We start from the raw sequence: 144179 nt of genomic DNA, 5'->3' as shown, positions 1-144179 counted from the left end.
ACTGTAGTTTGGTTGAACACTCATTACAAACTAAAATTCTATTCTTGCTCTCCGATACTTAAAAACAGCGTTTTTCAGCCGGTGGGCTGAGACTGAGGTGAACGATAAAAGATGACAATAAATCATGAGCAACTAGAATGTGTTGATGATCTACCAACGTGAGGAGATAAGATGGGTTCTGTCGTATTCTTTCTATACACTGTAGATCTATGTTGATGCGCTAATTTATCCTTCAAAGCAGCACTGCCATGGTGCGCAGCACTCCTCTTCCCACACACTCACAGCCAAGAAGCCGGTCAAATGCACAACTTCCAGTTGTTTTTAAGCCAAATGCGCCTCTAACTTGACCACACACCTGCATGACTGAACAATGTAGTGTCGCAGAGCTAACAGAGCTAATGGCTAACACGACATTTCACTTCAAAACTTAATTGAAACTCGTATATTATCAAAGTTTGCTCCGCTGCACAAAAGTTGGTCGAAAATTAAATGCATAACAAAATAAATGAGCTCCAAAATGGGAAGAGCTAAATACTTATTGTTGTTGAGAGGCAAGGTGAGGGAAAGAATAAAAGCATTTGACTAGAAACACTCCAAAATAGAATAAAATCACGCGAAATAGATTGTGTTAAATCGAAACAGCTGTTACGAGGAAATTAAGAGGGATGGGATTTCATTAAAAATATATATATATTTAAACAGAGAAGTTGTGATTAATTAATCTCAATTAATCGCAGTTTAATGGTATGAGAATATTTGCCACATGAAGCCGCATTTTTCAATTTGAATGAATTTGGTATATTACTGAATCAAATGATGATTGCATTGATGATTCATTCTGGATGCCGTTCATGTTCCACCAAGCGCAGAGGTTCACGAGGCTCAGCGTGTGCTCCCGGACCAGGTCCTACATGTGGAGCCAACTTTCTCTGACTCCTCTGCTTGGTGACTTCAACAAAGCCAATCTGAGCGAGGAGCTTCCCAAGCACAGGCAGGTTGTAAAATGCCCCACCAGAGAGCAGAGCGTGTTGGATCACTGCTACACATCGCTGCACAACTGTTATACTGCCCTTCCTCGAGCTGCACTGGGACTCTCTCACCACTTGATGGTTCATCTTGTTCCCACATACAAGCAGAGATTAAAGCTGGCAAAGCCTGTTGTGAGGAGCATGAGGATCTGGACAAGTGAAGCTAGAGAGGAGCTGCAGGCTTGTATGGAGACCACAGACTGGGAGGTGTTCAGGGCTGCCACCAATAATCTGGATGAGTATACAGACACTGTGACTTCATGGATCAGCTACTGTGAAGAGTGCATAGTTCCAACGCGCACCAAGGTGAGTTATGCAAATGACAAACCTTGGTTCACAGCTAAACTCAGCCAGATTAGACGGGAGAAGGAGGCAGCCCCCTCCCCAACCCTGAACAACCCCGCTCTTGCATAGGACTTGAACAACTTTTACTGTCACTTCGAGCAACACCTCTGTGGTCTCTCCACCCCCCTGTCCCACTTTACAGCAAAGGACTATGCTGTCTCTTAGTGACACAACAAAGACGACAACAAAGTCACTGACGCGCCACTCCCCACCCCTCTTTCTCTTGACATCATGGAGCAGGCCGTGCTCATTCAGTTCAGGAAGCTGAATCTTCAGAGTGCTGCATGTCCGGACAGAGTTTCCCCTGCCATCCTGAAGCATAGTGCCACTGAGCTGGCTCCAGTGTTACAGATATGTTCAATGCTTCCTTGGTGTCCTGTCATGTTCCAGCCTGCTTTAAATCCTCCACTATTATTCCTGTTCCAAAGAAACCCAGGATCACAAGACTGACATGACTACAGACCAGTAGCAAGTCCTTTCAGCGCATGGTTCTAAAATCCATCACTACTCCCCTCCTGGACTCAATGCAGTTTGCCTACAGAGCCAACAGATCTGTGGAGCATCTGGACTCCCCAGGAACCTATGCCAGGATCCTGTTTGTGGACTTCAGCTCTGCTTTCAACATGATTCTCCCAGCGCTGCTTGAAGACAAGCTTCACCAGCTCAACGTGCCTGACTCTGCAGATGGATTACAGACTTCCTGATAAGCCGGAGTCAGCGCGTGCGGCTGGGGATGGGGACCCTCCAGTCACCAGTCCGTGAAGCTGATCAAGTTTGCGGATGACGGCACCATCATTGGGCTCATCTCAGATGGAGATGAGTCGGCTTACAGGAGGGAGGTGGAGCCAAAACAACCTGGAGCTGAACACCCAGAAGACAGCGGAGATGATCATGGACTTCAGGAGAATCACAGCTCCACCATCCCCTCTTATGTTGGCTGGTTCGCCCATTCCCATTGCGGACTCCTTCTGCTTCCTGGGAAATACCATCACCAAGGACCTCAAATGGGAGCCGACCATCAGACTCGGTTCAGGTTCCTTTGGTAATGTGCCATGGGATTTTTCTCAATGAACCAACGGCACTGTGGGTTAAAAAATATTGAAAAACAGTGCTTTAAAATAACCGAAAACTTCCAACACTGTATGCAGACTTTGGATCACACTTGACTGCCATACTGCGCTTAATACTTTGACGCCACGGTCAGCAAAGAAATGATCAAATGAACAGGAATCGTGTGAGACATGGGTCGGCAAGTCAAAATCACTTGTGAATCACAGTTTCCACTTGTGTTGAACTGCTCCTATTCGGGTGTCGCCACTGAAAGTGGAGGTTTGTGTCGCCAGATTTTTCTCTGTGCTTCAAGAATGGGGAAGTGGGTTGCCGGAATTTCATCAGTGGTGTCACAGAGTTCTTTTATTTTCTATTTTCACATTCTATTACATACTTGAAAGTGAAAGTCATAGTTTCATGTCATCGGGTCATACGTCAGTCTTCATCAGGGGCACTTCATTGCCTTTTTTCACAATTTGGCAGACTATGTTCGGCCTCTATATATATTAGGGTGCATCCTTAATATATAGATTTGGTCTTACCTTTCCTGAGCTCTACTGCTGTAACTTTTTGAATCCATCAAATTGCATTACACATCACGCAGTAGGTGTCTTACATCTTGGATGATTTGTTTTTCAAATGAATGCAGAATCTAGGACAAATGGACAGGAAGACAGTGGCGCTCCTACAGCGAGGGAACACTTCGTCTTTCACTGCCAAAGCGATGATTAACTAAAGCTTGGATGATTTGTGGAGTTTTTAGCTTGGTACATTGCAGAATCAAGGCAAACATGAATCTCCACTCCGCTGTTACAGAATAGATAAGCACTCTGTCAAGACCTCTGTGATGGTTCTTTGGAAGTGAGTTATGACTGTGGAAAACTCCTCTCCTGCAGGCCAGACTTTACGGGGTCACCAACTGTGCAGTGGATCTACACACATACACACCAGTCTAGCCTGGAGGCCTTCAGAGGTTCACCAGTCGTCCCAACTGGATGATTCATGAGCTAATGATTTGGCCTTCTCTCTCCACAACATACAAGCAGCTCATGCTCTATCACTCTTTCTTTGACCCTCTTCACACTCTTCGTACCTCCCATTCTCTATTTCTTTCCACCCGCAAACACCCACACCTGCTCAGCTCCCTTAATCCTCTTCTTCGTGTTTTCGGGTTTAGAGGCTGCTGCTAATTGTCTCATTTTTAATCGGAGCTAAAGCTGGATTGTTTTTTTATGTATCATAAAATGATCCTTAGATTTATAGGGATAGCCAGAGGAATCCTAGAAAACCACAATGTTCACAGATCCGCGGCAGCGACAACTGGCGTGAGTCGCTGAAGGTAAACATTGCTGACACTGAAAACACCACCTGAGGGTTTAACTTTGGCACAAATGCTGTCAAACAGGCAGAAAGACAAAAGCACGTGGGGGAGGCAGGGGAAGGAAGAATAAGAGTTTGTGAGTAGGTCATCTCTATATACCCTTGTCATAAATCATTAGCGTACTGGTTCCACAGTGTAGCCTTTCGCCCCAAGTTTCACATGTAACAAGGCAATCACATGCACTGTACGCTGAGCTTGTCCAACCTTGTTCGCACATGTCAAACACGAAGATGCTGTGTGTTCAAAAAGTGATTCTCATGTACAACATGAACACATATGGTCGTGTTGTCAGTTGAGTGTATGTAGTGTCTTCATCTAATTCAACCTGAGCAAAAAAAACACTTGACGTGGAAGATACACAAGTCTCAACAAGACATGACAAGCTTCTAAATTGACTTGAGAGTAAATTCTCTATTCTTCTTAGGCATTCAGCAAATTATCAAAATAATATCTTCAATTTCAATTGTCTTTCCTCGTGATGTGGAGTGAATAGGCTGGTTACTCCCTTTTGTTCTGAAACTGGTTGTTTTAGCCTCCAAGCCGAGCATGTGAACAGGATTTTAAATTAACCATCCTTAAGCAGCTCAAGCTAAGACTTGAGCCTCAGCATTTTGGGGGGATAGTGGCATTCATTGTAATGAGGGGTATTTTAGCCAAAATTCCATGATTCTCCGGTGACGTAATGTTAACCGGAATGAAAAGTGAGCTGTGGGCGTGTCTTGGCTGCAAAATAAGTTTATAGTGGAACGGTGGGGAAGTGTCCTTATGCAAGCTAAACACAAAATAAAACAGTGTATTTACAGCAGTATGTGCTACGGTGTCCTTTTGCCTCAAAAATTCCCAAATGTGCATCATTCAAATTTTTGACCAAGTCTGCAGTCTGACTCCACCACTGATCTGAGCTTATACAGCCCCCAGCAGCGCCTCATTCCTTGGAAAAATGCATTAGCATGGGTGTCTACTGAAGAACCTCGTCTCCCATTTTCCTGTCAGCATAATTCAGTATCTGGTTCTTGTCAAATGTGTTTCTCTTTTGGTGTTTATGGAAAAGTATTTTCAAAAAATGAAGGTGAAAATCCCGAAATGTGTGGGATCAGGTGACAGCTAAATCTTCAACTGGAAGCTACAGAGTTGGATTCCAGTGTTCAATGACAAATCTGACTGAAAGTGGCAAGAGAGTGACTTTCCTCTGCTCTTCATGGTCATGGATGGCTGTATTTCCCCGATGAAGTCACGAGTTTCTCCTCTGACTCACGACTCATTTCTGCAGGCTGCGTGTGAACAGAAACACTCCTGACAGTCCCCGACATCCCAACAATGACACTTGTGTCATCTGTCACAGCACCTAGTATTTCCTTTTTGCAGCGTCAAGCTAAAACATACCCACTTGCCATGACTGCTGGTCGTCTGTGACCGTCATTGTGAGTGCCGATACGTGTGCCGATGACCCGTGGGTAGCTTGTTGGTGCTTAGTGGTGATAATTGAATCACATTAATGGGACCCTCAGGCCAAGAGTCTGTCCCTACCATGACATTATACTGTGATGTTGCTCACTTAGTGTCATGAAGTCAGTAAGATATAAATCTGTTTTGGAACATTTCATGAACATCATTGAAGAGTTACTCTAAGTCACTTCACTTTTCCAAACCCAAACTCCAACTAAAGTTACAAAATGATTTTGGACCAATAACATAAGGATTTGGCAGAGCACATGCAAAAACAAGTTGTGATGTGATAGATAGCATGACGCCCTCAGACAGAAACATGCCTCAGCGTAAATTAGAACCTTTTGTGGTTATGTGCTAAAACCCATCTATGAGCGTGTCTATGTGCAGATCACATATCAAAGTGAAAACTTTAATCTTTTTTTTAAGTGCCTCAGAATGACCATTCTATACCATTGTCACTATGTTGTGAAAACGTGTCTGAACCGGTCTTGCATGGACAAAGAGCTGGCATCGCATAGAGGAGTGAGCATGTTGGTACTACACTCACGCCTATGGAAACATGTCAAAAGTCTTTTCAAATGACACTGGACAACATGTAGCAAACAATCTCTGGGCGCATCTTGTGTTTGGGAAGAGAAAAAAACATGTTTTAGTTGACTGAAAGAACCTGGATGTCAGTTGCCCCATATGTGGCTCTCCTCCTAAGTGACAGTGACTGAAACGCACTGTTGTTTGATGGCCATTTGACATTCATTTGATTTGTTTTTAAATGTCTGTATGAATGGAGCCCCATCCCACCGCGTTACCAATGCGTCAACATGCTATGCTTAAGGTTGCCTGTTTCCCCAGTATAGGACGCAAAAGCAACTTTTCCAACGTCAGTATATATGACTCAATGGGAGTGAGGATGTGGTGCAAAAGCAAAAGCCCTTCCTGAATGTATTTGGGAAGTCACTCACTTCCAAACTTTCATTCCTGATTCCAGCGTTGTCCCGACGGACTACAAAAATGGACCAGTTTTGTTGTTGAGCTTGGCTGTACCACTGATCCCCTGCAACTATTTTCGTCCTCTGTGGCCCAAACCCACCATTTCACGACACGTTTGTTCTGCTTCAACGTGGAACATTGTCGTACAGACTCAACAGTATCTGTAAACCCCGTTCCTGACTTTGTCTCCATCCACGTCTTCAAGCTTCACCTTATCTAACATCATCTGTGCGCCATGAAGACATGACATTCACTTGTCCTTTTCTGCCTCTTGGTTTATTGACACTTCCACTGTCTGCTGGACTAATTAATCATCTCAACAAAAACTTTCTAAAACTCTCCGGTCATTGTTTTGCTTCCATTAATAACAATTTGTTAAATGATAAACGGTTGACATGTTCATCTATTACATGTTGGCTTTTACATTATTATTCAACCCTTTAATAATGATGTAGTTTTCCAACTGGGTAATACAGTCAGATGATGAAGAAACCTTCAACATGGTTATTGAGGCAAATGAAAATTCCTTCTGAAGCTGACCAGCAGATTCTAATCCTATTGATATTATTAGTAATATTACTAAAGCGCTAACTGGCTCCTGTTGAACACCACCCACGCTCTTCACTCCACATGATGAGAAATATGAGTACGCGAGAAATGACTTAAACTTTGATGTTAAAACGCACTAACTGCAGGACGTACTGACTGAGATTTACAATAAAATGAAACCTAAAACACGATCAGGTGAGTTTCCTGTGGTTGCCAGCCAGGAGAAAAACTTGGACCGGCCTGCACATGTGTAGAAGTCAGTAAAATGTATTCTGCCATTTAGGGTAAACAGTTGTAAACACTGTATTTGTCTTTACCCGAAAGTCTAAGTGTGTGACTGTACCTGGTTTATCCTTGCTTGTGGGGACCAATTATTGACAAAACACTTTGTGAGGACCTAATTGGCCTTTGTGGAGACCACTTGGCTGGACCCCACAAATCTAAGCCCCAGTTTGAGGATTAAAATTCAAACAACAGGGTCATTATAATTGGGTTTAAGATTGGTTCAGAGTCCTGGTTAAGGTTAGCTCTTTGTTTAGGGTGGTTTGGTTTAGGGTGAGAGGCTGGGGGAAGCATTATGGCAATGAGAGGTCCTTGCAATGTCCAAACAAAGATAGAAATATGAACCGATTGGTGCTACACTTTGTAGGAGAAGACAAAAACTCTGAATGTTCCAAAACAATTGAGTATTTCTTGGGGGCCAGATACATACAGTCCAGCGGCTGCTGTTGCCCCCCGGGCGTAGTGATGTGTGATGGGCGAGTCCCTTTAGTCTGCGGGACCAGAGAAAATGCAACTAACCAAGCAGATTAACATGACAGGGATTCTTAGGAATCCCTGACCTATCAGCACCTCTTGTGTGCTGTTTGACAAAAGCTTACAAACTGCCAAAACCCTGTAAGGTGACGTCGCACTACAGGGATTATTGGGCTTGTCTGATGACGACACACACAATGCAGCACACTGCCAGAATTGTGTGTGTGTGTGTGTTGCTCTGAGGAAATATAAAGAAATGATTGATGAGTAATCCTGTTGTGACTTCATGGCTTGTTTTGGGTGAGTCACCTGCCAGTAATGATGAGGAGAATTATAAAAAAAAAAAACCTCCACAGTCCTTCAACATTTAGCAATAAGGACTCTTAAAAGGCAAATCAAGATGCTTGGTTGCTGGCGGAAATTTTGTTTTTGAGCATGTGTGATTTTACAGCTTCACGTTCAAGCCGCCAACCTTCCACACTCTTCTCAGTGCTGTAAGCCGCTTTGATGTCGCTGACATTTCGACGGGGTGTGGACGGTGTGCAGTGGTGATATAGAGTGCTTGCGGTGGCAGTGCTCAGCTGCAGCTTGTGGCATTATTAACTTGGAGTTTGTTAGCAGTGAGATAGGACACAGACACAGGTTGAGTGGCATGATACAGTACATCAACAATTTTCAAACTGGGGTTTGACCGATATTCTTTTTTAAGGCCGATATTGATATCTGCTGGCTGAAGAACGTTGATGACAAATATTTGGCTGACATTCTGGGCTGATCACATTTGGCTTTGGTGTTAATAAAATTACATTGTGGAGATATGAATTTGTTTGCGAAAATATCAGCTGTGACTGATATGATGGAGGGTGATAGTGAAAAATGGCCCAAAATCGGGCGACATATCGGCCTAACCAATATGTCTGTCAACCTCAAATCGTGACCTATCATAGCTGAATACATACATTTGTCTTTTTTAGACCATACGTATTGTCGTTGGTATCCAGTACACACAAATATCTCATGCATTACCAGAGTTAATCTGTTAGAGAAATACTGACAGTATTCAGCAGCTGGGTGGGTAATATGGACAAAATAAATTTTCTGATGCTAACAATCCTAATAAATACATTTTCTTTCGATTACATGTCTTTGACATGCTACATTGTGTCTTGAAAGCCCAACTGTTTATGTTGAAACTCTCCAGTTACTAACTGGTCAGTTCTGGTCGCTGTCTCCAGTATCAGCAAAGAATGTGTTTATGTTTCAATGTAATTGTTAAATAAGTGTGGAGATGGCAGTTCAATGTTTGTTAAGTTAAACCGTGACTGTGGGAGACAATGAGTGCTCCGAATTGTGTAGCTTTGTGGCAGCTGGAGATGTTTTGTAAATGAATCCATTAAGATCAACATCTGTTTTTGTGACGATTTTTCTTTGGCTGGATGTTGTGGAGACGGGGAGCAACAAGACATGTGCTGATCCCTGATATGCCAACTGCGTCAGACGTCACCATCAGTATCTGCTGATGTTATTACTGAGAGTCCAAACGTGTTTAAAACAACAACAACACATCCTCACTCCCATGGCGTCATATATTGACCCCCATGCAGGTTGATGCGTAGGGATTTCAATACCATCCAAAACATTTTGCTACCTGTGTAGGGGACCTTGTAGAGGGCGTGCGGGGGAGACGTCCAGAAGCTCACGTCACTGACTAGCATTGGACTATTATTTCAACATGTCACCTCACGCATGCAAATTACAGTTAGTCAAACTACTGTTGTTCTCTTCGCCTTTCAAACAAAATGATTGACTATGCCAGGATTGTGTCAGAAAATGATACGTTTATTTATTCCCTGTACACTTTTCATTTTGCTGCTGTTCAAAACAGCACGGTGCACGGAGGCACCAACAGCTATTAGCTGGCTTAATAAGGCTCATTACCAAACTCGGACAGACATCAACAGAGGTGATGCAGAGCAGGAGAGAGTCTCTTAAAGAAATGCAAAAGAACGTTTTGTGTGCTTCTTCAATAAAAGCCAAGGAGAACAATAGTTGACACGTCATCTGTCCCTGTGTTGGATTTATTTGTGCCACATGTGCTCTGGCAGTCTTGTCACCGAGCGTGTGAAGCATCACATCGTGATGACACATCTGTGTGGCAGCTTCCAGCAAAAACACTGCAGCTGGACTTTGACTGTGATAACTAATGACAAGGAGAGGGAGAATGGAAAGGAAGGAAAGGGTCGGGCACTGGTAGATAACTGCCATGAGGCTTGACTTTGTGGCTTCCCAGGGTGCTCAGAGCAAGAGGCGCTGACAATGCAGCCGCACAAAAGAGGGGGGAACTCCAGGAGTCTTAAATCTGTTCTTTACATTGTTAAACTATGGCGTTTAAGCACACTGTGTCCAAATCAAAGGCGGAAAATGTGGTACCATTTAACCTTTGCCAGGGTTTTATGTGTGTGTGCTTGATCTTACACTATGTTTATGTGCGTGTGAGCACCTGCAGCTCTTTCTTAAGATGTAGAAAATATGGCCAACTTCATCTGCTTCACCCATCTGCTGGCTGTCCCAGTAAAACGCCATCCTTTAACCGTCCTCATAAAGAGTGCAGTGTTGTAATCACATCTAAGGGCAACCAGAGATGCAGACACTGGAAAGGGGCTGGATAGTCTCATTGTTCTTCTTTACAGATGTCAGGGTACGGAGAGGCCCGATGTGGACGTCAGCCATTTATTTAATAGGCTTTGCAGTCTCTCTGCATTGCTATCGATTTACAACGACCACCTTTACAATTTCTTCCATCAGGCCATGTTTCATCAGCACATTCTGCCCTTGTTGGTTCACCACCTTAATAAAACACAGCGGAGTATGACAATGAGCAAATAAGTGCACGCAATATGTTCAATATGTTTTACAGGATAAATCACCAGTACCACGTTCCTCAGCAAAAGTCGACCATCTGTATGAATGTGGCTGGTTAAGAATCTCACACTTGAGCGTCCCTCTACCTTAGCTGATCTGATTACATGGTTATTTGTTGCGGCGCCTTAGTGAGTACGGCGGGCCTCATTCAATGAAAGACGTCAGTGAGTCCCACGGTACTTCAAAGAAAACAACGTCAGCAAACGAGTGTTTGCCAGAAAATACTCAAGACTGACATATACTCCACCAGGTTCCTTCTTCTTTCGCTGTCATTTCCGGTTGGGTTGCCGCAGTAAGCCAGCCCCACCTTCAACTTCCCTGTCCACCCTCCCATGTCTCACCTATCATGTGCTCCTTCTTCCTATCCATGAAGCATCATGGTTGGCTTCTTCTTTAGCCCGCAACAATTGCTTGTCTTTACCACCAGTGTGAAATTATGTATTTATTTTCGTCTGTCAGTCAGTCTGTCATCATGATAAATACCATCATGATAAAGGTAAGTACTCTAGGGAGGAAGGGCTCCGAAGTTTTGATATCAGCTCAAAACTTCGGAGCCCTTTGCTGGTTTGCTATAAGGTGTGGAGTAGCTGGATGATGGCAGCTGTGTCGCAATGACCTAGCACTCTCTTGTTTCCCTCTTCTTCGCAAGCACAACTCCACCACAAGTGTCACTTAGCCTCCTCCTCTTGCCTCGTCTCGACGCACATTTTGACCGATCACAAGCAGAAGAAACCAGGTCTGGAACTGGATCCAGCTCCCACCCTTCACATTGAAAATGCCCCTCTGAGAGTCAGTACTTGTTGTACGTACAGTATGTGTGAGCAAGGGAAATACTTAAAATCCACGAGACTTGACGGAGATGGGGAAGACACCGTGTGACCTTTGCTTGTCTGAATGCTTCCATGGATTACTGTGACGGCCAACTTCAAAACTTTTCAACAACCAAATAGGTGGAACCTGTCACTTATAAAGTAAATAGCAAAATACAGTATCGGTGGCTGCTTCATATATTCTATTATTATTAGTCATGTTCTCTAGAATAGATGTAACAGGTGATATTTCTCCCCTGTGTTGCCTCTAAGCTCCTCTGCCGGCCATCTTCCTTGACTTGCATTCAGTATGTGTGTGTACCTGGTTTCTTGTCCTCCAGGGACAAGAGCAGACTGCAGCGGATCATACGTTCTGCTGAGAAAGTGATCGGTTGCAGCCTGCCTCCCTGTGACTTTCACCACCCGCTCCACGTCCCTGACCCCGTGACAGGTTATGAGTCCTAGTTTATTTTAGCCATTTGTTTTGGATTGATGGGTTTAGGCATTATGGCAATGAAATCCCCACAAAGATAGCAGTACAAGTGTGTCGCGCGTGTGTGTGTGTAGATACGTGAGCACTGTCAATGAGAGCCGTTTGATTGGTTTCTGGTGTCTATAATAACCTCCGGTTGTTGAAAAGTAAATGAACTGTCAACTATCATATCAGTTAGTAACAGGACACACATTCACACACGCGCTCCTGTTCTCCATGTCAATGGACAAATGAATATGAATATGAACCAGCAGTGCCCAGACGTGACACCCCGACTAGCAATGACACGTAATTCCAGCACGATGCCGGTCCCCAGATTACAAGATTGATATGTAAATGAACCTCATTCCTGGAGCCTGTCCTCAATGGGCAGGTCAACACCATGCCGTCAGTCAGGCTGAACGAGGATCAGCAGCACAGGAGGCGTAATTTCCCTCTCAGTCTCATGAAAACAGTCCTTTTGGATAACACCTGAAATTTGAAATTGTTCCCTATTGTGCACTGGATTTCTGCATCTTACGTTCTTACTTGTAAGTTTAAATATTGTCAGCCTGAAAGTAACATAACTAGAGCGTTACTTGGTTCACACTACATTCACTCCTACAAAAGCCTATTTTAACTAGTATTTATATTTATTAATTAATTTATTTTTGGACATATAGTTTTGTTTTTGGAAACCGGTGGCCTCAGACCAAAATTTTGTTGCCATAATATAGTGATATGTTTTTGTGCAATGACAATAAAAAAAGTCTAAGTCTAAGTCTAACATGCTTCTCTCCACTGGCAGTGGGCGACCAGCCTGGACTGGCCCCGGTATTATTGTCTTTTGGCAGCCCACTGTGATTTTCATGTGATTCCCACAGCATCACATGCACACGATAACGTTTAAATAAGCCACCATTGCTAAAAGAACTTATCACAGAGAACACGGTGATCATTTAGGGTGAAAGAATGTACCGAAAAAGAGAAGTCAGTTCATCTTTTAATGGTACTTAATTTAGATGACAATACGATCAATCTGAAGTCTGCCCGCAGTATTTACTTTACTGACTCAGTAGAGGTGCAGTGGATTGACCGTCTTCCTAGTCTGTGGTCCTGTACAGCAAAAAATCCTGGCTTTCTTCCGTCCCTGAAAGCTCCACCTTCGAAGTGTCAAGAGTTATCAACAGGATAAGCAAGATGAAACCTCACCTTAAAATCTACTGAAGTATGATAGAACGTCCGAGTTAGAAAAAAAAAACCCAAGTCCATCATCCAATTCACCAGGACAAGGCGCATTCATCGAACCCACAAAGAATTCCCTCCATTTTTGTAGTCATTGTTGATTTTAGCATATGAAGCAGCTTGTTTGGAGTGAGACAGACAGACTAACTCAATATAACTTGTAAATACAATCATTTAAATTTTGATTCCCAGCTACTTTATTTGTATGGGAGATTCAGCTACTGAAGAAAAAAACCATCCCACTTAAGGCATGGCTTGGACCTCTTTGAGTTCTTTTCAATGTGCATCCTCCTTTCAGCAGGACATGCCCACAACACCTCAACAGGGAGGTCGCCACGACACATCCCCAGGGTGGTTTTTCCTTTCAAATATCTTGTCATAACTAGGAAACAGCTTCCTTTAGTTACTTTCATGTCTGAATCTTGTTCTTTTTGGCGCCACTCAAACACTGTGACCAAACACAACTCAGTTAAATGAGAGTTGGCCCTCCAGCTCAGCTCTCTTTTCTGCAAGAGAGATAGATGTAGCGTCCTCGTGTTTGACAGTGGTCATCCATCTGTCAATCTCTGACCACACACTTTTTAGTCTGAGTTGCCATGATCTTAGAACATGCTTGGCTGCTTCGAATTCCAGCGACAGTTGGAGGTCCAGCTTGATGAACTCAACAGTAGCGCAGAGCCAGAGATCTCTTAATCTAAAAATCTCTGTCTAGAACATCTGTCCACGAAGGTGATCCATAGGAGTTAACTCTAGTCGGTCTGATCCTCAGACGTAACAGGATTTTATATAATTCAAAAGTAAAAACTCAAGATACCATTCTGTGGTCAAGCAATTGTGTAACTGCACCTGAACGTATCAAAATACATCATGGGGTTCAGCGCCAAATAATGATCACATGAAATCAATCTATGTGTGTGCAGTGTTTATATATATATATATATATATTTTTTTTTTTTTTTTTATTATTATTTTATTTTTTATCTTTTTTTTTTAGCCTGTAAAAAACAAATCTATCGAGAATTTCAAAGCAGATGCATGCAACCTGCCTCACCCGCCAACTCAGTACAAGGTGTCAATCCGCTTGATTTCCAACCTCGTCAGCTCCTCTGATCCCTGACAACTGACCTGGTCTTCAGTCCGTGGCACTGTGTCTGCTCACACTGGAACATTGGTCTCTGGTATTCCTGGACCCTGACAACATCTCTGACCTTCTGTTACCGTGAAACGATCAAGAGATACGTGGAAGTAAGACGTGTTGGGAGTCAGTCTTTAGAAGCATATGGCTCAGAAGAAGTTCAGCCACAGTGAGCACAAAATGGAATTTTATTATGACCCAGTTTTGCACTGTACTATAGCATAATCATGATGGTGAAGAAATCAAAACCACAAGGCTGTTGCTATCAGCTGGGCCTCAGAATTTCAAATATAAGAGAAGCTGTTTGATCTGGATTAAACCCAAGTGCTAGATTAATGACAGGTGTTTACACAGTGATCCACGTCTGCTTTTTTTTTCCGGGTGTGCAGAGCAGAGTGTTGCAAGATTGTATTTCTGAATGTGAAATCAGATTAAGCTCAAACAGGGAGAGCAGGGGGGAGTGGGAGTGTGTGCTCCGCTACGCTCGCTTTACTCCGTGGTATGTGAAAGGGATTGTGTATGTATGAGTGTATGAATGAGGGCGACTCTGTTGGGGGTGCTGGGGATTGCGGTTCTTGGCTCCTTGGTATGTAGCCTGAAGTTTCACTGCATATATAAGATGCTTGCGTCCACCTGTTGATGGCTATGATAAGAAACCTCTGTGGCTCATGTTACATCCTTAATGTCTTCATAGTGACAGTCATAACAATGTCACAACATGATTGCAAGATGTTGTTACATCTCAATATCAAGTCATTTTACGTTAGCTTCCTCCACTGGTGTTTACAGTCTTCCCTCCAAACTCAAGTCTGGAATTTTTAGAAAAGAATAGAATAGAATAGAATAGCCTTTATTGTCCTTGTACAGTGTACGAGATTTGAGCGCTATTCCCTTGGTGCAAACAAATGTAAAAAGAATATATCAAAACAATCAGCAGAAAACAAACAACAAGTAGGAACTAATAAATAATATATACACAAATAGCAGCAGTAAAAAGAGCATGATTACAGCAAGTGGCACTTATCTGGATGGAAACTTGAATGATTTGTTATTGCACATAGTTATTCTTTATTGCACTGTGATCAATGTGGTCAGTAATAATGAAAGTTGTAGGCTGTTTTATCTGGTTTTGTTGTTTGTGTTCACTACTGAGATAGCTTTCGGGAAGAAGCTTTCTCTGAGTCTATTTGTCCTGGTTTTGTGTGACCTGTACCGTCTGCCTGACGGTAGCAGGTCGAACAGAGAGTTACTGGGGTGGGACGAGTCCTTGATGATGTTGCCTGCTCTGCTGAGTTAGCGAGAGTTGGCCATGTCCTCCAGGCTGGGCAGAGAGCAGCCAGTGATCTTCTGGGCTGTGTTGATGACTCTCTGCAGAGCTTTCCTGTCTGCAGCTGAGCACCCTGCGTACCACGCTGTGATGCAGTACGTTAGGACGGTCTCTATGGCGGCTCTGTAGAAGGTGACCTGCAGCCTCTCCTCCAGGTTGTTTCTCCTGAGCACCCTCAGGAAGTGGAGACGTTGCTGAGCCTTCTTCACCACCGCTGTGGTGTTTGCAGACCAGGAGAGACCATCAGAGACCTGCACGCCCAGGAACCTTATGTAGTGGACCCTCTCCACACAGTCACCCTGGTTGTGGAGAGGGGCCGGGGCCGCTCAGCCCTTTCTGAAGTCCAGGATGAGTTCTTTTGTTTTTGTGGAGTTCAGCTGAAGGTTGTTTACTGAACACCATGTAGTCAGTCAGTTGACCTCATCTTTGTAGTGAGCATCCCCCCCGAGATGAGTCCGACCACGGTGATGTCATCCGCAAACTTAATGATGGTGTTTGAGAGATGGGTCGGGGAGCAGTCCAAGAAGAGCATCCTCACGTAGCTTCCCTGCTGCTCCAGATGACTCAGCGCGGTGTGGAGTGCTATGGTGATGGCGTCCTCAGTGGATCGGTTTGGTCTATAGGCAAACTGGTGGGGGTGCAGATTGGGGGGCAGACAAGTCCTGATGTGCTGACAGACCAGCTTTTTTAGCTCCCATTCGTCTCGGTGGCGTTTCTGGTCCACCAGTTTCTGACAGGACAGGTATGAAGGGTATGATGATACTGATTGTCTTTTGGGAGGGGTGGAGTCATCACACTGCCAGACCCACCCAAGCTAAGACGGTTAGTTTGAAGCTTCAGACCTGAAGCAGGTGATCAAAGAGCAGGGTTGAGCTTTTGTTAGACAAATCAGATTGCAGTGTGACATCTAGTGGTGCTCCCGTAGATAGCAATCGAATTAATGCTACCTTACCTGAGAAAAACTACTGAGATCCTTAAATCCGTGTACTGTGGTGTGAGCGACAAATGAACGCATACTAAACTGTGGCACATATCACCATGACACAGATGAAAACAGAAAATCTATTATCTTTCATCTCTAAGTTGTTTTAAAATAATACTAATATATATACATACTTGATACTAGAAAGGCACTGGGACAGTGCCGACCTTGGGCTCTCATTTCCACCCTCACTGTTATAGCCCGACACATATTTTAATCAATATAATTTGTATCAACAATATTTTGAAATTAACGCAATCTGACAGCAGGTGGCAGCAGTGTTCTGGGGTGCCTATAACATGCATTAGATGTGGAGAAGAGGCCACGCAGCAGGGGTTGAATGAGAAACCCTGTAAAATGTTAAATACAGTAACATGAAAGTACAGTGGAACCTCGGTTCTTGACCGCAATCCGTTCCAGACGGCCGTTCGAGAAGTGATTTGTTCGAAATCTGAATCGATTTTTCCCATTACAATTAATGGAAAAATAAATAATGCGTTCCAAGCCTTAAAATAGGCTTTTGTAGGAGTGAATGTACCCAAGTAAGGCTCTGTCCGAGTCTCGCCACATGCCTCATCTCCAGCCGACAACAGGACATCGAGTGCTCCAGCCTCGGAGGTGTGGAGAGCGAGCAGCTCCCCTGTGACACTCTACCACGGTCCATTGCAGAGACAGGAAAGGTTTTACACCTCAATATGAAGAAAAAACAGTCAGTAAATGTAGCTAACGGGACACGTCTGCATACAGAGGCTGCGTTATACACAATAACAAAGCGCATTGTGGGTCAGCTGATCGGTCCGCGCATGCTATGTTTTTTCCGGCTTTTTTCGGGGGAGTTCTGGATTTTCGTTTGAAATTAGAAGCAAATTTTAGTTTGAACTCTGATTTATTCAAAGTCCGGGACGTTCGATAACCGAGGTACCACTGTACATTTTTTAAGAGAGCAGACTGTTGTGTTTCATAAAGTCAAAATGTCTGGTTTCTGCCCGCTATAATCTGAGCTCACCATGTGTCTAAATGCGGCAGTCGACACACTGAAAAACAATGATGGAATGTTTAGAACGATTGTGAATCTAAAATTAATTCATGTTATTTTAAACTGACCAGGAAGTTGTATTGAAATACGTTCAACTTGTAGTCAATTTGTTTACAAGCCAATGCTTAGTTAAGGCCCTTATACTGATGGCCTGTCGCTCTCATGGGCTGAGGCTAATATAAAGAGCCATTATTGGTTTTATTCTGACCTCGGTGTTCTGCAAGAGAGGGCTTGATTTCGCTTGTGTTTTTCAGGACATGTCAGTCAGTGCAGGGGAAATTAGCTTGTGGAGAATAAATATCAGCTTGTTCTCAAAGGCCGAGCCAGCAGCAGATCACGAACCACGTGGTTCTGTCCTATAGCTATTTTAGCAGTGTCGGAGATCTGGATACTGGGGAAACCATTCTCTGCCTGTAAGTGTTTCAGAATTGTATTTCACTGAAGTTCCCCTTTACCCTTGAAAAATATGGGCAGTTACGACCAGAAAATTTTAAAAATTTCTCGTACCAAGTGATGTCCTATGTATTGAGAGAGGTTTGCCTTGAAATCAACATGGTTGTGTTGACTCAGTAACAGTTTAACAGATAGAAAGTAGATCAACGTAACGTAAAAATGTCAAACACTTTGTGTCCTCCATACAGATGGTTCTCTAGAGGATTCTGCTTCAAAGTGTCTGCAGGACTTAGAGCTAAATGAAAACTGCAAGCATGAAAGAAAAATGTAATCTATTGTAAAACCAACTATTTTCTCACGTTGTTACTCTCATCACCACTTTATCGTATTTGTCAGTGGAAGTAGATTATAATTAGAACCATTGCAGGATGTGTGTTGTTTCGTACAAGACGGTTGTGGATTATTCATTTACTGCTCTTCTACTGTGTCTGTCATCTTAAATCGGCATGTTATTATTGCCATATTATTTCAGTGTGCCTTAGTTTATGTGTTTGTGTGCACACGTTACTCTCATACATAGAAGAACACTCACTTATCCAACCCTGTTTCCCACTGAGCAGGATTTTCCAGGGTTTGTCTTGATCTTGGACACTTTTTGGCCGAAAAGTTGGCTTTTATCAAACAGGCACACCAACACACGCTTCAGATGACGTGACTGAGACTTTCATTATTTTCCTGGGGACTTATCTCTGACCTTAACTGCAGACTGACCCACATTGTTCCACTATTTTTCAGAAGGGAACATGTGTCCTGTCACCAAAGGGGGATTTCTTTTATTAAAATGGTGCCCCCTTCCTCTTAAGAATTACTGTCACCCTCAAACTGCTTCCTATTCCAATAAAGTACAGCCTTAAAATCTCTTTGGAAGAGTGTGTCCTTCGTTTTAAGGTCCTCAAAGTGATCCTCAAAAGACTTGCATATTAGTCTTTATTGTGTCTATAGAGTACGAGGGGTTGTGACACTTATAAACCGTCTGCAGTCCAGGACACTCAGACACTCTTTTACAGCATGTGTGTAATGTGTGAGCTGAAGTGTGTGTCTGTGTCTGTGTTAAAGCATATCTGTCCTAGTGAGGTTCAATTTTGGGGAAAACACCCCAATATATATATATATATAATATCTGAAAGGAGAATCAAGAATGTTTCGAGGTTCACAACAAATCTACAAATAAAAAGACGTTGTGAAAAAAATGTGTTGCTCAGGGTGAAACTACTGACCTCCACTCACATGCCTGTCTGAAGTTTGTGTGCAAGTCAAACTGAAGTATTCAAGAACAAAGGGTGTATAAACTGCAGGAGAAAATCTGCAGGGATCTCTGTCGGCCAAGGCAATGAACATGAGAGAACTCCCACACAGAATTTAAAAAATACTCAATATTGAAAGCCTCACTAGCCTCACTGACGGCCGAAACAAGACTGCAGACAGCTAGTCGACAAGTCAGAGTAAGACAAAACAGTTTGCATTTTTGAGCACATTTGAATCATCCTCCAAAGGATCCATTTCACTCTTGACTGTAGTGCATTCAGTTCATTTACTTCAACATCGATTCTAGCTTCTATTGGCGACTTTTGATTTTCATTTTGAGTTTCAGTTGAAGATGCACTTTCACTGCTCTATCCTGGCCAAGATGACAAGGTGTAAAAAACAAAATCTCGCTTGGATGACAGGTCCACAATCAACTGTATATCACATCAAAAAGAAATACTGAAATCCTGAGTAAACCTGCTTAATATATTCAGTGACATTCAGAGGATGAAGAGCACCTGAACAGAAGACCACACTTCCTTCCTTAAGAGGCAACCCATCATCTGGCCTCACCAATCTGAGACCCTGTCAGCATGTCAGTCCAACTGTCTGTCATCCTGACAGGGCCCAGACTCGCCTGCCGCTCCCTCAATATTGTCTGTCGGCTGCCGTTTTCTGTCTCTGCAGGAGCCATCCAGCGCAGGAGTCACACTTAGCCGTCATTCTGACGAAAAGGTCAGCAAATAATTAAGAGAGCTTGAATCACAGTGTTGAAAAATACCTTTCTCTCCAATATGAACCATAACTTTTGTAGTACAGAAAATGAAATGATCCAGACTCTCAGTTCGAACGGGTTGTGGAAATTTACATTAACGTTTGGCGACTGAATCAGACAATGCTGTCAAGCTGTTTAGCTTTAAAAGAGAGCATCTCCAGGAAAAATAACCATGACACAAGTTTTCTTGATGCCATATACTGTCGTTGCTGGTTGTCAGTACCAATTTCTAGCTGTATACTAAAGTTTTACCACTGTATATTCAACCCATTCTCACTCCAAATAGAAACGATTTTAAAGTAACGTGTACGTCCTATGTTGAGGGGTAGAGGGGTTAGGACACACACAGAGTAGTGACAATCGGGAACTCTCATCACTACTTAGATAGTCACTTGGTATATAGCCCCTGGCTGCTTTTCATTCCTAGCGGCACTTCACAGTATAGAGCGAAAGCAGTGCCATTGCATTACCAACCCCAACTTCCATCTTTGTTGTACGTGCCACTGAGCCCACAGTAACAGGATATGCAGACGAAGGCAGAACATTTGCTTCAACAGAAAACGTAATGTGTCAACATCAGCTAAAGTCACTCGACAAGAGTCACTATTTGACACCTTGCTCTCCATCCATTCACTGATGTCGTACAGTGTGAGTTTGTGATACTTTTACCTTGTGTCAGTGTGAGTTTGTGCAGATGAAATTAGTGATCTTTGGTTGGTAGCCCTCTCACATGGCTAAACAAACAACTGTACTCCGCCATGTGCTTATTGCCAAACTGCCAGTGCAGTCATTCATGGTTCGTCACTGCTGACAACCTTTGATCAGGTCTATAAAGCCCATGGAATATTGTTTGAATTTGTTTAGCAAACACACTAATTATACAGGAAAAAGCAGCAGATACGAATATGAAACCAAGTCTGTGATATATTTTGTGGTTTTACTCCAAAGGAGAAAGAAATCTACTGAACTAAGTCAGGTGTCAGTCAACAAGAGCTCAAAGAGCACTGTTTGTCTTTGGATTGTGTCAACTAAACAGTTTTAAAATAACCAGAGCCAAAACCTGAGTTTAAATATGAAAGAAAGAGGGGGGGAACAAATGAGAGATTTTGAATTGATGATTGAATCACTGAGTGCAAAGTCAGACAGGCATTCTAAAGAATTCTAAACTTCTTAGAAAATAAATCACTGGCGAGGAACTGCCACTCTTTATCCGAAGCCTAATCTGTTAAATGGAAATTCATTATCTACATAATCTGATTTAAGTGTACTGACGTTGACAAAACATCCTGCTAGAAATGGTGAGTTGAATGGAATCATTTGGAACACAGATTTGTTTAAATGACTTTGGTCCTGTCCTTGATGTTTAAGAAAGATGGCTGTCAGAATGCACGAGTCCTCAACATTTTGACATGTTTCATGCATGTATATCTGCTGGTGACTTTTTGGGCTCCAAGGTTTCTTGGAGACTGTCTTATTCAGAGAATCAGTCAGAGTTGAGTGAGTGTTCCCTGGTTAAGAGTGAGTACAGAGAGGCGGGGCAAGACCTGGTCCTATGGAGATGTACAGGACTGATGTGGGATGTTGGATATTATCCCGGGCAGAAACCATTCCAGCCCAAAGAAAGAAAACGAAAACACATCGGCCAGGCTGCTCCCACTCTGGAAAAAAGTCATCTCAAATTTATGAAACAAGGTTGGACAAAGAGAGCCAATAATTGCTGTGGACGGTTCTCTCCTGGTCTTCATTATGTCTGGTCAAACTTGAAGTGGTCGTGAAAGACAGACATTTTCACTTTCTTTCTCCCCCTGCCTGCCACACACCCTCTTATTCCCAAAAACAAAGTGCCAAATTCTTGTCATGTTTTTTCGAACCTCCGCAGCGTGAGCAGGGAGTCGCTCACTCTGGAGATGACATTGAGTTAGTCACTCGCACATGAAACACAAGGGGAGGGTTCCTTTTCTCACAGTCATGCACAGAAGAGCCTGATCAGATAAGCACATTTTTATTTGATTTTATAAAGCGCCGCACCACAGTCACGTTACATTTGATGACTGATTAAATTATGACTAAATGGTGTGGGAGGGGATGTGAGAGCTGTGTGGTCTGACGCTGTCAGCCAGAAACAAACCGCACACTTACAGCCAATCCCAACCAGCCAGCCCCTTCACCACACTCACAATTAACTTAAACATCTGTGTGTGTTGATGAGCTAATGGCTGTGTGTGTGTGCGTGCGCATGAGCAAATTACATCTGTTTCAAGTGAGAAACTATGTTCCTAAGTGTGGCTTCGCCTGAGGTCCTGGGTCTGTTGCCAGGCCAGGCATTCTCACAACACTCACAATGCTGCACATATCTGAACTCAATTCAGCAACGATGTACCTAACGCTAACCACCAGCTGAACGCTTAATCTGGGCCGCTAAATCGAATCCCAGCTCTTAGTGATCCCCGAGACTGCCGCTAAGATCGTCTCTTTCTCTGAAGCCTAAATGCTTCTCACAAGTCCCACACACAAAAAAAAGTACTTTAAGTATGTGGGTATGACTGTCCAAGTCTTGCCAAGACATACTAACCTTTAGACAAAAGTAGGCTTTGCTTTACAAACATATAACAAAGATGTGAGTGATGGGACAAGGAAACAAGAGGCTCACATATTTCATCCTTTCCAGACATGATTGGATGATAGTTAGGTTTTTGACATTTTTTGAGTGAACATAGTGAAAAGGCGAGAAAAGAAAATGCAGTTTTATGCCCTTTACCATTTGTTATTATTTTGCGATTATTGAGAGGAGACTGCGCCATAAGATGACGGCATCAAAGAGCGTCTCTCTGACAGAATTTATTTGGACCACAACGTGTGTGACATGATATCCAGTCCTATCAATATCGTATCCACACCCTCCAAGCAGAGATTTCTAGTGTTTCCATTAATGTTTATTTTGTGATAATTCAAACAAGAATAGGTGGGTTGAAACCCCGTTTGTGTTTGTTTGACCTTGACTTACTGCATGACAGTACACCTATGCACATTTGTATTACATACGTGCATGAAGGTTGCTTTTGCTGATGATGATCTAGGACCTTTGAAGACACACGGAAACAACACTGAATCAACAACGCTCTTTTTTTATCACAAAGATGAAAGACACATAACTATAGTTGAGTTGCATGATTTTTGCAGTCTTTGGAATTTGTACATTTTTAGGGTGTTCAGGAAAGAACTACAAGCTAGCTCAATTTTTTGATTTGAGGAAGGAAGACACTCTCATTTTCGACAATTATGTTTTAGCCAAAAAACTGATGCTCGGGGCATGATAGGCTTTAAACATTTTATACACGCTGATATAAATGTTGTATTTTCATGACTGTGATGTCCAGGAGGCTGCATGTATGTATAGTGTGTCAAGTCACCGTGTGGAAGCAAGTGTGTTTTGGACACTCCAGGAGGAGATGAGTATGAGGCGGTGCCATTTCATAAGCTGTGTCTGTGCTAAAGGCTGTTCAGACCACAGTGACAAATGTTACAGTGAGGACTGTCATGGAGTGGAGGGCGATATGGCAAAAATATCTTATCAGGATTCTTGAGACTAAATTGAAACGAGTTACTGCACTGTGTAACCGAATAAATATGAAATTACTGTCAAAACAGCAAAGATGTGACTGTGCATCATTCAATACAGTCAGTAAAACAAGTGCACCAAAACATTAAATAACTTATTGTAAAGGGTCAAATTAACATGTTAGCCAAAGTAACTGAGGTTAACCTTTCATTGCAACAATTTGGAACAAAAAAGATCAAAGTGCAATGACTTTGGTTTTAAGCCAACTATCAGCTAACTAACAGTGAGGTGAACCTTGATGCTCTATGAGTGTAAATAAAGGTTTGAAGTGAAACTTCACGTTAGCTATTAGCTCTATTAGCTATGCAGCGCAAGAAACTTTGGCATCACAAGTCAGACAAGGAACACTTCATCATTCTGCCGTGAAGGTGTGTGGTCAAGTTAGAGATGCATCTGGTTATAGAACAACTCACAGTAGTGTTTTATTTGCTCTGGCTGGAGTGTGCGTGGGAGGATGATGCGTATGACAAGAGCGCTCTGGGCTGTTTCCTACACCAGCAAGAGTACGTGCATTAGCAGAAATACTGTAACTTATGGAAAGTGGCCTAGACTGTCCATATTAAATCCTAACTTTAGCAGATCATCAACATGTTCTGTATGTTCACAAGCTAATATTGTCACATTGCACACCCCAAATATCATGTGAATACCAGCTGTCACAAAACACTTCTTGTTTTCAAGACCACATTTCTTGATCTTGACCTAGAATCTACTGCTTTGAAACTATGTCTTGTCTATGTCTTTTAAAATTTAAATTAGCTAAATTCTCAACTGAATAAGTTTTAGAAAAACCTTCATTCAAATGCTACCTAGCTTCATGCTCATTGACATTGCCGGAGCCACTACTACCACGACTACCTCCACCAGTCATGGAGGGCATGCATTGGGGTCTCTGGTCTTCCATTTGTAAAAACAAACAAACGACACACTTGCAAAATGTATTTCTAATATAACTTTGAAGGCTAGGTTGGAAATGAGATAACTTAAGGGGGATTTGAGTTTGGTGGCGTTGGTTAGTTTGTATTTACGATGGCAAAAGACTAATGTGTTCTGTATTCACTTGGACTTGGCTCAGTCTTGTCATGCTCAGGTCTGGTTTTGACTCAGCCTCGGGTTAGGTGGTCTCGCCTACAACACTATTTTATAGCGCTTTGAGTGTCTTATTCCTTCAGAGCTGTCAAGCACGAAGCATTCTCAGTAAATTTTGGGTTAGGGTTGGGGTAATATTTTAACCTTTAACCTGCCTTTCAATTTATCTCTATTGACACTTTTCAGAACAGTCCTAAACAGAAAACCCACTTGTAGATCCTAAATAGCATGTAAAAGAGGTCACACATTTTAAAGTCTTCAGTATTTCGAGTACAGCAACTCCAAGCATTGGAAAAAAAAAAAAGAAAAAAAAACATCTGTGTTAAATATTTGCTTCTGTTATTTTTGTAAATTAGCCCAGACAAACTGCTGAAATGTATGGTTTGAATAAACTTTATGATTTGAAAAAAAAGCACTATGACAACTTGACAAATACAAAACAAAGCAAACGAGCGGGTGAAGACAGGCTGACATCTCACAGTACCATGATTTCCTGCTCTGAGTTTGTGTGACATGAGGGAATGCACTTAACCTTGCATATGGTTTTGGTTTGGCTAATTCTGCTCATCCCTTGTTCACCTCCCTCTTGGCCGTTCCCTGAGTGGATTCTGGCCTCTTGCATCTTGAATTAAAATGACAATTCGTCTTCCAGGTCCCTACACTCTTCCTCAATCAAAGCTGTGCATTCCTTGTCGAAGGTTAGCATCCCCGTAAGTGCTTTTTGTTTAAAAGAATAATAATCCCATGTAAACCAACATGCCACATTATCCCTCGGAGCGTTTTTTTTTTTTTTTTTTTTTCACCGAGTCTCTTCTTATCTAACGTCTCTTCCAGACACCCTCAAGACAGGCAGAGAAAGAGAGTGATGGGGTCAGTAAAAACCAGCGTGATGGGGCACTAGTTATGAAAGACGTCTTAAAATCTGAAGCAGCTTGACATCTCTCTGCACAGTGGTACCTCTCCAGGTCAACGCTTGCATGTCACAGCCTCTAGCTTGCCTGATTTCCTGTCTTAGTCAACGTCCTTCAGGAGTGGGGGGGTATTATTCATTATACTTTCTTTAAGTCCCCTTCACATCCCGATTGCTACCCATTAATTCAATGGTCAAACACAACATCGGGATTTTCAGTAAAAAAGATTTGGCACTGATGATCAGGATACGACCAACAAACCATTTTCTAACTTCAAACCATTGCTAACTACAGAGACCAGCATTATTCCTTTAACTGCAGCACTAAAGCGTCTTCTTAGCAAAGAAGTGCCGACGTACCATGAAGTGTAACCAAAGACAAGTACACTCAGAGTCTCAACTTGAACTTTTGAGAGTCGTTGGAATGGTCGCGTTGAGTTGAGATGCATGTATGGGTTTTCCATGAGCTGCTCTCGTGTGTTCTTCTATCACCCAACTTTGGGGTGTCAGGTAAATTGGTGAATTGTTGGTGGCTGTAGCCTAAAAAATAGTGAATAACTGTTTCCATTGACCTAGAATAGAAAGACCTTCTCAGACCCGCGCAACCCAACTTACTCTGACTGAAATCGCTCACTAATCCTTGTGAATGGCAGGTGACATTACCTGTCACTGTCTCTTCCAAATATTGTCACAGGTGGGATTGTCTCGTGAGCCCATTTTAGCTTGAAGGATGTGGGACTGGTGCAGTGAGAGAGGCCCAAGGAGGATGGATTACCGATGTTGCTGCGTTAGTTTAGATTGATGGCTTGCAGTAAATGATGTACACCTTCCTTCTAGCAACTAGTTGGCTTTTTGGTGTCGATGACTTGGTGCAGCGTTTGAACATAAATGAGTTGTGTTGTTTCCATTGTCACTGATAAATGGTTTGAGAAGAGGGACCACAAAGGGCTTTAGAGCGAGGATCTGAGAGTCCAGTGTGTACGAAGGGCATGAGGTAGTCAGAGCAGTAACTGAATTAAATTTGTGCAACTGTACTGTATGTGGGACCTCATAGGGAAATGCGCCCTATCTCCAAGCACTTACGCCAAGTCAGGTTTCTATGGCGGAAGATGTATGCTTTCTCATCTCTTCTTGACTTTCACGTTCCAAAGCTTGGAAATAGACAGTGAATAACTGAACAGCAGTGTTACGTGCATAGGGACCCTTTCTATGACTAGATCTCAAGGAGCTTGTTCTTGTGTTGCCAAGTCCTTTTAAACTCGGGTTCAAGAGGCAGAGCTTCAAACAGAAGTTTGGGGAAATGCTGTATGACACATAAACATAGCCATGTCCCACAGTGACCACCATCTCCCATTTAACACCAGGAATTCTAAACAGATGTAGCATGTAGTTGTGTGCTTTGACATGGGAGGCTGACACGAGGGCTGCGCCAGAATGTGCTGGGATGGGAATACTGCACCTCTGCAATCACAATGGAAATGGTCCAAACACAATATTGATCTCCTGTCTTACACACACATATGCATGCACACTTGTGCATGATATGCATGCACTCTTAATATTCACACACCCTTAAAAACCACACAGGTAATCATTTCCATCTTGGGAATGCCTTTGAGGGTGCCTCCCTTTATGTTAAAAAAAAGTTCCCAAAGAAGGTTGAAAATATTTTTTTCAGTCCCTTTTGAAGGTCCCTGGTTTCAGTTTGGCGGGTGTAACATGTCAGTGATTATACTTGGCAGTTGCCAATAACACATGGGACTCTCCCTTTGTGTAATGATTGTGGTTATTTTTTATTATTTATTGGTGTTACATATAATTTGATACACTGAATCCAGGTTTTATCAGGAAAAGAAAATCGGCTGCTAGAATTTACTGTCTTAAAATATAAGTGGAAAAGACAGACTCCCATTTACAGACAAACACCACTAACTTCTGCGGCAGGAAGAATGTTTTAATGGGCATTTTGAATGAAATTATACCGATGACATCATGGAAAATGCATGCCTCATCAATATTATGGTTTGGTTTGATTCAAAATAAAAAGACAAACGTTTGCTTTGATTCGATCAGTAGAAATACCGTAGTGCATACTGAATCAGTGTGGTTGTTGGAATGAGAAACAGGTCTGTTTGGATCCTATTTGTTCTCCTCTGTCGAAAGCATTTGTAGATCTTATCTTTACAAACACATGGGCTCGTAAGATAAACTTTTAAGATGAGTACTAGTTCCTTTCAGCAGGATGAAAGGATGAGGGACTGGTAACCACTGAATGCTTAGGGCCCCACACATGAAGTTAAAAAAGCCCCACAATAAACTAGTGTTGATAATAGAAGCAAATGTCACTCTAATCTGAGGCCGTCCTTACCCAGTCCATCTCATGCAGCAAACTTCCGCGAGTGCCTGTCATTTATTTACAGTGTTTTATTCTGATTATTCCGTTGGAAAAAAAAAAAAAACCACCACCATCCAACGCACTGGCATTCAGCAATTTGTATTTTCTGCTTATTGTTACAATTGTGAGATTTCGGGTTTAAAGGTCTTCCAATGAAAAAAATGAGCATTTTTATTACTGGCATTTTAATGTCTCTGTGTCGGATTGTTTCTTGATTGGCTTCGATCCACGTCACAATGCTGGTCAAGAGTGATCAGCTCTCCCTACACTCATAAAGATCTTTGGTCAGAAATATTGTTTAATATTCACAATTGTCTGCCCCGACCATTTTTAGAGATGATAATTGAGACAAATTCCCTCTTAACACACCACAGCAACAAGGATTCTCTGATAGGATTCACAATCAGTTTCACATGCTGCAAATGGATTAGACAACAGGAGGAAAATAGAGGCAATTGGCAAGACTCCCCCAATAAAGGAGTGGTTCTGCAGGTGGTGAGCACAGACCACTTCTTAGTTCCTATGCTTCCTGGCCCGACATCCACTGGTGGGGGTTATGGCACTGGCATCCCGTGCCACGGGTGAAAGCAGGTTCACATTGAGGGTAATGTGACTGGGGTGTGTCAACAGTTCCTGCAAGATGGAGGCATTGATGCTATGGACCTGTTTCCCAGAACTGAATCCAATTGAGCTTGTTTGTGTCCACTGCCGTTCACAACCATATGCATGTGTTTTCTTGTCACAATAGCATGAGCAGATTTGAACTGCCATGCTTCATGTGCGTCTCTAAGCATGTTTCACTTTGGCGATAACACACAGAGTTGCTGAGGTATTAAAGGTGAGGAGAACTCTGGCTACTGTGCCCCTGTTTGAACTACATAACAGGTTCCAGGTGCTACGCTCGATCATATTACACACAATGAGTGTCCCCAACTGGAAGCACACAGCCAGGCTTTTGTGGTGTGGTGGTAATGAGTTACGTTGGTGGCTGAGGTTTTATGTGCCTCTGGGAATCTGCAGACACCCCAGAGGGACCACCACCTCGGTGCTAAGCTGTAGCTCGTTTCTAATCACTCACTGCACCAGATGTCACAGAGAGGGAACTGTGGGCAACCATCTCACCACTCGCCTTGTTCTTCTGCTTGTGCACACAACCTGAAACACTTGATTCAAACAAGGCACTACAAGATTACATTTAATGAGAATGAATAATGAAGACTGTTGCACTGAGAGCAAGGTTTTCCATATTCCTTTCTCTGTCTAAAATTAAAACAAATGTCTGATGTTTAAAATCAAATTTTGTTTTGTGCTCCATTCTTCTTCTTCTTCTCTCCAGGACCCCGAGACATGCAGGTGGGATCAGGGCCGACCCTTCTCACCCTGGACATGGACTGTTTGTTCCTCTTCCCTCTGGCAGGAGGCTACGGTCCATCCAGACCAAAACCTCCCGTCACAGGAACAGCTTCTTCCCCACAGCTGTCAGACTGTTGAATTTGTGAACAGCCATTTTATTTTATTATTTTATTATATTTTATATTTTCTGTCATCGCTTTATTCCAAAACACTTTCATAATTGGTGGGATCCCCACTGACCATGGCAATAAATTTGATTCTGATTCTTCTAAAGTCATTATTTAAACAATGAGTTGGGCTCATTTATTTTGTTTGGTCAGGTTTGGTTTGGTTCCCATGACTTAGTGAATTAAGATCTATCAGGGGCATTGATTCTCCATCATGTTTCCACAACTCTGTTACAGGTTTAAATTACAGTCATAGTTCAACTGGGTGACTTTCCAAATGTGCTTTACTGCCATCTGAAGTTAAGAGTCCAATTCTGTTTACGGCATCAATCTATATGCCAAAACCTTAAACCAGAATGCATTATTTCAATAGCATAATAATAATAATATAATTCCTGCGAGAAAACACGGCACTCTCTCCTTCCTCCACTTTAAACAGACTAATGGTTTGTAAATGGTAACATGTTACATTACCCCTTACTGAAAAAAGGGGTTTATAGTTACCAGCATCACTGTATCTAGCAAGCGCAAGAGAAACAACGTGGTGTTATACAGTCAGTAAGCCCACGTCCAGACCTTCACATTGGAGAAACCAAACAACATCTCCATAGATGGTTGGCTCAACCCAGTTTCTGGGAAGACTCAAAATTCAATTTACACCTCAAGGGTGAGCAATACTCTAAAGAAAGCGAGAAAGCGATGCACATATTTTGACAAGACATAAAAGACTTTGTCATGGCGGAAAGTCCCTCTCTTCAACTGGGGACGTGGGTATAGACACTATGCTTCAGCCCCATAGAATACATCGGATATAGAGCTATTGCCTTTGTTTTTTGAGCCCTGGTTAGCACATGTGCAGTATTAACTCATCTCAACACCTCCCCTGTACAGGTCGTCATGTTTGCCCACAAGTACATCCCTCATTGTCACCATGGTCGCACACATGGACAGTACGAATGGTTGGGCCTATTGTTGTGTACCACACCTGAACTGTGTGCCCATTAAATGTGATGTCGACCATTGCCTTCCTTTTCCATTCTGCGCGCGTTATAGAAGCATTAACTCCAAATCCAGTTCACTAGAACTGAAGAATTCTTCTGGATACACGGTGAAGCGTTTGCGTTGGCAAATGTCTGGACATGCGATAAAGCCAGTGGCGTGAAGTAGAAAGTACAACAGCACCGCTCAGAGGAGGGGTGGCAGTACTGCAGCTGTTTTGCTGCCGAGTGGAGAAGGAGGCCGCTTCCTGTAGTCGGGGAGAGAGGGGGAGGACGCAGAATGGCGGCCGTGCAGTGCTCCAGATGCACGGCAGAAAGGAGAGGGTTTCGGCGAGAACTTGACTCGTGGCGATACAAATTGATCCATTGCGTTGGTATGATTGCAATCAAATAATGGGCATTGTTGTTCAAAATTGAGATGACGTGTTTTCCGGAGCACTTTCCGTCATGTTGAGCTACCGTGCTAATATTTACAAGCCGGCTAATCGGCGGAGTTAGCCGCTTGGCTTTCTTTGTCCCATCTAGCTGCCTTTTTGGCCACTCTTATGGGATTTTTCTGTCGTTCGACTGCATGACAACCCATTTTAAGCTGGTTAGACTGTCGTATCACTTGACATTTGCCTTCCAAATTGGAATCTGAGTAGATGTTGCGGGGTTTATTGACTTTTATGTTGGCAATGCTAATGCTACGAACATCGTTCATGTTGGTGTATTTGTAGCAAGGGAGTTTTAGCTACACGTTTATTCCTTTCTTACCTAACACATGCAAATGACAACTTGTGGCAAATGTAGTTCATCCTATAACCAAAATAGGATTTCGACTGCTAGCCAAACACATTGAATGGGCTTGGTTTTTGACAAATCCGTGAGTTTTGTTTTGTTTTGTTATCATAGGTGACGTTTTTATATGTTGTTTTTCAGGGTTTGAAAGTATTCTGGAGGGAATATATGGCTCAATGCTAATGAGAGATCTTAATTTATTCGATGGTAAGTTCAAATTAATAACTTAAATGAAAAAAAAAATATTATAGGTGTTGGGGTTGTGTAAATTGTCAACTTCACTTTTTGTGACGACAGACTGTGAACCTGAAGAACTGGATGATTGGTCCCCAGAGTCGAGTGTCTCTCACTGCACATTCTGCAACCTTCCCATAGACCGAGTAAGTTGAAGAACAAACACGTTTTGATTATGCTGCTCTCGTTGCATATGTCTAAGGTCAGCTGGATGATAAACCTGCAGGTATCCAAATTCACGCTATTTTTATAGGGCTGATCAGTTAGTCGAACTTTCGTTCACAGTTACGATTGATGATGATAGTCATCATTCATTGATTCGCCGAACTTTCATTGTGTCCTGATGCACTGTAAATGACATGCTGGGCCCCACCCTGCAACAATCCCTGCACCTAACAGTTGAGTGAGTGCGTGAAATGGCTATTGCTTAGGGATGCTCCGATCGATCGGTCACGATCATGATCGGCCAGTTTCAGCGTGATCTGTGAATGACGATCACAACTGATCTCATGACAGCCGGCGCTCTGATGAAGTCCTGTGCTTGTGATGTGTCCACACCTCCCTCCCAGCTGCACACTCGGCAGCAGAATGTCTGCTGTGGAGCTTCTTTCAATCTGCATCCTGCTGCACATGCACAGCAAAATGCTGTGCAGGGAAGCGTGTCAAAATGAAATGCGCCATTTAAAGCGCCAGCACTTGACAGTGCACAGAGAGTTTAAGAAGCTTGTGAAAGTGAGACCGCTGGTTCCTCAGCAGCTGGCTGTTAGCACAGCGACCACTTAGCAACCCCCGCCGGTCCAAGCGTGACATTCGGAACGCTAAGCAAATTGACCAAGGAATAATGATTAATTTCATCGATCTCGATGACCAGATCGGTCTGAAACGACCAAATCTGTCGACTTTTGGAGTCTGGTGCAGCGTTCATTGGCCACCTGAATCTGAAATGTTTGACAACGTCCGGAGTGGAGACTTTCATAAATTCACTGTCTCTTGAGACCCGCTACAAGAGGCTAGTATGTAAATATTTCATAAACATAGTAAAGTCTCAAGAGATTCACCAAAGTGTGATGTCTAACATTGAATTAAATGTTTTTCAGTTGTCCTATAATAATAATAATAATAGTTGCTGCATGCTGCAAGGTTTTTCAAGGTTTTGCCTCCTTGAAGAGGTATATCAAAACATGTCTGGTTCTGTGTATGGTTCATTTTTTTTTCACATGTACACAGAAGGTCACGTCATTTTGACAAATTATTTGTCGATCCATGTCATCGGTTTTGGTGAACAGTAGCGGTGATCAACATTCTGGCTGATGGGTATCAGTGAACGGCAGCAAAAATCCTGATCTGGAACATACCTATTATTGCTATGTCCTAATCAAACACCTGGTTTAGATGGTGTCAGTCATCTTGACACCCACTACACAGATTGAGCCTCCCTCCTGTTTAAAAAAAAAAAAAAAAAAAGAGGGAGACGATAGTACTAGCCGCTGTTAAGTGTTGATGCTCCATACCACAGGGATGTGGTTTTCAGCATCAGGGTTATCATTCTTGTCATAACCGTCTAGCTAGCCCTACTATTTAATGGGGAAGTTTCTGTTTTGATATTTGCATGCAACGGCACTTCTAAACTCAAGGCAATTCATTATGTAAGCTATTGTAAGGACAAAATGTTTGAGATTGGAAAGCATTTTCTGCTGTAGAAATAAAAGACTTAACCATTAGTATTGATACAAGCCTATCAAGCAAATATGCCCCAGGTGCGAAGGTGCCTCAGGCAGTGACAACTACTTCACACCAGCAGATGGTGGACACGTGGAAAAAACGTTATAGAAAGGGGAAAACGCTGCTTGAGTCTTGAGGGACAATGAATACGAAGAAGCACCACAATCATCACCTCCACCAAGGAGCTTATGTTTTTGACCACATTGATTTGTCTCTATTCAAAATAATTTGAATACTTAAAGACAGATTTGGATACAATTTTCAGGAACTATGTGAAATGGGACAGGGAATAAATTATTCCTTTTTGGGAGTGATCCAGCGCACCGTCGGCATCCAGGAATGTTCTAACATCGAATGTTTACTCCACTCTTTGCTTTAGTGTAATTCAGGATAGCATTTGTGATAAGGGTGCACTTCCTTGATTTGAATCTGGTCTCCTTAAGACCTGTACATGTGGAGCAGGTTGAGACCAGTGGCAGAAAAAATAATATTGGAATATTTATTTTGTTACTAGTTCTGATTTCACAGTGGTTTGAATGCTGGTACATTTTCGCAAAGGTTCCAACTCTAGTATCACGGTCAGTGTCTCTAAAAGGCTTTAGATAAATTGCTAATGTCTGCATTAAAAGATCTTTTTCTGTAGAGAATAAGTGACCATGACCATGAAAACCTCCCCACATTAAAAACTGATGAATACAACCAGTCCTCTACGGAAATATAAAATAGAAGCTCCCGTTTTCAAAGAGGAATAAAATGTATATGTCTGTCTTGACAGGATCAAGTACCCTCAGCCGTCTCACCCCTCTCATCCCCATCTGATTACTCTCCTTGTCAACCTCCAACAATCTCTGAAAGCAGCCAAAGAGCTCACAGGTTTCTTCAGTCTGTGTTCCACAAAAAAGGTGAGTTAGCAAGAAATTCATTGTACAGCTTTGAAAGATGATTTTTTCAATTTTTAATAGGATCTGTTATTTTTTAGGATTAACACATGCCGATTGAAATGTCTGCTGTTAACTCTTTGGACTTGTGTACTAGTACCATAAATTCCGCACTAAAATCCCCTAATTTTTCCTTGCTGTCTGAACCCTGTGATTTACATGCAGCTAACATGGATTTTTACATGCAGACAACCTTCATGCCACTAAATCAAACCGATGAATATACATGTTTTATTTACCTTAAAGCGTGCGCCAAATATGCCGTGTTCGCCTCTGTGTCTGCAGCACTGATCTCCTTTACTAGTCTTTTGCATATTGTGAAATATGTAAATAGCTCTCTATATTCATAGGCATCTGCCGCTTGTTCAGTCTCTTATGTGCATTAAAACATTGTTTTTGACAGATGTGAACATTGGCGGCGATTCCTCCATTCCACTGATTGCCCAAGAACTCATGAAGAAGATGATACACAAATTTGCTCTGGAATATGCGTCCAAGTGCCTGCTAGACACAAGTGCAAGTGTTGTGACAGCAGGAGAGTCATTGCCTTCACCTGAAACAATTGATGGACCTCTGGATCTCACCGTTAGTCGCGTCCAAGTAGTGAAGGAAAAAGAACCTGAACCAGGTAGAAGATGGCTCTGTGTAATTTAAATTATTTGCAAAAAATGGTATTTCAAAAGTGTTACCTTATTCAATTGACTCTGCATGAATTCAGTTTTGAAACATACAGTTTCAGTTTAAAAATTTGTAATTTACAGGTTTTACTTATGTGACAGATGGTGTACTTGACCTCTCCAAAAGAAATGCAGTCCAGGCAGCAACAGCAGCGTCTAATGATAAAAGCTCAGGGTAAGTATCTATTTTTTGGAACTGCATCTGTGTAAAGCATGATTTGATTTGCATCTCGCAAAATTTAAGGCATATGATATGCTACTGAACGGTGTCTTTGGTGAGGCCTGGGAATGATTTTATTTGGGCTTGTTTTGTTTGTTAAAATTTGTGTACACAAAATCTGTAATGTAAAGAGGAGAAATTTGGACTGATGTGCCTTAAAATGGAGCATAAGTTTGACAAATACTTTACTGACTAGTGCTTGTCAGTTACCATGCTGAACATACACTTTGTATTGTAATAGTTTTGATAGCACATGCCAGCATAGTTTTGTATTTTGTTGGATTTACTGGATTTTGCCGTCAAGCAGACCTAATAGCCTTTTTGCGTTCCACTTTAATCTGCTTCATATTTCCTCACTGGTTTTACCTTAATGTAGTTTTTGTGTAATCCTAAACATTCAGTCCCCTATGTAATCTGCATCTGTAGTACTTTTAGTCCTCTCTGCTCTACTGGGCTTGAACATGAATTACTTTCCTTTCCCTGGTAGACACATCAGTTTATAAATAGTGCTTTATCTTTTCTTGCAGTTTTTTTTAGAAAACTGATAAATATTATGTATGGGCACAGTGTTGCTATAAATGCTAGCACTGAATTGTTGGTTCCCAGGCAATGATGTATTGGGCTCCATTGTTTAAGTCTATCTAGGTATCTGCATCCACTCAGTGTTTTTGATGTGCGGGTACTCATGTGACTCCATAATATAACATCATAACGGATCGTCTCAAGGGTTATCGTGCATGTGCAAAATTACTTGAAGACATGATTTATGCTACCTACAAAGTCCTTGATTTTGCATGTCCTGACATATGAGCCTATGAGGTATAGTATTGATCTGAGGATAATCATTATCTCTATCTTTTCACTGTCTTTTGGGGGTTGACTCTTTTATCTCTTGAACGGTAACGTCACAATTGCGCCCTACGATGACAACTGGACGCCACATATTTAGGATTTGAAACGTTGAGCATTCAATCTAATTCTGATTATTCTGCCACTGAGCATCTGGGATTTTCAGTGAAAAGGATGTCTTGTCGAATTCCCCAAAGTAATTACTGCCTCTTCACGTCTCCCACTGACGTGAATAGGCTTGATTACACCTAGTGCGTGTGAAACACCAGCGTGTAAAGAGCAGTCAAGACATAATGGTCACGGTGATGTTACCAACACAAGGAATAAAGGAGTGGACCCCTCGACTTAACCCCCGTCCCAATGCAAACAAAAAAAAAACAAAACAAAAAAAAACACAAAACCATCCATCTCCATCCTGACCCTGCTGTTTGGTCCTCCCATCCTTAGGAGGCAGTGCAGGCAGAAGGACTACATTGAGAGGAGCTGGGAGCTGTCAGAGAGCCTGCTGTCGAAGGCCTTGAAAGATATTCGTTCAGGGAAGCTTCAGGTGCAGCGTGCATCCTTGCTTTATGGAATACCTCTAGCCACTCTAAAGCAGGGTCTAGACAGCCGACTGGAGCAAAGACCAGGGAATTTACTGAAAGTTGCCCCTGGATATAGGGAGTTCAAGGAAGATTCGCCATCATTTCATGCCATGTCATCGATGCTTGGTGGAGACGCCCGCCTCGTTCTACAGAAAGTGGCTGCATGGGCAGAGCAGGCAGAAATTGGTGGGGATGCAGAGGAGAACAGGGACCTGTTTTTGTCGTCCCCACCTGTGAAATTTTATCAGCCAAGTGGTTTGCAAAAAAACCTGTCTCACACCTTTGCCCAGCTCAGGGATGCACTCCAACTTTCTCCAAGCCCTACAAGCCCTAGTCTGGAGCACCCCACGTCCCTACGTATTCCTCAGGTCCGTTCCGCCTCTGACCACACCAGGTCTTTCCAAGCTGACAGCGACAACAAGGCTGAAAGCCTGCGGTTCCCAACAGTAGACGGCGAGTCCAGTTTTCCTGCCAAATCCTCAGCGCCATTCAAACTCAGACCTCCTTTCCTGACACAAGGATGTACAGGAAGTGCCAACCAGTCACCTCAACGCGTGGGACAGCGCACATTCTCTCTGGATGATTCAGAAGATGGCGCAACCCGCGATAAAGACAAGCAACCGAGAAAAAAGCGGGGAAGATACCGCCAGTATGACCATGAACTGATGGAAGAGGCCATTTCTATGGTGATGGGAGGCCGAATGAGTGTGTCCAAGGCCCAGGGCGTGTATGGAGTGCCCCATAGCACACTGGAATATAAAGTCAAAGAGCGTACTGGGACTCTGAAGAACCCACCCAAAAAGAAATCTGCCAACTTTGCTTTGTCTAACTCCTCTGGTTCTGGTTCAAACACCAGTTCAGCTAACTCAGGGACCTTCTCAGCTGCTGCTGCGAACAGGTTGTAGACCATAAACACCTCCAAAACTCCTCAACACTTGAACTAATGACCTCTTACATAGTACTTATTCATGGACACAACACATGCCTTTAAGATATATGAATATTAATATTCAGGTTTTTTTTAATACTTTCTCTGCTGTTGTGTTTGCCTGACTGGTGCTGGGGTTTTTGTGTCAAATCTTAAGTTTGAAAATGTAATGCTTACGTTGCTTCTCCCTTGTAAGCAAAGCATCCCTTGATGAAATCTGTTCCTCAATACAGAGATTAATTTCTCCATAATAGAGCGCAAATATCCGTAGCATCTGACATTTTCTGGAACTGCGATGAAAAATGAAATGACAAAAAGGCTCCTTAAACTGAATATTTTTGTTTTTGACTGCCCAGCACGTAGTGAGTGAAACACAACCGTAGAACTGTAGTGTGATTTCTGTGTTTGCTTTATCAGGTTATTCAGGTTTGATTCAAGTTCTTAAAGCCCTGTGTAAATGGGCTGTTGATGATTGTCATTTGCAGCTTTCTTTCTCTGGGTGACCTCCTTGAACTACTTAAGTGACTTAGAACCTTTTTAAGATGGATTTAAATCACCTCTACAGATAAACGATTGTATATCCAACTACTGTTTTATAAAAGAGATTAGCTTCTGAAGCCATTTTGTTCACATGATGCACCCTCTCTACTTGTACATGCTAGTCTTTGTATTGAGTGCAGTTGGAATGCCGCATGATTTGTAACGTGCACTGTAAAGCCTGGGTAATGTACACTAATGTTTCGTTTGTGAAAATGTTCTTTAAACAGCCAGTTATTTCTGCCTGTGCTGCCGTAGCTCTGATTTGAACAATTATTTAATGACTGCTGCTTGATATTTATTTTTACTTTCGGAGTTCATTTCAGGCACAGAACCTACTGCAAAGGTCGTAACACTGTTAAGCCATAGCTTTGGAAACTGGTTTATACTTGGTGTGGAGTCTTTTTTTCCTAGTGTAGAAACACTGGCCTGTTGAGGGGGCTGAAGGCCTCTCTGCTGGTGTCGTTGAGATTTGTGAGTCTGTACTCTTGTTTGCCTCTGAGATGTAATCATTTTAAGTGACAGGGCTACTACCAAAGCAGCAGTCCAGGGTCGACCACGCGAAGCTGCTCGACTGGTTTTGCTGCGATGGCGGCTTGTCCATTTCTCTTTATGACCTCGTTACCATATATACCTCTGAACTAAATCTGCCTATCGTCCAGTGTCAGGTTTCACCTCAAGGTCTCTGATGATGTCGAATGTGCTTGAGCATAAGCTCCCACCAGCTTAGCAAGCTGTACGGGCTGTTTCGTCTTCAGAAACCGTCATTTGTAGACATTGCCATCAAAGAAATTTTGGCTCCACATAGAGAGCAACTCGTCTTTGTGGAGTGACCTTTTTTACTGGTATTAACTGTGGCACTTGCTGGAGAAGCCTTGCTGTTTACTCAGCATGCTTCTATAAAATGTTTTTTGTGATGTCAACTCAAACTTCATTTTATCCATCCCAATTTAATAGCATTTCAGTGAAGTCATTTCTTCACAGCTTGAATGTTTGACAACATAACACTGCAGGATAGTCTCCGCTGGGATTGTGTAAAGGATGAGATCCTCAGTTTGGAAACAAGTCCAATGCCTCATCGCCACTATCTTTGTTTTCAAATGAATCAAGAGTTATTATACTCAATCCAAGGGGTGGTAGTCGTGAGTAAGAAATTCAAAGATATTTATACATAAATCCATTGTGGCACTATAATTTATAAGAAGCATTTATCGTATATTATAGAAACCTGTTCAATGTCTTGCGTGTTCTTAATATTTATTTATTGATGTGCTAAGGAACTGTGATCCACTAGTTTAATTGTACTTTAATTGCATGAATGCTTTAAATGTTAATCCTCTATTTATTTGATTCTCAAAATGACAACTTAACTATTGTAGTTGTGTAGTGCATTGTGAAAAAGAAGTCATTTTAAATCGTAAAGATCACCAAAATTGAGATTCAACCTTGAACTGCGTCTGACCCTGATGGTCTGAAAACTTGGGTCTTTACACTATGTCTGACTGAGTGAGACGGTGAAACATATCAAAGACATATGCAGTTTGAAATCCTAGTGGTGATGTGTCACTGACTTGATGATTTAATGTTGATGTGTTTGATTTTGTTCTGTTGTTTAATCTTGCATTATACAAATGGGTTTGAGCGTTTCTACAATCTGCCTGTTGCAGAAGTGTTGGGTTTGACTTCTCGCGGCTTGATTAATAAAACCCTCCTCTGACACAATCGAAGGCTTTTTTTTTTTTAAGCAGTTGCACCGTGATGTCAACACGACCAAGCCAAATTCACTCTCACTAAATATGGTCTGCGCACTGTATTATGTAAAACTTAGTTTTACATCCATGTCAGAGTAGCGTTAAGAATTTCATAATTCATATATTTCTTTTAAACTTGTTAAATGAGTGCTAGACTTTGGTTGTTTTGATTTGCCTTGGCAACCACACAAAACCGCCTAACTGAAAACTTTGCCTTTTGCCTCTAGCTGCTGTCTGCCGTCTGAACTCGGACATCAACAGAAGAAGCATCACAAGAACTCGCCATTGAATGCTGTTCTAAGTTCTCTTTGTCCAGCACATGGTTCCTTGCTCTACCAAGTGTTAAAGTTGGCAAACCAGGAAAGACTGCTGCCCTATGCTGATCCCAATCGCTCAAAATGTCAAAGGTTTTGCTGCTGTGGGCATCGATGCGAAGTTACCAGCCCACTCTCAATGGCAATATGTAAAACAGGTGCCCACGACTGCGTACCGTCCTTCCCTTTATCTGAAGAGTACGACAAATACATATCGAATGATGGTCAAGGAGACTGCAAGTGCGATGACCTCGCCCACCAGTTCGCTTTGAAACAAAGCAACACTCCTGCAATCTCCATGTGCTGCTGTCATCAGCGATGTGGGATGGAAATGTGCTCAAAAGGTCGGCCTTATTTACACTGCCAAAGTGTGGATGTAGATCATATCTGCAAAATAGTTGGTGGATGTGCATCCTGTCCGTCACTTGCTCCAAGTTTAGGCCCACCTCCCCCTGTGTGCTGTAGCAAAGCCAATCCGTACCCTAACTGTCGATCAAGACATTCTTGTAAAACACAAACGAAAACAAGAATAAAACAGGAGTTGGACGACTCTCATTGTCCAGTCCTCAAGAGAGAGCGTAGTCCGTCCCCTCCCCCTCTTTCTCCAGTCCCCTCAGACATGCATATGAAAAGTCACGAAAAGCCCCCGTGCCTTCTTCACCAGCCTCATGAGGGTCCTAGATTACTGGGCAAAGCCCATGTGACCTCTTGCTGTCAGGAAGAGCGTTTGGACTCAACAAAAGAAGAGCCAGCGTGCCCAATGTGGACAGCACATGTCCCCAATGGGTCTTCCTTACAAGATGTCATGATGCGCTTCAGTGAGAAACTTGACACCATTAGGCCCTTAGATAAAGGCCAGCCTCACGTGGCTGAGAAGCCGCAGGCTCCTTGTGTCCCTGCAAGCCAGAAGCCTCACTTTCGTGCAGACACACATCTAACGGAGATCATCACGACTGTCTTGCACACGGGCAGCGCAAGTGACTACAATCTCAGTGAACTGTTCAATCGCCAGGACAGCAAAGAGTCCATATCTCCCAATACCCGCTCCCGACGTCGCCAAGAAGTACTCGCAGCCATAGCCAAACCTCCTACGGATGCATCCGCCCGAAGACAAACTCTGAACATTAAACGTGAGCTTGCACAGTATTACAACCGAAGGAAGGTGTTACCTTCAAAGTGCGCAGGACGGAAAAATGGGTGTCATAGCAAGTCTTTGGATGCAGGTGAAACACAAGGGAAAATGGCAACTGAAGAACTCCAGCTGAGCAAAGCACAGGAGATGGAAAGAGAAATAACTATGAATAAAAGTGACAACGGGGGTGTTAATGTAGACCCTTGTTCGCTGGATCCAAAGATGCTGTCAAAAGAAAGAGACTCTGACAGAAGCAAGGCATCTGATTTGGAGGAGAAAGGAGTCACGCACGTGGAGTCGAGACGATCCAGGAGAAACATAGTTCCTCCGCAGCGCTTCTCCTCTTATGTCACAGAGCCTAGAAAGATGTTCTTTGTTGCATGTTTTTCTGAAAACATCTTTAATCAGCGAGCACGGGAGGACAATTGTTTGACTCCACCTTCCTCGGATAAGAATATGTATTCCACAGTCACCGTGTCTGGACCTCAAAACGTCAGTCATTGCTCGCAAGTAAACCAACAGTATGTTGCATTCTGTTCAAAGTCAGACTCTCAAATTCCCAAACCTCTCGAAACGCTCCACGGTAAAAGAAAGGCCCAAACACAGAGCCCAGATGGTCAGACTGACGGCTGCGACTCAAGCGTCAGAAAACTCAGAACTTCTCCAAGAAGACAAAAGATCGCAAAGACAGAGTCCCCGGACATGGACCTTAACATCAGCACAGTTTGTGAGAACTCCGCTACCTCTCCAGTCCAGTACACCAGTCCAATCAAGCTCATGCTTGTGTCGCCTGTGAAAGACAAAGAAGGTTTGAAATACAGTCTGAAAACAGCACCTTCAGGTTTAGATGAGCATCCTCAGGAACCATTTGATCCTTGTGTGGAATCTTCATGGTCTGGGACAGCGCTGAAGTCCACTGACGCCAGTACTCATTTGGAACCTGTTTCCTCTGCGCTGAAGTCAACTACTTTGCGTAAAATATCGAGTTCTCCATCAAAGTCACCAGTTAAGTCAAATTCAACATCCTCACCCGTCAAGTCTCCCTCTTCCTCTGTCAGTTCAGGTTCTTCACCAGCAAAGTTGCCTCTTTCACCGAAGTCTGTTTCACCCAAAACAGTCTCTAGGAGATCACCTGACCTTTCACCAGCAAGGCGTCTCCATGAAACTTCGCCGGGTAAATCTGGCCATGACTCCACCCCCAAGAGACGTCGGGGTCGACCAAAGAAGTTCCGAGCGCAGCTCGAAACAAAAATCAAGAGACCCATTGGTCGACCACGAAAGCAGAAGGCGTCGGAATCAGCGACTGCTCCACCGACGCTTGACAAAAACAATTTGCACGATGATCCGTTAAACAAGAACCTGAAGATCACTGTGGTCTATGGCCGCTCCAGGAGAAACAAGAGGACCGTGTCTGAGAGCTTTGACCCAATACAAATGGAATTTAAAGATGTCTGCCAGGCAGGAACGCGAAGTTCTAGCCGTTTCTCCTCTGCTTCATTGAAGTTGTCGGAGAACCTCATCAACACAGAGCAGTCCATAGGGCCTTTAATGCAGAGCACTAATGTCAAATGCCCCAAACATTGCGATGCTCAACCAGCCAGAAAACCAGGCAGACCTGCTAAAGTCAAAATCTCTGGGATTTCTGTCACTGTTGCCACCATGTCTCCCAAGCAGCGTAAAATCAAAATGAAGAAAGAGTCCAGGGAGTCTCCCGCAGCAGTAAGGCAGAAGAGAGCAACAGCATTTAGATCAACCAAAGACTCCTGCTTAACCGCCAGGCAGTCAAGGCGTGGTCCCCCTCAGGAGGAGGCAGAAATGCGAGACAAGAATAAAGACAGACAGAAGAACAGGTCTGCACCAGTACGTTACTCAAAGAGAGTAAGAAAGCCCTCCATTTACTTCCTTCACGCTGTCGCAAGTGCCAGCTCGAGGTCGCACAGCCACAGTAACGCTCTCCTACGACGCTCCAAGCAGCTTTTGCTCAACAAGGCAAGCAGTGAAATGAAGCAGGAAGAGCAACGAGTTTGTGTGGAAGATGAGCGGCGAGGACAGAAAAAGAGCTCATCTCAGAACGTCAGTAAAATGGCTGAGGTGTCTGTAGACTCAATATTTACCCAGAGAAACCCGCCACGGTGGTGGGCATCTTCCACTGAAGAGATGGCTTTGAACCAAGAGCTCATACAACAAATACAACTCATTTCTGGCAGCTGGGTCTCCATGAAATCTACCAACGAAAAAGGAAAAGAAATGAAGACTAAAGCGAGCACCGACGGAGACGGTTCGCTCGAACACTCGTATCTGGTTAAAGCCCTTTTTGACTGCCCGAGAGATAAACCGTGGTCTTGTAGCACACAGCAGCTTCGCTCCTGGTTCATGCAAACGACAGAAACAAAGTCCCTAAACATTATCAAGAAGGCCAGCTCTCGTAATCCGTACGAAGTGATGCACTTTTCTCGTCCCGTTAGTAAGAAGAGCTCTTGCAGCAGTCCCCAAGCAGAGCGGCTGCGCAAGCATGTCAAGAAATTTGCCAGGGCTGTGCCCCAAAGTCCGTCGCAGCACCGCGCCGCCCTAAGAAGACAGGACGTTAGGAGGAAGATATCGACTTTAAAACACAATGTCAGGCGAAGACTTTTCTCTCACAAGCGTCAGACACAAGGGGCCAAGAGGGAGGTCAGAGGGGGGAATTACCTGATGGTACTATCCAGGGCGAAGAAGAGGTTCCAAACTCGTGATGAAAGGAAAGTCTGGCTAAAGAGGCAGAGAAACAACAAACGCAAAAAGGTGGTGACGCTCAAGGTGGAGGCGGGGAGACTGATGCACAGACGAAATAGGAGCCAAACTCAGGAGCAGGTAGATGCACATAAAGAGCCAAAACATTGCACTAAAGCCTGGAGTCCTGAGACACTGAAGGATTGCCGCGTCTTTCTGAAAAAGATTGACCTTGCTCACCACCGAACACCTGAGCGACCCAACTCCAGTACTGTGACACTGGATGACCGAAGTCGCGTGGGAGGGGTCAAAGCTGTGAAAAGAAAAAGGATGACGACAAGGAGTGCCCGAAAATCCGCCCTGGAACGCGACAAAAGGCCAGCAACACGGCAAAAAGGCAAATCTCGAAGTCCCAAGGTTGGATCTCCTGAACCACCACCAGCCAAAATGATGAGACAATCGAGGATGAGGGGCCTAACCGGACCCAGATGGTGCGACTTTGTCTTTGGTAACTATCCAAACTCTTGACCGCCTCTTCTGACTTTCATTAGAGCTAAAAAAAAGTTTCTCTCTCACTGTTTCCCAATAGGAAGTTAGAAGCACCACACCGCCTCTTTTCTTACTGGGCAGGGAATTCGGATTGAAGTTGTGCCTTCTGACTTTGACCTCGCAGGTCCAGTCTTACACTCTGCAGTCATGTAGCAGTCCACCTTTAACTCTTGCACTATTTTTCTGTACATGTACGTTTTGGTTGTCTCAACATGTCCAGTTTGCATTTAACTCACACGTTTTCCCATGCAGCGACTGCTCTGCCACACCTGTGTCAAACACTCCAGCCATTGAATTTTATATATTTTTTGCCGTTATTTAATTAAATCTTATTTAATGTCAGATTTTTTTAAGCGACTACAGCCTTTGCAATATTTTTATGAAGCGTAACTTCATGGTTGGAGTTGCCAAATTCCCAAGGAGCAAACCTTGTTTGCTACTCTGCTTATCAATGCTGGACACTCTGGTCCAGACGTTGACAGAAACCTTATTTTTGTAGTGTGTGGCTGTGTATTTTGTGTAATAAGTTCTTTTTAAATGTCTCCCCTTTGTTTGCCTGAGGCGTGTGCACTGACTTCAACAGACTTCAACTTCCTTCATGTTGCAGTTAGCTTCACCGGGCTGCATTCATTTTCTCTTGATATAGGTTTTCCATTGATAAGCTTACTGTGAGGTGTAAAGAAATCATGCCATGGTATGCACACAGTCCTAGTGAGACCTAGAAATATAAAGGAAGCTACACTGAACAGATAATATGCAGTTAAAAAAAGCAGATTAATCCCTCTCCTCACAAGTCCCAATTTTGCACAACCTCCCTCCAATAGATGGTGCAATACAAAGCTGTTGGTTTGTCACAATGTATTTATATTTTATTTCTCAGACAAATGGATGTACACAAGAACCAACGACGACGTGTGATTGAAATAGTTCCCTTCTGAATCTTTTGTCAAAGCATTACTACTTTTCAATGTTTTCGAGTTTTGTTGCGTCTTAATGTCTTTTAACAACGATGCCTCGCCCCCTCATTGATGCTGTGTAGATCTGTTGCTGGTCGGTCAATGTGGACCTGTGACATGTATCTGACTGATCGACTGAAGAACTCGGTGCTCTACTTTTTTTTTTAACGTATATTGTTCTTAACAGATTGTGTCGCCTGTGGTTAGAACAATAAACATTTTTTAAAGGCGTGGTCTTTCTTTCTCACCATCAGAGCTCATTCCTGAGAACGTGGTGTCAATGAGGGGATGAAGTCAGTCATGTAAGCGCATACATTTGACAAGGTCTCGGGATGCATCTTGATTTTATGGCTTAGACAGTGACGGTCTCATGCCACTAGATGGCAGTGGTTCATTAGTGTTACAGAATAGTAGCCTCCAACCAAACACACACACACACACACATATATATATATACACTCACACACAATTAAAAAACATTCGAATGCTTTATTTAAAAGTAAAATCACACGTTCCATTCCTCAATGTGAATTACACAAATTGTAAATACATTTTTAAATATTTTAACGCTATTATAAGCTATTACAGACACAGCCGACGCCGGGTTGCTCACCGTGGTCCGGGTGACCGCTCAGAGAGTCTGTGGGTTTGCTCAGACACATGAAAAATGAGAGGGAACATTGCAGGTCATGAAGAGGGTGCAGTCTGACCTTGTCCCTGGAGGTGGCGCTGCTGTACCAGACGGTGATGGAGGAGGTGAGGATGGACTGGATGATGGCTGTGTACAACTCCACCAGCAACTTTGGATCCTAGGAAGCAGATGGAGTCCACAGGAATGGGTAAACCAGGCAACATGAGAGGGGACAGAGAAACTGTGACTCTCCTGAAGTCTATGACCATCTCCACTGTCTTCTGGGTGTTCAGCTCCAGGTTGTTGTGGCTGCACCAGGACACCAGCCGCTCCACCTCCCTCCTGTAAGTCGACTCATCTCCATTTGAGATGAGCCCGATGATGGTGGTGTCATCCGCAAACTTGATCAGCTTCAACAGGTCAGGACTCTGTCAAGTCCAGTCAAGTTCATCCACAACAGACTCATCCATGTCTTAATGGACCTTGCTTTGTGCACTGGTGTACAGTCATGTTGGAAGAGCAAAGGGGCACTCCAACCTGACAAGGTTGGGAGCATGGAATTGTCCAAAATGTTTTGCTATCCTGAAGCATCCTAAGTTCCTTTCTGTGGAACTAAAGGGCCAAAACAACCTCACACCATAATTTGTCCTCCAGCAAATTTCACTTGGGCTAATCTGAAGGCCACATGAAGTTTGGAGCTCTGTAGCAATTGACTGTACAGAAAGTCGGCGACCTCTTTGCACTATCCGCTGACCCCTCTCCATCAGTTTACATGGCCGACCACTTCGTGGCTGAGTTGCTGTTGTTCCCAAACTCTTCCAATGAAGCTGAGAGTTGACTGTGGAGTATTTAGGAGCGAGGAACTGGATTTGTTGCACAGGTGACACCAGTTCCACACTGGAATTCACGGCACTCCTGAGAGCGGCACATTCTTTAACAAATGTTTGTCAAAACAGTCTGCAGGCCTTGGTGCTTGATGAACCTGGTCATTTGGCTGGCTGAGCAAATACGTTTGGTAACATAGTGTATTTCAAAGTGATCGAGACACCCTTTATAAAGAACCAACGCAAGTTTCACGTTTTATTTAATTCCATCTTTTGAAAGCCAGCAACTAATGAGACTTAATGAAAGTAGTAAAAGTGAATAGAAAATAGAATAGAAAATCCAGAAGGTAGTAAAGCAAGAGACATGGATCAGAATCAAAGAACACTGTCATCAGTCAAAAAAAGACTTTTACGATACGTTGGCCTCCTGGTTAATGAGCGGGTTCAGATCCAGTTTGGTTTTCTCCAGAGCTGCAGTCTTAGCCCTCCGCGACGGGCGGAGGTTGGGAGCTGCCTCCGGAACATTCTCTCCATCACTGGTGAGGACAAACAACAGTCAGATACCAGTGCAAAGCAGGTTGACTTCACTGTTGCTGAACTGTGTGGTCACCTCTCTTCTGAAGACTCTGCCTTCCTGCTCGGCTTCCGTCCTCCTCTGGCTGCACAGGCTTTATTCGGACCTGAGATCAAATCAACAGTTGGTTCAAGTTGGGTACAGATATTTGTTTCAATCCTTACCTCTTTTGGGTCTCTTGGCAGATTTAGCCAACTCATCATTTGTGATATCTGTGAAAGACACTCAAGTTAGTTTTTTTTTTTCCAACCCCCAGTTTTGAATGACGCTGAAGGCAGAGCAGAATATCTCGTGTGAAACAGCAATATATTGATCTCACTCCATCTGCTGTTTAGAAGCAGTTCCTACCGTCTGTGTTGACGTCCAGTGGCTGCAGGGCTGTGGCACTCAGCAGCTCAGCTTGTTCTTTAGAATCCACCAGATTGCAAAGGATCTTCTCCAGAGCACGCAGACAAATGCGGTCCTTCACAACCTGAAGCGGCACAGTGCCAGAAGAGCATCAGTTTTAAAACCCTTCTGTGCCAGATAGGGACACCATGGTGCCTCAGTACCTGCACCAACTCCTGCAGCAGCATCTGCAAGTCCTTCCTGACCATCTCGTCTGTGCTCAGCTCCAAGTTGCCCAAGGTTTTGGCGTACAGACGGACTTCTGGAGCTGTCGGGTCCTTCAGCATCTCACCGCAGATTCTAGCTGCCAAGTAGTCGTGCACACATGCCCCCTGAGGACCCAGACACGTCATGTTATGTCGTGCTGAGCAGTATGGGATGCTTCTGCGGCACATCATGACTTGCTCTTGGGCTCTCAGCTTTTCTAATCTGTCTGTCAGGGTGTTGCTGAATATTGCTTTGTCAGAGCGGGGGTTCCTAACCTCAGTGTTTGTTGAGGGCTTCATCAGAGCGCTGGAACGCGTCAGCTCCACAAACAGCTCGACCACATTGTTAACGTCGACCTCAGCCAGCGGGGAAGTGGCCGGAGCGTTCATCAGAGTGCGGAGTGTGGGCAGGAAACTCTCCTCCACCACCTCCTGGTGAACCCTGCAACACAATAACAATTTTCTCGTCAAATTTCATTGTTGAAATGGCAAATTAGAAAAACCTTTTAGAAGACTGACTGACTGACTGTTGGACTGGGTCAGGTGTGTGTTGCAGCAGCGACCCTTCTCTAGGACTGACAAGTAGGGACGCACCGATTTGATCCGCCACTTAAGGCGGTATCGGGCGTCGGTGAAAAATTGCCGATCCGGAGCCAATCATGGCAGTCATGGCAATCGGGAATCTAACCCTAACCGATCCACAGGGCATCATCATCATGTTTTGTGCACACATTGGATTTCTATGCATTGTCATTTTTGCCAGTCCCATTGTATGGCACCAGGTTAATATTTGGTATCGGTCCATTCTCAAAGCCCAAGTATCGGTATCGTATCGGGACCATAAAAGTGGAATCTGTGCATCCCTATTGACAAGTGTCTGACCTGCTCTCGCGGGCGTAGAGCTGGAAAAAGACCCCGAGGCAGTGTCGCAGTCTGATGTCGTCCTCTGTGACTGGGTTGTACCACAGCAGCACCAGGCGCGACAGCATCTTGGCGCTGGACATGCGACCCGTATACATCAGCTTAGCGAGTGCCTCGGCCGTCTCTGTACGCAGATCAGACGCCTGGAAACGTTAGAGAGTAGTCAGATCACTGACGGACAAAGCTCTGCCTGGACCCGCACGCGCCAGCTCCAGTTGACCGCACCTCATCGTCCAGGAACTCTGACAACATCATGACAATGCTCTGGGCCGTATCCTCTCCCTGTGCCAGGTCCTCCTCTGGACCCCCCAGTGACTGAGGCTGTGCTGCTTTCTGACCCGCAGGGTTCTCAGACAGCAGCTGGAAACCAAAAAGCAGCAGCAGGTCCACCACGGCTCGCAGGGCGCTGATCCGAATCTTCGCCTCGTCCAGCTGAGCGATCTGCAGACACAACCTCAGGTTTCCATCTTGCGGGGGCCAAACATTCACACATGCTCATCTCACCTGCAGCAGCAGAACCATGTGAGTCTTGGCCAGTTCCTTGCTGTGCAGAGTGCAGGTCCCCAAACACACCACTGCCATGTTCCGGACAGAGGGGTGTGAATTTGCGATCCCGGGCAGAATCTAACAGCAAGAACATCAAACTTAAGAGGCTAGCGGAACATAGGGCCTTCCATTTTAAGGCGCCAATTTAACCTGATCTGGACAAAGACGTTAAACCAACTCTGAGAAAACCATACCAGAGAAGACATCAAGGCGTTGAGGGTGGGTCCGACTCGGGTCTTGATGCTCATCTGCTTCAGCAGCTCGGCGCACATGGTGAGGCACCTCAGCAGAGTCTCTGGGTCGTTCTGGAATGGAAGAGGATTAAAAAAGGAACAGGAACAAAGTGGCAAACACCAGCAGGTGTCAGACCTTCTCGGTCCGGACGTCCATGTCGGCAGGCTGGCAGCTCTCTGAGATTTCCTTGACAAGTTGGTCCCTCTGCTTTTCCAGCTCGGTGAGAGACTCCTTCAGCTCTGCGGCTCGGCTGAAATCCTGAGCTGCGATGCACTCCTCCAGAGTTTGTTTCACCTCGATGATCTGGACTTTTACTCCAGCCAACTGCAGCAGAAGAGGAGGTGGGGGTGGGGAGTCAGTCACTGTCTGTCTGTCTGGAGTTCTTCAACAGGCTTCATCAACTTGCTGTGCCTTATATTGTCTACTGAGAAGTCAGCAAGATGAGGACTTTGCAAATGTCTAATAGTAGAGGGGAGCCTATGGCACGAATGACATGAAAAATAGCTCCAAGCTTGTGGGTCTGTTTATTAGTCAAATGGCAGACAACACTTTCACCAGGTCGACGTGTGTTCCTCACCTGAACCTGCTGCCGTCGGCTCTCATTCTCATCTACCTGCTGAGGAGGCTCCATCATGGGTTCCCTCAAGTCTGAGATGATTTCAGCCACCTGGGAGACACAGTATCATTCATCATCCCCAGTGATCCATCCAGTCAGCAGCACACAGGACAAAGATTTAGAGTTACATGTGACCCTTTCCTTAGCAAGTGCTTGTAAATGCAGAGTCCAAAAACTGTTTGTTGCATTAACTCACCAGTTGTATTCGTCTCTGATCATCAGAAACCAGTGAGATTAGCTTCTGTGCGAGTAAGAAAACAAGAGAAGATGGTGTCTGCGGCAGAACAAGCATCTCCTGCAGCACGGCCAAAACACGTTTCCTGCACACAAACACAAATACAGAGTTCATCCCAGAAGTTTCAAATAAAGTGTAAGCTTCACCTAGTATTTCACCTTGTTGCATTATAGACATGACTGCTGAACACCGGTTCACTGTTGGTGGTGGAAACATTGAGTGGAAATTTCATTCTTTCTTCTTTCATTTCATTGCTTTTACACCACTCACTGAGCATGTTTAGTCAGCAGCTCATTAAAAACATCACTTCATGCTTGGCTCTTAGAGACCTTTCAGTTCAGTCACCAGGCTGATTCATTTAGTTCATACCCTTGTACTACTGCTCCAGGAAATATAGTTTATGGTATATTCTGAGTGTATTTTTGCATTTGAAATTGTTCCACACCATTTGAAAATTACATATTTTCTACTGGGGATAATTCGAGATATTTTGGATCGTCCAGTTGGTTCAAACAGCTACTGTCTTTACAGTGTGTTCAGAAGGCTGAAATTGTACTGAACCATCTGCTAGAGGTGGCAGTCAAAGGCTTAAGCCTTACCAAGGAATCATTAGCAGGAAAAGCAGACATTAGTACAGTTACTCGTACCTGCCCCCCTCTTCGTTGGTGTCCAGGCAGCCGATGAGGTGGATGAGCTGCTGCGAGATGAACTCTTTGATCATGACCAACTCCAACTGGCTGAAGTCAGCCCTCTGTTCTTCGGTCAGTGCCGGCACAGATTTCAGATACCTGCACCAGAGAACACGGGTTGAGGAAGTGTTTTAGAAGCTCATCCAGATTCCAGTTTCCAGAAAGTGGTATCGAGTTAAGTGTGACTCGTGAACGTCAAGCTGAAAAGTAGGGCTGTCAATAGATTCAAATGTTTAGTCTCAATTAAAGCTGAGTTAACTAGCCATTCATTACAAATGAATTTCATATTGTCTTAACAGTAACTTAGAGGAGGATGTTATCAACACCATAGTGGCCAATGATTACATTAGATTTGATGAGATGAGGATATGATGGTGGGGAAATTCAATACTGTATGTCACAGCAGCCAACAACAATAAGGAGACTGACACATACCAAAGACTTTAAGGATAAACAACATACATCAAAGACCTCAAGGCATCTGAATTGTGAAAAATACAAAACAAAAAAAGCGAAGTCACAAGCAACCAAACAACACAAGACTTAAATAAATACCCACAACATATAAACAGATAGCATGACAACAGAAATAAAATATACATAGTTATAAGTTAGTGGATAATAATATCTTATATTTAAAAAATACATTGTATACATAAATAGATCACTCTGTGTGTGTGTGTCTTGGAGGGGGTGAGACATGTTGCCATCACGGATGACATCTTCCAACCTGCCTCCAACCTCCGATGTTTACAGTATTATGCTTTTCGCATTTTTTGAGCCTCTTCATCTTCTTTTAAGTCACATTTAGAACAGATCCAAAATGTGTGTTTCATTTGCCATTAATCGCGAGTTAACTAATCTTTGGTGTTATTAATAAAAAATGTAATCTATTGACAGCCCCAAGATTCCAACATTATTTAATATAAGAGACAAAGTCAGATCAAGCACAAAATGTGACTCTTAGTTGAAATGTTAGTCACAGTTTGAAACAGAATAAGATTCTAACAGGTCAGCAGGAGCAGAAGATTGCGATGACTGTTATGTTTCAGTATGCGCAGCACTCACCCGAAGAGATACTCAGCATAGGTGGCGGCATCAGGTAACACCTGCTCCAGCAACTCATCACCTTCATCCCCTTTACACTTGATGAACTCACAGAGCGCTCGCCACAGAAGAACGTTCTCGCAGGTGAGGGCCTGAGTAGGGATCAGTTTCCTGGGGGAAAGAAACACATGCAGGCTGTTTAGTCCAAATATTTACACTCGTTCGCAGTATTGTGCTAAAAAACATCTGTTTTGCTTTCTATCATAATATTCCCGACAAAAGAGTGAAGCAGCAAAGTGCCAATAAGCGATTTCAACAGTAACCATGCAGGTCGAATGCAGCACCTGTTGTCAAGCTCGGGTTTGTTCTGCAGCAGCTGATTGGCCGGGGTGGCCCCGAAAACAGCTTTGAGGGTGTCCAGGGCCGTTTCGGCACAGTTCTCCACATCAAGTCGGTGGAGCAGCTCGATGATGTTTCCACCCAGACGCTGAAGCCAGGCCGGCAGTAGACAGGAACAAACCATGTCCCTCACGGCGTCTGAAGAACCGAAACAATCGGGCATGGCAGTGAAGCTTGAACTTAGCACAGTGAAACCTTTTAAGTTGATTTTACCAGAGGTGTCATGGAGACCGTGCTGCAGGAGACTCACTCTCTGAGCAATGCTCAAAGCTTTGATGTGGACCTTCTCCGCCAGAACCTTCAAAAACAATTACTTGGGGTCAGTTATTTTGCACTAAGCCAGCCAAGACGACGATCGATTTTATACCTGGTAGGCTAACTTGCGGACGTTCTCCTTCACATCCCTGGTGCGTTTGATGACTTTTGGAAGGGTGCATGGAGACATGGCGATGCAAGAAAGGACCGCACGACGTACTTCTGCGTTTGAGTCGTTTTCCAGGATTAACATGTATGCTGGAAAGTGGATAGAATTCAGATTGTAAGACTGACTTTACAGAATCCAACTAGGGAAGACAAACAGTGGTCACTTCAATTAGCTGACCACCTGACAATACACAGCTGATAAATGTGTCAGTGTCCATCTCACTGCGCTGCACAAGGATTGGCATGGACTAACAAATTAAATATTAAAGTCACTACACTTTAAATGTAGGCGACCGCATTTTGGAATCGAACTGATACTAACCATTGATAGTTGGGCAGTCAGGATCGGCGGGCTGCTGCAGGCGTGTCATTGCTAATGCTGCCTGAATCCGAACGTTGGGGAACTTGTCTGTGACGCGGATCAACATGGCCTGATGAATACTGTCAAAGAGGTCGTCGTCTATCTGGGCATTCTCTGCCATACTCCCCAGCAGCTTATTGATCAGCTGGCAGACACGGAAGCGCACTGCATGGCTGCTTGCTTTATGAGACTAGGAAGTGAAATAAGATGAGAAAATGAGACGATGGTTTCAAATCTGAGGAAACCTGTATGATGAACAAACCTCCAGTAAAAAGTTAAAGATGAAACTCAAAAAAGGATGATCCTCATCCTCCTCTTCATCCTCCGCCTGGTCCTCTTCCTCATCCTGCTCCTCAGTTTTTGGCTGAGACTGGAAACTCGACGCAAATCTCGCCACAAATTCAATGACATTCTCGACTGCAGGTTCCCGTTTGTAGACGATCATGGCATACTTGAGGTAGTGGATAAACTCCTCGTGGAACAGAGTCTTGTCTTCAAGCTGAGGGGAAAATAGACGATGAAGGAATATGTACGTTTGTGAAGGACAAACGTTTGAAGACCGATGACAGCCTCAGAGACCAGATTATTCTTAAATCAGATAAGGTAAAATGTTAAAAAAAAATGTATCAATAGTTTGAAGCAAAGCCATTCATGCTCCCAATAAAAACGTTGTTACTACAACAATTTACGTCATAGGCTTGGAATTGACGTGTCCGGATTGATTTACGGCAATGTGTGGGTTCCGAGAAACATTGTAAATGTTTAACAAATCGTGGGTTTTACGATGAGTACAGCGTTAAACAAAGCACGCGCACCAGCAAAACACCGAGCGTGTACCTTGCTGTAGCTTCTCTTCAGGCCAGCGACCAGCTTAGCCTTGTTGTTGTGGCTCTTCTGGGCGCGTTGAAACGCCTCTTTCAACTCCAGTTCGGTGTCTGCAGTCATGTTGTCCTGGCTGGCAGATCACATGAAGCACGATCAACAAAACACATGCTCAGTTATGGCTTAATAATCGACGTGTCTTAAATAATGAAGGCATACATCGAGATCCGCTTGTTTTCGCTGATCGTAAATGATAACAAATGCTCAGTGATAAAGGGCGAAGAATCTTGGTTAAGAGTCACATGTTCAGCGTCGAATCCTATAATCCGGTGTACGAAAATGGAAGTGGACACGTATTTTGATGGTGTTCGTTACCTTCCGTATTGCTCCCCAAATGTACCGCCGCTTTTCAAATTCAACTGCTGTGATCTCGCGAGAACAACAAGATGACGCATTCATCACGTGACATCATATCACGCGTCTTTCTCCTCCGCCAAAAATCGTAGTCTAATACATTAGATTGCCCTTACGTTTAACGTTTTTAAGAATATTTATGAAATTGTAATCTAATAATTCAAAGTACATACATGAATCATCATCATCTCTCCCGCATTGTATGTTGTCATGGGGACGGAAGGGATGTTTTGAAGTCAGCAAGTAACCTCTTCATTGTATTTTTTTAAAACGTACTTTACTTTATTTTTGAATGTTTGTCAGTATTCATGCTCACTTTAAAATGATCCACCAAAATCATTACATAAAATGTTTTCTTCCAGTTGAAAGAGTAATGTGTGATGGTTTTGGCGACATTCCTCGACACTGAAAATCAGACCGGCTGTTGACCACGAGAGACTTAGTTCGACTGTGTGCAGACCTGTCTTGTAAACTGCAGCAGTGGTGTGGCAGTGAAAATGAAGTCATGATGGAAAGCACTCTCCCATGTTGTTTACTTGGCTTGTGGAACAACATAGAGGTGTCTTGTAGCTATTCATAATTTATGACAGTAAATGTGGAGCGGATGAAGTTGCAACATAAGTTCAGAGCGTACAATTGTTGTCATGAGAAGTTCCTCTTATCATTTAGCAGTGATGAGAGTTAAGGCACATTAAAATGAAAGGTTGAATATTGAGTTGAATTGAGACACATTCAGATCAAGAGATGGTTTGGTCAATTTATCAGCACTGAGAGTCAAAATAGTAGAAGAGAGAAAAAGAAATCTACAAACTGTGAATAAAATAATAATTGGTTTGTTCATTATTTTGGAGAAATAAGTCAGCTGGACCAGTCATTAAACTCAGGATAGTCATTGAGAAACACTCTGGATTCCACACATTATTGGTGTTGGGAAAGATAGATTTCGGCACATTGTACACTCTTAGACAGGACTTCTATATTTGTTAGAAAACATAACAGCAGTCAGGTAGAGCGCACGAGCCAGACCCACCGGGGCACCTCTCTCTCTGAGGGGTTGACACGGCTGGGAAAGTCATTTCCTCCAAATGAAATGTATTGAAAATGGAATCCCATCTGCAATATGGCTAGATATATATATGTTATAAACAATTGAATTCATTGTGATCTCGCATACATTTTTTTGTATCAAGTAAAGATTCATTTACTTCACTGTTCGAGGTGGTCAATGGACGTTTTGTATTAAAATGGGTAATTTTTGTGTGTGTGTCCAGACGGTGGACAGCAAATGAAGACAGAGACAACGGAGCGACAGACATTACGGTGTCTATATATTTTTCAAATCTTCATCAACTCGAAAAGTAAACAGAAATTGTTTTTTCCACACCATATAAATTACAATTCTCATTTTATTGAATATTAACCTATATTCCCCTTCCATAGAAACAGTCGGCAAAATCGTATCGCTAGTTAGTATTTGTATGTAATCACCCCATGTTAATTGTTTATTACAATTATTTATTCACAATTTGGTGCTAAAACGGGTTAGAACAATTACATTTCAAAATATTTGTCAAGCGTTTCGTCATCCAGCGAGCATATTACTATCAATCCACAGTGGTTCCGAGTCAGCTGCCTGACGGGATGTGAGAACGAACGGTTTGACTGATGGAGTAAAAGAACACGGCTGGACCCCCAGAGACTCTCCTTCTCCGTCTCACGGTGGTCGGCTGGGTAGGGGCGGGGCCGCACTGCAGCAGTGCGCCTCTCCGGTAATGTTCCACACAAATCCTGTGATCAGATCCGCACGCCCCTCTCCGCCCCTGCTGCTAGGCAGGTGGAGAGACTTATGCATTCATCCGTAGAGTAGAAAATATCCGCTGGCATCTGGGGAGGGTCGGTTGTGGTGAGCGCGTCCCCGATGTACTTCCAGCGTGTGACCTCGGACAGTGGGAGAAGAGCGGGGCAGCAGATGAGCACAGCCCCGCCGATGATGTTTCCCACCGAGCCGCATCTGACCACGGGAGGGGGCCTAGCGACGGAGGAATGAGATGCACGAGTGAAAAGTTGACCCGATTTAGGCGCGGTTTTCGGCTAGAGAGGAGCATTTGTGACTACACTCCGGTGCTGGAAGTTCCCCCGGAGAGGAAGGAGGAGGGGCGGCCATCATGGCTTCAGGCGCCGGTAAGGCTGCACAGCCGGCGGGGTCTGGATCCGCCGTCAACGGGACTGCGGCAGAGTTCCAGAGCATCGATCAGGAGATCTTCGACAACCAGCTGCACAACAAGATGTGCAAGAAGATCGCCCAGCTCACCAAGGTAGGACTCAGCAGCACAGTCTGCCCGCACCTGGTGGACCTGGGCATCATGGAGCTCACTGCGAATGAACGAGTGACGAGGATTTAAACCAGCGATCGGTGGTCGCTGATGCTGCAGGGTGATAAGTTGGACGAGAGGTGCTGTTGCTCCGTGACTGACACAGTAATCAGCTTCTTGAGATCTCTCTCAGCTTAGGAGGCATCAGTCTCAGAGCCGAGGCTGTCAGACTGGCACCTAGCTTCAACAGATCCACTCGCAGTGCCATGGCAGAACGGCCAGTAATAATCCAATGACGTGTTACATCTCATCCTCTTGATGGAAGAGTGGACTTGGATGGAGTGGATCTGTGTGAATCCAAATATAAAGAGATTAGTTCCAGACCTGATATAGCCTCTAGTTAATTGAATTGTTTGTCTGAACCAGTGACCGGTCCGGGATGACCCGCCACCTCACCCTGTATCCCAGGGATTAGCTCCGGCCCAGGTGTGACCCTGTGAAATGGCAGCAATGAGTGACTGCTAAAAAGTACTAAGCTGGCTTCAGGGAACATTTCTCTGAAACAATGTCCCACAGATTCTCCGTAACGCTTGTGTATTCACTACATACTCGGTCTTCCCAAGTACCCCGGGCAATTTATTTCTGACCAGCTGGAGGTGACAGCTTCATTTCTTTACTAGCACGACACCGGCCAACCAAGCCACCTATCTAGTAGTAACATGTCTGATTTGAGGTTAGAAAAAAAACAAGTATACAATTCAAGGTAAGACTGGAAAGCTTTTTAGCAACTGCCAACCTTTTACAGTTCACTCAACTCCCTCCCATCAGACTAATTCAAGTGATCAAGTGAAGTCATTTTCTATTTCCAGGACCAACTCCCCAGTCTTTACATATTTTTATTTTTCCTTTTTTGATGATTTTTAATTGTAAGGGAATTTATTTTAGTTTTCTGAGGTAGTACATGCATGTATTTTGTGAGTATTTTAGTTTTAAAAAAGAACACCCAGAAGAGTGACTTGCCAACTTTCTCTTTTGTATTTTCTTCCATCAATCACCTCAGTAATGTGTACTTTTTGGTGTTTTACTGACAAAATTGCAGTTAATGTGCTAAGCTGGTCTCTGCACATGATAGGGTATTTTTAATAATACGTGAGAGCCATGATTGTTAAGAGAATTACTGGAGAATGAGTTTTTGGACACATAGTGTTTGTGAAGAAATAAGGTGGGAGCATGAAAGTTCAGTTTTTAATGGCCAATGGCTGTTCTTCATATTGAAGGAAGAAGCAGACATTTTGGTCTTCTCCTGTGTGTGGGACTTGGTCACCAGTTCTCTCTGGAATGGTTATGTTCCCACACAGGTCTGATAAGTTGTGGTTTGAGCCAAGAGAGTTTGAGTACATTATAAAATAGCTGCTCGCATGACATGCCAAAGGAAAAAAGCTGTAATAATATGCAATAGTGTGTGTATGATTAATACAAACCAATAAATATGTGGGAAAACAAAAGTGGCACTTTATGAAGACAAATGTGTTACCCTGTCCCCAATAAATCAATAAAATAAATACAATTAAAAATACCATGAGGAAAACAATTGGGAAAAGATTTTTAAAAAGTGGTACATAAGGAAAAAATTGTTGAAAAAATATTGCTAAAATCATAGTAATAATAATGACCACCACCACTTCGACCTCATGACAGCCAACAAAATACAGACGCAGGTCACACTTGGTCTGGGTTTGTTCTAATGTGTGAATTAAATTAGTGTTGTGGTCAAGGACATATGCTGTTTTCTGAATAATTCATGATTTAAACCACTGGGTCATATATTATAATGTCATTATACGAAACAGCTAATACAGAAAACATCACAGCACAAGTGGATCTGAGCGATCTGGATGGGTTATATTTAATTGCTCTCAGTGAGATGCGTTGTCACTACTAGCTACCACTCAATGCACAGCCTTGTCTCAAACGGAAGTCATTAATTCTGTTTTATTCTGTAGTTGTGCTAAGAAAAAAAAATGCTTCAAGCTATTTCAGAGTCACTGCAGGTCCATCATGCTTCGGTACAAACTGTACATAAAAAAGGCATTTTTGTTGACTCACATTTCTGTTGTGTTGCGGCCAGTCGACTGAAAAATGGCCACAAGATTGTTTTTTGCCACATTCGTGGTACAGGATGAGAGACTAGGCCAGGCTTCACATGGATAAACAAGCCTACCAGACGTGATCAGCAGTTTCTAGAATCAGCGTCCTCACCTGTTTTACTGAAGGTTATTTCAAGAATGACACCATCAAGGACCCCCAAAACATTTTGCTCACAGTTTGACAGTCCTGCCCTTCAGCCAGTGCCTTACGATAAAGTGTCTGAGGTGGTTTGGCATTTCAAAAGGTGTCATCTTGTGCTCTGTGAAGACTATTCACAACTGTGTGCAGAATCTACATCAAAACCAAAGCTAGTCCGAAACATCACCAGCTTTGTGTGTATTTGTTCACGTCTGCTTATCAGTGCACATGAAGGACAGCTGCTGCAGCAGCTGGATGGGGATTCACTCAGCTCACAATAATGCTTACAGAGGCATCGCATGACCTGTAGCTTGTTGAGCCGTGACTATTACTGATGACTGCGCACTTCCTGTCGCTCCTTATGCTTCACCTCTGTGTCCATGTGCATGCGAGGACTGGAGATTAAACAGTCAGTGCATGTGCGGCAGGACACAGGAGGTGACACAGATAAAGGGTCAGCACTTGTGTCGTTGCATGTTTGCCAGTAACCACTCAGGTCATGTACCTCCCATATTGCCGTGGCAAAGTCAAGACTTGATTTGGGTCTCATTTGACGTCAAGGCCTGTCAGCCCTATTTAGCTCTCGAGCTCATGTGAAATACATTTGAACCCAAGAGAGCTGATGAAATATCAGACTTCACATAATATGATATTTGCTGTTGGAGCTCTGGGATGCAGAGAATGTGACGGCGGGTTTATATGAGCGTTTTGAGACAAGTGGAGTAGCCTCTGAGCAGGAAATGGGTCAGCAGACATATATTTGAACACACACACACACCGCACACACACACACCTCCTCATCTCATACTACTGCACTCTTCCTTCCCTCATGCTTGACTTACGCCCCCTGTCCTCACCTCCTCTCCCTGCTCCGTCCTGGTTGAATGCATTTGCTAAAGATAAACCCTGAGCATGTTAGAGAGGTGGCCCCAGTCATTGAGAAGTCAGGTGGAGCTGACAATATCCTGCCAGCTGTTGTGCCTGGCCACATAGTGTGACCAAATGACCACATAAATAAACAGTTCTCCGTATTTACCTGACGGGAAACGTGAACATCATTGCAGTGTTGCCGCCACATGTTCAGATGGAAAAGTCTAATTTTATCCTTGCGGTTTACTGTACTTGTCTTGCTGTCACATTCTCCACTTGTCACTTCCGTGCATCTTTGAAAATGTGTGCCTTTTATCATCGCGACCTTTCCAGCTGCTGACAAACCGCCTTACCGAATATTAATTTTACATTAAGCTTATCAGGGTGTAGCGCCACATGAATTACACATTGACTGGCTGGATCCATATGGTGAGCTCCTTCGAGCAGGATTTCCATCAGCGTGGCAATGTTTTTACAAATCTGTAGCTGCGAAGCTAAGCGCTACGAGTGTTAATCCTGGGGCAGATGCACAGGGAATGGTTTGTGCCTCAAACATTTTCTTAAAAAGTCATTCAGTTCAAAAGCTGAAGTTGATCATCTGACAGCAAGACAAACCCCAACCATGACGTGCATGAAAGCCTCTTTAGTTAGTTAAGATTTGCATAATTACCAAGCCAAAAAAGGATCCTGTTATTAGAAAAACAACACTGATGTTTTTGAGTCCACACTGGACAGCCTCCTGCTGAAGACTGAAACACTCTTGAGTCAACTGTCAACGTAAATGGTACCTATGATGAACAGGTAAAATGGATTATCCTCACTGTTGTAGAAAGACTTTGGTCTTGACTCACGTTTTACACCTCTCGTACCAGATCTGCTTTTTACAGTTACCTCTGATCTTCACTTTCTTCGCCCACCGTCCCTGAATTTTTCCCTACATTGCGTACCAGTCCTCATGGCCATATTGCTGAGGCCTGTCATAGCCTCACCAGCTCACTCTGCCCAGCGTGAGTTGTTGTGTGAGGTGGCAGCATGATGGCTTTGGCAGCAAGAAGGTCCCTGTTTCCAATCCAGCTTGAGGCAACTCTGGGTTTGGAGTGAACTTGGATTCTTTCTGTGTGTAGGTGGTACGTTCTTCCACCTACTGCGGGTTTCCTGCGAGCACCCCATTTCAAAAACACACAGAGGAGAAGTGATGACTTGACAACACTTTTCCATCAAGAAGAATGATGGTATCGCCCCATCTTGACTCTCTCTTTACAAAGACTGAACTGGTAGGATCTCCTTCTCAGCCGTCTTTACTTTGGTACTTTGTATGCGTGCATCCAGAACAGGCTGAACGGCCATACTTAATTCAATGACTAAAACAAGCTCACAAATTTGATCACTGTCCAATACGTCATTTAAAGAGCAACAACGTTCAAAAAGCCCCACCTCTAATGACCAAGCTACCTTCATATTTCAATTTCTAGAACTGGCATCCACCTCTCAAAGTCATGTAAGGTGTTCCCTTGTCACATGACATTGGTGTGCATTAAGTGAACTTTAAAGATAGAAGCCTACAGCCTGCACAGGCACCGTCAGTCACTTTGGATAAAATCATCTGCTAAAGTTTCTTCTTGATGCCATGATCGGATGTGACTTGTTGAAGACATCTTGAAGGGAAAGCCCATGCCTTTTTTTAAATGATGCCACAAACTGGCATTAAAAGCAGCAGCACAGGCATCAATGGAGCTGGAGACTGCAGATGGAACTGGTGACATGCACACGCACATATGTCGGGAATGTCAGCCTGTGCACTGGCAGCTGCTGCAGCCGAAACGGCGACAAGCAGAAAATGTGGCCCGGCCCCCACACTTGTTTGGAGCCCTGCATGGGCACACTCCAGCCACCCACCCCTCTGTTGAGGGGGTAAATATGATGTCAGGGTGAGTGGGAGCTCGTGGTGATGCTCTAGTCTAACAGGGCATCTCATGTATTAGTCAGAGTCTATATGCAGAAGAATGGAAGAGGATCCAGTAGGGAGTCAAATGACCTAATCTTGCCGTTACTAACAGCATTCACAAACCGTTTAATGCTGTTGTTACTATTCAACACTAGTTCGACTCTTTTGTGCATCTGTGGGCTTTCGCTTTCAACGCCACATTCCTCTTGCAATCCGAAATGTTGAGACCTTTGGTCACTATACTTTGCTTGAACTTTTTTTTTTTTATTGCTGCAGCCAAAATTCCTGATTTTGTAGCAGATAGCGGTGAAAGTTGCTATCATTTATGCTTCTGGATCACCATGACGGGAACACACACACCAAATTAAGTAAAAAATGTACATCCTGAAGAAGAATGATGATGATTATGACGTCCCGTGAGTAGTTTGTAGTGTATAGTGGGTGTTCCTTGTTTTGTAACGGAGCTCCGGGCGGACACTGGCGGCCCTAGTACGGAGCACATGACGTTTGGATAGGCGGAGTCTGAAAGGTAATTTTTTTGTGTGAGTGACTCAAGATGTTCAGCTGCTCATTGATACATCAAAATAAAACTAACTGGTGATGTGTCGGGATGTAGAGTGTCGGGAGAGATGGCACGTGCGGTCAGCCATGTTTGTTTAGGAAAATTCTTATGGAATTGGAGCGGCCTAACAAATAAAATCAGCATTCGGAGCAAAAGACAAAATCTTTGTCCTGAATGCTTTGAGTTGAGATAGATTTGTTATAAAATGAGTGGTAGGAATTATATATTCCATTTTTTCCAGCTGTTTAGATCTACATTTTTTTAAATATTTTGAGATGTCCTTAAGTTTTTCTGAATGACTTGTGAGAAATTACTCCTCAGCAGAAGACCAGGACAATGTGAGGATTGAATCCCTCTTCCATTTCAATACTAGAAACAGTGAATATCCCTGCTGCGCAATAAATACTCCGCTGTGTAAATAAACATCTTTAATCTGCTTACATCATCAAAATGGACTTGTGAATGTGTCTTTTGTATCTACGTGTAGCTGATACTACAACTGTGAGCGTTTGATTCCTATGACTATTCAGTGTCATAATAATTATGCTCATGTACAGCATTTTTAGGATTGTGGGCCCAAAAGTGGTATTCTGTCTTGGTCCAACTGTTAATTCCAGTAAAAATGGCTGACTCTGTGGGCAGGATACACAGATAATAGTATCACATCTCCAATGTGCGTCTTTGACAGTTTAAAAGAGAAGGTTTGTTGCCTGGCAACAGTCAGTTCACTGCTGCCCAAAGCCCTCGGTGGAGTTTTCTTCTCCAGCAAATGGGATCCATTTACTGTTCAGAGTCAACAATTCTGGATGGGGATGAGCGACAGAATCTTTATTTATTCATTCCTGGTTTGGCGTCGGTGGGCTTTTTTAGCTACGTAGCTTGAGAGGTGGCGGACACCCTGGACCTGTCAGCCTGTGACTCCATTACAGGCTGACAGCCACTCACACCAATGGGCAATTTAGAGTCATGAATGTAGGAGATGGAGATTCCTGGAAATGGGAGAAGGGGAAGACTACCAATGAGATGTGGAGGTATTCAGGAGCACAACTGGGAGGGATGATCAACGTAGTTGAAGATGCCTGAGACTGTGGCAGTACCGGATGGGAAATCCTGGAACAAATAGATTAAGCGAATGAACTAGTGTATATTTAGGTATTGCAGTAACAATGTCTGGAGAAAACCCAGAAGCACAGAAAGACACTAAATCTAGAGATGCCTCAGGCCAGATTCAATAGTTGGGATGCTACTGACTCAACCATGATTGTAGCTTGTAAATAAAATCTTTATGTATGCTCTGTGACCCTTAGCAAGTCTTCACACATGGCTGCTGCTAAATCCCTCTAGAATTCTGGGGTGTTTTCTCTACACACTGAATAAGGATCGGTTGTTCCCACTGAACATTCCCAACATCCTTCTCCACAGTGTTCACCCTGGCAACAGCAACATAAACAGTTTGTCCTTGATGTTTTCCAGGTGATTTACTCTTTGAACATGAAGAATGAGGAGCAGGAGGCGGCTCTGCAGGCCTTGAACTACGCCCATGACGAGGAGCTGCACCGCATCCTGATGGAGACATGTCACGAGGGGGAGGGCTCGGTCCTGAGGATGAGGCTCCTGGAGCTGCAAGAGTCCCTGGACGAGCAGCAACGAGTCGGAGCTCAGGTGTGTTTATCGCTGTCCTCGATCTCAAGGACTGATTTAGCACGGTAATTCATATCATGGCGTCCCTGAGGGAGCTACAACTCATTGAGTGTCCCAGCGGAACCGATAGTTGACAGTCCACAAATCAAGAGAGCTAAATTTTAAAATCAGCTCTTACAGGAAGAGAGAAATAGTGTATTCATGAATGAATTGGTTGCCCTCTTTTTTGTGTATATATATATATATATATATATATATATATATATATATATACATATATATATATATATATATATATATATATATATATATACACATATGTATATATATATATATATAAATGAATTGGTGACAATAACAAGGGTAGTTTTTAATCTTGAGGAATAAATCTCTCTCCAGTCATTTGAGTCATTGTGAGGTTTCCTTCAGGATTTTTCCGTTAAAACACCCTGAAAACCACCGTAAACATCTCCATCACCATGATGCCCTCTTGTTTGTTTCCACTTTGTTTAAATATGTTGGATCACATGAGATTTCTGGTGGTGCGCCACAATCGTTTACCTCTTGTTGTAAGTCCATGGAATAAGCGTTTACAATCATATGCGTGTCTAAATAGCTGAGTCATATCATGTGGTGTGATGTAATATTTTCCTCAAAATAATTAACATATGGATGTGGGAATACCTGGCTACTTATTAAATCATTTTATCTGTTTGTGCTTTTCTTTGATTCCCTTTACTAAAAATAGTTAAGATTGCTTTTTCTATTTATTTCTGCATTTCTCACCTGGTGTTGCCATTGTGTTTCAGTCTTCCGCACAGTAACCGTAATCATAAACGTCTCACACCATTCAGCTGATCTGAAGTCTCACTTTCGTCCCCAGGTTCAGGCAGACTTTGAGTGTTTCCGGATCCAAGCAGAGGAGCGAGAGCGTGAAACTGAGTCTGAGCTGCGAAAAGAGTTCAGCGAGCGACTTCAGGCCGCAGAGGAGGAGCTGCGGAGTTCCAGATCCCAGATCAGTGCGGCTCAAGAGGAGAGCCTGAGACTGAGCGCTGAGCTGAAGAAGGCTGAAGAGAAGATCCAGGAGCTGGATGCCAAATGTGACGAGCGACAGAAAGATGATGATGATGATGATGATGAGTGGAGGAAGACAGAGCAGAGGAGACTGAGGGATAATGAGCAGGAAAATCAAGTGCACCTGGAAAGGCTGCTGGAGGAGATCCAGATGCTGAAGGAGGAGAGACGTGAAGCAGAGGAGAAGAGAAGGAATGAGGTCCGAGAGGAGGAGGAGCGATGGGAGCAAAAGTTCAATGATATGAATGAAGAAAGAGAACAAATGAGGAAGAGAATGGAGGCAGACTGGAGGGACGAGCGGCAGCGCTGGGAAGAGAGAGAAGAAGAGGAGAAGAAAGGAATGCACAGCGCCTTACGAGAACGAGTGAAGAGAGCAGAGGCCGAGGCGGAGGGTCACCTGGAGAGACTGGCGGAGAACAAGAGGAACATGGTCAAACTGCAGGAGAGAATACAGGTAAAGGCACATTCACACAACAGTGACACAACAGAATGCAACGTAGCAGCCAACGATTGTTCTCACTGTGCTGAATGGAGCAAAGAGGAAGCGAGGGAAAATGAGGTCTGGTGTTCTGAGTGCAGTTCTCCACTGCCACATCTGTTAATGAGCAGTTGGACTGATGCGCTGCACCATTAATGACCAGTAATCACATACCAGCACGCAGACATACAGCCAGAACCCACTCAGCTCCGGGGGCCAGTGCCAAATGTTGTCACAGTTTGAGCTTTGAGAGACGAGATTTGCATTATTCATCTGGTGAAACTTATTGTAATGTACTGAATACTGTTTCGAAGTATCCATGAATGTAACCTTCACTGCGGTGATTCAGCAAATACTCGTCTGTAGCGTAGAGCTGGAAGTATTTTGATTGTCGACTACTATTCACTATTCAGAAGTAGTTTAAAAAGATAAATAATGTATGTAAATTGGTGTAAACACTTGTTTTAAATACTGTTTTGAAATGTTATATTTGAATTTTAATTGCTCACGCCGTGGTTTGAAAGCTACAGTTGGCAAAGGTTTGACTTTGTGAAATGTTTTTTTGCCGTTTTGGGTCGTGGTGGTCCCAGTCGTCGCAGTCATTCAAGTCCTACGTATAAAATGGGAGAGTGATGATGTCACAACTCATCGATGCATGAAGGCTTATAATCACTTATAGTCATTGCAGCCCATCTGTAGTCTCCAGTATAATAAATATACGCTACGGTCCATTTATGTACCACGGTAAAAATCACCATCATTCAATCTTACTAAGTCCCATGATGCACTTCCGCAGTTGAGCAAATTCAGAAAAGGTTAATCCTATATGTCTTTCATTTGTGTCTCCTCCTTGTGTTTTACGCCTCTTTTTATAGACATTCTACCCTTTCCTTATAAAACTAGGTCTGACCAGACCACCATTAGGGAAACAACCCGAAGTCCAACTAACTTTTCTGACTGGACCAGGTGATAAGCAGGAGGTTTGGGGACAAGAAGAAAACCCACAAACTTGAATTGCACTGTCAAGAAGTTACGTTTCCTTAATAAACAAAAAGCTAAAAAGCGAGCATCATCATGATGAAGGGCCTCCTGCATCATGGAGAGGAAGACTTTGACATATGACAAACATGCATCATTTTTCCACATATATCAAAGGAATTTATTTGAATGTGTAAAGATTGAATTCCCCTTCGGCAGAGGGCTCAATCCCAAAGGGAGCATTTCAATTGCCAGTATGGCTGCTGTATGCGTCGTGCCATTTTAGATCTATTTTTGGATTTGGTTTCTCTCTGTAACATAGTGGACGCAAAAAAGAGGCAGAAAGGAAATGTGACTCTTCTGAGACCTACCATATGTGATTAGGAATGCAACTTCATAGTCATCTGGGCTGGATGTGGCCCTCAGGCTTTGAGTTTGACCTGCCTGATGTTCAACATGGATCGTGTGCTCTTGTTCATTGCTGCATCAGCATCTTTCCTGCCAAAATAATTACATGTGCCATCCTTCAGGACCTGGAGGAGGAGCTGGAACTAGATCGGAGGCGTGTTTCGGAGGCCGAGGGTGTGGCTAAGCGGGCGGAGGAGGAGCTTGCTGTTGCCAAGGAGCGTCTGCTGTTGCAGGAGGATGAGCTGCAGAGCAAAGCAGGTAGATCTTATGTTCCCCACTTAATTGTTTCATCATATTTCCTCGCCTGGGGAGCTGAAAGCCTCCTCTTCTGATATGCGTGCCCATGTTTGTGTGTCAGAAGAGCTTCAGAACCACGGTGTGTGTGAGGTGTGCGTGTGTATGGATGTGGAGGAGCTGAAAAGGGAGGTGAATCGTCTGCAGAGCAGGAACAGAGAGCTGGAGCTCCAGAGCAGTGGGAGAAACAACGACCACGTCCGGCAGATCAGACAGGTGAATTCAATGTAAGTGAATAACCCCAGAAGTAGATCTCTCTGTACACTAACATATGTTCTTACAGCACGCTGAGGCTTTGTCCAGCTTGCGTTCAGAAATGGTCCGAGCGCAGACGGAGGAGCTTCGGCGAATCCAAAAACATGCGGACGACGAGAGAGATAAACTTCAGAGGGAAATGGATAGAGAGAAGGAGAACTTGCAGAGGGAAAGAGAGAAAGAAAAGGAGCACCTGGAGAAGGAGAGGAACAGGCTTCGCAGAGAGAGGGACGAGGAGAAGAATGTGGTGCAGAAAGAAGTGGAAGGAGTCAAAGAACATCTAAGGAGGGAGAAGGAGGAGGAGGTGGAGCGTTTACGGAAAGAGCTGGAAGTGGAGAGGGTTCGCGTTCGTTCTCAGCTGGACAAGCACATGGAGCACATCGACGCAGAGAGAGTCTGTGTTCAGCAGAAGCTAGAGGAGGAGAAGAGGAGGTTGGTAGAGAAGGCTGAGGAGGACAGGAAGAGATTAAAGGAGCAGGTGCGAAAGGCCATTGAGGAGGTGATGAGGAGACACGCAGCAGAACTGCAGAGTGTCCAGGAAGCTCTGAGCTCCGAGCGCAAGACCAACCAAGAGGTCAGCATCTCTGCGTCTGTAACAAGAGTTTATTGTTGAGAACGTGTCCCAGCTAACCAGGGGTGTCACTTATGGGAATTACCCCTCATCTCTCCAAGGTATGTGCACATCTAGAGGAGGAGAGGAGGGCAAGCGTGGAGCTTCACAGCAGGTTGATGAAACAACAAGAAGAACATGAATCTAAAGTGATGGATGTCACCAGTGAGGTGAGACATTTTTCTTCACAGTGACGTGATGTTTGAAAAGAAATGATTTGACAACAGGATCCTTTCTTAGATCAGTCGGTTAAAGTCGGTCCTCCAGCAGAAAGAGCAGAAAGACAAGGCTGCTCCTGAAGTTGCCCCCTCATGTGGACCTCACTGCTCACGGCTGGAAGAGGAGCTACGTGAGGTGCGGACCCGACTGGCTCAGGTGCAGGAAGAGAGCGAGCACAAGCGAGACCGGCTGCAGAGGGAGATCAGTTCTCTGAGAGCAGACAAACACCGACTGGAAGAGAAAGTTCTGGAGCAGAGCAGGGTCAACACAGAGAGAAACCTCCTCAGTCAGAGTCAGAGGAACACAGAAGAACGGATCAGGTAGTTTGAAACTCAGACGATATAATTTTTATCCCCATGTTTTGAGAAGATCTTTTATTAATCAGATCTTTTGTAATTCATTAATTTTGATGAATAACGTTTTCATATTTGACACCAGAACAATCTCCTTTACTGTAAGTTGAGTCTATACCCGTAAGCTTAAACATCAAGATGGACATGCTGTGGTGACAAGCAAACTCATTGCTGTATGTAGTGCACAATGTTCTCTGTGCTCATATAGCATCTTTTCAACTTCAATTTTCCTCATTTAGCAGACCCTTCTCTGTGAAACCTTAATTTATACACAAAATAATTCGGTTAAATAGAATTTATGATGCTAGTGAAATGAAGCTACATTCAATTTCCTTGGTTAATAATGCAAAAGAGAGGCCTGAGATTATTTTCAAATATTTAATTAATTATTATTATTATTTTTAATTTCTCATAACATACCACAAGCTGCTCCATCTTGTCGACTTCTCAAAATATTTTGAAGCATCTCACAGTGTCGCTTGTTCTGCTAATATTTTGTGTGAGCTTTTACGGAAAAGCACTGGTAAAATGCTCTGTAAATGTTTCACTTCAAATGATAATTATTATTACAATGTAACTCACTCACTTTAATTTGTTTGTGCCCTTCAGTCAGATTTTTCTTCTTGGAAAACCAATGTAAATAATCAACATGAAAAAAGCTACATAACTATTAGGGTTCTAATATGATTTATGATCTAATATGATCTATTTACCATTTAACGTTTCCAATGCATCCTCTTTATATTTGACCTCACTAATGTTTACTGGTGTCATCCACCATGTGTGTAGTTCCTTCTTGGAAAGCACTGGAAGAAGAGTGAAAGCGTGACTTCATGTTTTGACTCCTGCAGGTCAGAGTGTGAGGAGCGTCTCCGAGCAGAGTTCAGGATAGAGATGAACGCTGCCGTAGCCGAGAGCGAGCAGCGCTGGCAGAACCAGGAACAGGAGCTGCAGAATCAGATCAGTGAGCTGCAGAGTCAACTGGCCGAGCTGCAGGTGAGCTCTGCTGTCACTTCATTACCCGTGAACTCTATTGGGAACGATTGTGTGGTGCACATGTGCAATATAGTCAGTGAGGTTCAGTGAGCGTTCTTTCCTCCTAAATCAGATGAACCTTCCGCACTCCATTCTTGCTTCTTGTTGTCTGTACAGTAGGTGAATCAGCCCAGCGTGCATGTTGGTATCAGAAAGGCCTGTGTCAAATACTCACGCTGCAAAGCTTCAATAGAAGGCTGATCTCTTGCAGTTAAGAGCTCAACATTATGATGAGCGTCTGAGTCATCGATGGTCCTCAGGGTGTGAGGCGTATTCTCTTGTGTGGTCCTGCTAATATGTTTTCCTGTGCACACATGAACCTACGGAAACGTAAATACTGAGACCTAGGGAGCCCAGTGGAAGAGTGCCGAAAACTGAAGCAGGGATTCAGGCTTATGCTGGATGGTTTTTAACTGAAATGTCAGCTAATAGGAGTTCTCACACTAAATAGCTGGCGTGCACTTGTAATTAGTTTGGAAGCCCAGTCGAGAACACAACAAGGTCTGTTCTGCCTATGATCAACATGGGACAGATGATTAAGCATTCCATTTGTTTCCTACTGAGAAGCGAGCATTTCAAACTCAAATTAAAGCAATGGAGAGAGAACAGCGGGTCAGACGGAGCCAGTATGTAGCTCACCACAAGTCTTGTTTGTGATTAAAAAGGTGGTTTATTTACATGCTCTTGCATGTGTTTTTATTCGTTCAGTTTCACGTGCTCTCACTGTCAATCACCTGCCACTGCTGTCTACCTCACCTCAAAACTGCCTGGTTAAGTTAGTTTGGACTAACATTGTGGCCAGGGATACAGTTTTCTATTGTTTCTATAATTATTACCAACTCCTTGATGCACTATGGCAATTCAAAGAATGTGTCATACAAGTGAATCCTGTATAACAGAACAGTATATTGTGTGACCACAGATCGGGGATGTTTACCGCCGCTCTATACTGGCCTCACACTGCACAACAGCACGGCAGCACACAACTTAAACCGGCCATGGTGCAATAGTAAATCCACCCACTGGGTGACTCAGGTCCCTCCTGAAAATAGGAAGGAGACATTCTGTCCTCAGCTGGACCCTTGTTCTACTGCTGCTGGGTCTGGATTTCACCCATACCTAGAAAACAAAGCGTAGCTGAAGTATACAATTAGATAAAAGAGAATAAATAAGAATAATTTTGGATCTGTGGAGATGAGCAAATGTTATCTTAACCTGCATGTCGTTTTGGGTGACGCAAAGCATTTGACCTGAGTCTTAGAGAGAAGGTTCAGGAGGCCAGACTCAGATGCTTCATTTCCACCCATAGCTTTGTATTGAGTGCATATATTTTGTCAATGGACTTAGACACCCTTTTTAGCATTTGAAATATCAGCGATATCTTCATCTGATTTGGACAGCAGATGGCAGAAGCGTTCCTGAAGTAGCTGTGGATCCGAGTGGTAGCACAAAACACCACCCAAACATGTGTGTCCCTTGCCTCATTATTATTTCCTGGTAATTTCATCAAAATCAGATCATTCTTTTTTGCGTTAGCTAACAGAGATACACAGAGTGTCACATAACCTCCTTGGCAGAGGTGATCATTTACAGCAGTCAAGACTCTTTTGATGTCCGGTCATTCCAGTACAAATTTGAAAAAAATGGCAACCTAAAAGAAGTGTGGTATATATTTCTTCAACAATTGCCACATGAAGGATGTTTTTTTTTTTCTCTTTCCCATTGTTATTGAAGGAGGAAAAAAAGAAAGGTGACGGTTACCATGGCAACCCTGAAATTGACAGGCTGAAGAGGGAGGTCCAGGAGACCAAGGAAATAAACAAAAAGTTGAAGGATCTATTGCAGGTACTCGAGCACACATGCTGAAAATCTTGATGGTTTGATGAGAGAAGGGTGAAGCAGTTTTGCTCTTGTGTGTTGAAAATGTGTCTGCCAGGAGCCTCAGAGCCAGACTTTAGCTGAGGAGCGACACAAGCACAGCTTGGAGCTGCAAGCTTTAGAACGACAAGCGAGAGAAGATCTGCTGTCTGAGAGGAACCGACTTCAGACAATGCAGCACCTGGAGTTAGGTAACACATACACACACACACACACATCATTACCATGCAGCCACATTAGCTAAAGACAGCTGCAATGGCAAACAGGCAATTACACGCGCACACACACGACAACACAAAGTGATACACGCATTGAGATAATAAATTCTACATTGAAGTTCCTATTGCCATGGATACGCTTCACCATGGCAACAGAGGAAGGGTACCTGCTACTGTGAGCCCAATTGATTTGGATTTCTGTACGTGTGGTATCAGATAAGCAGCGTGCAGAGTTGACCCAACAGCACACGGAGTGGAGCCGGCAGATGACCCAGAGACACATGCAGCAGATAGAAGACCTCCAGGCCCAACTGCAGGCACACACGCAGATGATGGCTCTGCAACAGGTGACTATATGGTTGTCAACTATATCGACTATGAACATATACTCAGGAGGAGCCGGCCAAAACTCTATGAAACTTAAAAATGTGTCTCCAAAGTATGGAAATACTGCTGCCCAGCTAATATAAAACACATTTTAGAAACAACTGAAATCAATTGAACATTGAAGTAGGGATGGCGGTGGCACTACATACACAAACAAGACAGTTCAGGATGATCCTGGTTTGTTTAAAGTTGTCTGTAATAGTTCACTGACATAGTGTTACATTCGTTATCAAAAGTTATGACAAAATCAACAAACCTTCATACGACAGTGATGCAAGATTGAATACTGGACAAAATCTGGTTAGCAAAATAAAGGCATAAATCTCTTTTAATGTTAGTTGACTATTTTATCAATCATATTTCACTACTGGTGCTGTAGACAGCCTACCGATCTTTTCTCGTAGAACTAGGTTGCCAGCGTTAACAGCTTAAGAGACAGTAGACAGAGAAAGGGACGATGGCTCGCAGCTATGCATGGCTGATTCTGCATCCCTGCCAAGGAACATGTCTCCTCCTGGGCGCGTGCTTGCCGCCTCTTCACAAACTAGTGAGCTGTAATTCAGTTCATTTCTACTTTTCCCGCTGTGTAGTTAATTTTTGTGTGTGTGTGTATTAAGAGTTACTGTTTTCCATCATTTATTTTGTGTTGACAAAGCCTAAATGGAGATGACAGTTTGACATAGAAACTTAGAGAACACTCCTTGCAAACAAAGAACACAAAACGCTCTTGTTAATGATGTGTGTATTTCCTGTGGAAAATGTGTCAGTTAATGAAAATATCTTTTAGAAAATAATTGATCCCTGACAAAATACTTGGTCCAATGTTTTGTTTTTTTCAGACTCAAAATAACACCTAAATTGAAAAGCATGTTCCTGGCTGACAGTCAGTAAGTGCAGGTAATATGCTACTTTGAGCTGCTTCTGTCCAGGTGCCGAACTCTAGTTTGGTTAACAATACGAGTTCAGTGGTCAAACAACTATGATCGACTTATAAATTTGTCACAGACAGGTTCAGAATCAGAATCAACTTTATTGCCATGGTCGCTGGGGATCCCACCAACTAGGAAAGTGCTTCGAAATAAAATAGAATATTCAGCTTAAGGCTGTGTAAACGCTGAAACACGTGCAATAAATTGCCTGACAGTTTTTGTTTTCATTTTCAAATTGCATTTCAAATTACCTTTTTAAAGCAACTGGTAGTCCACAAAACATGGAACTTCTAATGCATTATGACTGTGTCATCTAACTCCTCAAGAGGAGGAGCAGACAAGAACTGGGAACATCTTGATATGCTAGAACCACACTGAGATAAAGGAGCAAAATGTCGAACTCGCTGACAAAAGACATGAAAAGCCCAAATAACAGGAGGGTATTCATCATAATGTATCTGACACAGAAACTTGGAGATTACTCCAGAGAAGACTTGACGCTGGAGGAAATCAAATGTGCAGACATCAAAGTAACACTGAAGAAACAAAACAAACACATTACTCTCAGCAACATATTACAACAAAAGATCTGTTCTTCAACATGCTCCCTTTCTATCTCTCTAATGTGTGACAAATTGATAAAGGCGGCAGCAACTAGTCAACTGAACAATCCTGTATTGAATTAATATGTATGGACAAGTTGTGGCATCATGGCTGTCTATTCTGCGCACGTGCGAGGTAACACAGTGAGAGGAAATATGATCACAACCCAAAATAAGTATGGGAACATGACTCCTTGGAAACATCGAAAAATAAAGTGAGATGCTACATTTGCCAAACATACCGTTTAAACCACATTTTGAGCTGTTTCAATGTATTTACATTTAACACTAAATAAGTGTTTGCTACAACTTATTACACATTTTTTTTCTTTTTTATTACTATTTGCAGAGCTACAGATTCGTTCTGTACATTTCTTCAATTGAGCGACTATCAAAATAGTTGCTAGCTGCTGCGCTAAAAATGCTACCTTTGATGAATGTAAAGTAGCATTATATTGCTGATGTGGAGTGGAGAGTGAAATAACAATCAAGAGTTAGTGTACAATGATTGCTTAGTATTTCATTTAAGAGTGTAAGTATTGGATGTTAAATATGTATGAATGGGACGTTCATGTCGCATGGACAGTCGTCATCAGAACTGGATAGCAATACGTGCGTCCTAAATAATTCAAAAGCGTATTCAAATGTTGTACTACAGTAAATGTAAGAAAACTTAAAGATTGTGATCTAAAGTTTCATGTGCCTCCATGGTCACAGTGGTCAGTTGAAGTATGCTTCGTGTTCTGAAGTCGTCTAATAACGTATAGAGAGTAACATAAAATGAGCAGCAGCGAAGTCGCAACACTGCCTTGTCACTGACGCGGCTTAAAAGCATAGCGACATTCCACACCAGCTCCTATCAGATGTCAACACTTCGGCAATGTGTCTGCAGCACATTCGCACTTCTATTTAGAGCCGGTCACCGCTGAGGAGATCACTCAGGCCCGGTTCGGACTGGGCCTGATCTGAAATTCCATGTCACACTGTCAACGAATATCTTAGGCCTCTGGTGTGATTGGTGGTGGTTTGTAGTAGTCTCTGTGTGCTTTTGTTTTAAGGACCTAAAGCAGCAGAATCAGAACCAAGTGTTTGAACGACAGTTGGACGAGAGCCGCTGTGCCTTGTTGGAGCTGCAGAGAGAAAACGCCACGCTGAGGAAACAATTGAAAGACAAGTAAGCTGTTAAAGAATACGAGCGCACACTCCATGACTGCCTCATTTTTTCAGCGATATAGTGTGAGCTTCACCTCATGAATTTAGCCGGACATTTTGTTCTTCTCCTTTTATTTGTAGGTCAATACAAGAGAGCCCCAGAGTGGAAGAGAAAGAGGAGGACAGCACAGAAATGAAGGAGAAGAGAGACTCCCATCTTGAAGAAGAAGCACAACGTCTGAAGGAGCAGGTGGAGAAGCTGAGGGTGGAGATGGAGAAGCTGGAGGAGTCGCAGAAGCACTGGGAGGACAGGAAGGAGGAGGACGACAAAGAGGAAGAGTTGGATGAGGAGAAAAAGAAGGAGCGAGAGGAAGAACGGCGGCGGGAGGAGCTGGAGGAGATCAGGAGGGAGCACAAACGGGAGATGCAGAGTTTGGTGTCCGAGTACAGCAATGCTCAGACGCACCTGCAGGCTCGAATCGTGGCCTTGGAAAACGAGTGAGTGCAGAGGCTCAGTGTTTGTGAAGAGTTGTGGTGAACAGTGGTGAATTTTTTTTTTGTAGGTTGCGAGAGCGTGAGGAGCGATGCAGAAGGAGGGAGCCGCGGTGCGATGACCCGCAGTTGGGGAAGCTCCAGGAGAGGATAACGGAGAGAGACGCGCTCATTAAACGACTAGTGGTGGGGACACTGGCACACAACCTGAATCCTACAACCACACACACACACGCGACGTTCTCTTGATGGTCACTTGTGAACAAGTGAGGGGCCGCGTCTCGGAGGCTGTGTGAAATCTGGACTGGCAGGGAATTAAAACTAGCTGCTAATGATGAGTTGATGAGGAACGTGAATCTAAAAATAGCTCAGCTTTGAGTTTATGTATTCAAAAGATGCTAATTTTTCATGAGTCACGAGAGTGACAGAGGTAAGTGTGACATGCAGGCGACACACACGACAGCCGTCAGTGAGGAAGCTGAACGCCCGGACTCATCCTCCTTCTTTCCCCCGACGTCAGGAGGAGAGACATCAGCTGCAGCTACATCCTCCTGTCGCCGGGGACAACAGCACCCTCAGGCCTCGTGACAGTAAAATCCTTCCTCCGAGTGTCACGCCAACCATGAGGGTGAGTTTGCTTTGTTCAACTCGTGCACACTGGCAGCCAGAGCTTGCTTAAAAAGTACAAGGTATTTGTTATATCATTGCTGCCAGTCGTGAATAATAAAAAAAACCCTCCATGAGCATTAGCTGTCTATCGCTGCTTATTTTTACTTTCAAATGTGTCTCAAACAATGTTGCCTCCTCTCGCTGGCAGAGCTGACGTCTCTATTTCTGCAGACCATCTGTTCAGGCTGCTGAGACCTAGATATCTTTGTTTTATCATCTTCAGGTGATTTGGAAATAGTCTGATCAAAGCAGCTGCTCTCAACTGAATCTCACACCAGGTGAGAGACAGAGTCAGAGAACTAGCTGGAAATGGCAGCTCACAACAGATTACTATTGATTTGTTGTGTATTACCAATATTGATTTTACAGATGATGCATTGCCGCTCCTGCAAAATTAGGCCAAATCTTCTGGTTTAAGTGCAAAGCAGGCAGAAGCCTATCAAACTGTGTGTTAGCTAAACATCCATTTGTGACCTGTGGGGGGCAGTCATGTGTATCTGACACAGTATGTTAGCCTACCGAAAAACTGACAACAACAAGAAGAAGAAAAACATGATGAATGAATTGTGAATACTAATAATAATAATAACCGACTTATAACCAAACATTGCAAAATGCTCTCCTGTGAACGCGCTGATTCTGGAAAGAACTGTCCTTTGAAGATTCATTTTTAGATCTATTGCCAGTGCCAGTGCAATGTTGATGCCATTTCTGTGGAACTGTTTTATTCATTCCTTTTAATCATGATGTCATGAGTCATGTTCAATAAAAGCGGGTCTATTTTCCTCCCAGAGAAAGTGTGCCGAGCCGCCTCCTTGCGTCACCAGCATCCCCAGCGCAGCATCTCACGACAGGAACCTCCTGCCTCAGACGTCGTCCTCCTCAATCCACCTCCACTCTTCCTCGACTCTTCCGCACCAGTCCAGCTCACACCACCACAGCTCCGCCCACTACTCCACCTCTTCTCTGCCGCACAAGCACAGCTCCCTCAGCCAGCATTCATCCCCATCCCTCCTACGCTCAACCAGATCACGGACTTCCTGCATCCCTCCCACTCCAGCGCCCACTGCCCCCCTTCCAGTCTGCCCCTCGCCACAGTTGGGGATCCGCTATGTGTCGCCTTCCTGCCAGGACCCCGCTGCACACCTACATGCTCAAACAATGAGGTGGGCATCTGTTCCTGGCTGATCACAACACCTATTCTGTCGCAAGGAAGAGTCACGACTCATGTCTCTTTCAGGGGCCCATATCTGGAGCAGAGGGCCACGGAAGGGTTAAAGCACGAGTGGTTTACCAAATACTTCTCCTTCTGAGCACAAACCGCAGCTGCAAAATCCAGATCCTGGACTACAGTTCAGTGCGTCTTCGTTGTCTGTTTGTCACACACATACTCAGCAACAATCATGAAATGAACTCGACATATTTTGCACATCAACGTCTTAAGATCTATTGGGAGAACCACTATATTAGTGGCCCTCAATAATCTGCTCAAGCAGCACTTATGAATTCTGATGAAATAAAAAAAGATGTGAAACATATGAAGGATGGCATTGAAAGACTGAAGGTCTTTGAATATTTAAAGAATGTGTGCATGAATCCTCCACAACAGTGAACCCTCCCCACCCAGAATTTGGCTTCTTGGATATCAACCCAACAAATATTTTAAGCTTGTGAACATTACCTCATATATAAAATATATTATCTTGGTAATGAAATCTTGATTTTGGAGTCCATGTGAGCTGATCTCAAATGCGTTAAGCTATGTTATAAAAGTAAGCCCATTTTGGTGAATCATCGCTGGCGCTCTGAAGGAAAGAGAAATGGTGGCTACAAGGATTCCAGCTCTGATTTTGAGTTCCAGTCTTGTGTGTGTCAAGCTATTGCAATATTCGAGCATGCACACCTTTGTCTTACACTGCCAAGCCATATGATTTTGCGGTCCTTTATCTGGAAGTGCAGAGCTCATCTAGAATGAAGCCTGGGGGTCAGACAGTGGTTATAACATGTGGTGCCTCTGAGCTGGACATATCTGTCCGGTTCGTCCATCCCAACCAGTTGATAGCTACAAGTCAACCAGGAATTTCCCATCTGTGAGTCTTCTTACAAAACTCATGAACAAAATCGCACTTCAGCTCAGAACATGTTGAAAACTGTTGAAAGGTCATCATTCTTTCTGGAGTCATAGAAGTCTGGTGCATTGTTTGGACACTTGAGCTCACCCTGCCTCGGTACGTGCCGCAGTGGTACTCACTGGATGGAAGCCATGAGCTTCTTCTGCTCCCTGATAACAGGTCAGTTATCAATGTGCTCAAACACTCACACATAGTCTTCCGCATCATTAAGAGTTAAGCGTTTATTAAAGGGGCCCTAGTGCGTATTTCATTTTCCTCCTAATTGAAACTCACTTGCTCTTAAAATAGCAACAATATACAATTTTAAATGCCTATATCCACCAATTTATATAAAGTTAGATTTGCAAGACGACATGGCATTGAAGTGACGACGGAAATGTCTTGTCCGAATGATTCAAGCTGAAGATAATGTAAGGCTTGGTTTATTTTTAAAAGATGCACATTGTTCTTTCTCATGCCAAGTTGAGGTGACCTTTCTAACTATGTAGATAACTCTTAATGCATGGGATGTGCGCAGGAACCATGGCCATTAGAACTGTAACGCCCCCAAGCAGCCCTGACTGGATTATCTGGGATCCCAAACCCGTCCACTCCAACTGCTGCTGCCCATCAAGGTAAGCGTAGGCTTGAGAGGGGCAGAGCCAACGTCAATGACATGCACCCCTGCCAACAGATTCATACTCATAGGAGCTTCTGAATGTCACGGATGGTAGTAAATCTGGGTAAAATGACAGGACGTTTTGAGCGTTTTTCAGGTGAATTTCCAGTTGACAATGGGATGCACGTTGGTGGAGATTCAACTGGATTTAATACATCAATGGCTTATCACCGCTGCCGCTCACCTCCATTCAGAACTAGCAAAAAAAAACCTGAATACTTCTGTGCTAACGTTACCTACTAGAAGGTCTTCCTTGCACTACATGCCGGAGCCTTTGCACACTAGCCTGACGGCATCAGTTGCAGCTGGAAGAATGTTATTTTAATGTCTTTTCTCATAGGTCAGACATTGAAGGGCCATAAATCTAAAAGCCTATAACCCTTTGATAGTCGTTGGTGTTCATGCTGCCATCAGGTTTTGAGTTGAAATGATAGAGCTTCGCGACCACCCTCCCCAGATTAGTGGGCGACTTGAGCTGTAACCACGACAGCGCCATCGTCCAAGCTCATCACCAGCAAGGCCATCTCAAACATTGCCTCAAAGCTCAACCCGAAAGTGCTTCTCAAACACATGCCTGACCTCGGATCACAGACCGATTGGACCTTGTATAATTTGGAATGTCTCCGTATGTTTTTTTTTTCTTTTTGTTTTTAACTGTCTTCCTTTTCTATTGCGACGTCGGTCGAGTTGTCTGACTGTTTCGTCAGCACCTGAGATCTTCAACTACACACTCCACCCAACATACCAAAACAAAGCTTGTCTCTAAGCAACAATGTGTAATGATCTTGATGAAAATAATTGAATAAATATTTTGTTTTTCTAAGTGTCACTTGTTTGTATGAAGGCCTGACCCTCTCCTCCCTTCATCCTCCACAGATGTGGCTGTGTTCGTCTCAGAGATTGGTTGGATAGATGGATAGACTAGTGGCCTTTTTACACTGTGTTATATTGTGGTAGGGAACATTGCGTTGAACCATTGTTACATTAAGCACTTAGAGCATTGTTGGGTGGACTGCTTTAACTAGAGAACAATTTTTGTCAACGCCATTTTACTACTTGAAATCAAACGAAGGCATCGCTGTGGCAGCCTGTAACTGTGTTTGAGGCACTTACATCCCAGCTTTCACGGTATCTGAGAATTTGGATCATCACATATGAAATGGATTTAAATAATTTTCACTTTTTTCATGCCACCTAAATTTCTGATCTATGAGCCACTTTTTTCTTGAGGTCTGGACGCTACGCCGATTTTTACGAACAAGCGATATATCAACATCATAAGAGCCCGGTGTGGCGACTTTGTGTACCGGCCTTAAAAAGCAAGCAACTAAAAGGATCCGCCTATCAACCATGATGCTATACTTCCAATCGATGTTTTTATAATCAAAACAATGGGTTTATTCCATCTAATTTACAGAGGCTTTGATAATTTCACATAAAAAAAGACAAACCACCAAAATTTGTGAGTTTGTTTATCAAAAAATATATGCCTGGAAAGATACAAACATTGGGAATTTAAAAAAAAAATCAAAATGAAACAAATTAAGTATTTGTTAGAAAATAACATTAGATAAACATGAGACAAGAAGTGAATCTTGAAAGAGAAGTAAAACTTTTAATAAAACCACAGTCACTGTTGCAATGGAAGTTTCAATTGAAATATTCGAGGGCTTCCATTGCCGAACTGTACTTAAGCAAGTCCTTCTGGAAGCAGGTCAGCTGGGTTCTGGTTTTTTTGCCAGCCTTCCCTCCGCTGTTGCGATACTCCATGGTGAGCAGTTTGGAGCACAAGTAGTGGAGCCACAGCACATTGGTGTGGGGGTGGTAGACGCTCCAGTTGTTCCTGAGACACACAGAAGCAGGCAAATGATCAGGAAGTAGCGGAGGAAGAGCGGAACCGTGGCAGTGGTCACTGTGAATAATGATGCCAATGAACGTGCTTTTGGTGCCAAATGTAGACTGAAGTCACACAGAAAATGGGATGCGAAGCACCTCCATTGCGGGGAGGGGTCAATGGAAGCTTATAGCAAACATATACTGTCCGATTATTGGTGCCTGTATACAGTAATACTCTACTTGTAGTGTCATCACACTGGTTTCCATGATAAGTTCCAAACTTTAAACAACTGTTTACAAAACCAACTCATAGATTTTTATTCAGAGGAGTAATTAGTTTTTTTTTTTTTTTTGACACAAAGCCTGCGCAGGGGAGGAGCGCAGGGAGATGGGTGTCACCACAGCACTTGGCTTATGCCTTATGGCTATATGTTTTATCAGTCAAGTGAAACAACTTCCCAGGAGACTCCTGCATCTGAAAGTGTTACTGTGGCAACAGCTACTGAATTCATTTCTGTTTAGGATCAGATGTTTGTTTTAATAAAGTTAGTTTTGTACAAATAGATTTTCTTTTTTTTTTTACTAAGGAACTTGCGTGTCGGGGGTGGGATGGACTGGGGGCGGGGCTTTAGCTTGACATCAGTCATGGGACACATCCACTGACCCGTTCTCCTGCCTCATCAGTCTGTAGATGTCGAACTGGTAATCTCCCAAGCCCTGGAAGAGTTCCTCGTCGTTGGAGATGTCACAAGACACCGTCAGACCATCTATGAAGATTGTGGTGTTCAGATGTCATGTCATGTTAATGAGAAAGGTAAATAGCCGTATGGTGTGCAAGGAATCCCACCAATTTCCAGTCTGGAGAGTGAGTAGTCGATGATGCGGACGAGCACTCCTCCGGTTTCCACCCTTTGGGCCGCTCCTTGGAGGAGGTAACTCTCTGTCTTCTGGCTTGTTTTCTTGACGAGGATGTTGCCCCAGTGAAGATCCCTGCAACACAGCAGCATCACACATGAAAGACTTACTTTAAGAAATATCTTGAATCCTTAATATACTTTATTTTAAAACCTGCTTGTCTCTGACAACTGTCATCAGAATCCAAACAAGGTTATTTGTATTTCCGCTTCAGACGTGAAGTTTGTGTTGATTAAATCCAACAATACATGTCTGTAAACATGACTAACACGTGAAAGTGGTGGTTCAAAAGCGTGCGTGCGTGGGTTTGTCTGAACTACCTGTGTTCGAAGTGGAGCTCCTGCTCAGCGACAGCTAAAGCCGCAGTGACCTGGTGAAGGATGCTCTTCGCAGTGTTTATAGACGGCAGCTGGAGAGAAAAAATACATGACTGTAACTTCGTCCACAGATGACATTTGTGCCTTTCAAGGCCTCAGGGTACTTTGTTTTTCAAAAAGTTCACCTATTCGCCACATTTAGGCTAAGGAAAGCTAGCACATACAAACCCCCAGGGTTTTTGCATACTTCTACTCTAAAGTACTGGGATTGCAGAACTTTAGCTCACAATAGACGGAGAGCTCTTCATAGGGAAGTTTAGCATAGTTGAGGACAGTATATTTTAGCATAAGCTTGACTTGCCTGCCTCCACCACATGCATAGAAGACTTCTAGAAGACTGGACCTCACTTTTGAGCTCCAGACAGACTAACACAAGGCACATATTTGAGCCTGTGGACTAAACAATATTTATAAACATACGTTTTTTTTTTCTTTTTTTTAATTCATCAGGCTCAGTTTAGTAAAACACCTGCCCAGGAGACTCCTGCATCTGAATGCTTCATCTCTGTCAATTATTTGACTCAGATCTTTGTTTTTATAAAACGTTTTTCTACAAATAGATGTCTATATCCAGTTTTTTTTTACAAAGCAAGTTGTTCAGTCAGTTGTTAACATGGTGTGTTGGGAGGTGAATGGGCTGGGGGCGGGGCTTTCGTCGCCCTGTTTCAAAATCCTAGCCTGCTACTGACTGAGTGAAAATGGGTTCGCTTTAGTGTTCCATGTTTAATGGGCTGTTTTGAAGGGAGAGTGGCCCTTTTCATTTCACATTTTGAATGGCACTTTTGGAATATTTTTGGATAGAGGCGCATTTTCTAATGAATAGGTTTGGGAGATGGGAAATATTCCAGTTTTTGTTCATTCATGAAACAGTAATTAAAGAGTGTTCTGTGCTACTAATAACAATTCATCTATTGAATACCTTTTATATGGATCATTCCCGGTGACTTTATGTGTATGCTTGGATATATTCCAATTTCCACATTGTGGGAAGAATAAAGGCTCTCTAATCTAATGTACAGTACTATATTCCCACCTAGTTCTCCTACATTCCCATGGAAAGTTTCCAATAAGGAATTTCCAAAATCCATCGAAATTTACTGGAAACCTATGTGGCAGTTTTATCCCAAAGACTCAAAAGTAAATTTATTTCACTTTTGCATCAGTCTTCTTTGAGATGACAGATGAACAGATATGAAAATATGAGAAGTTGAAATGTGGGCCGCCATACCTTCCCATTACTGTTCTCCAGGTCGACGCCTCCAAATTCATACTCTAAAATGATGAAGAGCTGCTCTTCTCCAAAGAAATCTGGACACAGGGAGAGTTTCAGTCAAAATATTCTGCCCAAACAGCATCTTGGTAAGGGAATCTAATAAAGTCCTGTGGGTTTAGAAGAGCCATGTGATTGACAACTGAATACAATAGATTTAGCCTATCGATGAAATACAGAAAAAAATGTCATCATATCCAAGAGTGACTTCAGATAAAACAATACGCATTAAGTCTTGCACTTGAAGCCCAAACACTTCTTCAACCACATATGATGAGTCTGCAAAGACTTGCACTGCTCTGAAACTACTATCTTTGCGTAGCTCACAATATTTCTTATAGTTTATTGATATGTGTAGTGGCACAAGGCAACTGTCTTACTGTCTGTAATACAGAGAAGCCTGATTAATTATGTCCTGTACAAGAGATGCATTCATGAAAATACTTCTTGTCATTATGGAAGCTAATAAAGAACGACTAAAGGACGACACACTTTATACAGTATTATGTATGATGTTCTATGGCTTATTTTAAGTCAAATAACCAAATACATCCTCGCTGACAGACTGCAGACCAACATGTTACTTGGAATACGATTCTCACCTGGTCTGTCATTCTCTGAACCTTTTGCTTGGTCAAAGTCATCCCATGTCTTCAGGAATTGAGGGGGGTAACATCCTTGCACACAGTGGAGACTGAAGTAAAGCACAGAAACATTTAAGCGCCAGAACGTCAAGGATGGAGGCCCTGAACAAGGAGAGGGCTTACCCATGTAGTCCAATGAAGCCGTGAGTATGATTCTGTTGCTTCTCTTTCAGGCTGCTGAGCTCCCTGTAACACACACCATCATTTACCTTTAACTGTGGTCAACAATGAGGTCCCCAATTATCAAACAGGTCACAACAGGACTCAATTGACCACAAAGCTTTAGTCCAGAGACAATGTTGATATGCACTTGTCGTGTGTTTTATGAAAGAGTCCCGCAATGATAAAATTTTGATGCGTTTATGTCTGGTAGTTGTTTTATATATATACATATATATGTACATATATGTTATATATTCTACTGACACATGTTTCACCGCCCAGAGTCTGTATTAAAAAAAAGGTTTAAACTACAATTGTGAACTAAAGTCCACCACATTCTTCACAACACTCACACGCCAGTGTCGGCTGTCAAACACTGCGGCGCTGGACAGCGCGGCGCACCGCCACATCCTCGTCATGTTCATGCAGGTCCAATGGAGCGAGTGAGTGTGTTTATCAAATTTATCGTGAAGTGCAGAATTGTCATCGTGGAAGTTATCTCCCATTCCTAATTTTAAAAAATCCTGACGGAAACCCTGAAACATGTAACCTAAAAAAAAAACTTACTTTGATATGATAATTTCATGAAGGATCTCTCCAAAGGTCTTTTGGTCTTCACCATTCACCTTCTCTGTGCCTTCCACAGGAATCACCTGAGGACAAGAACAAGCAGAATTCATCACCTACATAGCCAGGCTCTAGCATAAGGATGAGTATATATGATTCAAATAAACCAGGTGAAGCAGGGGTCGGGAGCCTATGGCTCGCGAGCCTCATGTGAATCTTTCAACAAGCAGTCTGGCTTTTTGAACGGCTCTCTGATGTGAGAAATTGGAGTGTGAAACACCGTCAGAACAAGGGTTTCTCTGATTTCTTTCCAATTTTGTCAACACAGCCATCTACCAGGAAATTTTAGAGCACTTCATGCTTCCTTCTGCTGACAAGCTTTATGGAGATGCCCATTTCATTTTCCAGCAGGACTTGGCACCTGCCCACCCGGCCAACGGTACCAAAAGCTTTTTCAGTGACCAAGGTGTTACTGTGCTTGACTAGCCCGTAAACTCACCTGATCTGATCCCCATAGAGAATCTGTGGGGTGTTGTCAAGAGGAAGATGAGAGACATCAGACCCAACAATGCGGATGACCTGAAGACTGCTATCAAAGCAACCTGGGCGTCCATTACAACCTGAGCAGTGCCACACGCTGATGGCTTCCATGCCACGCTGCATTGATGCAGCATTTCATGTAAGAGGAGGCCCAACCAAGTACTGAGTACATGGAGATTAACATGCTTTTCAGAAATTCTGTTTAAAATATCCTATTTTCCTTATGTAATATTCAAAATTTCTGAGACTCTGCATTTTGGTTTTCATTATCAATAAACCACAATCATAACTATTTCAAGAACTAAATGTTTGACACATTCTGAAATGAGTGACAAACAAATGTTTTCAGATATTCTAATTTGCCTTAAATAAAAATAAAAAAAACAAGCAAACAAAAAACAGTTCAAGGTTATACTTGCAGACAGAACCACATACAGTACCTTTAGGGCAACAGTTTCTCCAGCAGCATTTGTAGTGGAGAAGACCTCCCCAAACGTTCCTTCCCCTATCTTTGTAATTTTTTCCATCTGCACAGGCAGAACACACGCTTGCCAGGGCAGCGGCATCTGCTGGTTACACTCTGCAAAGACTTTTTCAGCATCAGACAGATCCTCCTCACTCTGTGAAGAGAGATGGGAGAGAACACAACATTAGAACCTGTTTAACAGCATAGTAATGAATAATTTATTAGTGTATAAAATTACCATAGAGTCATTACTCAGCAGTTGCGAACGAAGATGTTTGGGAAGTGGAGTACGAAAGGGTGTGGCGAAGAGATCGCGGCTGACATCGATCATTCCACTCTCACCAGGAGAAAAGGGCGTATGAAGAACCCTGGGAGAGAGCAGCACTAAAGGAGGACAATCATGTGAATTCATCAAAACATGAAAAGACACCAGTAGAAAAAAGTTCATCTGCATTACCTTTGCCTTTACGATGAACGGAGAGGGCAGCTTTGAGCTGGCTCCAGGTGTGGGTGTCTGAGGGCAGTCCGGACAGTTTGAGGTGACCAGCTCTCAACGGAGTCGAGAAACCCATTGCCGGTTTCAACATATCCTGGGCGCCAAAGACAAAATGGATAGCACGTTTAACGCCTCACAGGTTTTTGAGTGAAAGCAGCAATTTTGGGGGTGACACAGTAATTTACCCACCCCAGACAGAGGCATTATTGTGCCAGTGGGGAATAATCAATACCTGTCCTGACACATACAGAACCAGAGTATGAATGTCCAAACCCGGTACAGCTGTTTGTGATAGAGCAAGTCTACAGTTATTGCATTAAACACCACTAATTAAATGGGTGAAGACAATTCACTCATTAAAAGTGAACCTACCATATGCATGAAGCAAAGTGAATATGGCATTAAAAGAAGGTTTCCTCACCAGAGTTTGTTTGTGCTGTTTGGAGATCAGCTCAACAATGCTGTTGTCCAGGCCCCTGGCATCATCCTTCTGCAAAGTTCTGCTGCTGTTCCCTTTGTTTTTCCAGCGACTCACACTCAGTCCACTGACGCCAGCCTTCCGGGATGTGCCTGATCGGTCTGTTGACGTGTTCCTCCTGTTAGGTTTTTTCAAGGGCTTGTTTCTTCTTGTTGCACAGGATTGGTCAGTGATAGGAACAGCGGAGCTTCTCTTCGTGAGACGGACTGTTTGAGCGGAAGTTGATTCTGTACAGACTTCACTATTGAGTTTCGGGCTTGGTCCACACACCTGGACATCAGTCGCTATGTATGACACTTCACTGGATGGCTGCCTCTGGCTCAACATCTTTTGCAACTGAGACAGTGGTGCTCTTGTTATCCTAACAACAGCATTATCAGTTATACATTTAATTCTTAAAATATTATCAAGTGTCTCTATCTGTGCATTGTTAGATCCCCTCTGTTCCTTGACCACAGCATTGTCTTGACATCCAGTAGCCTCACAATTTCCCTCAATACTTAGTCTTACAGGTGTAAAACCGTCATCGTCTTGCATTTGCTCGGCCATATCCAACGAATGAGGGCAAGTACAAGATAATGGTGGCCTGAATTCTTTGAATGGCGACAAATCTAATTGCTTCAGTTGGACTTGGCAGTCTGTGGTACGGATTTTCTCTTTCAGCGCAGCAATGTCCATATAAACAGAAGAAAGTGCATTTGTGCCACCACTACAGTGAAGGTTCTGGCTTTTTTCAAGCACCGACTGCTTCACAGAAACCTTTGAAGAGTTCACAGTTGACTGTGGGTCTATAATCTCTTGGGAAACGTTGATCTTTTCAATTTCAATCAAAGGGTCGTGACGTTGGCAAGTCTCAGTGTAAACCATTGACTTAATATGATGGCTTGCTTCATCCTCAGTCACAGACATGTTACTATTGAACAGAGTGTGTGGGTCACAAGACAGTGGCTGAGGTTCTGGACTATTAATTGGGCTTGAACACTCCAAACATGATAAATAAGTAGACTGATTAAAAACCAAACCAAGGTCAATTCTCTCAAGCTGTACACTACATGGGTGGGTCAAACACTGCTCCTTCAGATCGTATGTGACCAGCTCATTTGCAGCCAAAACAAACCTACTGCTGCTCTCACTGTCACTCGTATGTAGAGTAACACTTAATCCAACGTTCTTGATATCGTCACTTGGACCTTTTCCTAACTCCATGCTCTTAACTTCAAACAGGTCAGCAGAAGCGTTCTCAACATTTTCAGTCGAGTTGCACTCAAGGCTGTCCTGCTCAACATTCTCCTTTGTAGAAAAAGTCTGTAGAAGTGGAGGGGACCCAACACTCCCCTGAAATGGGCTTTGAAGATCCACGCAGCTCAGTGACGTTGATGGAGCATTAAGGGATTGATCAATCATTGAGAAGGAGCCAAGACAAGACAACTTGCCAACTAAATTTGCTGAAGGGGTGGAGCAAAAGATGGGTTTCTTGGTGCATGATTCAAGGCTGTGATCATCTGACTGGTTAAGGGAAATTTCCTGAAAGGGCCTTTTCAAAAAGCTAGCTCCCATATTCTTTGCCACAATCTCAGCGGGGGAATCGGAGTCCGACCGTGGGCATTTTTGCTTTTTCTCTGAGGGACGGCGACCTTTAAAGCCCTTAAAATCTCTTCCTTGAGAAGTAAACTCATCTGAGGAGTTGAGCACATGGGGCTTTGTGAAGACCGATCTTCTTCTTCGGGTAACAAAACATCCCACAGAACGAGGAGGAGGAACCCTGTTGAAAAAAAACAAAAAACAAAAAAGGTGGACATCAGGGCACAAGTGACGAACAAAGATAACACACAAAACAATGAAGACTCATGCGTCATTTTGGAATAGTGGGTAGATGATGTAACATTCTTCATTTTTCGGTGCAAGTGGAATTTGGTTGGCTTTTGCAGAGTCAGACACAGACCTGATCACGTGGTGCTGCCGAACGGCGGCATGGCAGGATGGGACTAGGCCAACATTCTCTTCGTCACTACTGTTTTCAAATGCAGGTAGATCCAGGATCGCTTTCCTCTTTGCATTACCAAGTGTTTCACCACTGCAAGTGGTTGACTTCTTTGCTCTGAAGGTCAAAACAGGTCAACAGACTTCATTACAACAATTCCTTTACAAGTTAATACTAGACAATACTGGCGTAACTAATTCATTTAACATCACAATTTAGATATCAGCAAAGAGAGGTTTGACTGTACATAGTGAACACCAAAATACATTGACTTCTGTGACAAGGTGGCTGAAAGTCATTCGTCTCATTTAAAGTTATTGTTGTATGCTTGTTTGGTTGATTTAATTCCATCTCTAACCTGAATCATGCGTTCAAACTATCCCGGGTTATGTTTGAGTTGCATCTTCTGGTGTATCAAAAATCAACACAAAGGAGTGTGGTTATGTTAAAGCACGTTTATTGGTTCAATTAAATGTCAGTTATTTAGGTATTATTTCATATTTACCTTCAGGTAAAAAGGAGGACGTGGCGGCTCACTTCCTGGTTTTATCACCTTGATGATGTCATTAGTGACATCGTGGAAAGTTTCAACTGTGGGGGAGGCCAAGGTAGGGAAGTGTTTTGTTTTGTTTTATTATCTATGATGGAGTGATGGAGCGAGGTTGAGCCTGATGCGGCAGATTGTGTTCAAAGTATGGTGAGCAATGGACTTTGTTTCTTACAGAAGAAATTAGTTATGGTTGTTATTTGTATTAGGGATTTACCTGTTGAGAGGTACAGTCCAGATTCAAACACTTAAAGAGAGAAGCGGGCAGGCAAGAGAAGGAGAGGCTGCAGTGTGCACAAGTGCGTTAGAGTAATTTTGAGTAAGAGTAAGTCTGTTGAAATTATTTCAGTCTTTTCAGTTACACTGAGTTAACTGTTGAGTTTCTTTGCAATCCATGGTTTTTCTTTTCTTTTATTTATTTATTTTTGCACCCTGGAGCAGCTTGTTAATAAATGTCTTTGGTGAGCAAGAAAAGTGTCTCCAGCGTCTGCCTCCTACACCTACTCTGGCCTGGATTACCACAACTTCTATCCAACTCTTTGTAACAAATGAGTAAGAATCACACATACTTAACGGTTTTTCTCTGCTTGATGGGTTGACTCTCCTCCTTGCTCACGTCGTCCGTCTTCAGCTGACGTACTCGTTTGCGCCGCCTTACATGTAAAAAGGAAATACTATAACTGTTTCCCAATTCACAGACTGAGTCTTTTTATAAAAACCAAAATCAAAGACATATAAATACATACATTGTTATTATTTCCTACTGATTTTGTGATAGATCTGGCTTGTTATTATGCTGAGGAGAGGGAGCCACACTCTCCTCATCAGGGCTTCGGTCCCTCATATTTCTAAGAACATTTATCTTCGCAGGAAGTGTCATGCTTTGGTCGGAACATAACCACAAACAAAATGGATCTACTATACTTCATATGTACTACACACGGTATTGTATAGTATTTCCAAGTAAAGACCATCGAATGGCATGTCTAGTTCTTTAAAAAACGCAATGTTACGTCACACCATTAACGACATTGACAATATACAGCAAGGGCATCAATGATGCACTTCTGTCTTCGACTCACTTGGTTTTGGCAGCTTTCGGCAGGAATATGGAGTCATCGCTGTCGCTGGAGGCAGAAGAGTCGAAGGCTTTTCTGTGTGCGACGGGCGTTAGCCAACCTGAGACCTTCATCCGCTGTCTGCCATAAGTTTTCAAAAACATCGACTTCAATGGCTTCATCGTTCTAAAAGCAAATCCACCATACACTCAACGATGACGTTTCTAAGGACATATATCCATTTCTTAGTGAGTTTTCTTAGCGAATGCCGCTTCTCGTTCAAATGGCTCGTGCGCAAATGATTGGTCAGGAGAAGCCGAGAATTTTTTGAGGAGCGCTCCTAGTGGCGTGGAGTTGCTACAGCAGAAACAAAGCTATACTAGAGTACATCGATGCAAGCTCCAAAACTATCATAACATTAAACTTAATAAAATTAAACTAGAACAAATAGAATTCGCGTCACTCGTCACGTCACCGAATGGTACCATTTAAGCTTGATAATTGAATTTTTTAATAATCATCAGTTTACTCTGCCATTTGTGTAATAATGTATTTGATCAGCGACTAAAACACTTAAAGAACGTACAAAAAATATACAATGTCACATGAACAACTTCTTCATTGTGAACTTATATAACAATTAACCTGTAGTATCTCAAAATGAACAGCAAGTGACGCTATAGTATAATAGTTTAATACTGCCGCGTTTACAAGGTACTGTACTAAGAGCCTTTCCTGAGGTGTCATACATGAGGGATATAGAAACAACAACAACAACAAACAAACAATTACCCACAGCTAATTTAAATTTCCAAATATCCTCTGACAATTTGAGATTGTAATACTGATTTTAGAGGTCAATGAGTATGTTTAATTACATTCATTACAAAGGACGAGTTTTTTTTTTCTTCAGGAAAATTAGGGGACAGTTTCATTGAAGACGTCTCGACCTATAATAATAATAATAATAATAATAATAATAATAATAATAATAATAATAATAATAATAATAATAATAGGCTGTCGGAATACAGCAAACCCAATCATATGTGATAGAAACAGTACACGCAAGTTTAATAGGTCACAGCTTTATCTCAGTTTCCTTTTTCACTTTATGGTCAGCCATAAACCTTAGGGGTTAACAGCAGAGCCAGGGCGGACAGAAGCGTTTGCTTCCGGGGCAGCGTCCCCCGGTCTCTTGTCAGCATCTGGGAGGGAGGAGACGAGGCACAAGACGAGAGAACACTGTGAGAAGAGGAGCAGTGAGTAGCGCTGCCAGGAGGTGTGCAACGAACAGCATTGGAGGTAAGTGATGAAGGCATTTAAATATGGAAACCCGACTGATGTTGACCACCGACGTTGAACGATTAGAGGACGGAGCGAACTTTGTGTCTTCTTCGGTGAACGTTTGTCTTCTTCATCGGAGCGGCCCGTCGTGATACACACCAGTGCTGAGAGGTGGGAGAGTAGTCGCGAGGGCTGCTGCAGCAGTGGGACATTTACAGAATCTATGACTATTTCGCAATTGGTTTCAGTGTAATTGTTGCCCCAAATCCCATGACACTGGTTTGTACACTTCGCGGAATTACTGTTTTAGTGTTGGCTGCTAACTGCGGCTGCTATAGTGTGTAGGTCACAGCCAAAAACAATACGTGCATCCAAGCTTTTAAAAAAGCAACTGTTTTACGCTGTTTTTTTGTCGTTCTCTAAATAACAGTCACTGGTTGTGTTGTTTGGATTCACTGCAGTAACACGTTCAAAGCTGTAGTTCATGTAAGTTTGTCACTGGTTTAAAGACATGAATAATGTAAGTCTTGAAACGGATATTTTATTGTCGGTCTGGTGTCTATGGTCACGCATTTTTCCGTACATTACATTTATGTTTTTTAATTAAATATATTTGACTTTTATTTGACATTATCTGTTCTGCACTTGTACACTTTGACAAAGCCATGCTTACTTAGTCTATGGAGGAAAATACTCCTGAGGGTGTACCACAAGTCTCTGGACACATAGGATAGTGGTATAGTTTGCATTTGATTCCACTTTTCATTGCTTATTTTCCCCTGCATAGATTAGGTAAAGAAAGAAAGAGTTAAGATGCTACTTCCAGTTCTCTGAAGATGTTTTCACTTTTTACCGAAGTGTCCAGACTTTATGGACCCCGTACATTTGTTGAAGCGTTCTGTTTTGATAATATCAGGACCAAAACCTCCTGGAATAACTGGTCCTCAACACGATTCAGGAGGTTTGCTGTAGTGTGATTTGTTACTGTTAAATATTCAAAAGCTTAGTTGCATCTATGATTATAAAACTTATGGAGTGTGTGCAAAATGTAGTTGGCAATATAATACAGTTACAAAACATTGCACCACTCATTGAGTAAATACAGGGGGGGGGTCAATTGTCAGTTCTTCAGAATTGACAATTGACTTGACAATGTTTGGAACAGCCTGGCTCTCCAGGATGTGTTGTCCTCTAGGGACCAGGTTTGTGTTTGTGCGTGGTGCTGGTTGGATGATAATTGTTTCCAGTTCTGTGCTGCTTTGCCTGCCACCTCAGGTCATGTACACATGGTGCTGAGCAAATTTGTCGAAATTGAAAGTTCTTTTTCTGTGCTGAAGGATACAAAAATGCATATCTGGAGTTTCGTTCGATATGGCTACATTTGTTGTTGAATAATATTCCATTGATCATGAAAGGCTGGGCTACATTGGGATAAGGAGCTCTGAAGTTGTTGACAATAACACGGAGTGCCAGAGGACCCGTCTGCTCTTTTTGGAGTGCACCGCTGAGGTTTCTCTTCCTCTAGCTCACCCTGCTTTTCTCTCTAAGTGACGCAGCCTCTCATGTATTTTTTCACGTCCAGTTTTCCACAATTTATGAGCTTCCTCTGTACTTTCCCTGAACACCCTTAATGGGACACAATCATCACCAGGGATCTACAAAGCATCAGCTTATGAAACGTTTTCTTATGAAAATGAACGTGTCACGAATTGATGTTGCAATGGTGCACAGTCATCCTCTTTCCACTCCCTCTCTCCTGCCTGCTCTCTTTCATTCAGACCAGCACCTACATTGCAGTTTGTGTCGGAACATGATGTCATAACTAATTGCTCGGTGCTGCCAAGCTCTATAGTTGCTTTATATTCTGCTACTCTGCCTTTCATATGCTCTTTGCTCGCTTGCCTTCCTTTCTTCCCTCATGGCATGAGTAGTTGCTGCTTATGGAAAAAGTGACATGGGTTTAGATCACTGTCAAGTCATGCAGACAAGTGCATGTGGGTTTGTTGTGCCAAGGCCTGATGACAGGGCATTTGCTTTTAGATGACCCCAGCTTCTGGTGGTATCAGCTGTCATGAGTGTAGCTGACATGTGCCCTCATCTAGAAGCAGACATAAATATGAACAGAAACTGCTCTTTTCTTGTAAGTAAAGTGAGGCTGGATGCTCTGACTGGCCTGTAAAATGGCTGTAATTAGAATCGTTGGACATTCTAGCCTTTCACTGCCCTGCGGAAGGGAATGTCATTATGAGCGTCTGATGGGAAAAGATTGTGTTTTTTTTTAAATCCGTGTGCGTTTGTGCACGCACAGAACATCTGTTTGAGCGCCCTGATTCATGTATGATGCTATAACTGTTCAACACTTCATTAAACTGCTATGCCTAGTGACTCGGGATGCAAGGCACCTTATGAATTACACTATATAAACATTAAAAAGCTATTCTGTATCCACGCATGTAGGATTGCATCAATGAATAGCTTGGCCAAGAGATCTGGAACCAAATTATGGTCAAATGTAAAAGCTCTTTGTTTATTTACCAATATTATCCTTTTCAGTTATACAAGATAAGAGACAAAACTTTGGACATAAATGCCATGAAAACTGAAGGGTCATATTTAGTCAGGCTTAAAATATATATATTTTTTAACTCAAATTTAACAACTGTATTCTGGGACTCATTTTGATGATTTGTACTTTATGAAAGTCCACTGGAGTCAAATTTGGAATGACAGCAGTGGCAGTACCTTAAAGACATTTTATGGTGAACCACAGAACAAGTTAGAATAGAAAACTGCAAATCAAGTGACAGATGATACCTTGACAATAGTGATGTTAGTTTCGGCAGGTATTTGCAAAATGTTCATTAATTGAAGTTCAAAGTTACACACTTGCTGTTTTTAAATGAGAAACAACACTGTAAAAATACTTGATAATGATAACTTGATAAATTGAACAAAATGTCAACAAAAATTGTCTCTAAATTCCATGATGGTTCATTGCTACTATAGCCTGCGGCATAAGAGCTTGGTGCTTCAGGGCTGATGACTGATGGTTGTATGGCTTTAAAACCGAAGATCTGACACAGCCATTTACAAAACCTGTGGTGTGAGAAACTGCTTGAAACTAAAAAGTTGAGTAGATACATATGAGTCATTGTGATTATGTTGAAAAAGAAGATCGCAGCAGCACCGTTTGCTCGAGGGTGTCTAACTTCACAGATCAAACATGGCTTTTTTATTATTACTCCATGATGTCACAAAGGCTCAGACATCCTAAAAGGTGCATCATCTTTGTTAATAAAACAAAGCTTTTGAACACTGTATAATCTGTCGCCGCTTGAACTCCTTCTTGACTGTGGTCAACTGCAGGCAGAGGCGGTGCCTGGAGCGGGAACTAAAATTATCTTATTATCTTAATGATTCCAGAGAATCACACAGGGTTCGGGTTCTTACCAATTCTGACAATGCTCTGATTTTAATGTTGACATATCGACACTTCTTGTTCACAAGCTTTCTGAATGGGGAGAAATGAATAGGAAAAAAGTAGATGGAGCATCATCATGATGTGCGACTTGAAACATACACAAGGCAGAAAAGTTGTAAATGAAATATAGGTTCCCTTTAAGAACATAATTAATTCCAAATGAACCTACAGACCACTACACAATGCGTATGCATTATGACTAAGGCACTGTTTTAAACCAACCCTGAAAGTTTTATTTAAATGCTTAGGTCTGTTTTGTAGGAAGTTATTGATTGTTGCAAACCAGCGTGGGCTTTTGAGTTACAAATGAATTAATTAAAACTGTCATCAAACATCAGATCTGCAACTAAAGAACATGCTCTGTTCCTTCTGTCTTTTAACTGTATGTATTAGCATTTGTAACATCTTGTTTTAAATGTTTTATTTTACTAGGTTGTTAATCCATGTTTTTCCAAAATTGCGGTATAATGAAAGTTGCATAAATGATGTCCCTTCCATCCTGCTGTCGATGCCCATCGATAGGATTGTTGTGGCCACCAGCCTATGCACAAGTGTGTGTATGTGAGAGTCTCTGTTTGCGTTGTTGTTGCAGAGGGCAGACAGGCGTGTGGTGTGTTTGGACAGAGAACAGAGGCCATGTTCACGGTGTACGGCGTGAAACTGAATGATAAGATCCTTGTCTCTAGTTCCATCCGCTCATCTTGTCTCTGACAGTTTTAACCAACATGCAGATTCCATGGTCTTTTTTCTGCTGCTGTTATGCACCATGGCATCCCTTGTGAAATGCTGTCTTCTCACTGTCAAATTCACTCTTGGATAATTTGGTTTACACATTATCATAGCTGGTTGTTCAATGTTTTGATGGGCAACTCATGTTCCAGATGCTGCTGCTGTGCATGGCTGCACACAGCAGCCTTTCTAATTTCTTGTTGTGTCATGCTTTGGTGTTGTCCTTTCCACATGGCAATGCATGCTTACATACACCTTCATCCCACCCATCCATTTCAGCTGCATAAGGATTTTCTACTTCTAGCCATGAGCTTTTTTTTTACTCGATTTCAAAATGTTTAACTATCTTGTTGCATTTTAAAGGGCATTTTTGTTGACGGTGAAGGTGGCTGAGGATAGGAAAAACACTGGCTCACATCTCTTCACTGCCTGTATCAAGTTAGGATGGTCCTGGGTTTTTACTTCTTAAGTAATCAAATCTCACTGAACAATAGTAGCTTTTCATCAAAAAAACGTTTTAGATGTTTGTAATTGCAAAGTTATGACAACATAAAGCATAACAATCCTCTGTGATCATTGGAAATGAGCTGTGCCCGTGAGTCCCTTCTGGTTTCAATGGCTCACAAATGTCAATCACTCACGTAACAGACCTGTCTGTTAATAAAAAATCTACCAGACTCCATGTTATCTTGAGACGTTTGTTGTTTCATTTTAACGTCCAAGTTAGTGTAATGGTGATACCATGTGGCGCTACACAAACTCCTGACGCTGAATGCGGAGCGCATAACTATTACCGTTACTGTCTACGAGTCAAGAATGTTTTCTTCCAAACACGTTTTCATATGTTTGTCCTCTTCTTGTCATGGAGTGTTTTAGTCACCCAAGAGGAGTTAATTGAATATACTTATACTGTAGTATGTGGCAAAATGTAGGCGCTGTATTAACGTCAGTGACAGCAGATCCAGTTTTTGGGTCACATGAATGCATTTGGTGACGACAAGCAACTATATATCATGGACAACATATCATGTAGGGTATTGCATGGACATATTTAGATGGATTTAGAACTAAATTACTCATAAATGAATGAACAGGCCATGCTTCATCTTGCGCTGGGTTGCTGTATGTGATCCCTTTAAGATCAACGATAAATGTCAGATTTGTGCACAATTTTAAACTTCTTGTTTGTTTTTCCTGCTACGTTGTTGACTGGGGCTGTTTGCATCTGAAAAGGAAGTGGTAGGCATGAGGATTAACAAGGCTGTTGTCTTGAACAGGAAAGGGTTTTTTTTAACCAGGGAAGTTACAGCTCCATGTTATCTCCCTTTATTATCATTCAAACGTTACCAAAATGCCAGAACAAGTCATTTCCGAGATGAAATTGCTACCCTTACTGTCCAAACACGCTTAGCTGTATGAATGCGTTTTCCAGATTTCAGGTACGTGCTCAACAGAGCAACCAATCAAAACCACGTTCCGTATATGCAGCAAACATTTATTTTCAACCATAACTTGAGACAATTTATACCACGAAATCATGCAAGGTAGATTACGCTAATCGTGGTTAGCCACGCAAAGCTAACTGAGATGGAGCTGCTCAGTTTCCTCCTCTGAGGTTGGTTCGATACTGGTTTAACACCATCAATATGATCGAAGGGAAATTGGAAATAGTTGAGAAGTTGGTTTAATCCAGAGTGCAAACAGTGCTGTCCCTTTTTGAAAAGCATCCTGACGTATGGAATCTAATAGTGTTCTTTTCCGTGTGATCCGCCACAATTTCCAAATCCGCCGGAAACCCTGATCTTGATGATTACATATTTTAGCTTTCAAATCTAATTAGTGGGGTTGGCCTCATGTAAAACTGACAAGCCATTGTTATTTTGTTATTGTTCTAGTTTATGGCATTCAGTTACAGAATACGGTAAAGAAACAAAAGCATATTGCATTTGATTATTGTCATTACATAGTGGTTTATTTGGTCTCAAAACAAGGTTGTAATTTATCAGCAATAAATTGTGGGTCATTATATAGTCCACCAAAATTTGTTGGTTGATGACCACATAGATTCACTGACGGCAAGAATGTTGACTCACTATAGAGTCATTTGAGGTTGTTCTGACTTAACTAATTCCTGTGGTCAACATCGGTGGCAGACGTCTGACCTGGTGAATGACCATTGTTCAGTGATTCAGGGACTTGGTTTGAGAAGTGGCCTCTTCCAAACATCATGAGCACAGTTCTGTAAATTGAAAAACAAACTCAAGCAATGATTCCAATTGCATTTATTTAAAAAAAGCAAATAGAGCGATGAGAGGGGGCTGGAGCAGAGGACTGGGTGATTGAAAGCGATCGTAGCAGCAGCAGCAGTGACTCTGTGGTTCCTTTGGCAGCAATGGGACATTCCTTTTCTGATGAGTCACTCTAGGATCCACTTTCTTCTCTTACATTCACCCAGATACCCTCCCCCATCCCTTTTTCTTTCTGTTCCTCTTTAGTCATCGAGATAGATCTTTTTTGGACTATTGAATGGTATTTGAATAGTTAAATGGAGTCATGTTAACAGTTATCTGCAGTGTTAGCGAAGTGAAACGTCACCTGTGCATGTGCTGCAATGTGAAATCCCCATTTCCTTGTAATTTAGTTGCGCAGTACATTAGGTTCTACTTGGTTCTACTCTCGGTTAAGCATGTTCTTCAACTTATTCGTGTGAAACCTGACTGGGATTTTCATGATACCAAATTTTCTGAAGTCGATACCATTGGCAGTGATTTTCCACAGTATTCGATACCGATTCATTACCACAAAAAAGAACCATTTCAAGTTCATTACTTCATTACTTGCATTTTTCCAGTATAAACAGGAAAAATGTTAGAAAAGTGAGGACTGTCATTCTGTGCCTAGGTCTTGTGACTTCTGTAAGAACTTGTATGTCTTCAGTATGAGATCATTAAGAAATGAAAGCGCAATCTAACATTTGCATGGAAAACTCAACACTCACTTTACTCATGGACCCATCCATTTACAAGCAATTCCCAAGTGACCCTCAATTACCTGTTCAACAGTGACGGAAAGAGGAGGTATCAGAAAAGTGATAATTTGAATTTGAAATGAAAATTTATGAATGGTTGTCTAATTAAGGCCAGAATTCTGCATTTAACTGTGATACAATTATGCAACATTTACTCATTATTTTTAACTTCTATCACAATCTTAAGACCAAACTTCCCCTTGCATATCTATCTATCTATCTATATATCTATATATCTCTATATATATATCTATCTCTCTCTCTCTCTCTCTCTCTCTCTCTCTCTCTCTATATATATATATATATATATATATATATATATATATATATATATATATATATATATATATATATATATACACACATACACAGTGCATGTACACTGGAAAAAAGAATTGAATGTTCTTTGTCTAGACTTCCTTGTCCTTGCGGATGTTCTGTCACATCTCAGCTATAAATAGGACACAGAGTCCTCCTTTCTCGGCCCTCGTCTTGAATTCGACAGGCCCTTTGTGAATGTCTCTCACAATGTCTTCACTGAAAGTTTTTTCTATTCAGTTTGTGCAACCCTTTTTATAGAAGAGATAAAAACAAATGCAGTGCCCACAGACAAACTTGCTTACATGTCTCTAGAGATTTGAATGCTGGTGAAAAGGACATGGAAAACAATTCTGGAATGTTTTAATACTGCTTTGTGAGGTGTCTGTGTGGAGACTATGCTTTCATAAGCAAGTTAATTATTTTTTCTGTATTTGATGATCATAAACTCACATTGGAAGGTTTTGATCCACAATCAATGCCGTGTTGGGCTTGCACAACTGCATCATCAGAACAAAGAGCAGAGTTAAGGTTGCAAGACCGCTGTTTTTAGATGTCTGAATAGTTGATCCCATGACACTGCAGCACAACAGAAGCAAACTTGTTCAGCTGGCCTTTTGTGATTGACCATTTTCCTGTATATTGGTTGATGCACTTTTAATAATCTCTTGTGAGACCTTAGATTACTTTCATAAATGGCCACCACTGCTATCTTAACGGACGTTTTGGTTATTTCTCGACAGTTTACTTTTGTGTCATTATCATTGCCACATCCACGAGCCTGGAATGAGCCTTCTCTCATTCCATTGTGACATGCTTGTGACATGGTGTACGTTTTTCACCCCAACCTCCCCTCACCCACAGGAAAGAGGGGCTGTGTAAACCTGGAAAGAAAAGTTGGGGGAAGGGAATTCTTGAACTAAGTAAGTAAGTCTCATAAGTCTCAAAAATCCAGGAAGTGGTTTCTGTTTGTGTTTTTCCCTTGTCCATATAGGTGACAGAGGCGAAGGAAAACACTTCCTCACCTTTTTCCACTTCCTATGTCGCTGTGGAATAGACTTGTTTGAGATTAATTATTATCATTCGTCCACATGTTCACTGACACACTTGTTAGTTTGTGTTTTATTCATTTACCATGGCTCTTGTTGAAGCAGTAGTTTATGAAATGGGCAAACAAAGTGAGTTCACACGACTAATTCATTGTTATGTCTCTGTCTTTTTTGACCAATTACCTCTTTGCCCCCAGTTGCTCTCGCCCACCCACCCAAAGAAAAAGACATGCCTGAGATTCTTTGGCACACCCTGAAAATTCCTTACTGCTTTCTTTTGCTTTGTGGTCATTTTATTGAAAGCTGTTCTCGTCCTAAGGAAACCACCGCAGCAGAAAATGATACACTTAAGGGAATGTCAACAGAGCACCAAGCCTTCATAAATGTGCGCTCACTTTGCTGGAGTTTTGGGTTGTGCAAGCTGTAGAAGTCGATCCATTTCTCTATTGTGGGTGTGTGCTGGTTCTCCCTGTGTGCTGTGTGTTAACGCCTGCATGCGTGTGTCCATGAATTTACAATAACGGGAAATGACAAGAGACAAAGTCACAGTTTGAGCACTTTTGCAGCCTAAACAAACAATCATGTGTCCCGACAAACGCACATGGTCACGAACCCCCTTCAGCTGCGCATTGTTTTGCTCCATTGTATCCTCCCTCTCTCACTTGACAAACATTTACAGCTAAGAGCGAGAGCAAAGGTTCAAAGTGTTGACTTTACTTTTGCGGATGTTTCTTGTGTTAAATATTTTCTCTATCACAATGTCTACCAATCAAGAACACACTTTTCATGTCTGTTACTTGATGGATGGTGAACTTTTCCCCAGTCATCTAAGACTAAAGAAACTCGATTTGAATCATCTAAGTTGTGTTTACCAATGAGGCCTCATATATACTGACTGATGTAGTGCCTCATTGTCAAATTTGACATGTAGCAGCAGATAATTAAGAAACACTAAGTCACACAAATACAAATCCCATAAGCCACTGGAGTCCCCTTCTTCTCAGAACAGACTCCTTTTTTATTTATTTCCTGGCAGTAGTTGGAGGACTTGGCATTGACATATCTTCCTTGCCTTCACACATGAACCTGACATTCAGTTGGTCTTCAAGGATTTGAAGTTTGTTAATGATATAATTCATTTGGATCTAACCTTTTTGTCAATCAAAATTGACCTGAGACAACACATTTATATATTTCTGCAGGGATCAAAATGAGAAAGACATATAGATGAAATATCATAGCTATTTGGTAATTGTCAAAATGAATGTAACATCATCATTGTATGTCATCATGTACAGTGATTCCTTGACTTACAAATGTCTCTAGTTATGTTTGTGTGTGTTGTTTATTGTATTATGCATTTCATATGTCATACTCAAGAAGGTCCAGATCACCATGTCCGTTTACGTTAGTTTATTGATCAACGAACTCAAGTGTCATGAAGAGTCATGACATCACTGCTGTCATACCAAGGCTGTGTGTTCACTTTTGTCCTTGTTTTTGGAAAAACTTCATTTTTCCAACCATGGCTCAGAAGGAAGTTATTTAAAAATGCATTATATTTTGGGGGAGGAATTAGGTTTGACAAACAAGTGATTTAACTTGGCACTGACGTGGAGTGAATTGAAATCCCAAGTCAAGGCAGCACTGAACATAATGAATTTTTCTGTGCCGTTATATTGATGATTGTTGTCAAAACTGGTTTCAAATGTCAATTGTTATTTACGTCCCTTTGTTTACGGTATGTGCAGACACCACAAACCATTGAGTTTTTCCTGAAATCATTTCCTGACCTTGCACTTGGAATTGCAACAGCTTGAACAGCTAAGGTTGGTTAAGGAAACATATTATATTCCATTGACTGGAAAGGAAAAGTTTGGCAACCCCGGCCCAGTTTACCAGTTTACTTCTCAAATGAATGTTGCACCTTGTAATTTGCAGTTTCTTTGTAGTTAAATTCTAATCAGTACACACACTATTTGCTGTTGGTATATATTAATGAACATGCTAAATATCCTGTTTAAAAAGACTAGGAAGTTGAATGTGAACCAGATCACCAGCCTTGATATGCTTGCAGTGCTCACAGGGAAATGTTAAGGGGCAGTCCTCCTCTGAAGCCAATGAAAATAAAGCCGAGACAGGTCTGGATATTTGCCTACCATTGTGTAACAGCTCTACACTTTCACATTCTATCCCAAATGTCACAAAAAAACAGCCGGTTATGCATTTTATACGTCTTTCCTGCGGAGTCTATCAATGCAGAGTGTGCTGTTCAACTTCAAACTACTATTCTAGCCTGTCCTTTTCGGTAGCAGATGGTGGTTCTCACTAGTTGGTGGGCAAGGGTAGAGGAGGGGAAGCGCTGAGACCTTGTAAATCAGTGCTGCGGAGAGAAACGTCTGGTTTTATGAGAGTTTATGGAGCGTCTTCACTTTTAATGAGAAAAGAAAGCAGTTCTCTTGTTGACAAAGGAAGGGGGAGTTTAGGGTAGAAGATGGATGTAGTGGGGCAGATGTCGAGATGCTGGGTATGGAGCTAGACAGAGACAACAAAGTGAGAGTTGACTGCGATTAACATAGGAACTGGAATGGCTGGAAACGCTAGGAGTGAAGGCCAGGAAGGAATGATGGAAGGCCAAGTGAACAGTTGGCAGCCGTCCACTTGGCACATGGATTTAAAGCCAGTCTGGTAAAGCAAGGGCGGTCACCCTCTCATAGGAAGAATTAGAGATGTTGGGAGCCAGAGTGGCTGCAGCTGCTGCCTCCATTCTTAGCTGAGCCGGACCCCCCAACATACTTGTGACATGTGCGCACACATGCAAACAACAGCAGACACTTGTTCAGTTGGGCGGGGGTCAGAAGTCAGAGTCATGCTGCGACACATCCAGGATCTTGTTACTCTCCCCACCCCTCTCATCTTATGTATGACCCTGTTTTTGGAGTAAGAAGTTTACATGCCTGTGTAAACATGCATATTTGCTCACTGTGTTTTGTGTGTTTGTCACATATTAAGGGTGTACATGCCAGTGGGTCACTGTGTTGAGAGAAGACCTGTAATTATGGGGAGTCAGGCCTATGAAAACTGAGACCTGTCACAGGCTAGTGCATCAATGTTTTCAATTAGAAACAGCGTGGAACTGCGCTTGGTATTGATGTCAGTTCCAAATCTTTGGTGTCAGGACAGGAAGTTTGCTTATTCATCTGTGTGACACGGAGTCCCAGCTACACTTTTTTTATTTCCCCAGAGGTCTTGTGAACTGAACTTACTGACCTAAGCATAGTGGTACATAACTGTGCTCTGAAAAGAAGTTTTCTGTATCACGAGTTACATCACATATATGTGGAGTCGACATCCACACGTCATGTTTACAGCTGATTATAATGAAAGAGTAGCTGAATATTTTGTTTTAATATTTACAATAAGCGGAACAGTTGTTGCTAAATACTGTAGTCCGCCAGTATTGTGAAGTCTTGGCTTTTGGGAAGAGAGTGTCCAAGACGTAATTGTTTTCAAAAAATTTGGAACCTGGAACATGGAACCTGTGCAGATATGCTTGACTCTGAGTGGACAAGGACCATGAATCCACTGATGCTGTTTTGCATTGGTGAACGACAACAAATGCAGTAATGCTTTTACGCCTGCAGCACATTATAGTGAATAAGAACTTTCGATGATATCATTCGATGAATTTTGCTCTTTTTTTTCTGTCTCTGAGAGTCAAAATGAGGCCATTCATTGAACACGTATGTTTCCTGTTGTTCACAATAGTCCCAATTTCCTGATTTGTGCGTCTTTATTTTGAAGCGTGTACTGTGAGTCCAAATTGTTATCTCGATACTGCTCCTCTGCGGGTGCTTGCTGTCTTTCTCTCTGGTTTCCTTAATAATGCATTGCTTAGGCCTGTAATTTTAATTCTGAATATTGTTTGTAGTGAATTTTATGATGTTTAATTCCAGAGTTTCAAATGAACAGTGTACTGTTTATGTAATAATTACCTAAGGCTGGGCGATTAATCAACCTCCATAAATAATCATGAAAAATTTCTGCTTGATCCCGACTACTGTTTCTCAAACATGCACTCACTGACTACTTTGATACAAATATCCTTGTTGACCACCAAGGGTTGCTGTGTTCTGAATCTGACTGATGACAGCGAAGACTGTCTAAAACATAGCATGTACTTTCTCTTGTTGCAGGAGTGACTACATTTATTCATCTGATCAGTTAGACTGGTTGTTGGTGTTCTCAGCAACTCTCACTGAGGATTGCGGATTCTGTTGGGAGAAATTAGCTAACCAGTGCCCACATGACATGGTGTTATTTATGATACAAGTCGAGTCTTATTATATTAATTTTATTTGTTTAGTTGTATCTATTATTATTATTATTTTCTTCTCTACATTTGTTCAGTGTAGATGATTTTTGAGTTCCTTTTGTATATTTTTTTCCATAATTCTTGAATTTAATTTGCGTTATTTAATCTCAAACTGGCTAAATAATTGTAATTTTTATAGTTTTCATTACAGATCCTTCTAAACTCGTATTTTGAAAACATTCTTTAAAAAAATCGATGTTCTCTCTCTATACATATGTTTTCCTTGGGGTTATTTGTTTGTCAAAAGTTCATCAGGCATTAATAATTCAGTGCAATTCATCTTATCAGCATGGCTCAAATGTGAGCAAATGTGACGGTGCACTATATTCACTAGGCTAGTGGATTAAGGGGAGTGTTTAGATGAAGTCACTTGGATTTCTTCTAATTGTTTAATGCCAAGTACTAGAAACATGTTACAGCTGCTGTAACATTTTGTTAATGTGTGGTTTTACATTGCAGTTGAGTTCATATTTCATGAATTACTGGGCCAGGATAAATAATCTGGAAATTTGTTTTGGAATGAACAACATGCTATGGGGAATGATTTAGTGAAGACTCCCTGACTTCCCTGGTATGCAACAGTCATGTTGCTGCAGGATTGAGCAACTCATGCATGCCTTGTAATTTTAATCCTAAAGTACTAGTCCAAATGTTTCCAGTTATGTATGTATGTATCAGTCGTTTTCTTCAGTAATAATTCTCCATTAATCATTTGGTCTATTTCATTCATACTTTGATGCCTGTAAATGAGAAGTGACTGTTTTATATCAGTACATGTACATCATCTTCAGCGGTTCCTTAACTGAGTTCTAAGTGTGATCCCAGAAATGCATGAAATCATACGCTGTTGAAGTTTACATGTTTTACATTAGCATTGAAACATTGAAATGTTTTAATATGTATTATTATGTTTGGATTTGCTTCTCTTGATTTCATTTGAATTACCTCTTCATAATATTTGATTAAAGAACGACTCACTTGTTGGGCACATAAATAAAGTACAGTGTAGAGTGTTATGGAGTGTAGAGAACGTTGTTGATCTGTCAATATTTATTTGTGTAGAACAGTTAAAATTAACAGTGTTTCAGTGTGTCTAACATAATTCCAGCTCCTTTGATGTGGAGAGGTGGGAAAGCATGTGGTACAGTTTGCTCTTGTATGCAAGGCTTTGTGTTAGTTTGGAATCAATCTTAACTGCATTATGCAGTAGATTGTGTACTTGTATACTTGAGAGCTTGGAGGAGAGGTTACTAGTCTCTCGTGACTTATGATGATTCCAGTCCATGGACTGTTGCAGAGAATGTGCCAAAAATATATATATGGGCCATACACAAAATTACCTTCTGACACGAGAACAAGCAAGAAAACATACACACGTATCAGCCTTATGTTACCATTTGTGCAGTGGACTGAATAATTGATAAGTATTATTTGTCCCTGTGGTATCCTGCAGTGCCCCTCTACTTCCCCCGTTTTTATTCTCTCATTTATCCTGTTTTATGTTTGTCTCAAATTCAGGACGCTGTTGCCAGAAGAAACCCTGGTGGTTGATGGAGCAAAGAATAGCACAATGGACGAGCTACATCCTTTCCCATGACGCTCTGGTCTCTGGTAAGTCCAGAATGTAAACAGTCTTTTACGTTAGAGGTTGAGGGATTGGTTTTCCCATGGGGCCACTTGGAAATTCAGGCCGCTATGTGTGCCCAGTGTAATACTCAAGAGTGTGTTTTGAATTGAAAGTAAAATTTATTAACTTAGAAAATCAAGTAGTATTTATAAGTATTGCGAACTTCAAATAAAATTACGTGAGGAAAGAAATCAAGTCATTTTAACCTTAATATTAATGATTTGGTCAAAGAGCTTGTGTAAAACAGATTTGCATTTTTTTATTAACTCTTTACCATTCAAATTGTGATAAATGAATAATTCTGTATGATCACTTTTTAAGAGTACAAGTCAGAGTACAGCAGTTCTCCTCCACATCAAGATGAGTTTGCTGCCTAAAAAGCTGGCTCAATGGATGAATGTTTTCAGTGTGAAAAGGACATGTCTAGTTTATATGACAGGTCACATTGCTGTCACACATTGGTTTTAGTTTAGACAATGTAGTTTTAACTAAATGGTATTCATTGTCAGGTTTTTGTTTTGTATTACCTTATTTATACAAAACTATGTCTCAACTATATATCCAAGCTTGCGAAGCAAACGTGTCAAAAGAGTGCCGAGTTTCTGTTATGACTAATATGATATGCAATGTGAGTGTAGCACAAGGCGTGCTTCTACTTGTTTAACTCATAGCATCATCATTTTTTTGCAATCTGTTAAAGCGTCTATATTCATGGTATTAGTAAATATACAAAGTACATGTTTGTGTTTAAAAAAAAAGATACATATCATATGTTTGTAAATGTCTATCAAATTGAAAATGTTTTTGTTTTCTCAAAGACTGTTGTGGTAGGGATAGCTCATAAATCAGTAAAGTGTTGACACCATTTTCGCCATTCTTCACCATTCATAATCTCTCGTTTTTACCATTTGGTGTTCAGATTTGTCCCTGAGTCAACTTAATACTGTCCGGCGCCAGGCTGTGGATGATCCTCTACCAGGTACATTTACTCAATGATCTGCACGTTTGTTTCTATAAACAGATGGGATCGTGTTATTTTTGAAGTTTCTCTCCATGGGATGCCTTCATAGGTTTGAGTTGCTTTTTCTTTGAATAACTCTGGAAAACCGGAAGCTTAAGTTTTTTTTCACAATTTCCAAAATGTGATATTGTACATGAAATGTTCCGTTATGATTCTGTTTAATTTTTACCGCTTTATTTTAATTATTTTTATTTTAATAATTTTTTAACAGCTTATTTATATTTTTTGTTTTTGGTCTATTTTAGTATCTTAATTATTTTGTGTTCCTGCATACTCCACTACATTGCTATTGCGTTTTTTCTCACTCTCAAGAATGTGGTGCTCTCTTTGCATTTTGGAATCCGCAGCATAATTTTTTTCACGCTGTCATGAAGAAAATTGAGCATATTGTAAAAGAAATGGTTGAGTTATTTAACTTCACTAATGCAATTTGATTATTGTAATTGCTTCGTGCAAAAGCCTTCTTTGTCATTTGTTTCACATTTTTTCAAGTTATTACAAATTATGTGTTTGTTATATCTGTGTTAAACTACACTTTTGTTTTCATTTCTCTACCCAGCACCATGATGATGTCAGTAGATGTGACCAACCGGAACAACCCTGTTGTCGCGCCTCCCACTTCCCTCAGCCTACGCTCCTCCCACAACCAACTACTCAGCAGTGATGTCATCAGACAGGGCTCTGCCACGCCTCCAAAGTGTCGTAAAAAGTATGCGCTCACAAGCATTCAAGCTGCTATGGGCCTTGGAGAAGCAGCACCATCTGTGTCACCGCCCACATCATCTCCACCGTCGCAGTTGTCAACTCCCAACAATCCCAAATTGGCTAAAAATGGGGTCAACCAGCTCCGTAAGGCTGGTCAAGATCACAACCAAAACACAACAGATGCTGACATGACTGAACTGGAGTGTAGTTTGGATACGCAATCAGATGACCTCAATGTCTACACTGACGAGGGCGTTCTTGGACAGCCCCTCTCGTGTAATAGTGATGAGGACGATGCCATTAAGCTTGAAATTGAAGGGGATGTTGACGAAGAGCCAGAGCCCAAGTCTGAATCGGACCTAGACAGCACCATAAACTCCACTGTGGAGCTCTCACTGAATGGCAACTCCACAGACTTGGACATGAACATTGAGGTTGAGCAAAGTGATGATATCAGCATCTTGTCAGAGAAGGAGATGCTGTCAGTGATGAAGATCGAGGAGGAAGGCGATGAGGCGTTGGAGGAGGATGAGGAGGAGAAGCCTCTACTGAGGATAGACAGTGACACTCAGCTGAAGAGCATTAAGGTTTCATCCTCTTTGGTGCTCATTTCTGACCTTCAGTCAAACTTCAAGCTGCTGGCAACAGGGAAGGACTCCCAGGTGCCTCCACCACCGTCCCTACCCAGGCAGCTACCCAGAGAGGACACACAGCTTCTCTCTGTGGCCTCCTGCTCGTCCTCTGCCACATCCTCCCCAGAAACCAAGAAGGACAGAAGGACAGGTGCAAAGACGGACTGCGCTTTGAACCGTATCCAGAATCTGAACCCCAGTGATGAAGAGTTGAGCTGGACCACATTGTCGCAAGAGAGCAACTCCCCAGAAGAGACAGGTATTCACAAACACACGCTCCTCTGACTCTGCTACTATCTCATATTTTCATGGCTTATGAATCTGTCAAACTTGGATATTGAGGGAACAAAATAGCAAACTGTCCAGCTTTTGGTTAATCTCTTAAAATCCTTCTGGGGACAGCTCAGTTCAAATAAACATCTGGTTGCAAGATAGTTCTTCTTCATTGTTTGAGTCAACCCAGAAATAATTTGTCTTTATTTTATCAGCTGTGTCAGGCCTTTTTGCCAATCCAATGCATCAACACAGGAGGAGGGAAAACAATTTCAACAGTAAACAGAGTTCTTTAAAATGACTGATCTTTTATCAATAATTGATTTTTAAAAAACAATTTTCCATGGTTTCATGTAATGATAACCTTGTCTGTAACACCATGATCAAAGTGTATGGTTTGGTTGTTTTGGATAGCGCTATTGTAGCGGTTAAATTTGGCAGACAAAACTTAAAGAAGGACAGGTAACATTTTCCTCTTGAGGCCGCTGGAGCACAGGTCAACTATCTTCTTGATAATACACAGTTGTTTGGGTGTGGACTTCATTAACAGTTTAGTTTCTAAAGGTATAGGAGATGAGGTCATCTGGGAATTGTAATCCAGTATTGATACCCAAAATATTTATAGCTCCACACGTTTCCCAAACACATTTATATTTGCAGCATGTGGCAGGAATGTTATTGTATTTATCTTCATACTTGCAGTATATGTTCTCATAATCTATCCAAATGTATAACAATAGGTTCAGGTGTCCATTACCACTTGAGTTTGCGATCTTTGATGTATAGTTTACCATTCAACTCCTGTGATATTCTGATAAAGACCCCACTTTAAGATCCATCTTCCTGTAACTGTTACAATCTTATGAAAAAGACAATAGAGGTTGTCATATGAACATTTTCTTTTTTTAAATACCCTAACACATACATAGTCTAAATCCAATGTCATGTTTTGTTGGTTAAAATTGTTCCTACCAATTAGGTCAGAAATTTGATACGGAAAGGGGATGTACACCATGCCGTACTTTTTCTTTCGGCTACTCCCTTCAGGGGTCGCCACAGCGGATCATCTTCCTCCATCTCACCCTGTCCTCTGCGTCTTCTTCTCTCGAACCTACAAACGTCATGTCCTCCTTCACCATTTGCATAATCCTCCTCTTTGGTCTTCCTCTCCACCTTCTGTCTGGCAGTTTCAACTTCAACATCTTCCTCCCAATGTACTGGCTCTCTCCTCTGTACATGTCCAAACCATCTCAATCTAGCCTCCCTGACTTTGTCTCCTGAACACCTAACATGTGCTGTCCCTGATATACTGGTTCTTGATACTATCCATCCTGGCCACTCCCAGAGAGAACCTCGGCATCATCTCTGCGCCACAAACCACGAACCATGCCATACAGTTTTTAAAAAATGAAAGAATTAAAAATATATTTTTAAGACTAATGAGGAGCTGAATATTAAACGATGTTTGACTTTTGCCAGACACCCTTTCTGTTCACCATTACAAGAAGGACAGTCCAGGTCCAGGCTTGCTGAGGAAACTGGGTCATTTTATGTTAAGGGAAACACTGCTGAAAAGTATTAGCAGTTGGAGTTGGAAGAATTATGTTGCGTGACAAATTTAGGTATTGTGTCAATTTTAAAATTTAAAATTACATTTTATTATTTATTCTTTCTGTCTGCACATATAGTTTTCTAGATGATTGTCATGTTCCTGAAATACTGTACATCAAACCTTTTTTTTTTTTTTTTTTTGCAATATTCACGCATTTATAGGGAGGTTTGTGAATTTGATTATTACAAGGGAAACTTTCCAGATGGAGGAGGAGCCATGTAGACAGATCTGTCAGTTACGTTACACTCAACTCACCTTTCCAGACATCTTAATGTAAGAGTAGGTTTTGTAATCTGACCTTTCCAGTTATTGTTTCTGTAATAACTGCAATTGAATAAAGTGTATTTTGATGCTCAGTGATTTCTCCGACAAGTTGTTAAAGCAAGTGGCACCTACTGTTTACAGTTTAGGGCAACAAAACGTTATCAATATTGATTTTGAATACTCTTGGGAAATGGATGCTACTGCGCAGAGCCCTGGCTATCCTTACCTTTCCACTAGCTATCCTTACTTTTCCACAATATTGTTGCTTGAATGTGAAGATGAAGTCGAGGTTCTGTTTAGCTCCATCCCAGATGTTGTGCATGCCAGAACCATGTCGTCAACTTGGAATAATCACTTCAATTTCTTCTTTCATTTTTTTCCCCAGTGATGGTTGACTAATGCATTGATGGTGAATTCTCAAGACAAAATAAATAGATTGCGCTGTAAGTGGCGAGTAGTACAATGGTAAAACAACTCCATTACAATTGAAAACACAGCAATTTAGCAATGTCATCAAGTTTTCTTATCAGTTAAACTTGTGCGCTCGGTTGTCCGTGGTGTTCTCCCTTTTCTTTCCATTTGACTAGGCTGTTTTCCCAGGTGTGTGGCAGATTCCTCAGCTGATGTTGTGGGTTTGAGGGCCAGTATGGGACTGATTTCACACTGGGAGGTGAAAACAAATACATGCCAGGGCACAAACACAATTGTGTGTGGGTTACATTCCTCGTAAAACTTGTGGGAGAACATATGGTAGGCATTTATTTCATTTGTCAGGTTGCAGCTTCTATAGTGTTACAGAATATGTCATGGAAACTCTTTGCACATGATGTGGAGGGAAAGATGATCAGTAGGTAACCTGAGACAGGCCTAAGGGGAGATGGAAAGTTGAGGAAGATTGATGAAGAGTACCATGTGCCTGTGACGATTTATATATGACGTTGAACGGAAGAATGGATTCAGTCTTTAATATTCCATATGCTTGGTTTTGCTGTGGGTGGAGACCCTAAAGCAAACTTAACAGAGTGTCTGTCCATCAACTTTCTTTCTTTTCATTCCGTCTCTGTGTGATTTCACCCTTTGATATTATGCACTCAACTTTCCATCTTCTGTACTCGTCGCTGTTTTTCACCTCACCCCCTCTGTTTCGCTTCTGTCGTCCGGCTCCCCTCTCGCTCTCTCTGCCCGGGGTCTGTTTTTTGGTAACAGCACTTGATGGTGCTGCATGAGAGGCAGCTAGTTAACTATGATGCTGGGGAAAGACTACATGCTGGCCATTGTGATTGTCAATTATGAGGGTAGGTGTATGTCTTAAGACTGTCAGATCTCATCCTCTGTGTGAGACGTGGTTTGGTTGCATGCAGTACTTGTTTTCATGAGTGAGCAGGTATGTTAGTCATCTCTTGTGCTGTCGTCCTGTTCAGGAAAATGTGTGTGTTTTGCAGTCAGTGCTCTCTTTTCTCCCCTCCCCCTCTGTAAAGTATAGTCTCGTACTGAACTGCATGCTAACTCGGGCTAACAGCTACGGCACTCTGGTGCCTCATTTCTCCAGAGTGTCTTGCTGCATGCTTTTAATTCCGCACTCAAACCCATACACAGCTAATTTTAAGCCACATTGCTACCCCTGATGCCACTTCCAATATCTCGATTCCTCTTCCTGGTAGTATATTTTATTTATTTGTTGTGATTTATTTGATACCTGAGCCCATTCGGTGAGTCACCATCTTTCCCTCTCGCTGCACAAGAGAAGAGCAAAGAGTCTTGTAGTTTTTTTGGCTGCCTCTGACCTATTTCTTCTCAATGCCTCCCAGGAACATGGCAAGAATAATTTAAAAGCCCCGTGTCAGTAGCATCATCAATGCATCATCAGATATTACGGACGTTAATTCATGTCTGTATCCAAACTGACTCATCCTCATGGTGGCAAAGAGCCACCGATTTGCCGATTACTGAGCTTTGCGGTGATGTCACTCACAAAATGATAACTGACAACAAAATGATAAATGAAAACATTCACTAGACGCCATACTACTTTTCACAAAAGTATCAAGAAGGATGAAAAATTATCAAACTCAGAATTTGTTTAAAATGTCTAAATATTGATGTATAGTCATAAAAATAATTTGATAAGAATATATTTAATCAAGTTTAATTAAGTTGAGGTGTTAGTCATTTTATGCATTTTAATATTTGATCCCAGAACAGTCACATTTTAGTTAAGTCTGTTCTCATAAGTGTGACATGAGGGTAGAAGTGCTCTACCGATGAGCAAACTCTTCGCAGCCTCAAGTGCACCAACATTTCTTGTGTCCATCCTAAAGTTTTCTACACTTACATTTTACAATCATCAGCACAATTTCATTTCCTCTCTGTCGCCAATATAGTGACAAACTCCTATAATGGTTGAAGTACACAGAAAAGCTAATAGATAAATGTAGACATCCAACTTATCTTATGGTTGGGTCATGAGGGCAGCAGCCAAATGAAGAGGGCCGGACTTCCTTGTCCCTAGATGCTGCTGAGGCTTTCCCTGACCAACAAATACACGTTGGAACATGGGTGAATATTGCCCACATCACCTCGCATCTCTTCTGCTGATATGGAGAAGATGCTGTTGTACTTTGAGTCTCTCCCAGATGACCCTATTTCTAAAGGGGAGTCCAGCCATCCTAGATTGAAAAGTTATTTGTGCGGGTTCTATTTGCAATATTATTCTTGATAACTATTCATTGCAATTGTGCTCAAGTTACGGTAGGAAGGTGGCTTGACTGTTAAATAAAAAATGTTGACTTCTTGTTCAGCTCTTTACCATGGCATTGTACTTCATGCTACACTATATTCCGTCCGATCTCACACTCTATCCTTCCTTCAAGCAGGCCAGGATGTTTCAACCTTGCTACTGTAACCATATGTAAAACCTTCTTGACTTAAATACAATGTTCTATTGACTCACATAAATGATCAATCATAGTCACATTTCAAAGTGAGGCAACCAGGAAAAATACAATTTCCCTTAAGTCAAAGACCCAAGTTCTGAGTCAGAACTGTTTGTTAAAAATGCAAAGAAGTGATGGACTTAATTCTGTAATTGGTTTACTTTGTTAACGGAATAAATTCCATCACCAGGTTGGAGTGAGTTAATATCAGGCCAGCTACAGATAAGGTGACATTTAGTACGTTGTAAGGCAGGACGTGTCGACTAGAGTTGTGGCTCCATTCCTGGAGTGCTTCTGTAAGTGTCTGTGCTGGTTACTGAGGTGATATGTCACTGTCAAATAAATAAAGATAGCAGCTATCTGTTTTTGTAGCGTTGTTGGTTTTGTTCCTGCCGTGTTTCTCTAATAAGTCAACAAGACATACTGTATGTAGTCCGTAAAGTGTTTAAGTGTTATGTTGTTGTGCAAACAACATAACACTAAATACATAAACAACCACAATTAAAAACAAAATATAACATTTTAATACAAATATAATGATATTGACAATCATTTTAAATAAACCTCTGATTGTTTTTGAATGCATCCTTTTCAGATGTTTTGAGGCTTCAAGTGAAAAACAGCATAACTACTGTGAGAAACAATCAACTGATACATGTTTATTCTCGCTAGGGCTGTCACCATATCCTGTTTACTCTTCACGATTATTGTGGCTAAAAAAATGTCACAATTATTAATAATTAAATGTAATTTAAATTAAGTAATTAATATCATCACAACATTGTAAAAAAAAATAGAAATAATAATGGATTTGTGTTAACAAAGGAGAAAAAAAACACTATGAATAACTGAACTTCAACTAAGACCTGTATGCAACAGCTACTTCCCCTACTCATTCGCTCTGTCTTCTGTCTTCTATGAAGGTTGGAGGACAGGCTCATGGTATCAAGCTCATTTAAGGCCCATTTAACGCTCTAAACATGACCATATTTGTCTCTCTGCAAGCTTGGCCTGATTTCAGTTCTGTCATCCACCATCTACCGTCTTAAAGCTCTTTTCTGCAGTTGACAAATGACATAGTGTGTCATTTAATTTTTGGTAGTCTTATATTTGATGTTTTTACAAGAATGTGACTCTTTCTATTGAAAGACTTTATGAAAATATTGTCTCTTCCTCCTTGCAGATATCTGGAATGAGCAGTCATTCCAGACCGACCCTGACCTTCCTCCAGGATGGAAGAAAATCACAGACATGGCTGGGATTTATTACTGGCACATTCCTACTGGAACCACTCAGTGGGAAAGGCCGGACAGTCACCCTGTAGCCCCCGGCCAGATCGACCCCCAGGCTCTTGGTGACCACACAAGCTCAACACCACGTAAACACTCCCTGAGCTCACTCAGCCCCTCACCCACCCCTGACCACGAGGTTTGTGACCTGCTATTGCTAGTATAGTGACAAAATAACACATGTATTATTTTATCTGTCTTTGTCTGTGATTAATGACTTGAGATCAGAAAAAAACCTGCTTTAACAACAAACAACTAATAAGTCAAGAAGCAAAATTGTTGATCGAGAGTAAGAGAAAAAAGGTTTAGTGTTTAGCCAATTGTAGTGGCAAACAATTTTCTAGAATTTGAAGGTTGCTCATTTCCAAATCACTATTCCATATGGACTGTGTGTACTCCAAACTAAGTTAAGTTCATTTTCTTTTTTCATACTGTAGCTTCTTCTTCTTTGTTTTATTATTGTACTCTGTTCAGGTTATGTGGTTGCCTCTCCTCTCAAACTTTCTATTATAATTGCATTCTTGTTCTTACCTACCCCTCAAATCCCCTTTTGAATGTACAATACAACATTTTTTTCATTTGCAGCCAGATCAATAACAAATCAGAAAGTGCTTGTGTGATGACCATAGCTTTGACAAAAGGTGAAAGCTAACTACTCTGAACTCGACTGTTCTCTCAGTCCTGTCAGGCAGACATCTTCTACAGGGCCTCTTCCAGATCAGCCAGTACCACCTCGGATAGCTCAGTGGAGCCTCTTTCTGCTCATGAGCCCACTCTCCCAACATGTGGATTTGTCAACAGTTGCTACTTCGTAAGTATTAACTCTCATGGGGTCACATGATATTTTCTACCTTAAGATTTTGGTATAGTCTCTAATACAATTATTGGCATTCAAATGTGCAATATGTGCAGCCTTTTCAATTCACTCATTTTTGTCCTCTACATTTGTATTGTCCGGCCTGACAAAGTTGCAATGTAGATCAAATGTAATGGGAACCCAGGTGCATAAATTAGGACGTCCGACAGGGAGACACAATGGTACGTGGCCCACTGTAACTCTACAAAAGGTGCTACTGATAGAAAAAGTGATTTTTGTGAGTTGTCCTAAATAGCAAAAAGCGTGAAGTATAAATGTCCATAATGCACTGGGCATGTCAGGCACGATTGGGAGGATGGACAGGAGCCACAGTAAACTAAAATGGCAAAAACAGATCCAGTTTCCGATAGGGGTGTCAAATTATAATGTTAATGCTGATGAATCAAGTACAGACATATATAGCACATATTTTTTTAATTGTGTTAATTCGTGGGGTGCAATGCATTCTGCGCCTGAGGAGTTGTGTGTGTGTGTACAGCAATAAACTCAATACACTCAGCAATGGCACTGTGTTAATTGATTGAGGCAGATCAAATGAACACCTTGTGGTTAGTACGTATCCACCACTTCCACGCCGAACGCCATATTGTGTTGCGCAAAAGCTGCAGTGACATTGCTATGATGTGATGCTCATATTAATTTATATTTACCCTGTAGCCCCGGTCCACGTCACTGCTGGGAATGTCGGATCAAGAATGTCGGCCACAGCAGGAAGATGAGGACAAGGTGGGATATGAGACACCAGCTCTCCACCCTCTTTCCTGCAGCTCTTTTGTGTGTGTGTGTGTGTGTGTGTGTGTGTGTGTGTGTGTGTGTGTGTGTGTGTGTGTGTATGTGTGTGTGTGTGAATAGGCTGTGTGTGTTCTACACGCATGTCTAACTGAATTTCATTTAGGTCAATTGTTAAACCAATTTTAACTGTGAACATCATGGGTAATGTCAGGGGAAGTCATGTTTCCTTCCTTTGTTGATTGACCGATTTTGCTCATCAGTAAATCTTCAGTCTTGCTTTTTTTTACATTTCATCCGTTGTTTTTTGTTTTTCTAGATATTATATCTAAGTAGTTTTCTCAATACTGTACAGAACTCAAACTAAAGGACTTTGGTCTTTAGATTTCTTTTCATAACTGTATTTTTTTTTTATTTAATGGTATTTTGTTTTGTAAACTAATCTGAGAATTGTTTATTTCTCACTAGAGAGGTGTCTGATCAATTGGAGCTTTGAATGTTTGCTCCACATTGCAACAGGCACTAGTGTGTGGGCTTCTAGTTAATTAACAAGTTTTTTTTTCTTTCTTTTCTCCCTTTTGCTCCTCTCTTACCCTTGACCCACAACTATGTGTGAATATTTGTTTTTAAACTCTGTGTATAGAAACAGATGTGGAGTGATTTTGGCGGAAAGATTGATAGTGAAATGTGGAAGGCAAGTATAACATGTCTATGGTCTAACTTCATCCGCATTTATTTTGCGTTACATGCAAGAAGACAGCACCTGTCTGGGCAAATGCATGTGTGGATGATGCTTCAAAGTGAAACTTACCGCAGCAACCGCATCACTTTGTCTTGCCTGTTATTTGGCTGAAGCAACACACTCAGATTTGTGTCTGTACTTAGGTGATTTATTCATCCTCATTTCCTCTTCCTGCTGGTTCAGATGGATTGTGTTTGCACATGTAAACTCTCATGCTGTCTTTCAGCACATGCTGCTCTGGTTAACACCAAAGCCATTCCTACAACCATTGTGCTCTCTTTCTATTTAGACGCATGCAGCTCTGCATTTGTAATATTCGCCGTGGTTTTCCTAACATCCTCTTCCTCCTTTCTCACGTGGTCTGCAAAAAATGTTACATAAAACTGCACAGGAGAATGAGGTTCTGTTGTTTAGTATTGATTAGGATAAAAGCGAGCCTATCCATATACAAATGTATAGTGACCTGTAACTATTAAATAGTTGTGATTAAGACCATTGATATAGTGCTCATGCCGTAAGATGTCATCTTTTATGTTCTTCTTATCTTGTGTTTTTCGTCTCCTACTCGATCTGACTTTGTCATGTCTGCGGAAAAGGACCTGCAGGCAGCCACTGTGAACCCTGACCCCAGTCTGAAGGAGTTTGAGGGTGCTACCCTGCGCTATGCTTCATTGAAGTTGAGGTACGAACACACACAGGAGACACCACTATTATTCTGCTGCTTTATCACGTGTGGTCTGGTTCTTCGCCAAAACTGTGCTCCAATGAAATCGGATCAGAAGAGGAACTCAATTACAATTAGGAAATGACTGCTTGTTCCTTGATGAGAGCTCTGTATTAACAGGACACAGTCATTGTTATCTCATCAAAATAATGCAGCTGAAACAGCCACAGTGACGGGACATAAATCCAGACTAATTCACTATATTGTGTGTCTGAATCTCCCAGGAACCGTCCAGCCGAGGATGATGAAGAATCTGCCAGTGTAAAGAGGGACCCAGAAGTTAAGGTAACATGGCATTGAACACAACATTAAAATGACTTCTAACTTACCTAGGAATGAACGGGGATGAGCATGGCTCAACCTTATAGAAAATATACATATGTTTATCGTCAATTAACCACCGCTTAGTCCCGTTCAGGACTGGAGCCTATCCCAGCAGTCATTGGTCGAGAGGCAGGAATACACCCTGAACAGGTCACTAGTCCATTGCAGGGTGCACACACCATTCACTCACTCACTCACTCACTCACTCACTCACTCACTCACTCACTCACACACACACACACACACACACACACACACACACACACACACACACACGCACACGCACACGCACACGCACACGCACACGCACACGCACACGCACACACACACCTACCTAGTGGCCATTTTAGAGTGTCCAATTAACCTAGAGAGCATGTCTTTGGGCTGTGGGATGAAACCCGGAGAAACCCGAGTCGGGAATTGAACCCGAAACTGTTTTATTATTAATTAGCCAGAAGAAAATTTTGTTCTAAAACTGAAATATTATAAACCGGGTCGTCTTGTGCCTTGGATTTCTCAACCAACCGCTATATATATATATCCTACCTCTGGAATAAAGTACATTCCCAGTAATATTTTCCCTCTTATTGTGACCAAACTTTTATTTAAAAAAGATTCAAAATTGTCCTCTTACAAAAATGTCAGTTTGATATCGCAAGTTTGCTATTTAACTGGATATATTGAGAATTTAGATGGCCACTCTATGTTCCCCTTACATTGCAAAAGTGTTTATGGGGTGGTAAATGTCACCTCAGAATGACTGCACAGAGCTCTGTTGCAAGCGTGCCATTCGGTTTACGGTGACATTTTAAAGCTAATCTTAACAGCCCTGATCTGTCTTCCAAAAACGTCATATAAGTCTCTTCAAATTGTGCCGGAACTTACTTGCTTGAGATGCCTGCCATAAGGATTTTAGTGATGTCAACTGCTGTCTTTCTGGTTACCTCTTTCCATTTTCTGTGAATGCTAACTCACAACAACTATACATGAAAAATGTAGGCTTTAATGTTGTGATGCTGTTTGTTTGATTCATTCTCACAGGATGTGTGCCATTTTTTAAACAATGTAAGTTATGAGAAAAGGCATCACCGGTTCATCTAAACAAACAAGTCAAAAAGCAGAATATTTTTTCCTAAAGGCAAATCTCACTAATAGAGCTACGCAACAAGATCTAATTTTAAATGTTTGTATTTTAAAAATTCTCCACCAGACATGCTCTTTTTACATTGAAAGACCATGAAGACGTCATAATACTCATTTCATGTTTCATGACAATGGTCTTTTTAATGAATGTCACCTTTAACAGTCATACGCTGAGATGTTTGTTCAATGTTAGTCATTGAAAATTGTCATATGATATCACAGACCCTGATCACTTTCATTGACATTTTCTCAACTTGTGCATACCAGCAAAACTTTATTAAATTTAACAAAAACAAATAGGACTTCGGCATGTTTTTGTTGACCTGGAATTAAGCTGCTCTCCAACTGTACACTTAATCTGTAGTGCCTCCCTGTGGTGAAGTAGAGCAGTACACTTATCTCCCCAAATACTGTACTACTGCACAATGACACGGGGCCCCAAATTGATTAATCTGAATTGTTGTACATGTCAAATGTCAAAATAACTGAGTGTCCTGTTGACACTTGACCTGTTCATTCTATGAACCTTTGTCTCTCTGGTCATGCTGTTGTTTATTTTATTTTATTTTATTTTATTTTTAACAAGTTCACTTGTTCTTTCACAAATCAATCTGTAGAGCTACAGTATACACACACTTGTACTACTGTAGGTGAGTACCATAAGCACAGTCCAGGTAAAACTGGAAAAACTGCCTGAATTAACGTTGTCTTATATGTTTTTACTCATTATTTCATGATGTTATGTGCATGTGTAGTGTTTTGCAGTCAGGTCTCTGGGATGGGTGGAGATGGCAGAGGAGGACCTGGCCCCGGGCAAGAGCAGCGTTGCCGTTAACAACTGCATTCGACAGCTGTCCTACTGCAAGAATGACATTCGGGACACAGTCGGCATCTGGGGAGAGGTGACTGAGAGAGCGCTCGTCATTCTTCACACAGTATTATAAGAAGAACTAACAGACAACTGTAATAAACTGAGGGCCGGTGAAGCCATGGTATAAAGCTAAATAGGAGCAATACAAAACTGTATCTTAGCAGAAAGTAGAGGGCAAAGTGGTGACATACTGTCCCTGCCCCCGTGTTTGGAGAAGTGCGTGATTTGAAGAGACAAAACACAGAGAGCTCGCCTACTCAAGTGATCATTTATTTAATAGCTGTCAGTCAGTCTTGTGCAAACAAACTCAGGGGGTGATTGTTAAGAGCCATGGTATTTTGGTTTCCTCACTTCATTGATGGATTTGTTTTTCTGTTCAAGGGGAAGGACATGTTCCTGCTGCTGGAGAATAATATGTTAAATCTCGTGGACCCAATGGACCGCAGTGTTCTTCACTCTCAACCTATTGCCAGCATCCGTGTCTGGGGCGTCGGCCGGGACAATGGAAGGTTGGCTACAGCTGCTTTTGTTTTTAAAAATGAACAGGTTAGTTTTTGTTAGCAGCCAGAAATATGCTGTCTAGGTGAGGCACAGTGAAGCAACAGTGATGACAGATCATTTTTGCATGTATCAACTGTGAGAATTGCTCAAAAGCACTTAATAAGACATATCAATGTCATGTTGGTACTTGGACACTTGTCCATGGAAGGGACTCATTTGTGTTTGGGAGGGTGTGCAGGAGTGCAGTTGATAAATGATGATGCTGACAGTATGCTAATGGAAAATTCATTCATCGGCACAAAGGGGAAAATGCATTCCATTGCCACCTATGCTAACACTTCCACATTAGCATCGGGAATAGCAGATATACATATGTTGTTCAATGCTGTCCTTTCTTTAATTTAATGAGTAACCAAGAGAGCATGCGCCTCAGGGAGTTCTCTGGCCAGCCAGAAGGGGGCACGTCCCTCCGCTACTTACACTAAATTGCGGATTCTTCTTGTGGATGGATGTGGTGTTTTGCAGAATAGAACACATCTTCAACCAGAAATTAAATTTGTGTAGAGATTGGATTCGAGCTCAGGTGTGTAGTTTTAGTTAGTTTAGTTTCTTTTTGGTTCAACCATCACAGCAATCTTGACTGCAGTCGAGGGAGGAGGAGGAGGATAGACTGTTTGGGGAGGGGAGGGAAAGGGTTGGCAGGAGGAGAAAAAGGGGCAGTAAAGCTCTAGGAGGGGAAGACTGGCTCATACTCTCAGGGTGTGGAGCAGACAGGTTGAGGAGCAAGCGGTTGCCAGCGGCTTTTTTCATTGAAACACATAGTAGCGCCGTTTTATGTGAACAGGCTTTCCTCGACTGTGAGTATGCTTTTTCCAGTTTTTCTCAAATAGTAACAAAACTAAAGGCAGAGATGCAATCATTACCTCTTCACTGCATCCATCCTGTTTTAACCGTCCGTATCTTTATTATAAATTAAATTAATATTATAAAGTACTCTGCCAACTACCAACTTGTTTGAGTTCCAGTTGCGGCCCACATAACAAGTGTGTACGTGTATTCCAATGGTACCGCCTACCATGATACCAGACATTGCTGATTTCCATTCAAAATAAATTTTAATAATCCAATTAATAGCTTGTGAATTTGAATGAGCTTACTCAAAATAAAATTATTATTATTTAAAATCTATCTTAAACCTATCGTTCACTTCGTTTACATGTTTTAATGGTGCAAAAAAAAAATCTGTTTTGGGGTACCACAATATACTGTAATATCACAATTTTATGTTAAAAGAACCCCAACAATATTGTGTTTCAGCTGATAGATTCGACTCATTCTTTAGTTGCTGTAGTGGGTTTCCATGCTTCTGTTGAGGTTAACTTCCTAGTTTGACATCACAAAATGTGAACTTGTTGTCCAATTATCTGCTGTTTATTTAAGTCCTCGACCTTGTCTGCTGTTGTCCACTGCCTCTAAAACTGGTACCTTGACAAACTGGACCAGGCAGTTGATATTCAAAACACAACTCAACACCCTGTCCTTTAAAGCTTAACATGGTGAATCAAAATCATGCCAACACTCTGGCTGCCTGGGTTTGTGTGACAGTGTGTTCCATTGTGCTCTCTATATTGTTATTTGACATATGAGAATAGTAAATAATTATTAGTTTGATATAATTAACAACTTCACGTGCATGTAATGGGATGCTGAATTATATTGGGGATATGTAAATGCTGCCCAGTGAGACACCGGATCACCACTCAGACGACACACAACTATCTTGACATTTAATTCTGATAAAATCACACAATTTTCCCCTGCTCCCTCTATCTTTCTCTCTCACCACGTCTCCCTGTTATCTCTTCTGAGTGTTTTATACTTCCCATTGCCTTTCAGCTTCTATCTTCGGTGTGAGCTGCTCCCGTTCCAATTTTCACTCCCCGTATTTCACTGGCACAGTCTGTACGCCATTTAGCTGGATCTAAATAGAAACCCCCCTTTGAAAAAAGCAAGCCGTCTCCAGCTGGTTGTAGCCAATTTCTCCCCACAGAGACTTCCTTTCCTTCCCTTCATCCATTTGTGCTATTTTCACGTATTAGTCTTTAAGGTGGCTCATGTGCCAAGCAGCGGGTTATGACATTGTTCTTCTTTTGTTGACTAATCTTCTGTCTTTTGCTTGGCTTCCGTGGACACAGGGAGAGGTAACTGCATTCCTACTCGTCTCATCTCTTGACCTTGCAACATTATCTCTCCATTATTGTCATCATTCTTGTTTGATTTCCATCTACATCTCATGTTGTAGATTGTCTTGAAAGTGAATGTTGATTTATATCGTCCACATTACACACAAATCAAGGAAATGAAGGTGACCCCCTTTGTCTGCTCGTGTTTAGGTTTACACACACACACACACACACACACACACACCCACACACAGTTTTATGAGTTGAGATCCCTTGAGGAACGTCATTGAAGTCTTGTTTGCTCCCAGGCCCATATTTCCTTTTGCATTCCGTGGTCCACCTGATACATAGCTTGAAGAATGTTATTAAGTTTGGGTTTCTGCACTTTCATTTTCAGACTTAAATTGTCTGTTTCTGTTTTTTTTTATTCATTTTGTGCAGATACATCTTCATGTCTACATTCCTGACTTTCTTCATTCCCTTTTTTGAATTTTCTATTTAACCCTTCTCTTCAACAGTTTTTAGATGAGTTTCTTTGCGGGGGTGTGTTGTGACTCTCATTTGCGTCATGCTGCCTTATTGGTCTCTGGGCTTGTATGATGACGAACGTGTGCGTTTGTCTGTGGGAGCGGCCCTGTGTTCATATTATGGACCTGTAGCTTTCTACACAGACCGCGTTCATATTTGATGTGTCACTTCATTCACTTCATTTGTTTATCTTCTGCTCAGAGACTTTGCGTACGTGGCACGGGACAAAAACACAAGGATTCTGAAATGTCACGTGTTTCGCTGTGACACACCGGCCAAAGCCATTGCCACCAGCCTGCATGAGATCTGCTCCCGGGTAAGTTCAGAGGAGTAGACGCAACGGTAGTAGTAGTGAATGGTTCCATCCCTGCAGTGGAAGAGAAAAAAGTGGAGGAAAAAAACAATGGGGCCCACATGTATTGATATTTCATGGAATAAATATTGTACTGCCTAGTGGGGATGCACCAAAATAAACATTTGAGACCGAAGCTGAAACCAAATAAAAATTGAAGTGCTTGGCCAAATGCACAATAATACACGATACACGATATAGTTTTACCATTTTTTTTTACAATGTTTCATAAACATATTTAGAAAATATGTTTGTCAAAGAAAGTTTTTTTTTATGATTTTATATTATTTTTCCCTTTTTTGTTTGAGATTTTGCTGTTCAAATAATAATGATAATTTAAAAAACAGAACACAATTTCCCATCATATAATGGGCTGATAATGTAAACACAAAGCTCTAGATAGTTTGGTTGAACGCTCTATTTTTGCTCTCCAACACTGCATGCAGACTTTGGATCACACACAGGCCGACGATGGTCGGAATGATTAAATGAAGAGGAAACGTGATCCATGTCATAAAGTCAAAATCATTTAGATTTGTGTTGAACTGCTCCTGTCAGCTGCCGGGAAGCCTTGGCGCTTTGAGAATCGGGGAGTGGGTTGCTAGAATTTCTTCAGCAGACCGGCCGAGTTTGTTTCACCTCAGCAGCGCATTTTTGGATTTAAAAAAAAAAACCCCAAAAAAACCAAAACATGTCGACTAGAAACAAAATGACTCTTCGCCTCCAAAGTCGAAGCTGTTGCTTATTTTACCAGTATTTGGCCATCGAATGTTCGGTGCATCCCTACTGCCCAGTGAAGTGTGACTTGGAGTTAGTTTCATTACATTTTAATGATCACTTTAGGTGGACGGCTTGTTTGGGGAACGCAATTCAAATATTAAAGATAAAAATGATAGTTTCTTCTTTCACTAATTTGAGTGCAAAACACTGAATTGAACAGCTTTGTGTCTTTCATAAACAATTGTATTTATTTTTTAATCATGTGGGCTCCAGGAAAATGGGACTCCCAATTACTCCAAGCACGAACAGAGGCCGGAGAAATATATCGACATGATCATCATGACTGAATTTATGGAACAACAGCAAAAAGGCAGTTTTTGCGACTTCCGTCGACATGTTTTGACTTGCAATAAATACTGTGCATTTTTTGGTGGTCTGTCTTACTTCCCATCATGCAAATAAGCTGAAGAAGTCATGTTATAGTTGTGTATTTGTTGTTACTCAGTCACGTCCCCCTCTCTCTCCCCTCCCACCAGATCATGACAGAGCGGAAGAATGCCAAAGCCATGGCGGGTGGATCCCTTCAAGATAGAATCCAGGCAGGACTTGATCTTCCTTTACAAGGTAGGAGTCAACGCCTGGGGTTTGTTGTTGTCAAAGAAGTCATTCAGATACACAGTTGGAACACAGACGTCCACTCACCTTCAAACCAACCACCTTTAAACTCCACAAGTCAAGAGTATTTTCCTGGCCTTGTTTTGTAGAGGCACACACCATGAATCTCTTGACAAAAGACAATAAAGCAGCTGACCTGTTTTCAGTCAGCCCCTCGTAACCTGGCCAAAGAAGATGGTTGGCTGATGATGGTTGAAGAGGTTCGCCTCTCAGTGAATCACATCTCCTTATAGGAATGGTTTATTTAAATCGGTAAAAATGGATGTGTGCTCAGCATGAGAGATTCTTGGGCTTTTGTTTTGCAGAATTCCCGACACCAAAGACTGAGCTGGTTCAGAAGTTCCAGGTTCTCTATCTGGGGATGCTGCCAGTGGCCAGACCTATTGGTTTGTTTTGTCTCCAACGACAACGAAAACCTCAACACATTGTACTGTTTTGATGTTGAATGTAATACAATGTATACCTTAAATTACAGGCATGGACATCCTGAATGGAGCCATTGACAGTCTGAGAAGTTCCTCCAGCAGAGATGAATGGACCCCAGTAGCCCTGAATGTTGCAGACGCAACAGTCACCATCAGCAAGGAGCAGGTCTGATCATCATGTTGACTTCTAAACTGATGCTTACTCATTTCAGTCATGACTTTTGGTGGTTACATTGAAACGTTTTATTTTATCAATACATTGTGTTCATGCGGTTGACCAGGCCGAAGAGGAGGTGCTGGTGGAGTGTCGCGTGCGATTCCTGTCCTTCATGGGAGTGGGACATGATGTGCACACATTTGCTTTCATTATGGATGCCGGCAGTCATCGCTTCGACTGTCACGTCTTCTGGTGTGAGCCCAACGCCGGGAGTGTGTCGGAGGCTGTACAGGCAGCCTGTATGGTGAGTTTAGACCGTCCAGGAAAGATTCGTTTTTCTTTTACATCAGTAGTATGTAACATCATTAGTGTACAATTACAACAAATTAGAAAAATGGCTTAAAGATTGTTTATTGTTTCAAACAAAACAGAATTCAAAACACAACTGAAGTTGTAAACATATCCCAACTGGTTTAATTCAGTCAGACATCCATCCATACGTTGTACCGAATGTAAACAATGTAGCCCCCGACCTGCTTGCAAAGTGGTGCATGAATACATACAGTTTCAATGGCTCTCTTCCTGCTCATTTACTCTCAAATCCAGTCAGCACTCGTTTTTTAAACTGTGTGTGAGACAAACACAGCAAGCAAATGTTAGGTGTAGCGTGAACACGACCAGCTGGCCTCCCACTTAGTCACAGCACTGCAGCGTGCACCAGTCCCTGATTTCTAATTGAAGTCAACAAACATTCAAAACGCCTTTTTTAAATGAGGCTGTTCTAGCGACAGACGGTGACAGTGTGTTTGCTCTGGTTGAAGGGATTGTCCTTGCTTGTTGATGAGTTTCAGGTCTGGACAGATGGAGTTTACTGGGCGACACCTGCTCCAATCACGTTCTTGCTCTCTGCTGTCGTCGCAAGACATCTTTCGAGAAAGCCACAAAAATGTCCTGAACACCAGTTTCTTCTCCGAAATGGTTTTTGTCTTTCTTCAAATGGACTCCAACTGAGTGAGCTGGTTTAGTAGAAACAGATACCAGAACTTCATCAGATCAGATTGTGGTCTTTTGGAATTACTGATGGGACTTTTGGCCCTTTGGAGCAGTGATGAAGGATACTTTGAAGCTGTTATAAACTTCAGATTCTGTGAGCTTACCAGCAGTGCAATCGCTATGAAAGCTATATCATGATAATGTCCAACAGGGCACATGGATAAATACACACTCAAGCTGTAAAATTGATCAACAATGTCAAGTCTCACCACCCAGTTATCGTCTAACCAGCCTCCTCCCGTCGTCTTTGTCTCCCACAGCTTCGGTACCAGAAGTGTTTGGTTGCTCGTCCACTCTCCCAAAAAGCCTGCGGCTCGTCTCCCCCCGGTGATTCCGTGTCCCGTCGAGTCTCCACCAGTGTGAAGCGTGGCGTCCTGTCACTCATCGACACCCTCAAACAGAAGAGGCCCGTGACCGAGCTGCCGCAGTAAATGAGCTCCCTGTCACCATGGTAACCTGTCACATTGCTGCCCAAACCTGTTGCTAACACAGGCACATGTAATCACAGCAACAGAGTTTTGTTTTTATTTGCTTTCTGGAGCAAGAACATTGACTTACCTCACACACCTATGAGTTTCTGGAGAGCCAAGGAGAAAACGGGGGGAAATGCCATAAGGTGGTTGTTGTACATAGACAGAGCCCGAAGGAGCGCCAAAGCTGAACGGCACATTTGTGGAAACACTTGGGCTCTTATTGTGTTTGTGCCACTGGCATGACCTCACTCATTCACACTTTAGCTGTCGTCACCTGTGTCTCCTCAGAGTCGCCTGGATGATAAAAGACCATTGCCAGTTATGTCTCCTGACGTGCATGTACTTTCCTGAAACAATATAGAGACTAATGCTGCTTTTAGACTGGAGAGTTGAGGAAAGTTTTTTTCTCTTGCCAGCCACATCGATCAAAGAAGGGGTGAATGCATCACCTCAGCAATCTGTTAATGTTGGAACACCTTTTTTGCAAAGCCATAGTGTGAAAGTCAGGGAAGGATGAACGAAGACCAGAGCCAGAAGTCACTTTCAGTCCGGATCTGCATGTATTGACGGATGTGAGACTCAAACTGGAGCAAAAGCTGAAGCTGGTTGTGTTGGTCTGAGCTTCAGCTGCTTTTGTTGATGCTTGTATTGACTTTTATTTAATCAATAATCAAGTTTGGGTTCAAGTTACAAAGCAGAACAGCTGAAGTTAAGTATTTAAATCATGCCATGACATGCTCGACAAGCGCCTCTGTTTTTCTGAATCAACAGGTTTCAGTCAAAATAATCTAAAATGAAATTTGCCAATGATTAGTCTTAATTTGGAAAAGAGAAGACGTCCATTTTTATGCCATAGATTCCATTTTTTTTCAAAGATGACAATCAATGTTTTAGAAGTTAGCTGAGCTGCTCTCAGAAGACGGAGGGAAACAATGTGACGTAACAGAGGGAGCAGATGTTCACCAGAATGAGCTGAAGTTAACGCTGAGCATTGTTTGAGTGAAGGAAATGGTTCATGACTTGGTGACTTCCTTTTGGTGCGTTCATGTGCCCTCTGACAAGTCGCACTTTCTAGAATGTGATGCTGCTTTTCCTGGCTTTGTTGTCCTTATGTCATATAATGTGTTAGCTCGATGCAAAACGACCAATATCCGTCAGCGCTGTAACGCACCATCTGTTTCAAAAACTGGTCTCCAAGTCATTTACCTTTCCTTTTCTTTGCCCGTGGGAACACATGGGACAAACCTGCATCTGTTCTGTGGAGTCTGTGTGCTCTCCTCCCGCTGTCCAGAAACATAGAGGCTTATTGGTGATCTAAATTCTTCGGGGGCGTGTATTGGGATCGAGGACCCGTCCAAGATGCCTCCAGTTCAGATTGGGAAAAATCAAGAAAGCTTAAATTCAGAAAAACTGTGATGCAGTATTTCTCTTCAGTCAATGCAAAGAACCACTAGATGTCACTGTACACCGAGAAATGTATCCTTACCGTTATTCATAAGGAAACATCCTATATGTGGTCAGTTTTCAAGGTAGTTGTATTCAAAGATTGTGTGTGACCTCTAGTGGTGGCAAGTGAGACCACACGTTTGTGTACATAGCATCCATGTGTGTGACAGTTGGCTTCCACCTTTGTTATAAGCTATCCTTTAATTCAGATTTTTTTACCTTTCTATTTTTCATGTAATGAAATGCCTTTTTTTACCTGATGGCCAAAGTGTAAAATACTGATGTATAAATTGTTGTAGATAAGAAGAATATGAGAGCAATGAGCTGATTGGAAATCTCCATAGTTTTGGAACGCGTTAATAGCAAGCAATTACTGAGCGATGATCTATGCATTCTTTTAATCGGACTAAATGGGACGTTGTTTGTTGCCTTGCATGCCCACAGACATTTGAAAGATCTGTGTGTGCGGAACAGAAATATTTTTAATTTTATTTATTCTATTTTATAACAGAATATACAGTTTTTGTTGTTGTTGTTTTTTTTTGTTTCATTGTGGCAAGTAAAGTCTGAGGAGCGATGAACAAAACACACACCTGCAGAAAGAGGAAATGGACAAGCTCTAACTCCACATGGTGAAGCTGCTGATGTCAAGAGTCCACAGCTGCTTGGATGAGGATGACGCTGATGGGGACAGTAGCTGTGGACCCTTTCGCCAGTTCACACACTCACATAACACATCTCCATTTCAAAGAGATGGATGTGTCGCTTCTGTTTGCTGCTCACTGATTTGTACACCTTTTCAATGTAGCCAAACGTGAGAATAAACGGCAATGGATAATATCAAATTGAGTTTCTTTTTCTCTCTCTCTCTCTTTTTTTCCTGGAAGTTATTGACAGAATTTTTGAAATTAATATAAAAGTATAATTATTAATTATTATTGGGGAAAAGAAAACTCCTGTCCAACATGTGTCTCATGACGCCTGATGATTGACATCTGTATTGGTGGCACTGTATATATATATATATATATATATATATATATATATATATATATATATATATATATATATATATATATTTAACAATAATTCACTTGACTTATAAATCAAGAAATAGAGGTAAACTGTAGAGAAAAAAATAATATTTCTATTTCAGTTTGATCAGCAATTTTGATTCTGATTGTCAGTTGTCATGTGTCAGTGCTGTTCAGTACTTCACTTGATTTTTCTAACGGATTTTCTTTTTCTATAGTGTTCTATAGTGCGAAGGGCAAACGCAGGAAGGTGGTTGTTGGGGCTGAGGAGGCCAGTGCCGTGCTTATTGACTATCACGTTCGTCCCCATGGAGCTCATGGTGGCCAGAAAAAAACTAGAGATGTAATTCATCAAAGTTTATTCTGGCCATAGATGATAATGGATATTGATAAATGTTTATGGATATGCTGATGAGTACAACATAACCATTGTGACAGGACGTAACAGGGTGATGTGCTTGGTTGGAACCTCTGGACACAACTGTCACGCCCACACACACACACACACGCGTTTGTATTTCCATCTTTGTGGTGACATTGTGAGGTTTTTCATTGACATAACCCTTTCCCCAGCCTCTCCCCTTAAACCTAACCATCCTAAATGAATGGCTAACCTTGACCAATATTTATAAGAATTGGACCACATAAAAGCAAACACACACACACACGCACATTGAAGATAGTGGAAACACATTGTGCTTTGAAACATTAACTTTGAAATATAAACAATACGCCTTGCCACACGTGCACCAAGCACCTCCATTCGACACGACAATGTCCTTGCATTGTGTAGATGCTACCATGGCAACTCTCGCTGCTATCGAGGAGTATTTTAATGCTGGACACACGTAGGGAGTGATAGTTGATATGTTAGAAACATATCACAACATCAGAATGAGCGTTGGGACATTGAAGACCCGTCGGAGGGAAGCTGGACTATTCAGAAGGAAAAACTATTCTGACCTGGCTCAGGTGAGATGAACCACCCTAACAGAGCTGTGTGGACCTGGGCAAGGCAAGTTCTGAAACAAAAGCACAGGCTACATGTGAGGCGTAACCAGACTGGGTGTGGACTGACTGATGAGAGTCTTCAGACACCTGACTGGTGAAGCTGTGTGTGCTGGTTGGGTTGGAACAAAAACCTGCGGCCCTCAAGGACCGGTTTGGACACCCCTGACTTATCATGTTAACCTGTGACAACACACAACATTCAAAGACAGCTTCCAAATGTTTGTAGTTGCACAGATTCATTATTTACATGTTACATCATGTGTTAGATGTTGCAGGTGACAGTCTTTGAAGGTACAGTATGTATCCACCACTGAACTGATCTAGAGGTCCGATAAAAATGATGGTATCAACCTGTCTCTCATGACTATTAATGGAGTAGGTCACTCCATCCAGAACATATGCTGAGGTGTTGTAAATCAATTTAATAAGCCCCCGCATGTGAGCTGAGATCCTCACGCTCCAGCAAAGTACTACAAGGGGCAGATTCTGCCAAAAATCAAACTACTATGTCCAGATGCCATGGTGTTACTTGACATTCACATTGAAACAAAAGTTTATAACATATATGTAATGAGCCTGGCGCAGTAAGAAGATCAGTTATAGGAAATGCATGTGAACATCCTCCAGTGCGGACAGCACTGCCTCAGAATAAATGAGAATGATGCGTGTAACCGGCGTGTGTATGAGTTGCTTGTCCTACATTTACATATCATACTGGACATACTTTCAATATGTAAACAAAAAAAGACAAAACACCACCCACTGTTTTTGTATTGCAATGTCTTATTTATTATGATTACAATGCGCATGCAACATTTGGAAAACTACTTTGACCACCGCCATTTACTTGGCAACAAATAAAAAAAGGTGTGACAGTTGCACTGCTCTCTGAAACTGTTCTTTGAATAATTCAAATATAGCAACTAGAACCATCGATTAGAAAAACAATTACAATAACAAGCTTCATTTGCTCGCAGTTTTCCATTATACATTAGTTTTGCACAAGTTGTGCAGCTTTGCTTTTAACCTTTTAACCTCTGCGATTCTGAGGATGGTGTCCAAATCCTACTAAGCAGGGAAACTGCTGAAAAAATCAGTGAGTAGAACATGGAGATTTAGTATGTAGCATATTAACTGTCGAGAAGTGCACAACACTTAGATCTGTGCCACGGATCATTCCAGACATGTTTCAGTAATGAATCCTATTTAAGAAATATTAAAAACATGTTGACGAAATGCTTTAAATGGATAATTAAATCCACATGTTGCAAGAATTTAGAATTTTCACATTTCACAAAACATCAGGCTTTTGTAAAAATGGAGAGCAGCCTTACAGTAGTGCATGTGGTAGTCAATCTTGATGTGTTTTTGTGCAGACAGCAATTTGGCCTCAGGAATCCTGGTACAAATCAGAGCTGCAGGTCACAAATTTGGAGGTTTAGGGAAGGTCCTGGCTTTTCAGTCCAATGCAGAAACAGCCAACCAAGGTGCCCCACCCAGGCCTCCTCCACTTCTACCTCATCAGATATGAAATCCACAATGAAACTGGAGTTGGAGCAACATAAAGATAGAGTTACTGTTTGAATCAGAGTTATAGTGGATGGAACAAGAATATGAAGTTCACACATGAAGCCACAGTTCTGCAGCTGGGCCTTACTTGTGGCCACCTTAGTCTCTATCACAGGAACAGAGTGGCCTCCTTTAGAGAGCTGGAAAAAGGTCAGGCAACAGACCGCTACACCATCACCAACACAAAATCAGGAAAAAGTGTGGAAACCAGATGAAGACTTTCAAACAAGCAAAGAACATATTCCAAACAAGAGGAGAGAGAAGCATATTGTGGGGGGACATTTACAAGGTCCATCTAGAGAGGCGTACCTTGCCACTGGAGGCACTGACAGGGCCAGAACATGCCAGGATGAAGCGGCTGAAAGAGAAGAGGAGGACCTCAGAGGAAAAAATGCTGACATTACATTAATGACAGTGACATGCAAGGACAGGAGGCTTGTGGCTGTGCTGCAGCCTGCCACAGGTGAGTTTTGTCTTCCTCGCTTCTAGGGACCACTGAGACTTTGACATCTCCTGTTTTATTATTATTATTATTTTTTGGACACAGATACCTTAATTCACAAAAATACCCAAGCCACACTTTTTCAGGAATAGTGAAGGTCCAAGTATTAAGAGTTCATAGAATTTCTACCCAAAAAGAAGATTTCTCCACAGCCACTTGAGTGTTGTTTTGCAGTTTGCTCACTAGAGGGGACTCTTGCTCTTTCCTAAGAAATAGTTTGAAAACGTTCCTCCAGAGAAAGAAGACTGCTGATCAGACAACGAGAATCCCTGTTATGACCCCATGGTCATATAAGTTGCTAACAAACCAGAGTGTTTTGATTCCTGCAGAGTGTGGTTGTGGGCGTGGTCGGATGGAGGCTGATTTGCTGGAGTCGGAGTGCAGCCTTCCAGAGGGAGTGGAGACATCTATCAGTACCTGTAGCTGCTGCCTGCTCACTCTCTCTCTTCTCCAACCACTCCCAAGCCAGCAGCTGGTGCTGTTCTGTGGTCCTGAATATTCTTTTGTGTGTTGATTTGTTGTCAGAGTTTTGTTTTGTTCCTTTTGGTCTTTGTATTTTATTTGTGTTAAATCCCCCAGTTTAAGTTCAAACAAACATCCTGAGTTTAGTGGTATGTGAAGAACTTTTGTAATGAAAAACAGTCATCATCGCATCCGTTACTGAGTTTTGTTTCAGAAACCAAGCTGTTTGTGACTCGAGAGGGAGGCGACATTTATTTCATTTGTGGATCATCTCTTCTACTTTTGTTTTGCGTTGTATCGAAATGATTGCTCAGTGTCAGCATTGAATAAAGTCGTGTTAAATTTCCCCTTCTTTGCAGCTGGAGAATGGAGACGATCATCTTGTGTCCACCTTCCCCTGGACTGGGGACATAACAAATCCTAAATAAAGGAGGCAGGTTGAAAACAAATGGATAAAAAGATTAGGCACCAAAATGTCATGTCAATGTCATGACTGGAATGGGAGATTTGTGCAAAATAAAGAAGATACTGAATAAACGAATAATAATAATAATAATAATAATAATAATGAATACAGAACGGTGGCAAGTTCTTTGCCGAGGATGCTGTCAGCCCTGGATGAGCTCATACTCCACACTTTCTTCTCCTGCATCAGCATGCTGATAGTTGGAGACTTATTCGTATATACTTAGTCGTATATTCAGAACTGCCACAACACGTTGGGTGCCTCCCCCTCTCAGAATCAAGAATGCAGGCTTTCAAAATTCTTTCAGTATCTACCCGGCCGAGAATCTGTGGTCTGGTCCTCTAAAATTACATGAGGACATTCCACATACATTCATACAAAACCCAAAGCGTACCCATTTCCTCAAAAGGAAGATAGTAGACGAGGACGCCAAAGAACAAGAATTAGAAATCCCAGAAGACGTTATGTGGGAGATGTGGCTTTACATAGACCCTGGCAGCCCACCTACGTGGATAGCAGGCAAGACAGTTCATCATACCTCAAGGGTTTGGCTGCCACAGGAGGAACTCTGAACAGAAAACAAAACATATGCAGCCTACACAAAGACCTACATTGAGAAAAAAAAAATCCATACAATCATACCGGGCTTTCATTCAAGGGCACTGGAATCTGAATAAAATGGCAGAGGGAGTTGGACCCGCAAAAAAGCTCTACCATTCAAGGTCAACGCATGTTTAATTGTTCTAAGTGCTCTGTTCCTCTTTTTGTGTACAGTGATGCCTTGACATGGCATGTTGTTTAAAGTGTCCGGCCTGTACGATGAATAGAGTGGACTACAGGTCAGGCACCACACCAAATACTCCAGACTTCTTCAGTACTTACCTCACACGTCATGCGGCAAGACATAAATTCTTCACTATGCACATTACCTGCAGCCAAAATGAACAAACAAATGGCCCTCAAATCCATTCAACATGGCCTCAGATCTACTCGGTGGCAAAACCACCCATGATCTAATACCCCTCACCCTAACTTAGCCCCAGAGAGAGTCCCCCAAGGCCGTGCAAGGCGCCCTATTGGAAGACGCCCTAATTTCTGCAGTTTACAACCCGCAATGCCCCTTTTACCAGGATAGAAACAGAAAGGAACTCGCCTGGAGGGAAGTCAGCAAAACCATTGACGTCCCTGGTGAGTTGTGACATTTATCATTTTGCTTAATTTACGTAGCGCACGCGCTATAGTGGCTGTATCATATTAAACAAATATTTACTTTTCCTCTTAATTTTACGGAAACACCACCATGCTGCTGCATCAGCTCCTCCACCTTCACCTGTCGCTGGCCCATCCACATCCTCTGCTGGTCCCCGAAGTGTGAATGAAAATATTTTTTATGCAAACAATATTAAATGATTGTACTGTTATTCATATGTTTAAACTCCATAACATAAAATGTCATACCAACGTCATTTTACTTATCATTTATCTGTGATTTATGATATGCAGATTATTGTTATTAGTAATCATTGACTTATATAATTGAAATCAATATATGCCTTATTTACAGAACAAAAAGGAAGCGGTCATCCACATCCGTGGAAGAGGACGACAGAGAGTTGCGACGGGATCTCATCGCCTCTCTGTCTAAACTTTTGCTCTTTTGAAATAGGTGTGTGGCTGTTAAAAGAGCCATTGTGGTGCACTAAATTCAAATATATTTGCCAGATGGTTACCACTTGAGATAACATCCTTTGAGAGTACTGGAGTTGTCATGGTTGGCTCAGGTGAACAGACCCATGTGCTAAATAGTAACTGGCCCACAGATGAGTCGACACAGACGAGGTTAAGTTTTACAATATTTAATCAACAAAAAAATCCAAAAATAACAGGGCACAGACAAGAGACGAAGAACTAAGGACGTGGTTATCCAAAAACTAAGAGCAAGGGAAACACTCAACACAACTTAAAACGGAAAAGAGGCAAATTATTATAAAGTAACGGGGGCAACCAAAACCACACACGGATATATCCACGAGGCCCAAACAACAAAAAACGCTCGGTGGTGGAACACTGAAACACGCACGCGAGGAAGAAAAAGCCAACAAGAGAAAACAAGACACGAGTAAGAAAAACTCTTGCAGAGCACACAACGCGGCTATAAAAGGCAGGAAACAAACTAGAAGGACTAACAAGAAAGCAGCAAAAACGCCATGCAGAGTAGATAGATATCAAAGAGCTTAATTTTCAAGGAGGACTTTACTGGAGGAAGAGGATCAACCATCGGGAACCTAGGTGTAGAAATCACCGCAACTTGATCATCAGACGAGCTCCAGCTGCGCTGCCATGAAGCTGGGGGGAACAAAAGGAAAGGAAAACACAAACAGGAAATAACATAATAAAAGCACAAGAAAAACACGGAACATAACGGCACTATCAATAATTACTATGTGAAGGATGGCTACTAGACCACTTCCAAGTGGAACAATTACGGTAAAAGGCTTGCTCGGCTTTTACCCCCCAACTACGGCAAATATGTCAACCCAATACTTGAAGTTAGTTGTGACTCACAATTTTATTCTTCAGGATAAAAGGATGCCAAAGAACAAGCATGTCAGTATGGCAGAGATGCATTTAGGACACAAAACAGCAGTGATGTGTTCAATGAAACAGGAAAATCACATTTGCAAATGAACTATAAATGAATGAAACAAAATAGACAAGAGAACAAGTGGGATTTCAAACAGGCATATAAGCCTCCTTTTACCAAAAACATTAAATAATTTCCCAATTTGGATATTACACCCAGCTATATGTAATTTTTCAAGTTATTGAATAAGTCATGTTATTGTTGTGTGCCATTTCACCTACATTGTGAACATTAACTGCTGAACTTACTCCTTGAAATGTGAAAAGAATCTGCAATCTTGACACGTCCGCCAGCATCACTACAATAACACCACAATGTTCATCAAAAACCTATCTCTACCGCTGTGACAACGATCTAATGGACAGTCACATGACAGTCGTTCAATGACTGAACTTATCACTCCAACCTGCTTGTTAAAAGGGTCCACTAACTTAGGTTTTCTCACAGTGATATTGACGGAATCATTCTCTTTCCATACCATTGCATATTCCTCCCTGTTCTGTCTAAAATTACGTCGGTCGCACTTTTGTTACTTTGGAATGTATTCTAGTCAATCCAAGAGCCTCTGATCAGTCAAGAACATCAAATCATGACTTCAGTAGTGACTTCAGATTAACAGGGTCATGATCCGACTGAGCTGATGGATCACAATCAAATGCAAAACTCTGAGGAAGACTCAAAGTGTTAGGTTCCGTGTCTCGTCTGTGCTTTTGATTTTGTAACTTCCTGTTTTCCCGGTTCCTTGTTTCCTGCTTTGTATCTGTTTCCCTCCAGCTTGATGGCAACGCAGCTGGAACTCATCCTGTTAATCACATCTCCATGGATATCTTCTCCCGGGCTCCAGCTCGCAAAATGGTCTGTTTACGTATAACATGGTAAAATTTCCTCTCGATTACGCCGTTTGCTTGTGTCCCTGTATCTCAATGTTTCGCTACGCGTTCTCCTCCACGTACTCTCACCTTACCTCTCTCTCTCGCTCTTCCCTCTGCTCCCCGATAGCCTGTGTGTGAATCTTTGTTTACTCGATATTTTAGTTCTACCATTGTGGTATTGATTTCCTCTGTACTCGTGTGTGTTTTAACCACTACCGAGCGTCCTTAGTTTTAGATTAGCCTCTTGAGAGTTCCCAGTGCGTTTCTCAGTTGTCCCAGTTTTCAGGATTGTATCTCTTACACCTGCTTTCCGTTTCAGGTTCTTTCCCTTCTTTCACGTTTGTCCTCCGCGCTCCACTTTTGGTGTCGTCAACCTCAGTTCTCCTTATTGTTTGTGTGTTATTTGTATTAAATTCATTGATAACTGCTAACCTCCTTTGTCCGAGTCATCTGTGGATTCCTAACCCTTCTGCACTTGGGTCAGACTAGTTAGCAAACATGACACAAAGCAGTTTATTAAACTGTCCAAGGTCAATCACCAGCTGACCAGTCACGTTTCAGGGAAAAGGCAGGATCAGTTTCCAGGTCATAGATAAGAGGGATGACAGTATCAAAAGACCAGTAGTCCAATGCAGGCAGACCACTGCAAGAAAAATACTTACGGATTAGTATATGGTGACATTACGCTGATTAACACGCATGAACCGGCAATTGCTGCAAAAGAATGGGGTCCTGCTTAATCAGGAAAACGTACCAGATTAGGAGGCTCCTGGCAGAGGTGTGAGAAGTCCACACATCGCCCGCTCCGGTTCTCTGCGCGAGTCTCCAGACTCCATTGATAGCAGGTCATCGTGGGTTTCTTTTTACTATTCATGATGCTACAGTTGACCAGTGTGCTGAACGAGAAACACAAAAATGTGTGATGCTCCTTGAAGCATACCAAAATCCCTACATAAGCTTGCGGAGCGTTGTTGCCTCGACACGCCTTGTGTGTTTGCTCGCCGGTCAGTATACCTACCGTAGTATAGTGGGAGACGTGTTTGTTAAATGTATATTATTGTTATCAATATTATTTTGTTGACAGGGTTTGGCTATTTTGAGGAGCCACTAGAGGGCGAAATGGTATTGTGGGAATGCTGGTAGAGACTCGCTTGATTGAATAATTGTTGTCCATTTGGGTTGATATATAACTGTGCTGGAATTAACGTCAAGTAAAGGACTGGAGTTTGGAAACTGGGAATCCGGGTTTTACTTCAAGATGCAACACCTACTCTACACAGTTTGCTTCCTTTTGTGCTCATAGTGATGTTACATGTCGGCTATAGTTGTCGTTGCTCGTTTTACTGATTTACTAAACTTAGAGTGAACTAAAGTTAGCCACGGCTAGCAGCACCTGCATCGTGTTCCTCAGCTCCATGTGCTCCCAGCCATTGTATTATCACGTTGGCCCATTTTCTTTGAAAAAGAAGAATCTGTGGTCTCCATCACGTAATAACAAAAGTAGACTTTATTGAGGGAGGGGTGAAACTGCTCTCGACCCCAGCTCAGGCGTTTCAGTGACTTGTTTGATCTGCTATTAACATGATGACAAACGTGTCCAATTTTTTCAGCATGCATTCAATTTTCCCCTGTTGATTATCTTCCTGTTATTTGATGTATTGTTGACTTATTTCGTTTTTTTATTAACTCATTTTAAATGTTTTCAGTGTTTGATAAAGTTCAGCTTTTTTATAAAGCTGTACATTTTAATTCCAGTGTTAATCTTTTGTTCAGCTGCTAATCATATTTGCATCACACCTCATGTTTAGCTTTCTGTGTGTTGACTTCCTTTTTAAAAAGTTCCATATGTGCTTCATTTAGTGTCCGTCTTCTCATGTGTCTGTTTTTTCTCCCCGTCTCACGGCATCAGAGCCGACTTGCAAGTACACTTCTGGAGAGACAGACTTCAGTTGTTGCTATGGATCATGGTTTGGAATTGTATTTCAAATCATACGTATTTGCTTTTTCTTCCATATGAATTAGACATTAGACTCCACCACCTCCGAACTCCACGCCAAAAATCCTACCTAGAGTGCATCCAGGAAGTATTCACAGCACTTCACTTTTTCCGCATTTTGTTATGCTACAGCCTTATTCCAGAATTGATTTAAATCATTTTTGTTCCTCAAAATTCTACACACAACACTCCACAATGACAGTGTGAAAAAAGTCAAGATTTTTTTTAAATGTATTAAAAATAATAATAAAAAAAACTAAGAAATCACATGTACATAAGTATTCACAGCCTTTACCATGAAGCTAAAAAATGAGCTCAGGTGCATCCTCTTTCCACTGATCATCCGTGAGATGTTTCTACAGCTTCATTGGAGTCCAACTGTGGTAAATTCAGTTGATTGGACATGATTTGGATCGGCACACATCTGTCTATACAAGTTCCCACAGTTGACAGTGCATGTCAGAGCACAAACCAAGCACAAAGTCAAAGGAGTTGTCTGTAGACCTCCGAGACAGGGTTGTCTAGAGGCACAAATCTGGGGAAGGGTACAAAAAAATGCTGCTGCTTTGATAGTCCCAATGAGCACAGCGGCCTCCGTCATCCGTAAATGGAAGAAGATGGGAACCGCCAGGACTCTTCCTAGAGCTGGCCAACCATCTACTGTAAACTGAGTGATCAGGGGAGAAGGGCCTAAGCCAGGGAGGTGACCAAGAACCTGATGGTCACTCTGTCAGCACTCCAGCGTTCCTCTGTGGAGAGAGGAGAACCTTCCAGACGGACAACCCTCTTTGCAGCAATCCACCAATCGGACCTGTATGGCAGAGTGGCCAGACGGAAGCCACTCCTTCGTAGGGCTGAACAATTTTGGAAAATAATCTAATTGCGATTTTTTTTTTTTTTTTTTCCTCTCAATATTGCAATTGCGATTAAATGTGCGATTATTTTTCAAGGTCCTCTTCTCATGTATTTTACAGCAAACACAACTAATAAATCAATCTACATTATAATAAACCATATGTGATTCAGCATATATAATTGTTCTTCCTTATAGGCTATTCTTATGTTAAGATAAAGGCAAATGAAGCATTAATTAAAATGAAAGATGGTTCATTTGTCTACTTCAGTTCCAACTGTAGACTTACTAAACTGATAAATCACACAAACTAAAGTGCATATTACAACAATAATGCAAACCAATATGTGGCTTTACCACTCTAACACGTCCAACTCTTCATGTAAAGGCAGATTGCACTTTTTAAGCACTGTCTGAACATAAACAGCCCATAATTAGGAATAAAAAAAAGCCGTCACGTGACTACCGGGAACGCGCATGGAGTAACAGGCAGGTATTGCCGCCACTTCTACGAGTGCGCATCAGTTTTATTTATAGGTGCGAGAAGAGGTGCAAAAGGGTGCACGCGCATACGGATCGTGTTGTGTGTGGAACTTATGCACCCGTTTTGGCGGTGGTTGAGGTGGAAAACTTAGCAATGTGTCACAATTGCAGTTTCAAGAGCTCGTGTTTAGCCACTTGTATCTGTGCACTTAGAAAATGAAGGCCAAATTACTTTTCGTGTTTGTATGAATGTAAATCTTCTTTTTACACGCACGTGCCATGGGGTTTACAGATGCAAATGTGCAGTGACGGGTATGTGCCTCTGACGCATGGATACGAGTCTTGTGTTTCGGGTATGTGCCACTTTTGCACCCATTTTACCTTCATAGGCTAAAGCCGTCATTTACAGCTCCATGGCTAAAGCTCACTGTTGCGCTGCGCCACCAACGTGAAAGTCACGTGACCAGTCAAATCGCAGCCTTACGGTTAGAAAATCACGTTCTATCATATTGCGATATAATCGCAAATGCAATTAATCGTTCAGCCCTACTCCTTAGTAAAAGGCACATGGCAGCCCGCCTGGAGTTTGCCAAGAGGCACCTGAAGTGCACTCAGACCATGAAAAACAAGATTCTCTGGTAAGATGAGACAAAGATTGAACTCTTTGGCGTGAATGCCAGACGTCATGTTTGGAGGAAACCAGGCACCGCTTCTCACCAGGCCAATACCACCCCTACAGTGAAGCATGGTGGTGGCAGCATCATGCTGTGGGGATGTTTCTCAGCGGCAGGAACTGGGAGACTCGTCAGGACAGAGGCAAAGATGAATGCAGCAATGTACAGATGCATCCTGGATAAAAACTGCTCCAGAGCGCTCTTGACCTCAGACTGGGGCGACGGTTCATCTTTCAGCAGGGCAACGACCCTAAGCACACAGCCAAGATATCAAAAGGAGTGGCTTCAGGACAACTCGGTGAACGTCCTTGAGTGGCCCAGCCAGAGCCCAGACTTAAATCCCATTGAACCTCTTTGGAGAGATTTGAAAATGGCTGTGCACCGACGCTTCCCATCCAACTTGATGGAGCTTGAGGTGTAGAATTTTGAGGAATAAAAATTAATTGAATCCATTTTGGAATAAGGCTGAAACATGACAAAATGCGGAAAAAGTGAAGCGCTCTGAATACTTTCCGGATGCACTGTAAATTGGACGTGACTTTGGCCAAGCTGTTGAAAAAAAATCTTAAAAGCCCAACACCACCTGCTTTAGTGTGAACATTTCACAAGCAGGCAGGTGGATATAAAAGACTCACACAGGCTCACCGTCCACACGCAGCCTCGGGATAGAGAGCTGCACACACTGATTCATGGCAGTTGGTAGTTTCCAACACGTCATCACATTTTCATTGGGTTATGAAGGATCTCACAACCAAGATAAAACAGTCGGATACAAACAACTGGCAAGTGTCCTGGGACAAGGCTCTCAAGTGGTGCACACGTGAACTAAAAAACCTCAGTCAGGATACTGTAGTGATTGCTGAGCAGAAGTTGAGGGAACTATTGGGCACAGAAGGGCAGCCACTGGGAGAGAAAATCTCTTGTTTCAGAGACAGTACAATGACAGAAACTGGAAGGTACGCAGCCAAGATTACTGTTGGTTCAGGTTCAAATCTATCTAGATTTACCAGCATGCCTCTTTTCCAGGTGTCATTATGTCATGCTGGATATATTTTGCAGGACATGGATAAGTCAGACAGTATCAAAAAAGTAATGTCATTGCATTCACACACTCTTTCTTCAGAAGCAGCATGGTCTAGTTAGCAACAATCTCTCTTCTGGAGTCTTCTGACGCAGATGCGGTTGAGCATCTCAGTGTAGGGGATATCATCTGAACGGGAGTATGGACGCAAAGAGGTTTGGCCTGTCTCACAGGCAGGAGCTGGTAGATGAAGCTACAGTGATGGGTCGTTCTTTGAAAGATTCGTTCATTTGAACGACTCTTCAAAATGAACTGAGAACTACGAGTCATCTCACGGAGTGATTAGTTGACTTTTGCGCATGCGCAGAAACGGTTTCCTCACGTCACCGTCATTTTTTAGTTTATTTTGAAAGGCGCTACCGGACGTCTTGTCATGACTAATAAACAATGCTTAATCGTCCGCTGTAGCTCCAACAGAAGTGCTGGATTCCTCTGCTTTGTTGTTGGATTAATAGTTCCTAGCCACCCAGGGACCACCCAGGGACGATGCACTTTCTGCGGTAAGGCGTCTCAAGCAACTCTGGGTGTTGAGCTGCGGTTCCCCAACAATTGTGGAGGCTGAAGACTGTAAGTAACGCATGGAATATATATATATATATATATATATATATATATATATATATATATATAAAACAAATTTCATAAAGTGCGAAGTACAAGTTAAAATCAGTTCACATTAAAATCAGATTATTTTCAAAATTGTGCAAAATGCAGTTTTTCATTATCAATATTGCACAGTATATTTTTAAAACACCATATCGATTTAAAACCACCTTCCCTGTTCTCCAGCTTGTTTTTCCTGCTTTTATAAATTGCCATTTTTGCCTCTCCAGAAATGAAGTTTAGCAGTTGGAATTTTTCTTTTTCTTTCGCACTGTACCCCGCTCCCATGATAAAAATTGCCTCAGTAAAATTTACATTAAAGAGACTAAAAACATGTTTTAAAATAGAGAAGAAAACCCTGAGTCTCTCGCACTCTATAAAAACATGATAAATAGTCTCTCGTTGGTGGCAAAAAGGGCAATCATTAAGAGCAGTAGGATTAATAACAGAGATAAAAGCATTAGAATTAATGGCACCATGTAAAATTCTCCACTGGAGGTCACCGGTCGGTTTCCTTATGGCGGGCTTATATAGTATCCTCCACTGTGGGCTACATCCATCTCTTAGTTTCTTGGACCACACAGTGGAGGCTCTGCTGCTCAGTCCGACCCTGTGGATGATCTTCACACAGTTGCTGTAGATTGTTTTCTTCTTTGCTTTGTGTAGTGTTGTTGTCTCGCTCCATTACTTTTAAAAGGGGGCCGGTGTGTTCGCCAAGCCCTGGGCTCAGGACGATGTCTGGGAAGGGGTCTGCTGGGTCCGGGGCTTTTCTTTGTTCTTTATAGTCTTTGAGGAGGCGTTTTTCTTTCTGTGTGATCCTCCTGGCCCAGAGCTCCAGGATTCTCTGGGCCACCGGGGCAGACTTTAGCCTCAGCAGGGAGCCCAGTGCCTGGACATCCTTCAGCTCCGGCCCCACCGCCTCC

At 42.3% G+C, this 144179-nt stretch overlaps 5 protein-coding genes across 15 annotated transcripts; 3 read left to right on the top strand and 2 right to left on the bottom strand.

The window, feature by feature from the left end:
- Nucleotides 1-23788: 23788 nt before the first annotated feature.
- On the top strand, nt 23789-45559 carry LOC128754391 (ligand-dependent nuclear receptor corepressor-like protein). 5 transcript variants are annotated; one of them, XM_053856978.1, is made up of 9 exons: nt 23789-23933; nt 29296-30851; nt 31399-31464; nt 31555-31637; nt 33989-34115; nt 34555-34779; nt 34913-35003; nt 39925-44360; nt 44442-45559. In XM_053856978.1, exons 2-9 carry the CDS (start codon nt 30758-30760, stop codon nt 44447-44449), a joined length of 5130 nt encoding a protein of 1709 aa, XP_053712953.1. In that variant the 5' UTR covers nt 23789-23933; nt 29296-30757; the 3' UTR covers nt 44450-45559. The 5 variants fall into 5 exon arrangements, with proteins under 5 accessions (XP_053712953.1, XP_053712954.1, XP_053712952.1 ...); XM_053856979.1 differs by having other exon boundaries at nt 34931-35003; nt 39925-45559; XM_053856977.1 differs by having other exon boundaries at nt 39925-45559.
- Nucleotides 45560-47103: 1544 nt separating this feature from the next.
- Nucleotides 47104-54701, bottom strand: LOC128754293 (condensin complex subunit 3-like). Of its 2 annotated transcripts, none has more exons than XM_053856803.1 (22): nt 54648-54701; nt 54288-54405; nt 53713-53949; nt 53412-53640; nt 53034-53179; nt 52880-52964; nt 52612-52804; nt 52289-52438; nt 51179-51319; nt 50493-50616; nt 50258-50347; nt 49816-50004; nt 49641-49751; nt 49405-49524; nt 49126-49341; nt 48862-49043; nt 48256-48421; nt 47938-48105; nt 47735-47858; nt 47551-47598; nt 47423-47492; nt 47104-47348 (listed from the first exon to the last, which is right to left on the bottom strand). In XM_053856803.1, exons 2-22 carry the CDS (start codon nt 54393-54395, stop codon nt 47222-47224), a joined length of 3024 nt encoding a protein of 1007 aa, XP_053712778.1. In that variant the 5' UTR covers nt 54396-54405; nt 54648-54701; the 3' UTR covers nt 47104-47221. The 2 variants fall into 2 exon arrangements, with proteins under 2 accessions (XP_053712778.1, XP_053712779.1); XM_053856804.1 differs by lacking the exon at nt 54648-54701 and adding an exon at nt 54492-54639.
- Nucleotides 54702-56444: 1743 nt separating this feature from the next.
- On the top strand, nt 56445-79908 carry LOC128754773 (trichohyalin-like). 2 transcript variants are annotated; one of them, XM_053857636.1, is made up of 18 exons: nt 56445-57001; nt 64135-64323; nt 65186-65830; nt 67363-67498; nt 67602-67750; nt 67818-68363; nt 68462-68569; nt 68640-68938; nt 69823-69967; nt 71741-71851; nt 71943-72075; nt 72319-72449; nt 75079-75194; nt 75314-75670; nt 75736-75850; nt 76185-76292; nt 77126-77499; nt 77574-79908. In XM_053857636.1, the coding sequence occupies exons 1-18, from the start codon at nt 56852-56854 to the stop codon at nt 77644-77646; spliced, it is 3885 nt and encodes a 1294-aa protein (XP_053713611.1). In that variant the 5' UTR covers nt 56445-56851; the 3' UTR covers nt 77647-79908. The 2 variants fall into 2 exon arrangements, with proteins under 2 accessions (XP_053713611.1, XP_053713610.1); XM_053857635.1 differs by having other exon boundaries at nt 67599-67750.
- Nucleotides 79909-80619: 711 nt separating this feature from the next.
- Nucleotides 80620-90744, bottom strand: LOC128754372 (uncharacterized). 2 transcript variants are annotated; one of them, XM_053856943.1, is made up of 15 exons: nt 90485-90744; nt 89972-90055; nt 88817-88972; nt 86818-88636; nt 86358-86490; nt 86139-86284; nt 85875-86054; nt 84895-84980; nt 84289-84351; nt 84124-84215; nt 83480-83559; nt 82195-82283; nt 81807-81949; nt 81624-81726; nt 80620-80966 (listed from the first exon to the last, which is right to left on the bottom strand). In XM_053856943.1, the coding sequence occupies exons 1-15, from the start codon at nt 90640-90642 to the stop codon at nt 80774-80776; spliced, it is 3525 nt and encodes a 1174-aa protein (XP_053712918.1). In that variant the 5' UTR covers nt 90643-90744; the 3' UTR covers nt 80620-80773. The 2 variants fall into 2 exon arrangements, with proteins under 2 accessions (XP_053712918.1, XP_053712920.1); XM_053856945.1 differs by lacking the exons at nt 89972-90055; nt 90485-90744 and adding an exon at nt 89361-89451.
- Nucleotides 90745-91675: 931 nt separating this feature from the next.
- Nucleotides 91676-129829, top strand: LOC128753731 (amyloid beta precursor protein binding family B member 2-like). Of its 4 annotated transcripts, XM_053855758.1 has the most exons (18): nt 91676-91765; nt 106246-106338; nt 107274-107333; nt 107935-108971; nt 114978-115222; nt 115763-115894; nt 116618-116686; nt 117333-117383; nt 118028-118113; nt 118380-118440; nt 120378-120524; nt 120875-121002; nt 123907-124021; nt 125314-125401; nt 125758-125838; nt 125928-126043; nt 126159-126338; nt 127348-129829. In XM_053855758.1, exons 4-18 carry the CDS (start codon nt 107939-107941, stop codon nt 127516-127518), a joined length of 2703 nt encoding a protein of 900 aa, XP_053711733.1. In that variant the 5' UTR covers nt 91676-91765; nt 106246-106338; nt 107274-107333; nt 107935-107938; the 3' UTR covers nt 127519-129829. The 4 variants fall into 4 exon arrangements, with proteins under 4 accessions (XP_053711733.1, XP_053711734.1, XP_053711735.1 ...); XM_053855759.1 differs by lacking the exon at nt 117333-117383; XM_053855760.1 differs by lacking the exons at nt 91676-91765; nt 106246-106338; nt 107274-107333; nt 107935-108971 and adding an exon at nt 112060-112156.
- The last annotated feature ends 14350 nt before the right edge of the window (nt 129830-144179 follow it).

This window comes from Synchiropus splendidus, chromosome 2, assembly GCF_027744825.2.
Source record: "Synchiropus splendidus isolate RoL2022-P1 chromosome 2, RoL_Sspl_1.0, whole genome shotgun sequence".
Taxonomy (NCBI): domain Eukaryota; kingdom Metazoa; phylum Chordata; class Actinopteri; order Syngnathiformes; family Callionymidae; genus Synchiropus; species Synchiropus splendidus.
Note: the sequence above shows the minus strand (reverse complement) of the source record. Positions and strands in the feature narration are given on the sequence as shown.

Coding starts and splice junctions, on each gene's coding strand:
- LOC128753731 (XM_053855758.1), top strand. CDS start 107,939: ATGATGATGTCAGTAGATGTGACCAACCGGAACAACCCTGTTGTCGCG. Junction 115,895..116,617: donor TTGTCAACAGTTGCTACTTC/GTAAGTATTAAC, acceptor TTTACCCTGTAG/CCCCGGTCCACGTCACTGCT. Junction 118,114..118,379: donor TATGCTTCATTGAAGTTGAG/GTACGAACACAC, acceptor TGAATCTCCCAG/GAACCGTCCAGCCGAGGATG.
- LOC128754293 (XM_053856803.1), bottom strand. CDS start 54,395: ATGACTGCAGACACCGAACTGGAGTTGAAAGAGGCGTTTCAACGCGCC. Junction 50,005..50,257: donor GCCGACGGCAGCAGGTTCAG/GTGAGGAACACA, acceptor CTTCTGCTGCAG/TTGGCTGGAGTAAAAGTCCA. Junction 49,752..49,815: donor TGGACGTCCGGACCGAGAAG/GTCTGACACCTG, acceptor CTTCCATTCCAG/AACGACCCAGAGACTCTGCT.
- LOC128754372 (XM_053856943.1), bottom strand. CDS start 90,642: ATGAAGCCATTGAAGTCGATGTTTTTGAAAACTTATGGCAGACAGCGG. Junction 88,637..88,816: donor CGGCAGCACCACGTGATCAG/GTCTGTGTCTGA, acceptor TTTTTTCAACAG/GGTTCCTCCTCCTCGTTCTG. Junction 80,967..81,623: donor CTGATGAGGCAGGAGAACGG/GTCAGTGGATGT, acceptor TGTGTGTCTCAG/GAACAACTGGAGCGTCTACC.
- LOC128754391 (XM_053856977.1), top strand. CDS start 30,758: ATGGCGGCCGTGCAGTGCTCCAGATGCACGGCAGAAAGGAGAGGGTTT. Junction 31,638..33,988: donor GCAACCTTCCCATAGACCGA/GTAAGTTGAAGA, acceptor CTGTCTTGACAG/GATCAAGTACCCTCAGCCGT. Junction 34,116..34,554: donor GTCTGTGTTCCACAAAAAAG/GTGAGTTAGCAA, acceptor TGTTTTTGACAG/ATGTGAACATTGGCGGCGAT.
- LOC128754773 (XM_053857635.1), top strand. CDS start 56,852: ATGGCTTCAGGCGCCGGTAAGGCTGCACAGCCGGCGGGGTCTGGATCC. Junction 65,831..67,362: donor AACTGCAGGAGAGAATACAG/GTAAAGGCACAT, acceptor GCCATCCTTCAG/GACCTGGAGGAGGAGCTGGA. Junction 72,450..75,078: donor AGATGATGGCTCTGCAACAG/GTGACTATATGG, acceptor TTTTGTTTTAAG/GACCTAAAGCAGCAGAATCA.